This window comes from Abramis brama (genome assembly GCF_963993115.1).
Source record: "Abramis brama genome assembly, chromosome: 15".
Classification (NCBI taxonomy): domain Eukaryota; kingdom Metazoa; phylum Chordata; class Actinopteri; order Cypriniformes; family Leuciscidae; genus Abramis; species Abramis brama.
This window is the reverse complement of record NC_139977.1, coordinates 21,922,562-22,059,883: the sequence shown is the minus strand read 5'-3', so window position 1 is coordinate 22,059,883 and position 137,322 is coordinate 21,922,562. Positions and strand designations below refer to the sequence as shown.

General features: G+C 36.7%; 5 protein-coding genes across 8 annotated transcripts; 4 read left to right on the top strand and 1 right to left on the bottom strand.

The window, feature by feature from the left end:
* Positions 1-21,984: 21,984 nt before the first annotated feature.
* amacr (alpha-methylacyl-CoA racemase) lies at positions 21,985-34,671 on the top strand. The gene is made up of 6 exons (XM_084136866.1): positions 21,985-22,033; positions 22,396-22,650; positions 23,172-23,315; positions 25,595-25,755; positions 29,181-29,367; positions 32,817-34,671. Exons 2-6 carry the CDS (start codon positions 22,404-22,406, stop codon positions 33,224-33,226), a joined length of 1,149 nt encoding a protein of 382 aa, XP_083992992.1. The 5' UTR covers positions 21,985-22,033; positions 22,396-22,403; the 3' UTR covers positions 33,227-34,671.
* A 621-nt stretch (positions 34,672-35,292) lies between these two features.
* slc45a2 (solute carrier family 45 member 2) lies at positions 35,293-50,883 on the top strand. Its single transcript, XM_084136864.1, has 8 exons — positions 35,293-35,499; positions 35,696-36,376; positions 37,154-37,327; positions 42,613-42,959; positions 44,672-44,815; positions 47,783-47,906; positions 48,323-48,528; positions 50,188-50,883. Exons 2-8 carry the CDS (start codon positions 35,926-35,928, stop codon positions 50,401-50,403), a joined length of 1,662 nt encoding a protein of 553 aa, XP_083992990.1. The 5' UTR covers positions 35,293-35,499; positions 35,696-35,925; the 3' UTR covers positions 50,404-50,883.
* A 441-nt stretch (positions 50,884-51,324) lies between these two features.
* Positions 51,325-53,186, bottom strand: rxfp3 (relaxin family peptide receptor 3). Its single transcript, XM_084136865.1, has one exon. It carries the CDS (start codon positions 52,953-52,955, stop codon positions 51,717-51,719), a length of 1,239 nt encoding a protein of 412 aa, XP_083992991.1. The 5' UTR covers positions 52,956-53,186; the 3' UTR covers positions 51,325-51,716.
* Positions 53,187-64,027: 10,841 nt separating this feature from the next.
* LOC311097957 (transmembrane protease serine 9-like) lies at positions 64,028-74,689 on the top strand. Its single transcript, XM_084137967.1, has 10 exons — positions 64,028-64,180; positions 64,287-64,431; positions 66,262-66,409; positions 66,503-66,754; positions 66,854-67,015; positions 71,570-71,648; positions 71,755-71,899; positions 73,634-73,781; positions 73,875-74,129; positions 74,229-74,689. The coding sequence occupies exons 1-10, from the start codon at positions 64,117-64,119 to the stop codon at positions 74,415-74,417; spliced, it is 1,587 nt and encodes a 528-aa protein (XP_083994093.1). The 5' UTR covers positions 64,028-64,116; the 3' UTR covers positions 74,418-74,689.
* Positions 74,690-79,192: 4,503 nt separating this feature from the next.
* Positions 79,193-130,264, top strand: rai14 (retinoic acid induced 14). Of its 4 annotated transcripts, none has more exons than XM_084138156.1 (18): positions 79,193-79,467; positions 80,103-80,174; positions 103,920-104,050; positions 111,000-111,088; positions 111,197-111,261; positions 114,700-114,757; positions 115,572-115,642; positions 120,730-120,836; positions 121,374-121,561; positions 122,681-122,706; positions 123,091-123,171; positions 123,359-123,448; positions 123,806-123,925; positions 125,459-125,560; positions 125,753-127,294; positions 127,378-127,530; positions 128,149-128,214; positions 128,465-130,264. In XM_084138156.1, the coding sequence occupies exons 2-18, from the start codon at positions 80,139-80,141 to the stop codon at positions 128,540-128,542; spliced, it is 3,003 nt and encodes a 1,000-aa protein (XP_083994282.1). In that variant the 5' UTR covers positions 79,193-79,467; positions 80,103-80,138; the 3' UTR covers positions 128,543-130,264. The 4 variants fall into 4 exon arrangements, with proteins under 4 accessions (XP_083994282.1, XP_083994284.1, XP_083994283.1 ...); XM_084138158.1 differs by having other exon boundaries at positions 79,227-79,467; positions 123,809-123,925; XM_084138157.1 differs by having other exon boundaries at positions 79,367-79,463.
* Positions 130,265-137,322: the final 7,058 nt, after the last annotated feature.

Below are 137,322 nucleotides of genomic sequence, written 5' to 3'. Positions count from 1 at the left end.
TGTGATTTTTTTAAAAGATTTGGCTTGTGTTGAAAAGGGCGTTTGCTAACAAGTGGCTAAATGGGACTACAGTAAGGCAAGGCAAGGCAGTAGTCTCACTATCACCAGACCAAGCTCAATCTTTAGCATTAGTCTAGGGAGTCTGCTCTGTATTTTCTACTGCACAAGAGGCGTGATCAACAGGCATAGTTCAAATTACTCTATACGCAATTGGATAGTCCTTCAACCAATCAGACCAACGATCCAGGTGACGTACTTTGGAATTGGATTGGATTAAACCCGCCAATAGCACGCCCGGTGGATAAGCCAGTTTGTGATTGGTCCGTGCAAATTTGTAACGGAAGCAGGATAGAAGAATGTACAGGTTTCCAGCCTGAGCTGCAGGGCGAAATCAAATCGCCGGCAGATCGGGCTGGGTTTACCCAGTCTAGGACTACAGAGGTTGTCAGGAACATAAATGTCATTACACCGAACAGGTCACCTCATACTCACTAGTCCAATTTTACCGCCTTGTGTTCATGATCATGCTTTTGCAAATTATTCCTCAAACTTTTGGGTAAAATGTTTAAGTCATGCGACCGTGGTGTTCGTTTAGCTTTTTACTTGTGCCAATTGTATTTAGGCTTCAAAATTCATAATAGTTGTGTGTTCATTTGTGATTATTGATTAATAAAATGTCTAAGAATCATAATCTTTTGTTGGTCACAGAGCTTATTTTCTGCAATAATCCAAAAGCCAATGGAAAATTATATTGGGTTTTTTGTCAAAGGAGCCAGGGTGATATTAACTTCCAGGTTGACACTGCAGCACTCTATTATACAGACTGCTGGAAATTCGCCTTTTGTGTTCCACAGAAGAAATAAAGTCATAAAGGTTTGGAATGGCATGAAGGTAAAAAGAAAATGAAAAAAATTACCGAATTTAAATTTCTGGGTGAACCATTGCTTTAAATGTTAAAACTTGGCTGTGTCCTAAATCGCATACTCTCTTGATTAGGTGCTTATTTTGAATAACTAATTACTTCATGACCACTAAAAAAGTATGAATGTGTGTAGTATGAATGTAATCTGGACGTACTACATTCGCTATGCTGTCATTATCAGATGACCTACGGTAGAATCAGTTCAAATCCTCTCCCGTGGCCTCATGGGATAGTAAAATGTCCATCGCATGCACTTCAGAATCTCTCTGGAAGTAGTAGGTCACCCGGGTACTTTTGCCTACTCTTTTACGGGTACCGTGAATTCGGACATACTTCTTTCATCACATACTGGCTTTTGCCTACTATATAGTAGGGAAGTATGCGATTTTGAAAGCAGCCCTTATCATTTAAAAAAAAAGATACACTGCCATCTACAGGACGATATGAGAAGTTATTGTGCATCGCTAGCCAATGGACAGCATAATCGTGGGACAGCTGGAAGTCCATTTGCTTTTTGTCAAAGAGGTGAGGAGAGCTTGACCAGAACTCAAGATTGCTCTTGTAGCAGGTGGCTTTGAGTAATTGACCATGCTTTGACCCAGTGAATAGAGATTTGGTCCATTTGGCAGACTCTAAATTGTGTGGTTTAAACCTGGTTCTTTATATTATTCTCAAGGTCTTTTGAACTGATCTTGACATGGTCTTAAAAGTGAATGATGTTTCATTCCTTCTAGCGTGTAAAATTATACATGGGATTGTCAGCATGACTTACACATTTTATAAAAGGGCAAAGATAGACCTTCAAGAGGTGACTGCCCTTCTACAATAAAAAGTGATCAATACGGTAATGGAGGGTTAAATAAAAAAAGTCAGTGGATGTTAAGGTTATTTGAAATTGTTGTTATTTTTAGGCAATGATGTGAAACAATTGAGTGTGTTTAAGGATGATTTAATATTGAAAAAAGATAAACGAGAAAAAGCAGACAATGCTTAATCGGGATCCATCAAGTGATGATGCTGTCTTATAAATAAATAAATGCATTTAAAATACATATAATTTTTAGCTCTTCTTGTAGGTTAAATATTGTGAGCTCATATAGATGCACAGTTATAAATAGTTTTGAGGTCTACAGCACTACTGCTGCTTTAAATTGTCATGGTAACAGCAAAATTTTATCCTGCACAGTCAGAAATGCTGTTTGTCTCAGAGACAGACTAAATATCCTGTTTGTTCACAATTAGTAATTGTAATTATTTAGTCGGAAACCTGAGAAAAAGGGGAGATTTAAAGCCATGTTTCTCAACCAGTGGTCTGGGCCATCCAAAGAGGGCCAAAAGATGACTTAAATATTGAATTATTAAAATATTACAATAATTGAATGTAATTCAAATAGCTAAACCCCGAAGTGTACAAAATGTAGATATTACTTATTTTAATTAAAAACATGGAGTTTTTGAACTTTCTGGTTACACCATATTAGGTATAATTATTTTAATTGATTGATACGTATTACAAAAGTTTGAAAACCAATTTTAGAGATTTAATATTTACCAGTGCTTTGATAACTGCACAAATGAAAAGTTACATGTGGCTTGTTTAATATGATAAAAATAATAATCTATTAAATGAAGATGGGCATGATTCATTAGAAGTAAATTGCAAATCACAAGCAATTGTTATATACATGCATTCAATTTAGTTGTTTTTTATAGATCTGTTTATGTTTGACTTGTCAAAGGACAGTAATCACTAGCAGGGTCATTTATTCTGAAAATTGCTAAGCACAGGGAACAAGGGGAATATGTTTTGTGTAGTGAACCATCAGAGTGCATTTTCAAACACATCTGTCACACTACTTAATTACAAGGATGTCAGCTGCAGAGTTGACTTTGTATCGGAACAGATGGGGATGTATTTAGTTTGCTTCTCATAAAAGCCTTTATAGCCCCCATATTCACACGGGAACTTTGTCACACTGACACTTTGCAAGCATTCACAATTCACATCAAGCTATACTTATTTCATCCAGGGTGAGATTCATTGTCGCTTTAATTTGGTTATTTTGATATGACTTGTTTGCTGAAAGCACTGGGACTGAATGTTCTCTTTGGTCTGAAGTTCACGTAGTCAATTTATAACTTGTATAACTAACTTATATAGTAATACCAAAATCTGATTCACATTTTATGCTGGTGAACTGTACAATGGAAGGTGAACAGAACTTGTGGAGCAACAAGGGAACAAGCACAATTTAATATTTAACGTTGTATTTAACGAACACAGGCATCATGTGGTGCAATGTGAGAGGTGTTGCTCATTATTCTTAATTGGCTCAGATATCATGCTGACACAGCGTGAGGAGGAGCAATTGGCATCTGAGTGAGATTTCCTACATGTCACAGTTGGCCTGTATGAAGACGTACAAATTTATTGCCCCTCTTTAGTTTAAATGTCAATAGTCAGTTATCTTAAACTTACACCATTTATTTTTCTCAGTGTGTAAATGTTGTTTGCTGAAATATATGAGATTACATGGTTGTTTGCCTTGAGGCATAGTGTTGAAGTTTAAATTACCTTTGGCACCAAATATGAGCTTCAGTCATTCTCACAGCCATCATCAAGCAATTAAAGGAAATGGACTATTACCTGATATACATATATTACAGTTTTTAATTATTTGTGGACTGGATAGTGAAAGTTGAAATCTTACGTTGGAAAAATGGAATCAAGAATCGCTCATAAAGACGGCGATCATCTTTTCCTCCTGCATTAATCAGTGTTTTGAACCAATGATGCAAATATTCACTCATTCACTGCTTTTGTTCCTGAATAAATCAGGATTTTCTTGAGTAATTAAAATTGAGTAATAATTGAGTGATTCACAGTGATAGTGGTCAATAGTTTTTTTCTTGAATGAATCAGCGTTTTGTATGAATCGTTTGAACAATTTTTTAAAGATTTTAATGATTCGTTCATAAAGAATGGGTGTTTCTCAAACGGAAGTCTGCATCCTTCCTAGTGCAGTCCTTTGGAAGCTTGTAGGCTCGTGTCCTCCTCAATATTAAATGCTAGAATGAGACATTCTAGTAAGTGGTCACGGTCACAACGCAAAAATATTATTAAAATGATTAATGAAACTACTATTAAAATGATTGGAGGATGTGAAGGATACACTTAATATATAATTTAAAGGGGTCATCGGATGCCCATTTTCCACAAATTGGTATGATTCTTTAGGGTCTTCATGTAAAGTTTGTAACATACTTTGGTTAAAATTCCCTCCATCACTCCACCGGACTCCACCGGCCCTTATGAGACCCTCCATCCCTCCACCGGCCCTTATTGCCTCAGATTGTGAAGCACAGCGCAGCAAGCAACAACCTCAGGCACAAAGGCATGGCTCACCTCTGGCCATGAAGAAAATAGAGCACCAGCTTGTTTTCAGCATGTTAAAGGCTCGCTCTACTATGCTTCTCTCACAGGAGTGTTTGCTGTTGAGACGAGCCTCACAGGGCTCTCTATATGAGGTGATGAGGCAGATGGTGCACTCAGGCAAGGATAGCCTCGGTGTCCCTTTCCCATCCATGATCAGATTCCAGTATGACTGCAGCAATGAGGGACATGATGGATGGCAGAGACAGGTGAAGGTGGGAACAGTGGTCAGCTGATTCATCAGAAGAAGAATGAGAACCGCTGTGTTGAGATGGCAGCAGGATGTAGGGGTCACCGCCTGTAAATATGTGATGTTAGAACAATAAGTTTGAATAAAGCTTTGTTTCATGTGTTGTTAACTTGTGTATATATATATATATATATATATATATATATATATATATATATATATATATATTTATTGTGATGGTTACTTTTTTCAATCTTTTACTCATTCATTCATGTTTCTTATTGTTGTCAGAAAATAAAATATAATTAATTTCATTAAATGCATTAATTCATTGCTTGACTGAAAATGGAAATGTGTTCACTGCAATTATCTAGTGTATGCATAGCTAAGTCATAAGACAAAACAAATGACATTTTGCATGTTTTACTTAAATATATAATAATAATAATTATTAGCACTCATTAAGTAAGTACTTAAGTACTTGACCCCTTTAAAACACGCCGAATGAAGGACGCAAAACGAAGGCTGCCTTTAAAGGATCTGACGAGACTTACTTGACGAAGCTTTGTGACATGGCAGCCAAGATATGCAGCCTTAAAGGGTTAGTTCCCCCCCCCCCCCCCCCCCAAAAAAGATCCCATAATTTACTCACCCTCAAGCCATCCTAGGTGTATATGACTTTCTTCTTTCAGCCAAACACAATATGAGTTATTTAAAAAAATATCCTGGCTCTTCCAAGCTTTATAATGGGAGTGAATAGTACCTGAGATTTAGAAGCCCAAAAAAGCACATCCATCCATCATAAAAGTAATCCATATGGCTCCAGAGGGTTAATAAAGGCCTTCTGAAGCAAATGCGTGTGATGCTGACGCATGAGCCGGCCAATACTGAGCTGCCGTTTTGACGTAGAACCAGGAAGCGCTGCACTGTGTTTACAAGGTTAACAGCGTCGGAGACTGACATGGAAGAGAAAAAAATTGTTAAATAAAGTTGTTGTTTTTGTTCGTTTTTTTGCTCACAAAAAGTATTCTCATCGCTTCATAACATTAAGGTTGAACCACTGCACATGGACTATTTTATCAATGTCTTTACTATCTTTCTGGGCCTTGAAAGTGGTTATGACATTACGGTCTATAGGGGGGTCAGAAAGCTCTCAGATTTCAACAAAAATATCTTAATTTGTGTTCCGAAGATGAACAAATGTCTTACGGGTTTGGATTTACATGAAGGTGAGTAATTAATGACAGAAATTTTAATTTTTGGGTGAACTAACCCTTTAAGTGCGATTTTAAGGCCTATATTTCTGAGAAGTATAAAAAGTAGACTGAAAATACTTTCTTATTTTTAGTTTAAAAGAAGTATACTAATAGCACACTTGAATAAACTTCTTTTTTATTTGTGAGGGTTACCATCTTTGTAAGGACATTTTGTCAGGCCTATACCTGAACCACACACACATTGAAAGCCCACTCAGTGCCCAAGGATGGGCAAAGATAGATATAAAATCACATGGAGCAAGTAGAAGAAAGCAATGTGCTGTGGTCACCATGGGCCACTAAGCACTCACTGACCCAACAACCCACATCTATCACGCATTATTGCAAAAAAAAAAAAACCTCACCAGCAAATGAACATTCTCTCCACCATCCTCACAAATGCTTTGATCTCAGCTCTGTAGGTGCAAATACTAATGATCCTGTTGATGGAAAAGGAAGGATCTTTTAGTTCCATCATCTCTCTTTTCATTATGGATGTGTGGGGGGGTTGTGTGTCTCTAAGTTACATGGATTTTGTTTCTTTTCTAACCTATTCTAACCTATTTCAGACACATTTGTTTTTTGACTTCTTTGTCTTTTTGTCCAGAATGGATATTGAATTCTTCCCTACAGATCAAAGGCAGTGGTTTATCCACCATCCTAACCCCTGCTGAACCTGCAGCTCACCTGGATGTAAATAACAGTAGGGAAGATGTTCCCTAACAAGACCTGCTCTAAAAATCTCTATAAGACTCTCAATAGTCATTTTTATTGTTGTCTTTCATTTTTAACAAGCTTTCTTTTAACAAATGTCTTTCTTATCTCCTCCAACCAGAATCATCATCACGCATTTAAACACAACCCAGATAAATGCATGAAATCATTTTTTTAAATACTGCATGCATTTGTCCAGGTACTTTATTTGATTTTATGTTGCTTTTATATGCATACCGCTGCTCACCCCTGTCAATGCTCAGATATTCAGTAAGACAGAGGCAGTGTGATCTGAATTTTAAGCATAGGCGCATGTGAAGATTTTTCTTTTTTTTAAAACATCATATTCTTTTTCTTGTGACAAGCATTTAAAGTAATCAGGTGCTGTTTAAAATGTCTTCAGTGGTTTACACTGACCCATTGAACTGTCTTTTGTTGGCTGGGTCACATAAGCACCGACCCAACAGACACCAGTAAATACTATTGTGTTTTGGTGTTTATTGGGGTATAGTGTCAAAACAGATTGGATTTTTCTCAAATGAAAACATAAATGTGAGGGATATTTTATTTTTATTTTATTTATTTTTTAATCCAGAGCATCTTTAAAAGATAGTAAATTTACATTATTTATACAAATTTATGAACCACATTTACACTTTCTACCCCCCTTTTCTAAAACTTTCCTAATTAGAAAAACATATTCAAAGCAAATTCTATAGAAACACTTGAAATAAAGGACTGAAATAAATTGAAATAAAGAGCGGGACTGTGAATTGGCACAATCTTTGATCCCTGCGTAATGTCTTGCTAACTGTACAGACAAGATCTTGAAGAATATTAAACACTCTTGCATAATTTCTGAACAGTGGACTGCATGAAACATCACAAATACCAAACTCATTTGAACATTTGCCTTACATCCGGAAGAAAGAATGATATTGATGTTGGCATCTCTTTGAACCTGGAGAGAATGTAATGATCCATTAATCTCAAATTAAGCTATGCATAAAACACCATCCTATCTTCATATGCAAACTGATAAAAACAGCATGAGTGTATCCTTCAAAAGTATCTTAATGTTGCATGAAAATTCAAACAAATGATAAAAACTTGCAGATATTTATTCAATGACACAAATGTAACTTTAAATAATTATACAGTTTAAGGTTATATACTTGGTTTTCTAAAGGCACCATTATTTTAAAAGCTGTTTTGAAACAACGTGTTGTGTAAAGTGCAGATTATATACAAATATGTTAAAATAAATGTTAAGAAAAAGGTTTGTCTTATTCTCATCTTAGTCAAAAATATTCATGCAAGTTTAAATAATTAAAAAATTGGTTTGGAAAATGGTTTTATAAATAATATAGAAAAAACATAGAAAAATAATGTCATATATAAAAAAAAAAAATCATATATTACAGTATATCCATTAAATTTGGATTTTATTCACACCAAATTTGTCCATTTGAAGGCATCATGTGGATTTTGCTGTTCAGTAGTTATGAAATGTTATAGTGACTCATTGTCTCAATATGCCACCAGTGTGTGAATGCTTCCACTTTATTCTTTAAAAAAGTAAGTACAGTATTACACATCAAATGGCAGGTGCACAACGTGAGTGAATGAATTCATCAAAGCCTAAATAATATTCTGTGGCATTTTCTCTTAAGCCACTAATGTAAATTTCTTTCATATAATTGACGCAACTCATGCAAAGTAAGATGTCCTGCGACTTTAAAATAAATCGAAGGAGCTGAGCAACTTTTGAAGGAAAATGCATATAAATGAGAAAGGCCAGAGGTTATTTATACAGCAGACTTCCAGAATATGAGTTGCTGAAATCCTGCTGCTGCTGGGAGGAAGTTCTATCATGCAGCATGTTTTCAGCTTAAAAGCTCTCTGATATTTGAGCATGATCTGGGAAGATAAAACGAACATAAAGCCTCAGGGGCCCTCTGCTCAAATAAAGTTTCTTTTGAGTAAATTAAACAGCTCAATAAAAATGTTCTGATTGCTTATCAGGGAATGGTTACGGTTTATGAAAGTAGCCTACCCCTCCTCACAAGAGCGTCTTCTGGAGTGTCTGCTTTACCGATTCCACATTAACTCAAGACAAACAGACTGAATTTATAAATGTCAGCTATACACTGTTTCTGAATTACAACAATGGCAGATGCCGATCTCCAGATGATTGCAAAATATTCTTATTTCAAGTGTGTTCATATTGTAATTTTAACTGTAAAAGACTGTAAATATGCAACAGTAAATTTCCAGGCTATAGGTGGTCAAACTGTAATTGATCCAACCTTAAAGGCCCACTGAAGTGCCTAAAGGCCTATTTATACTTCTGCGTCGAACTGCCCCCGGCGTACCCTGACGTGCACCTCTCCAAAAATGTAACAACGCGTCAACTCTACGCGGATGCAAGCGCTGTGATTGGTCTGCTAGGACCGCTCCCTCGGGTTTCACATGCTCCCTCTGCGCACGTCAACGCGGACAACGACGCAGAAGTATAAATGAAAACCAACGCGTTGCCTACAGCGTAGAGGCTCCGGCGTAGGTCCGACGCAGAAGTATAAATCAGCCTTAAGGCGGGACATATTGAATGGCTCCTCCGCCTTTTCAAATAACCAATAGCGTTTAGTTTACCTCACAGACTACAGGCTTGTTCGACTTGAACCGACGCTGCACAGACCGATCGGTTTATGACATCAAAGTACCGCGAGAGCAATTCAAAAGCATAAGGAGTCCACTCCTTGTCCATAAGGTCCAAAAGTCCATAAGGTCCACTCCTCAGGATGTTTTTTGCTACCTTTTTTTCACTATTATTTTCTATTATCTTATACCTTGGGCCATCACAAGTTGATAACGACCATCCCCAACTCGGCCCCGTTTGGTCTCAGGGGCCAAAAAACACCCTTTCTGGGAAAAGCTTTTGGCGGAATGATGTAATTGTGAATATTAAGGAAGGCCTACTGCAGCTAGTCAACACTCCCGTTTTCCCCGGGAGTCTCCCGTATTTCGCACCCATCTCCCGATCCCCTCCCGTTTTGTTATTTTTCCCGTGAAACTCCCGTAATTTGTATGGCCCAAACCTTGTTATATGAATAATCACATCAATATATTATTCCAAGGTTGTCCAGTTGCCAGATCTTGTATGAAACTCACCCTACTCACACAATCAACACATCTTACAAATTTCAACCCATTTGTGAGCTTAACCTGGCAACCTACAACCCAGTTGCGCTGTTGACATCTGCGCAGGAAGTAGACGCGGCAAATGGGAGGAGAAGACTCAGTGGTAAATATTTAACGCAATTAACGCAGCATCCGTTTTTTCTGTCATCCTTTGGCTGGCATTACATTATATGATGCGCTTTTATTCATACAAATGATTTTAAACCAAGCCAAGACAAATTGATCGAGTTCTCTTTTGGCTTGAAGTTGAACGAACTAACACACACAATTATGCCTAAATGTATTGTCGAGTATCCTCATAAGAGCAGACTGTGCAGTCTTAAATTAGTGAAATAAAGACTTAAATGTAGGCAAAGAGTTGTGAGAGAATGAGATGTGTGAGATCCCCGTCTGTCAGCCGCGGCTGGTTTTAAAGGGACAGCAGCCAATAAAGCTTTCTGTCTGTAAAGTTAATCAAAAAACAAACGTAACAGAGAAAAAACACTCGCTGCTCTTGACTAAAGAACTTTTGTAACTTTAATAAGGATTAATCTATATATAATTTAAAATGTATGCAGTGCAAACTGTTTGATAACTTTATTAAATTTCTGTATATTTCCTACCTGTTAGACAAATATTTAAAATATACTGTCTTTATGTTGTTTCTACATTCATTTGGAGATGAACTGTGAAATTGTTACATTATAAAATATATTAAAAACGTAAGTTGTTTTAATGGCGATTAATAGTGATTAATCAGAATTTTTTTTGTGATTAATCTAGTTATTTTTTGCAATCGATAAAAATAAATAAAAAAGAAACATGAATAAGTCTTTTTCATGTTTATTTTTATTGAATATTTTGTATTTATTTATGTTAATATCTGCGCAATTAATGTGTATTTAGCCTGCCTCTGCCATCCAGCACCCCCCATAACTCAAATGTACATGAAAAACTTCCCAAGTTTATAAGCTTCAATTTAAGTCCAAGATGACCTTTCCTTCTAGAGGATTACAGCTGTAAACGTTAGTAACCTTCTGTACAGGTAAACATTTTTTACAGCCGAATGGCGAAACTAAAATACAGCTCAAACATAAAATAGAAAACATTTCTTTGGTTCTTAGATCTTTTTGCTGCTTATCCATGCTGTACTTCGATGACTGGTCATGTTAGTGTATTGTATTAGTGTAGAATATAAACTCTCAATCATCATTTTCCTCCTCTTCCTCATCTTCACCTATATTCGTATGGATTTCATCAGTCAAGTCATCTTCATCTGTTTCATTTTCTGCCAAGACATCAACGAGGGCTTTGGGGATGACGTCGCCCTCAAACCATAGTGGTTCTAGCTTGCCTGTCTCTGTGTTTATGTGAAATCCATGGTCGAGAGGGCTTGGGATTTCCGGGTAGTGCTCATGAGCCTTCTTCCAGATGCATACTTGAACGTTTACTCTTTTCACGTGCTGTAAGAGGACCCTCTTGCAAGGTGGAAAGGTTGAGAGGTGAACGGAGAGACCCTGTCAAAGCTCAGGGCTTGAGCCACACACCTCCTTGACTTTAATCTCTCTTGCCTCATGAACTTTCTTGATTCAATGATTGAAACCAAAGAGGTGACAGGTGAACTCTTGAACACCGCTGAGAATCTGTTCATCAAGCTCCCAAGACTTCCCCACTTCAGCAAAGATCTGAATAAACTTTGAATTCTGATTAAGAATCTTCATCGGACGGACCTTCCCTTTGCCTTTGAATGCTGAAGTGCAGTCAGCACCAGTGAACACATGCAAGGCCAGAAGATCTGAAATGTGTTCCTGTGAATAATCTTCAGCCAGCTGGTTGATGTTGATTAGTCTATCTCCCATGTCAAAGAGGATGTTGACAGTTGATGACTTGGCATAATACAGGAGGATGAAGAAAATGTCAGAGTCTTTTGCTCTGACTCTTACTGTTCTGATGTGAGGCATTTTGGTTTGGATATACTGCATGTAAATGATCACCCTCACATCTGTTTCTTCATGTTTTGAACAGATCTCTGGAAGAAGTTCTTTTGACATAACTCCATCATTGCATTCTATCTTGAAAGCTTGACCAGCGTCTATGAAAATGACAGGCCTTCGGATGATGTCTTCCATCATATCATGAGAGCTCCAGTGATCCAGAAGTATATGAATGAGTGCCTTCTTGTTTTCATCATTTGTGAGAAAGCCATTCCAATCAGCGGGTCGATGAACATTCAGCCCATTAACTATAAAACGTTCACCACAACCTCTGCGATCTCTCTCAGCTGATTTAGGTGAATAAAGATGGTCAATGTAAGTGTCTGTGCTGAATACTGTTTCAGCTGCAGCAGGTAGACTTTTGAAGGTGCGCTCTGATATAGTCTTCATTGTCCACGGTACATCGTGCATGTGGAATGAGGAGTTTCCATCTTGAATGAGAGCACATTGGCTTGGAGAAGGAAGTTGTGCATTCTCAGCATCTTTGATCATGTGATTCATTCCTTTTGCTTTGTTGTTTTTGAAAAAGCCATCGATTGTTGAGATGGAGTATGGCGTCAGAGTCGAGGGATAGGTCATCAGGTCAGAGATGCTTATTTGTGACTTAAGTTCTTGTGATTTGATGTTCTGAAAGATAAACCCACTTGTGACGTTGTATTGGATCACTTTCTGGTTTGATGCCACAAGCTTCCTTTTAGGTGTGGTAGACGACATTGTCTTGAATCTGTTCCTCGTGTGATTGTGATGATGGCGGCGCGCTCGGACGCAGCGGCTTGCAGATCTTCAATCCTAGTGTTATTTCTGTGTTTTTTGTGCTCTTTTGCACACTGCTACAGTCGACAGGAGTTACTGGACATTGGACTCAACTCGCAGCTGAAAATTACAATCGAGTCTCACTGCTCTTATAACACCCCAACGGAGATAGCGAGGCCAGTGGGTGCTCCGCGGTTTTTTTGTCAGTGTCGGCAGGTAGCGAAGACGGCGGAAGGAGAGGAAGCAAAAGCGGGGATGCCAGTCCGGCCTCCTAGTGAGATTGAGGAAAGAACCCCACAAGCCTCCTTTTCCGAGCATGTTCCTCACCAACGCAAGGTCCCTGGCCAACAAAATGGACGAGTTGAATCTACTCACCGAAGGAAATCACTACGCCTGCGACTGCTGCGTTTCAATAATATCAGAGACCTGGCTTCACCCGCAGATTCCTGACGCAACTGTGCAGCTAGCTGGGCACATTATGTTCCGCCATGACCGAAACAAAGTCTCCGATAAGAACAGAGGTGGTGGTCTGTGTATTTATGTGCATGACAAATGGTTTAGAGATAACTTAGTCATACATGAACACTGTTCACCGGACCTTGAGTCTTTTTCTGTTAAATGGCGTCCATTTTTTTTGCCCAGAGAGCTAACAGTAGTGTTAATCACGGCTGTGTACATACCACCTGATGCTAACGTTAGCACAGCTTCATTGACTATAGCTCAGCCTTCAACACAATCATTCCCGACATCCTGGTCAGCAAACTGTCTGATCTGGGACTCCACCCACTCACCTGCTCCTGGATCAAAGACTTTCTCAATAACAGACCCCAGTCAGTAAAACTTGGACCTAATCACTCCTACATTCGAACATTGAGCACAGGCTCCCCACAAGGGTGTGTGCTGAGCCCACTGCTCTACATCCTCTACACCGCCAACTGCAGACCCATCCACACCAGCAACACCATACTGAGGTTTGCTGACGACACAACGGTGGTGGGGCTGATCTCTGAGGGAGATGAGTCAGCATATAGAGAAGAGGTTTTGGAACTGTCCACGTGGTGCGTGGCTAACAACCTGGCTCTGAAAACAGCAAAGACCAAGGAGATCATTCTGGCCTTCAGAAAGCACAGGGCAGATCTGAACCCCCTCTACATCAACGGAGACTGCGTGGAGAGGGTTCACACCTACATCTTCATCTTCCTGGGCACAATGATTTCTGCCGACCTCTCCTGGACAGCAAACACCACAGCTGTCATCAAAAAGGCACATCAACGCCTGCACTTCCTGAGAGTGCTCAGGAAGAACAACATCAGGAAGGAGCTGCTAGTGACCTTCTACTGCTCCACAGTTGAGAGCATCCTGACATACTGCATTACGTTGTGGTTCTCCCACTGCACTGAAGCAGAACGGAAGAAGCTCCGGAGAGTGGTCAACACTGCACAGAGGATCATCGGCTGCACCCTCCCCTCCCTGGAGGACATCTATTCATCCCGCTGCCTCAGCAGAGCTAAGGCAATCATCAAAGACTGCTCCCATCCTGCATGAGCTTCAGTGCCCAGTAATCCAGCTTTGCTTCTACAAACTCTCCTTTGGCATGGGCAGTCAGGATATGATGCTCACTTCATAATTACTGGTTATTCCACAGATCCCAGCAGAATATGTCCCAGACCCTGAGTTTGAATTTCTTCAAGCTGTATCTGTTGCCAGACACTTGCTTCACTGTGCTACTTCTGCAGAATATGCAATAACTGCCGAACAAAACTGAAGAATCCATATGCTCACGTGTCTGTTTAATGGAGACATTTTCTGTTTGACACTTGCTTAAAACACGGATAGCACTGCGGAAAAACATGCATCGACACTTTTCCTGATACCCACAATCAGAAGTCAATTCATCAGGAATTGATTTTAAAACATCTTGCATACCACCACAATCAAACGTTTGTGTTTTAAGTTTCTTTTTCGTATCATGGATAGCAGTAAATGCACTCAGTGGATCAGCCTTAGAAGACAAAGGTATGAACTTGTCATGTACTGTCCCCTGGTAACCATGAAGGATGCAGTTTTCCAGAGATGGCTGAGGTGGAGGCTTCTGCTTTGAAGAACTCTGGTCGGCTGTCCAGTCTTCAGCATTTTGTCGTTTTTTTTTTAGTTTTTTTTTACATGTTGACAAGTTTAGATATATTGTTGCATTACACCCATCTGAAAATCAGCTTATTCATTACAACAGTGAAATCATGTGTAGTATTCAATGTGCAAATATGCATTGAGATCCCATGTTTCATATTTTATTGAAGTCTACCCTCAAACACAGACTGATGATCTGATGACAACCATCATAAAATCAGTATATTTATAACAGTGACATATTACACGCACACACACACACCATCATTTCTCTTCCACTTCTACTCTCTAGCTAGTCTCCCACTCCTGCTCTCACTATTTAGCTACATTTGGCTGGCTATGCTAGCTAACAATCTGACAAGTTAACTAGCTAATGTTATCAATCTAGAAGGATTGGTGGGCGTATAAAATATAGGACACCAATCTCCCAATAGAATCAATATCTTTCTATAACCAGGAAAATAATCAACTTGCCTCCAAATTGTCTTTGCTGAATAACTTCAGGATGTGACATGAAGGGTTAGGGTGTTGGTTGGTAGTGTTGGTTGGTTAGTGTGTTTATGTGTGTTATCTGGTTACCATTGTTTTATTGTACACACTGACCCCAGTCCACCTGGGGGCTTAATCTTTTTCACTTGTCAGGTAATTCATTTCATATAGTATAGCAGTACATACTGTAAGTCAAGTCTCAAGTCAACTCTTTTTAGAAATATTGTTCATGTGCAAAAAATATGCTTAATCCCATATGGAATTGTAATGCTTGAAAGTTCTGTTTTCTCCGATTTGAGGTTCAGTGGAGAACTTTGGTTATACCAGCTGTAATCCTCTAGATAGAAAGGTCATCTTGGACTTAAATTGAAGCTTATAAACTTGGAGGAAGTTTTTCATGTAGATTTGAGGCAGTGATATGTATAATAAAATGCTTGAAAATGATCACTTTTGATGACAATTTGTCAGGCAGATAGACATTTGTTTGTCTTTTGGGGTATGTTGAGGGTGATATTTGACAGCAAAAAGACAGCAATCCCCAGAATCAGAAATTTTAGGGTTATATGACCATTTATGTAGCTGCAGTACCTTAATATTCACAATTACATCATTCCACCAAAAGCTTTTTCCAAAAAGGGTGTTTTTTGGCCCCTGAGACCAAACGGGGCCGAGTCGGGTGTGGTCGTTATCAACTTGTGATGGCCCAAGGTATAAGATGTGAAAAAGATAGTGAAAAAAAGGTAGCAAAAAACATCCTGAGGAGTGGACCTGGCTCCCGGCCTAGAGCCTTCTACCTTCTATTCGCTCTTGCGGTACTTTGATGTCATTCACCGATCGGTCTGTGCAGCACCAGTTCAAGTCGAACAAGCCTTACGAGTCGTACTTGACAGCACCATGGAAACAAATCCGAGCGCTGATACGTGGGATTCAATAGTAACGTTAGAGGTGTGAATAAAATCTAGCCATTTCATTCTGAAAACGGAATAAAACACAAGCGTTTGAGCAACCGAAAACACATCTCCAACCCATTGGGCCGTGAACGTGACAAGTTTAGTGACAACGGTAGTGATGTCCGTGAATAAATCGTTCTTTTGAACTGGTTCTTTTTTTGTGAACCGGTCGAACCAGTTCACCAAATCGAACTGAATCATTCAAAACAGAATCAGCGCTGATCTAGTTTTCTGAAGTTAGCCTACTCGCTTTCGGACGTGCCTGACAGTCACTCCGACTCGAAATAAACAATATCTCGACAGTTAACTGATGGAACTGATGAGCACGAGAAGCACGTGTTTTACTGCCGAACGTACAGCCAGGGTCACCTTGGCCAGGTGGTATTTATAGCATAGGGGGCGGAACGCTTCAGATTCTAGAGTGCATTTGATTGGACAGAATATGTGATGAGAAGCTGGATTCAGAGCAAACATACCTATAGATTTAAATGTCAAACTTAATAAACTGAAGATGGGCGATGCAGTATTTGAATCTTAGTGGATTACATTGAAAATGTCACTCCTTATTGTGGAAAAGAACACTTTTTATTGTTTTTCTTTGTCCTTGCTGTATTACGTGACCATGTGCTCTGTTCCAAAAAAACTATAAACCTTATTCACAGCAGTGCCATCTTTAATTTTTAATGGGAATGAAAGCGAGGCTGTGAATAGACATGTATGTCTTCAATAGGTTATACTGTTATTTAATGTTTTTTTGGGTTGGTCTGCTGATGAAAGACTGCAAAAATATCTTTCCAAGAAATTTCAGTAAACAAAAAACCCCCAGACAATATGAGCTGTGGAAAATGATAAGTGATCTAGGAGCTTTATACAGCTTTTTACAACTATACCCTTGAAAACATGGTAAGTCTATCCCTCTCAGCCTCGCTTTCATACCTGACATGGAGTAAGAACTGAGGCAGCATGGGAAGGCATCATAATTGATGTGAAGGCTGTAAGCTTTGTGTGACTTGCTTGTGGAGTTGCTACCAGTAGAGGTTACCAAATTAGGTTACATGATTATTAGCATGATATCTATAGGCAGTTAGCAAGGCAGCTCACAAGGTTTTGGAACAGCTAATTTCAAAAGGAAACCTTAGTGTTGTAGCATCTGGACAAATCAGACACACACACATTATTCATTATATTTAATGAATAATCCAGCAAACTCACTCTCCCAACAAAGGTCTATGAAACTTCCCCCTTAAACAGCAACTAACATCCCAAATGAAGCTAACCAGGTGTCCTGTTACAGGACACATTATGAATGATAAGACTTTTACGACCCAAAAGGGAGTTGCAGAGAGTATCCATATTTCCCCTCCCATGATTTTCTTTTATGGGGTTTTCATGTATTCATTCTCTCTTTTAAACTCTTTTGGATGAATGTTTCAGACTTGCATACGGTTAACTAAAACCATATGTGTAGCATGTTTAGTCTCTATAAACTCCAATCTTCATCCCCCATTTGTTGATTTACATTCATTTTTGCTGAGCGCATTAGTATTATAAGAATCTTGAAGATTATTTTCTTAAACACCCAATCAAATTAAGGAAATGGAAATGTACCCCGGAAATGTACATTTCTTAGAATTAATAAACAATTGACACTTAGTGTTCACGGGCCAAACAGGTTAATTGACTGTAATATTAATTTGACTATTAAGTTAATTCTAATAACTGATCTAAATATTCATAATTAATTATAACAAATTGATTAATTATTAAGATTTATTTTAAGCTAATTTGCTACAGTGTCTACAATGATAGAGGAAGAATTAATGACTTCTTGTACTGAATATAAAGCTTTATATCTTTGTGGTAATTTAACTGTTTCTAAGCTCAACTGCTCAAAGAATATGAAAATTAAGAGAGCATTTGAGATGTCTGATTTCATTATGAGAAATAAGATAAAAAGCCAAGTGACATTCAGCGAATGAATGAGATACTTTGTAAAGCAACCCAGCAAGCAATAGCTGTCATTTCACCGTTTCGGTTAACTATAGACCCGATACAGTTTGGCCATGAGTAACCCTCTTCTAGCCAAAATAACCTTGAATTTGGTTACATGTCGTTTTTGCCAAAATAACTTGCGAGATGTATTATATTCCATCATGTAAGCAAAGTCAACAGTGATTACAAGGTGTTTGGTTTCATTTCTTTGACATGTTATTTAAATGATGACTAGTCTATTTTTGATCTATGGTTTAGACGACTATTACATTTTCACTGACAGCCCACATTTTTCCTTGTTTTAGCCTAGACGTCAGGGGTGTGTTTGGATGGCTAGACATCTTTTAAATACAAAATTGCTTGCCGGGAATTCATTCTATCCATGAAACATCAGAAATGTCAAACATAAACAGATGCGTTTTGTGCCAAGCCGAAGTCATTGAATTTACCAACTCAAATAAGACTTACATCTGTAAAATGACTGCTGGAGTCTCTTCTGTCCTCAAAGAGAGGGCACTTCTCGCTTTCATCAGATGATTACGCAGCGTCAAGTCATGTCAGCTCCCTTTCATCTGAAGAGCAATCAAATTTCTTTCATGAACCGGCAAGAAATTATAAGCAAAACTATAGACTTCTCAGTGAGAAGAAGATTTTAATTGCCTTGACACTGTTGGGAGTCTGACAATGAATTCAAAATGACTCTGCAAAGTTACTATCATGTTGCTTTGGCTGTGTTGATTTGAAACTTTATGCATGAAGACGGGAGGTGTTAATTGAGACAATGCCGAATCATGATGATATCATTAAAGTGCAGAAACACTTCAGACAGGATGATCCAAATAACATCTCTAATTTGATATATGAATTGCAAACACACTAAATGCCAATATGCCATATCACTATATGAAAGTGTCATGACTACATTTGGACTGTTTAGCTGAGAGACAAAGCCAAGTGTTTTCATATTTGTAGGTTTTGTACAGGGCTTTTAATCACAGAATAAGCCCTGTAAATCTATTTCATATGTTAGACCAATAACATTTTCCAAATGTTTTCCAACTAGCATTACAGAGTTGTCTGAACGTGGCATTTCACTGTATGCTGCCGATTGACTCTCTAATTGATAACTATAAGGAAAATAAAATGAAAGCAGTCCTAAACTAAGTCAAAGGGATTTATGTATCTCAAGGTCTTCTAAATGAACACTGAGGAAAGTGCCACTGAGTGTGTCAATTGAGACTGACCTTGCTGCTGAGTGCATGTTTACCCACAATACAACGGTCACATCTTTACAATTGTAATCATTGAACTAAAGCTTATTCAATAATATTGGAAATACAGGAAATTTACTAAATATCTTCATGGAACATGATCTTTACTTAATATCCTAATGATTTTTGACATAAAAGAAAAATCAATAATTTTGACCCATACAATGTTTTGTTGGCTATTGCCACAAATATACCCGTGCTACTTGTGACTGGTTTTGTGATCCAGGGTCACATATGTGTTGCATGTGTTCCTGATTTCCTACATACTTGAATTGATGTTGAATGCATAAATGTAGCAGTGTTGAGACACAAATTTGCAGTGATATCTCCAAACATTTTTCTGTCTTACAAGTATCGTTTATAAAATATTGAATGTGTCATAAATCTGATCCCATTTGTTACTTATTTAGCCAATTTGAATTATTCATCCTTGATTGCACTAGAATATTTGGGAAGGCACAAGCGTGACATATTTTTGAGGGATCAATCCTTCATTTTCAGAGTCAAATTAAAGCATTCTGTACCCCTATGTATACTGCCCAATTGTGGCGTTGCTACAGAAAGAGCAGCATGCAGAAACTCAATGCATATAATGATGGATTGAGGCTGTTGCTTAAAGGGTTAGTTCACCCAAAAATGAAAATTCTGTCAGAGTTGTTTTGCCGTGGCAACGCATCAAACTTTATTATTCTTTTTTGATGCTTTTGAGACTCTTAACATACTTGAAATTGCATGAAACTCGACAGAAAAGAACATGATGAAAATACATTGAAGATGCTAAATTGTGAACGGATAATAAATATCTCAAACGGTTTTGCTATGGCGAGGGATTAAAGTAATTTAAAAAAAGGAAACACTTAAAGCCTCATATCTTCTAAAAATGTAATTATACACCATTTATTTCTATATAAAATTATACAAATATCAGAACTAAACCCATTTTATTCTTTTTTTTCCAATTTAAGAATTGTTTCTATTCATTTCCTTCTCTCTGGGCCTCGAGTTTTTTCACATAGTGTTTTAGCGCAGCGCGTCTGTGTTGCACGTCACACTATTGGCCGACGCTGGTCATGTGTGTGATGCGTGTGACGTACAACACAGAAGCGCTGCGCTATTACACTACGTGAAAAAACTCGAGGCCCAGAGAGAAGGAAATGAAAAGTGGAATAAAGTCGTTATTTTTGTTGTTGTTTTTTGCGCACAAAAAGTATTCTCGTCGCTTTATAAACTTAAGATTGAGCCACTGTAGTCACTTGGACTATATTAACGATGTCTTTCATACATTTTCTGGGCCAGCAAGTTATAGTGTCTTAGAAGCCTATGGAGGAGTGATCCAGCTCTCAGATTTAATCAAAAATATCTTAATTTGTGTACCGAAGATGAACGAAGGTCTTACGGGGTTGGAACAACATGAGGGTGAGTAATTACTGACACTGACAGAATTTTCATTTTTGGGTGAACTAACCCTTTAAGGTTCCACGATGGAGCAGTGCAAGCCAAATGTTTGAGCATGTGTGTATGTATACATGGATGTATGTGTGGGACATCTGACTCTGTAAATGGTATAATTTTAACACTGACAAACATGCCTTCATAATATTCCTCTAGTAGTATAGCCTAACCAAATTTCACAATGGAATAATTTTTTTTAATTGTATTGAATGATTTATTTTGAACCTATATTTATCAGTATATAATGCCATCCCTTATGCTACTTTGTCAGTTATATAGGCCTACAGTTTATATTTGAGAGAGAGAGAGAGAGAGAGAGAGAGAGAGAGAGAGAGAGAGAGAGAGAGAGAGAGAGAGACATTGTGATACACAGTCAGGGGCGTAGCACAAGATCCCGGGCCCTATGCATAGGCAGTCCTGATGGGCCCCCATGTTCCTCAATTTGTATATATAGCCTAACTCCCAATGTAGGCTATAAAATTGCTAATTATTGCTAATTTGAGATATTATAGCCTATTAATTTAAAATTAAACAGGTTTCAATTTAGGCTATTATAATGGTGTGTTGTATGCAAACAACATTGTTAGTGTACAGTTATTTATTTAGCCTTTACCTCAGATTACATGTATAACCAAATTATCATCTGAAAGTGTATATTCTGCTCTTTCAATGGGTCGTCTCAGTTAATTTTTAGCATTAACGATCGCAGAGATATTCAAGCATTTTAGCATTATAGATTTCGTGTTCTAGTTTGTGCTCACCTTTCTTTGAAAATAAGTCAGTTACCAATTGTTTCCCCTCATTTTGTTTTCTTTCCTTCTCCTGTCTTTCCTTTCTTTTTTGGTGGTCTGATTTGGCTTTCTTTGAGAAAGACATTTCTACAGCATAAGTTTGCGCTCCACCAGATGCTCAACTAACATAAACAAAATGCGTGCAGATGGACTAAACCATTTGGTGCATTAGCAAGGGGTGGGACCAGTCAGTCAATCAAACAAGTTATTCAGCGAATACACCAACTTTACATTTCATCTGACATTCATTGTGAAATTTAATTAGGAAATGAAAATATCCAGGTAAAATAAAATATATTCCAGACTTTTCAAGGGCCCTCTCTCCCCTTGGGGCCCTGGTAATCAGTACTGGTGGTTTTACCCCGAGTCCGACGCCCCTGTACACAGTCATGCTAATAAAGCTCATTTGAAAAATTGAAATTGAGAGACTTCAACAACTACAACGTCCATAATCCTATGCGCACGCACACGTCATAAAGACGCGCCGGGCAGTTTGGTTCGAAGTGCAAATTTTAAACGGTATGTTGTATGCAGTTTATTTCAAAGTCATAATTACTAGTGTTTTGTCTGATGCTTTTTATGAAAAGGTGGTTTGGACAGAAAACACACATAACGAAATGTTGTTTATTTAGCGCCATTGCCAGTTTAGCAGTTTGATAATAAGTTGGGAATAGACAACTGGAGTGAACTGTGACCCAAATAACAACTGTCATTTGCACGGTGCTTTTTGATATGATTTCTTTTTTCGTACATGGTATATTGTGCATTACATTGTACATATATATATTTTAGAGTGTTTCAACCACTCCCAGACTGCATAATTATGTGAATATATTTATTTCACGTGTAACATTATTATTATTATTTATATATATAAACAGGATCCATTATGGCTCTGACAGGACTGCGTGTAATTGAGCTGGCAGGACTAGCCCCTGCACCCTTTTGCGGGATGATACTTGCGGACTTCGGCGCAAGGGTGATCCGGGTAGATCGGACAAAGGTGTCAATGACTGTAGATACTCAAGCACGAGGCAAACAATCAGTGGCCTTTAATCTGAAGAGTCCCAAAGCTGTCGCTGTTTTGAAAAGACTGTGTGTCCAGTCAGATGTGGTTCTGGAGCCTTACCGTAAAGGTCAGTGCCTTAATTAAAAGAAGCAAACATGGTTCCACATTTCTTGACACTTTGACAGATTTATTCATTTATTTATTTATTTATTTTTGTGCCATATATAACAAATATAACAACAGTAATATAACAAATTAAAAACTATTATAAAAAAAAATATAGGCCCATTTGTTTTTATTTAGTTTTCTTTTTTTTAAATAAGTTAGCAGCTTTTTATTTTTTGTAAATTTTGTAATCTTAATTATTATGACAGCTCTGATAAACTGTAATTACAAAAAATAAACATAATAATAATGGTTAAACACATCTAAAAATAAATTCAAAAAATAAACTTTGTCTAAACAATATCAGCTGTTTTAAAGAAAGCATTGTTGGAAAAATATGTTCTTGATTTAAATGCATGATTGCCATTTCTTTCCTAATTTTAAATCCAAACTAGAATAGTTTGCTCTCTAAATCCACATTTATTTACCTTCAAGGTTTTTTCCTTCTGTGCCTCATTATTAAATCTCTCTGGTATAATTAAGGAGTTATGGAGAAGATGGGATTAGGTCCTGAAGACTTGCTAAAAGAGAATCCGCGCCTGATCTATGCTCGACTCACCGGCTATGGTCAGAGCGGATCCTACGCCAAGGCTGCTGGGCATGATATCAACTACCTGGCCTTGTCAGGTAAAGATCACTGTTTAACAGGTGCAAAGGAGTCTGGCTAATAAGCATTCCCAGAATGCCCTAGGCACAGTGGTTTTGAATTTGAGGAGATTAGAGAGATGGAGCTTTGTGTAGTCCAAACTGTCTTAGTTGGAAACTTGACCAAGAAGAGTTTAACTTTTGTTTCCTCCACATTGAGGAATGACTGCAAACCAGCACTTGTCTGGCTGCAGACTGAAGCCATGGAACAGTTTGGGTAGAGCTGCTATACTATGGAAAAAATCATAATTACAATTGTTTTTGATCACTGTTGTAATCGATATAATTTAACACAATTAGGAGTGGGTGATATGATCAAAATCTTATAACAAAAACTCATACTAGGCTAATAAAGTCCTCAACCAATTATTGAAGACAAGTAAACAGTCAGTAATACAATAAAAACAAAGAATAAAAGTATAAACAATAGGAAAAATGCAGCCACAAGTGGCAGTTATCCGGGTCTAAGCACCAATGGCCCATTAGCGATCCAATTCGAAACTATTTTATGATTGGGGTTTTATAGCAAAGTCCATCTTGAATAGGGTTTGATGAAATGGGTTACAGCAACACACAGGTGTCAAAAGGGGCAACTGCCTTTCAAAAGAAATTACTCCCTCTTATTGTTACATTGAAGTGCCCCAATTATGCTATTTTAAAGGTTCCTAATTTTGTTTTGGAGGTTTCCTACAATGGATTTACATGAATCAAAGGTCAAAAAACGCTTTAATCTTTTATAATAATATACACGTCACATCACCTCATTTCTCAAAGAGTCTAAAAATGGTTCATTTGAAGATTTAGTCTCTGTAAAACTCTCCCTTTCACGAGCCTACTCTGCTCTGATTGGTCAGATGATCCAGTCTGTTGTGATTTACAGTGTTTGAGGGCGGGTCAAAAAAGTAGACGATGATCGCGGGCGGCCAGTGAAGACCATAGGGTTTGGGTCATTGCCAAAAGAATGACAATGGCAATTATGCTGTTAATCCTTTTAAAGATTTTTTTTATATGAATTCTCCCTTTCAATATTTTACGATTTACTTATAGCTCATTATTTTAAAAAGTAATATTTTATATAAAATGTTTATATTTTATATTATTTTATTTATGATTTTTACTTATTCACAGCTTTTATTCTTTTAACATTTAAATAAGACATTAGAATTTAAAGTCAGCATGAAACGGAAGTAGCAATATTCTTTTTTTCCCTTCTGAAGAAACGGCTTCTCGAACAAGATAAATGTAGGGCGGGACTTGATTTTGTCTATCTGGAATTGATTGGATGGTTAGATTGTTGTTGTTGTTTGTGATTGATGTGCTCTCGTGTGAGTGACCGGTTGTCCTTCCCTCATGCCAACCCCCCGTTATTACAGGACTTATTTCTTGTGAATTGTTCATGCTATCTTTCTTTAAATAAAGGACACTTGAATTGGTATTATTACTGTAGACTAGAGCATGGTGCTAGCAACACCAAAGGCATGGATTTGATTCAAAATTGTATCAAAGTGTCTGCCAAATGCATTAAATGTTACATTAAAGCATTAATGTAATATCATCCTGGCAGCTGCATTTCAATGTTGTGTCTTTTTCATGCAAAATAACAGTGCCAGATTTAGATGGTGTCTTGAACCATTGATGTATCAAACAACAATTTTTTTTACATCTGAGCATTGCCACACAGTAATTAGAAACATATTATGCATTTATATTGTGCTTTTTTTTTATCAACACCAAACACTGTACATTGCCATGGCACAGCTGTGTTCTTTTCATTCAGGTGCTGTTAGTAGGTTGTGAAAATCGAGAATGATGCAATTGACGGATGTATAGCACAAAGACCAATTTACTGCATAATGCACATGCTTGATTACATTTTTACAGGCCTTGACTGTCTATGTGCTGTGACCTTAACTATGCTAACAGACAGTACTATACACATTTGTAAGCTATCTGTAATTACAATACTTTTCTTGGAAACTGGCCTTCGGTAAGTGTATGCGTGTTAAAAACATGCTATCACTTAATGCCTAAAGAACAATAATGCCATATAACAATTTTCTTAACAACACTATACAGGCTTAAATAATAAATCTAGTTTGAAAGCTCAGGGGGCTGAAACAAATGCTTTCTTGTGATGCAAGAGGCTTAATTGGTGACATTTTTAGCTGACCTTCAACTGTGCTTTAAAAATAACTTTTACAGTAATTATTTAGCCATTCTTCTATTCTCAGCCTGACTCTGTCCTTCTCTCTCTGTAATAGGGTTACTGTCCATGCTGGGCCGTAGCTCAGAGAAACCATACGCTCCATTGAATTTAGTCGCAGACTTTGCTGGAGGAGGTCTCATGTGTGCATTTGGGATTGTGCTGGCTCTCCTGGAGAGGAGCCGGTCGGGACAAGGCCAGATCATTGATGCCAGCATGGTGAGATACTGCACCTCATCTTAAAATTGGTTTCTACTGATTTTTTTTAAATTAACAGTAGAACAATTTCCTGTTTCCTACAATCTCTTTTGAATGTGATTGTTTCCAGGGCCGGCTAGATAAAATGTGTGCTACTCATTTTAAAGCGAACTATTGGAAAAAGAAGCACTTGTGCTGGCTTGCTTTCATTTCAGTCGTGTATTGTTTTTTCCTTTACCTTTTCCTCTACCTGTTTTGATCAATCACTACATGGAATGAGGCAATTTCTAAACCTTGCTTATCTTAGCACGATCAACCCATTTTCTGACCAGCCTGTCAATAGTTTTCTGCAATCTGGAATTTCCAATAATTGCTTGGTTTTCTTTTCAAGTTGCTTATACTGGCACTATCTGTTTTCATTAGCACAGCTATGTGTGAATACTGTAAACACAGGGTAACTTTTTGAGCAATGTTGCTGGGCAATCTTGCTGAGCGATTGTTGCTCGAGCACTTTCCCATTGAAAATGGGCAATACATTTATATCTGGATAATTTAGATTGGTCGTGGGCCCTGTGTCTCATCTGGTTGCCTATTGATGGCAACATTGCCCAGCAACATTGCTCAAAAAGTTGCCCTGTGTATCATCACCTTAAGAGTGGTTATTTTCCAAGTAAGGACCCAGTAAGTAAGGATATCGTGCTCTTACCCATTCTCCATTGGGTGCTTGAGAGCCTAAATGTTCCTCCAAATCTGTGTACTGTAAATAAATATAATTTTCTAGCTACTTATTCACTGATAATGCTAAAAAACATTTATTGGGTCAATATAAAGTTATGTGGTTAGTTAATGTCATGTATCAGTTTAGCAGACACAATGAATGTGTTCGGCAGCAATTACAAATTGTCTCTTATGACTACAGTATAAGGATAATATTACAATATAAGACTGTTTTGTTTGTCAATCCAAAGTTGGTTCTGAATCCTTTGCAGAATCACTTCACAAGCAAAATAATAAAGGAGTATTGTAATATTTATTACATTCCACTTTACATTTACATTTTATTAGCAGACATTTTTATCCAAAGTGACTACCGCCATGCTCTACTGTTTGATCAGAAGGGCTGTAATACTACAATATTTTATTAATATTTATTAATAGTTACTCTATAACAATAATCCCATATTAATAATAATAATAATAAAGGTGTGTTCTCATATTATCACCTGTCTTGGTTTTTCGTGTTGAATAGACTAGTACAAATTAAGTCTATTTTGGACCAGTTGGTGTTTGTTGGAGCAGTTGGACCAAAAATATTTCAAGGTTTGCTGGCACATTGTTCATTAAAGTGCCCCGTTTTGTTCACGCTGTACTAGGTTTTCTCTGCTGGAAGATAATGACAATTAGCAACTGCTACTCTTCTTGTTAATTAAATATGACATTTCACTTAGCCCTGAGTACATTTTTATGCATTAGAAGACCTCAACTAGACAATGGGGCTCTGATTCGACTGAGGTTATGTGATTTGCTCTGACAGTCTGATCTCTGCAACTTTACGCCCTTAAGGAAATAAACAGTGTAAATATAAAGCTTAATATTTGACAATCCAGTATTAAAGAACATTTCGCATTAGACATTCAGACCTGGAGCAAAGCTGCAGAGCTAGTGAAGAGGTTCTCATGGTTAGCCGTGTGTGCGGCGTGCATGTCAGTGTGGGAGCTGTGGTAATGATGATTAGATGTTTGCCTGTTAGGCAGTAAAGATATCTCATGCTCCCGTGAGAGTCACCTTGCCACTCTTTGATAAGACCTGCCGTTTGATACTGACAGCAGCTTTTGGCCACGTTAGTGTTATTAACCTGTAAGGCAAGCATAGTGTTTCTTAGAGACTTACTTGCCAGTTTGGATGTATTATACCCTGCAAATTTTCAACGTTTTTATATTTAAATACTTACTGGAAATTTAAGAGGCAGCCTGTGTGTTTCATTAGCATTTGGTTTGGGGCTATGAACTGTACGCTGTCGTTTAAAATCCCAAATAGTGTTTGACCACTATAATCTTTTCATTGACATCCAGTAAACAGGTGAGTCGAAGAATGAGAACACATTAACTCATTATTGTTTTTACAAAACCAGAGCTACATATTTCACATTAATATTTCTCTGAACTATATGAAAGGAAGAGGTGTGAAGAAATCACTTTTTGAGTCATAACATCAGTACTAGGCCATGCGGCAGTGATCTTCTGGGAGTGTGACTTCTTGCTGGTCAGGCCAATAATGTGCTCAAATAGAGATTGTCAGCATCTCTTTGAAGGCTGGGTTCACTGGGAAATATATGAAGTATATCCATATTGAAGTCAATCTTGCAAGGTCACAGTCTTTGAAATGCATGTATGTATATTTTATGCATCAATTGGGAGGATTTGACCTATAAAAATGTTCCTTTTCATCTGTAAAAATGTTGGATGCCAACTTTGTCGATCAGAAGTAATTTATTTTAAGATCTGAGTGCTATAATTCTTTAAAGGGGTCATATCATACATATTTAACTTATTATTATTTGTCAGACAGCCATATTCTAGTTTTTCATGGCCATTTTCACCCTTTCTCTTGAAGTAAACAGCCTGCTTTTTTTACTGCTGCCCCTTTGAGAAAGGTCACCATTGCATGTGAAGTTATTAACAGCATGATTTGCTTTCTTTGCCATTGTTCGCACAACCCTTTTTTGTTTATTGTTGTGTCAGATATATGTTTACCTGCTCACTCCTTTAATAACAGCCTTTGTGAAGACTGTACTACATTGTAACTGCTTCACAAATTCAGTGCTGAAATGTGCCACGCTAACTCTTTAAATCAGACTGAAAAGCTCAGGGACCTTGTTAAAAATAATCTTTTTTTCTCCCTAATCGTTGAGAGTCGTGTTTGATGAATTCTGTATAGTGTCACAAAATTAACTACATTTTTGTAAATGCTATTTTTGGACTGAGAAGAAAATATCTGAATGTTACATTATGTTTTAATTGGACGTCAAGCTTTATTATGCATAAAAGGTCAAATAGCATTTTATTACTGATGATATGGCCCCTTTAGACTCCTGCTGTGCAATAATGTGGAACTCAAACTACTGAAAACCTCTGTGGAATGGTAGGCTGTTTCACTGTGGCGTGCTTGTTACCAAGCTGTTTAAATCTTCCCCCGTTGAATCATATTTCCATCTTGCATTCATGCATGTAAATATGTGATTATCTACACAGATTTCTGCATATCAATTTATTGTAAACTAAATTACGCAACCTTATGAATATGAATAACTCCTGCATCTCAGTATTCTGTAGCCCTTTGTAATGTGTCCTACTCAAGGACCTATTTGCTTTATGCCAAACATTCTGTTCAATATGAAAGAATTATGGCACATAATTATGAAAACACCTCTCTGGGATTATGTGCAGGTGGAAGGTGCAGCATATGTCGGCTCCTTCATGTGGAAGTCCCGTAGCCTTGGCCTGTGGAATCGTCCTCGTGGGGAAAACATGCTGGATAGTGGTGCTCCGTTCTATGATACGTACCGTACTTCTGACGGAAAGTTCGTGGCAGTGGGGGCGATTGAGCCTCAGTTCTATGAACAGCTTATTCTGGGTTAGTGTCTTATGTTTCCTCTCAGTATGGTCCTATAGGCCTACTGTCATTTTCTGGATATGATTGATGTTCTCATGCTCTGAAATGCGATGTAAATGCTTGCTGTCTAATTCAGAATAGATGATGTAATTTTAGTAGTTTTGTTCATTGAATTTTTTTTCATTTTTAACCATGTAAGCCTGCTGCATCTAAACTTGCTAAATAATCTAGCACTCTTTTTTTCATTCGGAAATGTCTTTTGGGTAGAGCCATTGACTGTAAAAAAGGAGCTGCACGATTAATCGTTAAAAGATCGCGATCTCGATTCAACCACCCACGCGATCTTAATCCTGCATTTCTACGATTCTGCCAATGATATTCAACGAGATTCGCGGATTGACTGCTAAATTTAACCATCATAGAGTGAAAGTTTATAATTTGGACGTGTATACTGTCTTGCCAATTTACACATTCAAACCATTTTAATCGCGGAAGAAGAGCCGAAAACCGCGACTCGCTGTGCACACAACGCCACACACACTTGCGCTTCGCAGAGAGGGAGGGGGAGAGAGAGAGAGAGAGAGAGAGAGAGAGAGAGGCGCGCCTGTCAGACAGTGCTCGAATGCAGAATTGATTCCTCTTTCACGTTTCCTTGCCGTTGAACGGACACATAAACACACAATTGTCTAAATGACCGTATCGACAAGTATTCTCTCGTTTATGTCATATGTGAACAGCTGAGAAAGAAACGGATGTTTGTCAGTTTCTTTCGGTCCGTGCAGTCGGTCTTAAAGTGACAGCACACACTTAATATTATATATAGGGGAGAGCGGGGCACAAAGTAACGCTTTTTGACTTTCTCAGTTTGTGTAAATCTACTTATGGTTCAGAGTATTTATTTTTTCCCACATTAATTTCCTACATGTCTAGTACAATTATGTGTTTTTGTTTTATTAATACAGTATATGCTTTTTTCTTGATATACCCCGAAAGAATGGAAGTGAATGTGACAACATGCCCCATAGGTGGGGTACATTGTAACATGTGTGGGGCACATTGTAACATAACATATGACAGCTTAAAATGTTATCTGATCTAATAAAAAAATATATACAAAACAAACTAAAATATTTTCTAAATAAAATACAATTAAAAAACTTTTTCATATAAAATAATGGCAATTTTTAATAATTAAATATAAACTCATTTTTGATGTTTTGACTACGAACACAGGAAAACACAGCTATACAACATAGTTCAAAACAAATAAATAATTAGTTAAAAATTAACTTAAGAAATTTACTTTTGCTATGGTTTAATAAATGTCTATGGATATCTTCCAAAAAAAATAAAATAATTTTGGCAGAATTTTTTTTTCTATATAGTGTTGATATTGCCATATCAACACTATATAGAAAAAAAAATTCTGCCAAAATTATTTTATTTTTTTTGGTAGTAAATACACAAAGTTTCGTCATCCAAGCATGTGCGGAAGTATTTAAAACAAGCGTGTTACAACTAGCCCTGTGTTACATTGTGCCCCGCGCTCCCCTATATATATATATATATATATATATATATATATATATATATATATATATATATATATATATATATTAGTTTTCTGTTTCACTGATATAAATAAAACAATAAAATACAGCTTTAACAAAGATTAAACTATATTTAATTTACAGTGAACAAATAGTGTTATTTTACATTTAGGCTTAATTATTAATTTTTGTACCTGAATATACTGTTAGACTTTGTAAACTTTGTTATTTAGTATTCATCTCTGCTTGTAATTTGTCTATTTGTTCTTATTTTATTACTGACTGTTCACTCAATAATGTGTGAACTTTATCAGTTAGGCTAGTAGTTTTTAATATAGTAGGCTAGCTATCGAAAAACTTCAAGTGAGCTTTAAGTAATAAATGAAAATCAAAGTTATTATAAAACTTATCTCAATTAAAAACTTATCTTAAACTATAGTATGAGATGGTTAAAAACAAAACTGCTCAATCACAAAGCACCAGCGGCCAGACGAAACAAATGTCTATAAAACGCTATTCAACACAACACCATACCCAAAAAATGTTGATAGGCTAGTGTTTATTGCTAAGAATCTTTAATAGGTCAGCCTGGCATAATACCTTTGAATGTTGTCAATGTTTAATTGTCATTTTTTATTTATTTAAATATTACATTCTTTTTGTTTACTGCATTTATTTAAATTGGACTAAAGCAAGAGTATTATGTCTTATTTTGTTTCTATCTTGTTTGGTAACATAATGTTCAGGATTTGTATATCTTTAAAATAATAAAAAGCTTTAGAATCGTGAGAGAATCGTGATCTTTATTCCAAGCAAAAAAATCGTGATTCTCATTTTAGCCAGAATCGTGCAGCTCTACTTTTGGGTCACCATAGATGTCTTAATAGCGACTGGCATATTTGTAGACAACCTTAGGAAGAGCTTTTGACATCTTATTGGATATTGTGCCATGTGGTGTTTAATTCATGCTGCCTGATATGCACCTGGCAACTTCAGTGGCTGGAGTGCAAAACACACTTAAAATTTCCAAAAGAACTGCACATTATGTTCATCATAACAATTATGTGCAAATAGATCTAATTAAGATATTTTCCCCAGGCATTAGTTTAGCATTTTTATTTATTTTTGTTACTACTTATTCTACTTATTTTTATTAATTAGGTTTAATTTTATAAATTATTATTATTTTAGATTTTATTTCATATTCTTTTCAATTTTATTTATTCTCTTTTCATTTAATACTTATATTATTTTATCTTGTTTTTGCATTTTATTTTCAATATAGAAATATTCTGTTATTTTTGCATTTTATGGTCTTATTTCTATTATCTCTGTATATCTCTATTGCATTTTATGCATTTTAATGCATTTTTTAATTTGTATGTATTCTTTTATTTTCCTATTTCTGTTATTTCTGTTCTTTATTTTTTGCATTAGATCATTTTCTTCTTCTTTATTTTTTTTTCATTTTTTTTTTTTTCCTCTAGCTGCTTTCAATTCACCTGAAATAAATCTGTAACCTGAAAGATGTCTGAGTACAATTGACATGTTTAACCACAAGATTCCCAGGGTCACATTGGTCTGGCTACACGGTTGTCAATTTTGCCCAGGCATACAAAGATTAGGGAGAAGCCACAGGAGGCTTTATTAGTATGTGCACAGGGATTCACCCCACATCTTGATGACCCAAGTGCAAATGTAGCGTACTCAATCTTGCTTTGAAACCACATGACTCTATTGCTATTCATGTTGACCCTCAAAAGAAGAACATTTCTTTAAAAGTCACCTACTGTGGCCATTGTTGTGTTTAATGGATTCTGGATTCATAGTCCTTCGTGATGTCTTTGGACCTTGTCCTTTATTGATTTCTTTCCTCTTTTTTAATCTCCTTTTTATCTCCTTAATTCTCTTTCACTACAGGTTTGGGCTTGGACGATGCTGACCTGCCCTCACAAATGAGTGTATCTGATTGGCCGCAGCTCAGGCAGACGTTCACCCAGGTGTTTGCCACCAAAACGCAAGCTGAGTGGGGTCGGATCTTCGATGGGACAGATGCCTGTGTCACTCCTGTGCTGTCACTGGATGAGGTACTCTCTCACCCCCACAACCAGGCAAGGGGATCATTCTTCAAGGACTCTCAGGGGGAAATTAGCCCCCGACCTGCACCCGTTCTGTCCCGCTCCCCTGCGGAGGCCTGCCGCACCCGTGACCCCTTTATCGGAGAGCACACTCGCGCTGTGCTGAAGGAGTACGGGTTTGAGCAAGCGCAAATAGAACAGCTCCTGTCTGATGGTATCATAGAGTGTAATGAAGCTAAAGCACGCCTATAAACCAAAGAGTCTGACTGGAGAAACATTAAACTTTGTGGCCAGTGATGCAGTGTGGGAATCTGAGCACTTGAACTCCATTTCTGTCTTATTGAGTGAGTGTGGGGGGCTTTTCAGAAAAAAATGACCCTCTCCCTTGTGAATCACCGTGTGCTTCAGTCGAGGTCGACTATGATTCTGGGCTTTTAAGTTGATATGTCCAATGCATTCAACTCTCATTTGTAATTGCTGCAGGGAAAGTCAAGTGGGATTTAAAGTCTATTGCATTAAAGACTTATTTAAGACTGTTTTGAATTATTAATTCAAGTATTGGTGAGGGCATTTTAGTTGTAGTTAATTAAAGTGTACCACTTTTGGTTGTGAATTGAAATCCTTGACTAATAAGTGCCTTTAGCAAGAATAGCTGAGTGTGTCATAGACTACTTAACTGACTGAAATATTTGCCTTTGAATCTTCCTTTATCAAAATGTTAGGCATTGCTGGTGACCTAAGATAATGGTATTGAGATAAAACCAATTAATGACTTGGTTTAAGATGAAAATTATCTGTTGTCATTACATTACTACTATTGCGTTACTTGTATAAAAATTTGGGATAGATAATATATTTAAAATGTTTTTGAAATAAATATTTTTGTTCACCAAGGCTGCAAGTAAAAACAGTATTATTGTGAAATATTACTACAATTTAAAATAAATGTATTCTATTGTAGTACATTTTTTATTTCTGTGATGGTAAAGCTGAATTTTCAGCAACATTACTCCAGTCTTCAGTGTCACATGATTCTTCAGAAATTATTCTAATATGATGATTTTGGTGCTCCAGAAACATTTCTGATTGTTATCAATGCTGAAAGCAATTGTGCTGCTTAATGTTTTTGTGGAAACCATGATACATTTTTTTTCAGGATTCTTTGATGAATAGAAAGTTAAAAAAAAACAGCATTTATTTGAAATAGCAGTCTTTTGTACAATTATAAAAGTCTTTACTCTCACTTTCGATCCATTTAATGCATCCTTGCTGAATAAAAGTATTGATTTCTTTAAAAATAAAAATCTTCCTGATCCCAAACTTTTGAATGGTTGTGTATTTTCAAAACCAGAACAGAAATCTTACAGATTAAGGAATGTTTTCTTATGCTTGAAGATTGTAATGAAATCATAATCAATGTGTAAAACAATTATTAAGGCGAGACACCCCCGGTGAAGAGAAAAAAAAAAGAAAAAAACTAATAAATATCACCATACTTCACCAGTTGATTGATTACATTAATATTGTCTAATTAAATATGCACTAATTTGCATACATTTCTAGAATAAAAATCTGAACAATGGATGAAGTCAGGTTAAAAAAATATTGTTTCATTTATTTGATATATTAGAGCCAAAGGTTTTTACAGAGGGGATTTTGGATATCTCTATCAGAAATCAGAAAATACTGTCAACAGCAAAAAAAAAAAAAATTAGGAATAAAATGTTGTATAAAATCTGGAAAATTATATATGAACAAACCCCTTTGTAAAAAACTTCAAAATATATATAAGAATAAAACTGTAAAGTTTGTATGTAAATGTTACTGAAGTGGAGATTTCTGGCTCAATGTAGGAGGAAAAACGTAGAAAGATTTTGAGAAAACGGCCACTTTAATTGAAATTACAGATGCAAATAGATAAAGTGCTCTAAAATATACAGTTAAAAGTGTATTTTGGATGTTTTCTGTCCGCTAGTCTGAAAAAACGCTTCATGAGGAGCCAAATAGCCCAAAATCTCAAAATTAACAGATGCATGAAAAAACAGTTTTTGCCTGTAATGTCTCCCATTAAAACTTTAAAAAAGTGTCTGGCTTTAAACAAAGCATATTCTCTTGATAACATTCTGCATCATCTTTTCTCGAGGCAAATCCTATTAATAAACCAGAGGAATGATTTACATAAAAATCTTTCCTAACTACTCTAGCCTGAAATCGATTCTCATTCACATCGAGATATGTGTGGAATGTGGCATTTTAATGCGTGTGGCACCATCTGACCGGTTGCTTGTGATCCACAGCTCCACCTCTATAATCCAAGAGAGAATGGAGGATATTCCGTGAGAAGCTCACATGATTGTTGAACAGACTCTGTGAATGTCTCATGACAGATTTGAGTCAGCAACAGAGGTTAGTCGTGTGAATGGAGAGGGAACATTGCGTAGGGTGGTAAGCTTTGACTCGTTGACTATAAATACGCTGCTTTCTTTTTCCAACCCCATTGAAGCCATCTGCAGAGCAATCACATGGTATGTCACTTGATTTACCTATGGGCAATCCCAGCATGCAAGACCACAAAAATTCTTGTTAAAACTACATTTTTCATAACCTTTATATTTCCACAAACACTCTAATGTTCCCTTTATCTGATAGCCATTTGCTATTACGTTAACTATGTTTTGTTGGTTCTGTCTTGCACTTAACTTCTAACCTCTTGTAACCCAGGAGGAAGAGAAGAACATGTACAGCTCATAATCTTTGTCACGTGCTTACAACCGACTCCACTAGTGGCAATTGGCATCAAAGACTGGGGGAAAAAAGCAAGGCTTACTTCCTTCATCCCAACAAGACCACCACATTCTTTTCTTCTCAGCTCAACTCACGTTGTGAATACTAGTCTTGAGCTTTATCGCTCAGCTATGCAGTAGGAATTAAGATTTTCAACACAGAGAACCATGACTCTCCTAACCGAGGACCAGCCTTGCCGGTTCTCTGCACCGGAAAGCCCGTCCACATCAATGGAGCACTACCCTGTGGACTTGGGACAGAAAGAGGACTATTTGGACAGTATGGAACCGGCTGTGTTTGGAGCGGTGGAGCCTCCGAAGCGCTCAAGAGGAAGGCTTATCATGCATGGCATGGTCATGTTCGGAAGGGAATTCTGTTACGCTGTTGAGGCGGCGTTTGTCACGCCTGTGTTGCTGAGCGTTGGACTTCCCAAACGCCTGTATAGCCTGGTGTGGTTCATCAGCCCTATTTTGGGCTTTATCCTACAACCTGTCATTGGCTCGGCAAGCGACTACTGTAGGTCCCCATGGGGCCGAAGGCGACCGTACATACTCTTACTGGGGATTATGATGTTAGTGGGTCTGACTTTATTTCTAAATGGAGATGCTGTTACATCAGGTAGGTGTTGCTGAAGTAAACGTGATGGATCTGTCTAGATTATCAAATCGGGAGCTACTTGTGTCTAGGCTGGTAGTTACAATTTGCTGTAATATTATACAAAGTGGCAATGTAATTTTAAAAACGGTAAGCAAAGTTTATCTGTTTTCGCTTGACCGTTGAATATGTTGTTAGGTTGGGATTTAAAAAGATGAGAATGAACTAGGACAAAAGAGAAGCAGATATAGGAACTGCAAATGATTACAAAATGCTTTTTTTTTTATGTGACTCAAAATTAGTCCATCCAGAAATTAGATGCAAGAAAATAACACAACTGGACATTGCATGGAAATTTTGTACAGCGTTCAGGGAGCCTGTTTTCACCTATTAAATAATACAAATCTAGAGTTCTAATCATTTGCAGTAAAGTGCACTTGTTTATTTTACCAAGCACACACATTTAAAATTATGAAGAAAACAGCCATTTTCATTACTGCAATTAGGTGTCCTTTAGCTATATGAAAAAAATTCAAACAGATTCACACTTTTTATTTATGCATTAATTCATGCACTGCAAAAACTAAAAGAATAGGAACATGACTGGAAAAAATCTGTTCTTTTTTATTGATTTCTTAAGCGTCATCATTTTTTAATAATACGTTAACTCGTTTTTACCTTCTGATCTATTTCCTGACCTTAAGTTTCAAAATGTATAAGAAGTCATATTCAATTCATTACCATTGAATGTATAATGAGCTTTTGATAAAACTAAGCTTGATGTTTTTCTCTCTCCTCCAGCTGTACTGGATAGAAATGTTAAAAGGACATGGGCCATCGTGGTGGTTATGTTTGGAGTGGTGATGTTTGACTTTGCTGCGGACTTCATTGACGGACCCATTAAAGCCTATTTGTTTGATGTGTGTTCTCATCGGGATAAGGAGCGAGGTCTTCATTATCATGCTTTACTCACAGGTAAAGAGTTACAATAAATGCTTTGCTTGGCCTTGCTTTGTATGATGAAAATATATCTTAAACTTAATTGATAGGTGCAGTGAATTAGCATGAGTTTTTTTTTTTTTTGCACAAGAAAAATACATTTGTCTCATTAAAAGCTGGTTGTCAAGTTACCATGACAATTCCATAAAAAACATTGCAATATACCTTACTCTTCTGTTGAGATGTTCTGAAGCATTATGAATCATTATGCCAGTTTGAAGTACTATAGCACTTTTTTAATTAAGCGAGTGCTGTTGTGAAGGACTACTGCGTTTATTTGTAGGTTGACTTTCATTTGTGACTTCCCTTGGTGCTATGGTTATTTTCATATAAATTGCAGTAATATGGTGTCATCCACTGCAATGGCATTCATACATTTTTAAGTGTGCTCATACATACATTTCCAAGTACTTTTTATGGCCACTGTGCATCTGAAACATATTTTTGCTTTATACCATTTTGATCCTGTCAGTTCTTCAAGAAAAACTTTATTTTCTTGATGCAGAAACGGATACATTACGGATCGTTCTATAACATGAAGCTGACTGACAGCATTTTTCATAGGAGCATTCTTGAAAGCAGGTACTTGTGTAAAATTGGCTAGCATTATATGACAACAGCCTGTTTCCTCTTTCCTGTTTCCTCTTGGTGCCGCTTTACTGATGTAACTAGACAGCTTGTTTACTGAATGGCAGCAGTAAAGCCTCAACAAAACATAAGAAATGTGTCTTCTAAACTCTCAGTAAAATCTGTTGTTTACTGGTCAATCTTAAAATCTTTGGAGGAATTTGTTTCTGCGTGTTTCTTTGCTGAACTTGCACGATCTGAAAAGGAAAAAGCCTTCTTAGATAACACTACAAATCTCTTCAGAAAAAAAAAGGAAAACAACATATTAGTCAGGCTACTAGAGACACGTGTGCTTTCAGTCTTGTGTGGAGTACATCTACAAGACAAAAGATATTTTCACTCACTGATTTTTTAGGAAGTGTGGAATGTAGTGCAGTCTAAATAATTAATCAAACAAAGTTATTTAATTACCCAGGTGCTGTTGTCTATATAATTGATTTTATGTGTTCTTATACACTAAACCATCACAGAAAAATTGCACTGCAAAACTAAAACGTCATGAGGTCTGTTATCCAGTTATAGTAAAGCCTAGTTGTGTCGGTCAGGCTCCGAGGGGTCTGTGCGCACTCAGGGTAACCTAATCCAAACAGGCTCAGTCATGTGCTGAGATCATGGGTTGGAGCTGAGAGCTTCAGAGCCACATGACTGGGTCGTTTCTTGGGCTCGGGTGTTTGTGTGTAATTGCGCATAACCCTGGGTGTTTTTTTCTTTCTTTCTTTGTGGTCTGCTTTTACTGATTTTGGAGACAAAATGGGATAAAATATGACCTGCAATGTAACATGACTTTGATTACAAAATGGAACTTTGCTATTTGTTTTAAATCACTAGAATGCTCTTTTAAATGCAATACTTAATTTGCTTTTCTCTGTATTTTACTGAAATTGTGTCATTTCATTATCACTCATTACCACTAAAACCACCTGCCTTCAGTCTATAACTCAATACTTCACGTTAATTTGAAATATCTATTATAATATCTATTTATATTTTTGTTATAGTAGTGTAAAAATCTATTATAATGTTATGTAAAAATCCAAATACTGTAAATGCTGTCCTTTTGAACTTTCTATTCATCAGAGATTTATGTTAAGTTGAATTATCTATTATAATATCTATTTATATTCTTGTTATTGTAAGGCTCCAGCTTGTAATGACTCTCCCAGCCACTAGGTGGCCCCAACTTCTGTAAAATTCATTGTTGCCACTCATTAGTATTTCTCCCACCTGAGGGGTTCATTAGCTTGTTTGTGTTGGCCTGTTTAAGCATAGACATAATAAATACATAGACGCCCTATTGGCTGCTGGATGGTGCGCCAACGGCACTGCCATATTGCGGAGGGCAACTTACCCATAACTTTCATAATGGGAATTGAGAAAAATGCCTGCTTCGTGTTCTACTTGGGGAGAACATTTCATTCACATTTTATTTTATGTGAAAATTAAATTATATCTCAGTATGGGGGTCTTCACAATTCTTATCCACGAATAAAAAGCCAAATACATGACAAGCATGAGCTTTGACAACTCCTTATTAATTTATTTTTTTTATAAGTCTAACTATCGAGATTTTAAATAACTAGAGATGGAACTTTTTGTACACCACGTACAAACGACTGAAATCGGTTGATAAATGTAAACTTTTTTTTGTTTTTATCCAGAGAAACCACAGCTCACCCGTTTACTTGAATTTGTTTACAGTGCAGTCTTGCCCTCAGCAATATGGCGGACGCGTTGATGTATTGCAGCAACGTTCCAAAGTGCCCAATAGGGCGTCTATGTATTTATTATGTCTATGTGTTTAAGCATGCCTCTTTCTTTCAGTTGTGTTCAGTCTTGAGCCTACTATGCTTGTATTTTCCTTGCCAAGAAAGCTAAGTCTGTTGTATTTTTGAAATTGCCTTTTGCTCACCTTTTGCTTTTTTTCTCTGGAAGCTCGACTTCCTTTTTGTTGTACTTTTAAATTTGGACTCTTCAGTGAAAACACCTTTTGTTCAGTCCTCTAAGTCTGCAAATTATTCTTCTGCCCTTGGGTCCATCTGCTGTTTGTCATCCACAATAGCTCAGTGGTAAAGAAGCAGTTCAGTTGACTTGAAGACCAGAGTTCAATCCCTGCCTCAGTCACCCATCACAGTTATATATACCAGTGGTGTAGTCTACGTGATACGCAGGTATACGCCGTATACCCACTAGAAAAGGCCAAGGATTTCCGTATACCCACTTAAAAAATCGTGAGGATGCGTAACAACTTCGTTTTGTGTCAGAACTTTCACTTTCATTCATAAATTCACCCCGTCTGTGTTTGCGAAGCGACACCGAATCGCGGAATCCAGTCACATGGAGCTTGCTAAGCAGAACGTCACCGAATTTGGCTATTTTTGAATGAATAAATCAAAAGTAGGGCTGTACAATGAATCAAATCTCGATATGGACTAGTGTCTGTGAATATTAAAGTTAAAAGAGACTGCAATTGTTCTACGCGTCTCTGGGAATGAATGAGCGCTCAATGTGTGCTCCACTACACACACACACACACACCCACACACACACACTGAAGCACGTGTGATCACGCTCGTGGTGTTTTCAGCGTTTCACTGCATTGAGACATGAGCTACTACATGTGCACTTCATCGCAGAGCTGCTATGAGAGTCACTTCACGAGAATTTCACCATTTCATTTGATAAAAGTCATTCATTCGTTTCATATACAAACACATAGAAACTGTAATGTCTTTACGACAACCTGTCAAAATAAAAGTTCGGTATAACTTGAAGAAATTATAACAGAAATATATTACTATTGCACAGTAGAGTATACTTCAAGTAGGCCTAATAATAATAATAATAGTTTATTAAAACACACAGAAACTCAAATGTCTACAACCCACCAAAATAAAAGTTCGGTCTAACTCAAAGAAATTAAAAAGAAGTAAAAATGAATTTTAAAATAATAATAATAATAAAATCTATTAAAACGTTATTTTAAGGGAATATCACACAAGTTTTCATACATGTTTTAATTTAAAGAGTAGCCTAAACTTGCCAAAACAGTAACACCATTTTTTTTTTCAAAAACACCATTTCTAAAAGTAAATTTGTATTTGTGCCTATAATGTTTCTTTTTTTTATTTTTATTGTCAACTGATAAAACCTGTGCTTCAGGGACCATATTCATATAACATCTAAGGCTAAATGTAGCTCTTAACTGGCTGAGTTAGATGGTGATTAACACTAAACAGTAGAAAATCAGTCCAGTCTCCCCAGCTGTAAATGGCTGTTAAAGTCTTGTGTTGCTTATAATAAATTGACATGTTGATAACACCTAATATTTCATAATGCTCTCAATTACATGTCGATGCATACTGTATGCATTAGTGATGGTCTGGGATGGGTGAGTTTGAGGGGGTGGGGGGGGGGTATATTACAGTATGCTCACTACAAAAAACTAGACTACACCACTGTATAGTACATAAAAATCCTAATACTGTATATGGTGTCCTTTTGAACTTTCTATTCATCAGAGAATCCTGAAAGAAATGTCATGCTTTCCTCAAAAACATCAAGCAGCACAATCATTTTTAACATTGATAATAGAAATGTTTCTTGAGCAGCAAATTAGAATGATCTCTGAAGGATCATGTGACTGAAGATTGGAGTAATGATGCTAAAAATGAAGCTTTGCCATCACATGCATTAAATTGTAAAAGTATTGCACAATATTACTGTTTTTACTGTATTTTTGATCAAATAAATGCAGCCATGGTGAGCATAAAAGACCCCCAAAATTTTAGTAGCCAGTGTAACTTTTGGTATTGTATCTTTTAAAAGAAAATGACTGCTACGTCCTGGCACAAGGAAGAGGTTAATTTTGAAAAATAAACATACTTTAAACGATTTACAGCTGTGTATTTTTTTGTTAGTATCGTCAGATATTTATCAAATATTTCTAAAATAAGGGCATTTCAAAGTCAGTCTTTATTGTGATGGTTTTCCTTGCATGTTTCACCTGCTAAACAACGTCTCATAGGTTCAGATAAAAAAAATAAAAATAAAAAAAATGGCACAGTCAAGTCATATCAACCCTGTCACCCCATAGATGCTACTAGCAGCCCCCCCAGAACAACACAATAATTTGTTACATTTATATAGCGCTTTTCTAGGAACTCAAAGCGCTTTACATGAAAGGGGGAATCTCCTCAACCACCACCAATGTGCAGCATCCACTTGGATGATGCGACGGCAGCCATATTGCGCCAGAACGCCCACCACACACTAGCTTACTGGTGGAGAGGAGACAGTGATGAAGCCAATCAGTATATGGGGATGATTAGGAGGCCATGATGGACCGAGGCCAAGGGGCAAATTTGGCCAGGATGCCGGGGTTACACCCCTACTCTTTTTCGAAGGACATCCTGGGATTTTTAATGACCACAGAGAGTCAGGACCTCGGTTTAACGTCTCATCCGAAGGACGGACAATGGCTCTTGTTTGTGCAAATGGTTATTTTAGTAACATGGTCAGATTCCCTGTTGATTGAAAACAAAGCTTTTAGTTGCTTAGTTGCTCAGAAAATCAAATGTGATTTTTTTATTTTTTTATTTTTTTATTTTTATCCAATACGCTGTGCTTCCTTGCAGGTCTAGGTGGAGCCTTTGGATACCTGATTGGAGCCATGGACTGGGGTCACTCGGCTCTTGGATTAGCACTGGGTTCAGAGTACCAAGTTATCTATTTTTTCTCATCTCTAACCTGGGGCATTTTTCTCACCATGCACCTTTTCAGCATCCCAGAGAAACCATTGATTAAAGATCACGGTTCAGACTCTTGTCCAACCACCTCACTAGTCCTGGAAGGCCCGCGTCATAATGGCTATGGCACGGTCTCCAAAGAACTGCCACCTCTGCCTGAAATGAGGCAGCGCTCGTTCTCTGCCCTGAGTGAAGCCAATGCAGTGACACCCAGTGCCAAGCAGCCTAACAGCGAGGTTGGTGATTTGTTTTACTTTGAATCCGTTTCATGTGGCTTTTTATTCTTGGCTTCAGTCTGCACCCAATTTCCCATCACATTTTAATGATCTGTTTCAGACCTCGGAGCAACAGCCTATGTGAGCTGTAATTAGGTTGGGTATTGTTCATGCGCCTCACAGAAACAGTTCCTCGTTTAGTTGATAATGAAAATCAGCACATGCTTTTTTTGGTTTATTAAAAATACAACTAATAATGGCTTATTCAGAGGTCTTTGTGGTGATGTTTTGTATTCATTATGGCCATATGTGTGACTTGATTGTGAAGGTCAAATATTCCCCAGTGGAAAAAATGTCCACACTTTTCAAAGTTCTCACTATATTTTATTAGTTCATTAAGTGTTAAACCAGTCTCAGGTTTACCATTTAAAATAGTTACATAATATAGCAGAGATTTTAAACATCTGAGTCTCATTATACGGTGAGGTCCATAATCATCAGACCGCTATAATGCTAATACAAGTAAAAGATGATGCTTTTTTTTTTTTTACATTTATTTTTATCCGTAAACTTTAGTTATGGATGGTAAACCACATATTTTTTGTTTGGTCTCAGGCTTTTGGACCACAGATTTCGGATGATCATTAGAGTGTCTTAAATCCTGTTTCAGCTCATCATCAAATGCTCATTCTGAATCATAAAAATTGTGCATGCTCTTTGTACAACCTCCGCATGTGAAACTTAACCTAGACTGAAATTTGTCATGCCAGTGAGTCACACTCACACCAAGTGATGCTTTAATGCAGTTTATTTTTACATCTGTAAAATGCTTCCCCAGATTTCTACTATGCACCTTACCACCCAAATTTATGCTTTACTAATGGTATATGTCTGTATAATCAGAATAGGGTAAAAAATATTTACACTGTGTTGTAGTTTTATTCCCATAACAGCAAAGCTCTTTACTTTACTTTTAAAATACCTCAGACCCTAGAGGGTTAATGTTCATATCAAATTATTAATGACACTAAGGTAAAAGGAACTGTAAATCTCACTAATCCTGTTAGTCTAGACTCCAACTCAGAGTCTTGTAATCATTAACCTGCTACAAACCTCACATAATGTCCATGCCTCAAAATGTCCTGTAAATTAAATGTTAAAATATACACGTGTGTGTGTGTGTGTGTGTGTGTGTGTGTGTGTGTGTGTGTGTGTGTGTGTGTGTGTGTGTGTGTGTGTGTGTGTGTGTGTGTGTGTGTGTGTGTGTGTGTGTGTGTGTGTGTGTGTGTGTGTGTGTGTGTGTGTGTGTGTGTGTTATTGATTTTAGCCCCTCAGTCTTCATATTTATTACAAGACCAAATCAACAACTCTATTCATATGAGGATTCATTTAGTTGTTTCACCCCATTGCCCAACCAATATATTTTTCCATCAGCAATTGAGTTTTGGAATCAAAAGGAATATCTCATGACTAGAGATATCACATTAATGAGCAACCCTTTGTGGTTATGGAAATCTTTTTACATTCTTAACAACATTGTCTTGAGCAAGTCACACTGATATAAGGGTTTCTTCAGCCCATGTTATCAAATAATTGGTTAGATTATCTTTCGAAGTGTGTCAATTTAATTATTTTAGTATTAAAGTACATTCTCATCCCAGTATAATGTGCAGAGATGAATATAAGATCTTCGTACTGCACATTATTGACCTGTGTGCATAACTGTGTTTCAGGGACAGAAGAGGTTGAGCCTGAAATCTCTGCTGTCAGCTATGATCAGCATGCCCAGCCATTACCGCTGTCTATGTGTGACTCATCTGTTGGGGTGGACAGCCTTCCTGTGCAACATGCTTTTCTTCACTGACTTTATGGGGCAGGTGAGGGAATAAGGCTTTTTTTTTTTTTTTTGATGGAATTTGACTTTAATTTTGCACATCCCTATTTTTAAAGAGAGGAATCAGAACAGCCATAAAATACATATGCTGCCACTCCTAATGTTAGTGGATTACAGTCAAGCCTTCGAATGAAATCCCTGACCTACTGAATGCAGTCAAGCATAAAACTGCTAGACACATAGGCACCTACCGGCAGAGGGGGGGTTATTACTTAATAAATAATAATAATAATAATAATAATAAAGGAATTAAATAATTAAAGGATTAAAAGGGATTTAAGGGAATAAATAAATAAGAATGGTAAAAGAAGTTCTTTGTCTAATTGTGGTTATGAAATAATCAATTTAATCTATTTGCAAATAATATTTTATTTTAAAATGTGCACACATTCACTTTTATGCGTAGGCTATGTCTAATATGTGGAAAACGCAAACGTCACATTTATTTATGAATTACATGCATGTTTTCAATTAAAAAACAGCAACATTTCATCTAAAGTTGAGTAGTTTGCATCACTCTTATTGTAGGCTGCTTGATATTTTTATCATAAAACAGTTGTTTACTACTTGCATCCACTTACATCTTTCCACAAACTCTCGTTGCGTTGTGACAGTAAGGCTTTGATTCTTTGATTTGACTAGCCATCTTGATCTCGATTTTGACATTGATGAGTGCTGTGTTACACTACTGAGGTAGAGCAGCCTAAAATGTACTCAGCCTAAAAATTGTATTAAAAAAAAAAAGAGAAAAAAAATTGTCATCCTAAAAACAAACAGCTTAACTCATTCTACGGTAAAATGATAATGTGAAAAATGAGAAAATATGAATTGTATGTTGTAAGATGTTGTAATGTTTTTAAAATAAGTCTCTTATGCTCACCAAGGCTGCATTTATTTGAGTAAAAATACAGTAAAAACAGTAATATTGTGAAATATTACAACTTAATAACTCTGGTTATGTAATGTATTCGTGACGTGATAGACAAAGCTGAATTTTCAGCATCATTTCTCCAGTCTTCAGTGTCACATGATTATTCAGAAATCATTTTAATATGCTGATCTGCCACTCAAGACACATTTCTAATCATTATCAGTGTTGAAAACTGTTGTTTCAAATGTTTGTGGAAACCATGATACAAAGGATTCTTTGTTAAATAGCTAAAACAATTAGCCTAGAAATCTAGACGCACCCTAGCGGCAGCAAAATGTATTTCGCAGCCAGGTGTAGGTCTTGATGTAGGTCTGGCTTGCCAGGCTATAAAACATCAGCATTCTTTTACAAAATAAATATTTTGTAATGTTTTACAGCTGAGTGTGCTGACCAAAAATGTGTTGGAATGTGTGTCCGAATGAATTAATTCACTAAAATGATTCAGTTTATGAAAAGAAATGCTGGAAATAATCTGACAGTTATTTTATTAATAGATATTGGTTCTTTTAAATTGTTTTGGCGTATAGAACTATATTAAATGCTACTAAAATGAAGTAGCTAAGTGGGTTGTCAAAAGTTGTCAAAACAACAACAACAAAACCCCTCATATTTCCTGAGCGTTATCATCAAATCTCTAACCAAGTGCATAGCCATCATTTCAGGTTAGGGGGACAGAAATGTCAAGTGTAATACCAGTTTGACCTTTGTCTAATTGACAGGTTTTATTTTTTTCTTATCTCTTACTTTTAGAAACTTTAAGAAATCAAATACACGGCTGAACAATTACCAATATCTTTTATTCTATAATATAGATATTTTTTTCCTATATTGTCCTAATGACAATTTTATGATTGGTTTGTGTACTACAAACACTTATGCATGAAGTCATCATGGATTTTATGTAAAATAATTTATTTTTATCATGGAATAAGGCAGAAAATATATTTTATAGTTTCTGTACCGTAATAAACATTGTGTTTATTGTCTTCACGTTTCATCAGTCAAAACGTGTCTGGGTTTTATTCAGCTGCAGCGATAGCTGGATGCCTTTGTCCATAAGGGATTTCCTGGAACGGCATAAATACCGCTATGAGTCCGTCTTGGACTTTCTGTGCGAGGGCTATCTCCGGCTTTAAGTTTGAATCAAAAATATTACATGAGAGTGTTTAACGCTCAATAATGTTCACAATGCCTTTTGGATAAGAATAAAACTGTCATGCATAGACTATCTTGTCTCTTTGAATTTAAACCACCTAGATTTATTCACACTAGCCCACGTGAACACACTTTCCCGGAAAAAGTATTCTACGGCCACGTCTCTAACATTCATCTTTATTTATTTACCAAGCCATTAGATTTCAGTTTAGCACTCCTGGAAGAGTAGTGCCCCACACTAAAAAATAGATCAATGATGCTTTGAATTGTGGTTAAAAGGTAGCAGTTTATTTTTCTTATTTTCCCTCGCACAGCTAGCTTTATCAGTGTTGAATTGAGATAAATGAGTAAATCTCCTTGTAGGCGGCTGAAGTGTACAGAAAGCTGTTGACCTCAACAAAGTGGATAACGTTCAGGGCAATGACCTCTGATGCAGTGAATAGACATATTCTTAACATGATGTATACTAATATGATTAGATGTGATAGCGTTAACAAAAAGCTTGATAAAATGAATGAATTGCCTCTATCTTTGAGAGGTGATGGCCATTAAAGGAACTAATTGTATTGTTACAGTGTTTAAGGTGAGCATTAGAACTCCTTCAGTAGCATTAACTAACCCACACAGATCACAGCAGAGCAGAGGATGATGTTTTTTATTGAGTCCCTTTTATTTGCCATGTCATGTCTAAGTGGAAAAAGCCTTGTGGTGTGCTTCACTTAGGTATCATTATGAAAAAAGAGACACCTGTGGAAAGGTTCTCTAGCTCTGGATTTAAGTGTTTTTGCATTTGACCAATGGCTGATGTGGTGTCACATGCTTTATCTTATGTAACATCCCTGGGATCTGTGTATCCATCTTTAGATTGTATATAAGGGGAACCCATATGCCGAACACAATTCCACCTCTTATGCGACGTATGAGAGAGGGGTTGAAGTGGGCTGCTGGGGCCTGTGCATCAACGCTGTCTCCTCTGCACTCTATTCATGTGAGTAATATTAAACCATATCTCAACTGTTCATTCTTCTTGACTTTATCAGACCTGCAGTCTCTTAATGCATCCAGACAAAAGAAGACTGTTCAATTACATTCAAATAATACATGGCCCCTACCAAGTCAGTCTGGGATTGAAATTGTACAATACACTTTTTCAGAGTGTATGAGAGAATATTTGATGAGAGAATCACAGTCTCTTTCAACATCCGGTCATTCTAATTAGTGCTGGAAGTCATGCTATTGAAAAGGCCATTTCAGGGGGATTTATCAGTCAAGACAATTTATCAGTGATATGAAAGAGTCTGGTCAGTTAATCTGTCTTTGCTATTCATCCGATTCACCATTTGTTCTATATTAAAGGCCATTGTTGCAGCCTTTTTTAAATGATTTCCATATGTGTCCATCCAGATGTGCAGAGGCTGCTCCTGCCATATATTGGCCTGAAGGGACTGTACTTCCTAGGCTACTTTGTGTTTGGTTTGGGAACCGGTTTGATCGGCCTATTTCCAAACATTGTAGCCACGCTGACGCTGTGTAGTGTGTTTGGAGTCATGTCCAGCACTCTCTACACCATCCCATTCAACCTCATCTCAGACTACCACAAGGCGGAAGAGGTCAGTTTCAGAGTGTTACATCAGGTCAAAAACGAACAAATCAGCAGTTTTATAAATTCATAAACAAGAAAATATACACTCCGGGGGAAAACAAAATGGGCCCAAGCCAAAAATCCCAAAATATTTGGTGGTCTTTTAATGGTCTTAGATCACTAAAATAACATATTTAAATAATTTATCATGCTTCATTTAGTATACGCGCATCCATGAATATGCATATTAGTTCATATTAGAGTGAATTATACAGGCTTGTCTACAAGTCGATTTATTGGAATGTTAATGAGTTTTATGTTTTGCTCACTGTCTGACAGTAATTGATATTATTAGCCTTTTCCTTGACTATGTAATCAAAAAGCTAATGTTACACAAACCATGTTCCCGTTCGCCACCTCAGAGTTGTACAGTTGCCTTATAAAAATCAGTATCTTTAGAAATGCTTTAAACAACTTAGAACAAGAAAGTCATATTTTCCATCATAACACTGTAATATACATTATATACATAATTCACCTGCTATATTGCTAAATGTACCCAATTTTTCATATCAGCAGAATAATATTTCTAAAGGATCAAATGTGACACTGAAGAATGGAGTAATGGCTGCTGAAAAGCTATTACAGGGATAAATTACTGTACCATTTAAAATATATTTAAATAGACATTAGTTATTTTACATTGTAATACATTTGTGGTTGTGTCTTTTAAATAAAAAAGTTTAAAAACTTTTTTTTTTATTCCATCTAATGCAAAGACTTGTAAAGGCCTGTCAGTAAGGGCTAGTGTAAACTCAGACAGTCATGATCACAAAATAAACCTGATTGTAATCAGGACACTTATGTGAAGAGGGTGGGTAATTTATTATCCTCGAGTGGTTTATTACTTACTGGACATTATTCTCCTTATTACATGGCTACAAACAAGTAAATGCATAAAACTGTAATGACTTAATTGATATTGATAAATATTGACTCAAATTGAAATTATTTTATTAGATTAAACATAGGATAAGCAGTCAGTTACTATACACAGCCTTGCCCTAGACAACAAATGCTGCGATTTGACCAATAAGAATCAATACATTGTTCAGTAAATGTTAACGTAAGGCAGACTTTATCTGTCACTAGCACACACCACTAGTGTTTTGTATCTAAAAAATGAGCTGTTTACCAAGAACATTTCTAAATTCAAGATTGAGTTCTTAGTTTAAAACATTGATTTTCACTTTCCAAAATATATATGGATTTGTTTAGCCTCTATAAAATCCCTGAGATGTCTGAAGCATTAATGAAGTCACAAGGAAAATCAAATCCCTTCCTGGAACTCGGACTGAATTAATGATTAAATCCTGCTAAAATGCTACTTTGATTTTGTTTCTTGGATGTTTCTTCCACTTGAATTGTTCTGTGTTTGTTCACAGAGCTCGGAATTGTGCATATGAATATGCTTTCTTAGAACCGTCAAAAAGCAAACACAATGCTCTCTGCGAGGCTTCATGATCTGTAGATCCACAGTGTTCTGCTCATTATAAATGACTTCAGATCTTTATGATCTTCATCCTTTTTGGAATGCTGTATAGACATTTTCTGATCTTTAATGTCCGTGTGTAATATTTTGTTAACAATAGCCCTTCTCTCATGCAAAGCCTCTCTCTTGTCATAGGAGCGAAGAAAATTGATCAGTGATGAACCAGCTCTTGAGAGCCGTGGGACTGGCATGGACTGCGCAGCTCTTACCTGCATGGTGCAGCTGGCTCAGGTCATAGTGGGAGCTGGACTGGGAGCCCTGGTCAATCTAGCAGGCAGTGTGATTGTGGTGGTGATCTCTGCCTCAACGGTATCCCTAATTGGCTGCCTCTTTATTGCACTCTTTATGTGATGTATAAGCCTCAAATAAATTACCTTTCTCTATATGTCATGGTCCGTCTCCTCTAATCACTGAGAACGAGCAGGATACTGGGTACTGAGCCAGACTCAAGTCAAGTCTTTCTCTTTGCACTCCAGTTTAAATGCCACACTCTCAAATAACAGCCTTCATCAGTGAAGTTGAAAGAAAGATTAGATGTACTTGAATAAGAGTAGACAAAATTGTAAGATTTTGATGTCTTATGCAATTTCATTATTCGTTTAAGGTGAAATGTTTTATCATGTCCATTGTCAAACCCCAATAAATATTCACGTTTTATGCAAAACAATAACTGGTTTAAGAAATGCTAACATTTTAGATTATCAGTTGACTTTATTTCTGTGATAATCAATTTACTGTTGGCAGAGAGTTGAACTGTTTCAGCTTGTAATTATTTTATGTATGCCTTTTTATATAGATTTAATTAGGACAAACATCTTTATGCATGTGGTGTCATTTTTTTTTAATCTGAAGACAAAGTTGGACAAATCAATAAAATCAAATGCAAATAACTGACCAGATTTACACAGTCACAGTTATAATGATAACACAGCATTCACTGGATCTTTACTTTGCTAAAAAGCATCAACCAGCCTAAGATAGTTAGCTGGTCTCAGCAGTCTTCTAACCTGGTCAGGCTAGTATATTGGCTGGTTATGGATGTTTGTTCAGAGGATTTTTTTTCTTACCAGCAAACTCAACACATTATTGGAGGATGTAAGATGATTATCAGCAGGGTAATGGTTTGCTTGTTGTCCAAAAGTCCATATTGTGCCATACTGTTAGGTAAATATAAATCGGAAATTGTTGACACATTCATGGTGAAAAACAATGCAAATTCATATTTCTTCTTTGTAAACCAACTGATACATTATTAAAGTATATGGATCCACATATTGTGCTCTGTAGATAAACTAAAGTATTACAATTCTTTATACAACACGTTTGCTCTCTAATTTGATTGTTTTCACAGTTCCAGAATAAATCTGTAAGCAGCGCTGAGAGGAAGTTGAACAGCCCTAGGAAAGGGTTTCTCTTCTCTTAATAGTGAGAGGGGAGTGTGAAATAAAACTCGGATTAAGGACCATTCAGGTCCTTAATTACAGGTCCTATAATTAAGGACCCCCACCACCACCACACACACTTGTAAAAGGTGTTCCAGAACGGCTTTTAGTCTGCGCGTTGGTTTCTTTGAGATGGTTGGCAGAGAAAAACACCGTAAGCTAATTAATTTACTTATTTGCCATTTTGTTTGAGTTTGAAAACTTACTCAACATAACTTATCCTTATGTGCTGTTAGGCAGAATGTCGTTTCTGCCGTTATAGATGGCCGTTCCCGGGGGATAGAAAATAAGCGCGGGCTCCGCGGGACTGCGGGGAACCAGCGCGGGACCGTGTTCATCCTGCTCGGGCTTTGTGGTGGCGGTAAACGGTCTCATGTTCGTCACAGAAGGCGATGTAATTTGCCAAAACAGCTTTTTCAACGCCTTTCTGAATTCCCTTCTCATCAAACAGTACAGAATAGGATTGAGACAGCTGTTTGAATGTGCCAAACAGACTGTGACTGGAAAGATATACACCTGTGTGGTGTAATACTCGTAACTGAAGTGCACTACGTTGAGTTTTATTAAGATACCCCACGCAGTTAACGCCTGATTCGGCAGCCAGCACAGAAAAAAAGACAAAACGACAATGGTCACAGATTTGGTCACTTTGGATCGCCTCTTAGCGCTGGAGGTGTTCACATTTTTGTTAGTTATGAAGCGCAAGAGGAGCAGGTAACAGATAGTGATTATTCCGAGCGGAATGAGGAACCCCAGAAGTACTTTTTGCGCGTGGTATAAACCTAGCCAAAATTGCGCGTCTCCGCTTCTGTCGGGAAATTTCACCAGACACAGTTCCTCGTTGGATACCGTTGCGGTCGTTGAAAATATCGCGTTTGGCAGAGCGGCACCGACCGCTGCTATCCAGATGATGATAGTCATCCATTGCGCGGAGAAACGCAACCGGCGCCTCCTACTTTTTAACGCCGAAGCCACGGAGCAGTATCTCGCGACGCTCATAGCCGTGAGGAAAAACACGCTGGCGTACATGTTCGTAGCCGTGACATAAGACACTATCTTACACATAGCCTTCCCAAACAGCCAAGTGAAATCCATGGCGTTCTCCACAGCCCAAAAGGGAAGCGTCAAAACAAACTGAAAGTCAGTGACTGCCAAACTGGTCACAAAGAGGTTGATGCAGGACTTCTTCCATGCTTGTTTTGATTTCATGAGATAGAGGACAAGGATGTTTCCGATTAAACCCAGTGCGCACACAACCGAGTAAATGACAGAGATCATTATTCTAAGGACCGCAGATCCATCTCCCATATAGTCGGGTTTATCCAAATCGGTGAGATCCTGAAAGTCACTCCACGAAAGATTAGTCCTGTTGACCACGAAGCTCGCGTTGTATTCACTTAACGGGAGACTTCCAGACGCGTACTCTGTGCGCTCGTCTTGCATCTCGGGAGTCTTCTGCATTGCTGTTGTTTAGTGTACTTTTTCCATCCTGTTCGAGTTACTGATCCCTGAATCTTACCATTCCAACTTCTCCTCTCACCATTGTCTTATGGTTTTCCGTAGACAACGTCTTTGCGCACACATTGCAGCGGTGATATTTAAGACCATGGGGATCTAAAATCGATGTAAATGAATCGATCTTAGAGGGGGCATTTAACCGCATTTTAGAGACAATTATGTGTCTGTTCGCAGCTTCACGCGCACTGACAGCTCGCTGCGTTTTTATAGAGCCTAGTGTCAATGGATTGGATGGCGTGCGCTTTTACGCAGCACAGACAGTGGTGATCCCTGTGATGCGGTGCTCTGGATGGTTCAATAGTGAATAGCTAAATTGTCTTTTGAATAAAATATCAGTTAAACAAATGCTTGTTTCTCTAGCAGTGGTTTTGTGTGCTGGTTCAAATTGGTATTATTTGCCAGTTGCATAAACGTAGCCATTTTTTTTTGAGACTGTGTTTTAGTCTGATCAACTGGCAGTTAGTCAAGGGGTAATCAGTCTTATTTTCTGATTCAAATTATACCAATCTACTTTGTTAATGTAAGTGACATAAAAAGTTATAAGTCTAAGCAGTGTATACAGCAGCCACTGTTTTTGAAATTTTCAATACCATTTTTTTTTAAACAGCAGTTAGTAAAACAAGTGAATATCATTTTTTTAAACCACACTGTCATAAGTTCAGAAAAGTGTAAATAGGGATTGCATATAGGACAAAATTAGGACAAATGTATTTTTTTCATAATTGTCATAATAATTTCATAATTGGTCTAAGTTGTAATTTTTTGACATTGTAAATACAATTATTATTTTTTTTAAATTATTTATTTATGACTGTATCTAAATATCTGTTGACCAAAACAATGCTTTGTATATATTTTTGATTATTTGTGAATTGTGTTGTTTTACAAATTTCTATTTCAATTTTTCAATTTCTTTAATAATAGAATATGCCAGGTTCCTACTGTGACAACATTCCCCAGTATGGCAAAAAAAGTGTGTTGAACAAACTTGCATTCCCCTGGTGAATATTGTGAAAATATGTAATTTTTTTAAACCAAAAATTAAATGTATACATAAATCGACTTTCAAAAAAATAATTTACCCAGAGATATGTATATTTACTAAAATGTTACAGTTTACCACTAGCCCCTGTTTTTGAAATGATACCTTTTTTAGTGTGATATATAGGTGATTTAGTGTGATTGACAGGCTGAATGTTCTCATTCATTTTCACACCGTTTTTTTAGTGTAATTTATTTGATTAAACACAATTTTTATATTCTTCATTAATGGCATATTGATCATATTTGCATTGACAGATGAGAGCCCAGGCTAGCCAAATCATACCACGTTGACATGTTTTCTGTGACAGTTGTAGTTTATTAGCATCAGGCTCCTTTAAACGTTTTACCATGTTGCCTTCTGCTATCAAATGCTCGAGGGATGTTTCAGGTCAGCTGCTGTATCAGGTCAAATCTAATGAAGTGACCTCTGCCCCTCTCCAAATCCTCATTATCAGCTTGTGGTGGTGCACGAAAACAGTTTAATGAAGCTCTGAGGTGCCTGTGGGATTTATGATGATCTTGGAATAAATTCAGTAAATGTGTTTGGTTTTGAAAAAGATTTTACCTAACATTTTTTCTTTAAAAAAACAGTCCTCAAGTAAAATAATCTGTTTGAAGCTGCATATATTCCAAGGTCTAGATTGTAAAATGCTGACCTGAGATGTTCCACTGCAGGGTTTTTCGTAATCTCTCATTGCTTACCAGAGTCACTGTCTTTAGACATTTTGTGCTCTAGTAATGGGACTCCAACAGCTTTCTAACGTCAGCTTACCTAGCAAAACAGTTTCTTGGCAACCATGTTACGTCAACTATTGTCACAACTTCAAAGGTCAGTTTGAATCAGTCTCTTCCTAACATAGAACAGGCTCAATTTCTCGCTTTGGTTGCCAGTGGCAGAGCTTGCCTTTTCAGGGTGTAGTTGCAAGTGAGAAGTGTTTCTCCAGAAATTGGATAAAAGAAATTAAATTGGAACATGGCCCAATATTCTTCATTATATATTTATTTATCATAATAATATAATTAATAATATAATATAATTTGTTATAAATATTTTTCATTAGTATTTGGGTATGGGACACTTATGGTAGTAGGCATTCACATTTTTTTCAGGCAGGTGCTGTAGTTTAGCAGCAAGGATAACCGGTATTTCAGTTATGCATTTGAAATAGTCTTGTACAAGAGGTTTGTAGGTTCAGTCGTTGTCCTGCTTCTACCCTCAAACAATGTCAGCTAAAACATTTCATTTTCTACCCTGAATCTGAAAACTATATATCTGGAATAAGCGAAAGGTGGAAATAATATCTGACATACCTAATTCTTCTGACATTCTAAAATCAATTCCGAATTTAAACAAATGCTTATTATTAGGGGGGTTATTGACTCGAGCAGTATAACATTGCACTTGACAGGAATTATATTAATCTGAGTGCATATAGAATGTAGATGGCCAGCGATCAATCAATTAAGTCTCCACAGCAGCTGGTTGTTTTGTTTTTTTGTGCTCATGTAAATAATTAATCAGACCTCCAGACAAGGGAACATGGACATCTGAGGGTGGAGCACAACATTCTTGCTCCCTCAGAGCTTTCCCTCTGTCCTTTTACTGTACTCACACACGGTCCAGTTCATGTTTTCAAAGTGGAACACAAGCCTATTTCTGTTGTGCTGTGGGTTCAAACCTAGGTCAGACATTTCAGGTGTGAGTCTAGGGAAGATTTCCTGATGTGACAATTCAAGAAAGACCAAAACAAACATCTATTGATGAATATTTCATTAAACATGACAAGCTCAAATGGAGTGAGAAGGAAACGAAATTTCATGCTGCATGAATGACAGAGTGTTTCATTCAGCAGAGTGCTTCAAATGCAATATGTTCACTTTTTTTTTTTTTTTTTTTAATTAGCAGACTGTATATGGAGGAAAAGATGCATTAAATTAATTTTAAGCATACAATTTCAGCTACCATATGTCAAACCGTCTGGTTCCAAGGAAAGTGTTGAAACTCATAAATACTGTTTCCCAGGTAGTTATGCACCTATTTATTTATTTTTTTCTCTTCTGGGGGGCAACAGTGATGGTCCTCTTAGTGCCCTAGGCAAGATAAGACATGACCAAACAAAAAAATCTCAATAGTTTCAAGTGATTTGATGATTTTAGACACTTTTTATGTACATGCACATTTTTAAAAATTCACGTTATGTTTTTGTCACATAGTCAAGTCAAGTCAAGTTTATTTATATAGCGCTTTTCACAATACAGATTGTATCAAAGCAGCTTCACAGTATTAAATTAAAATAATACATCAATGCTTGTTTCTAGTGGAAAATGTCCACGTTTGGTAATGCTGATCAATAGTATTGTTGATTGATAAATTAAATTAAATATCCCAAATATCCCCAACTGAGCAAGCCAAAGGCAACAGTGGCAAGGAACCGAAAAACTCCAGGTGACCTAGGTGACCTAATGGAGAAAAAAAAAACTTGGGAGAACCCAGGCTCAGTCGGGGGCCAGTTCTCTTCTGGCGTTTATGAACTAGAGGTTGGATTTAACTGTAAGATTAAAAGTATTATATGAATGCCTGGCTGAAAAGATGCATCTTTAATCTAGTTTTAAACTGGGAGAGCGAGTCTGAGCAACGAACAGTATCAGGAAGACTATTCCAGAGTTTTGGAGCTAAATGTGAAAATGCTCTCCCTCCTTTGGTGGATCTGGATATCCTAGGTATGACCAAAAGCCTCGAATTTAGTGATCTTAAAGAGCGCGATGGATTATAGGGCGAAAGAAGATCCGTTAAATAGACTGGAGCTAAGCCGTTTAGGGCTTTATAAGTCAGTAGCAATACCTTATAATTAATACGGAACTTTATAGGTAACCAAAGTAGTAATGATAAAATTGGTGTTATATGATCATATTTTCTTGATCTAGTAAGAACTCTAGCAGCGGCATTTTGGACTAACTGTAGCTTGTTTATTGAGGATGCAGGACAACCGGCTAATAAAGCATTACAGTAATCTAGTCTCGAGGTCATGAATGCATGAACTAATTTTTCTGCATCAGAAACTGATAGCATGTTACGTAGCTTAGCAATGTTTCTAAGGTGGAAAAAGGCTGTTCTTGTAACATATGAAATATGATTTTCAAAAGACAGGTTGCAGTCTAGTATAACACCTAGGTCTTTTACTGTAGAGGATAAAGTAACAGGACATCCTACTATGTTAAAGTTGTAGTGTGAGAGGTTTTGTGGGCGGTTTTTTAAACCGATGATTAGTACCTCTGTCTTGTCTGGATTTAATAAAAGAAAATTGTGCGTCATCCAATCTTTTATATCTTTAACACACTCTGTCAAATTGGATAATTTAGCGTTTTCATCTGGCCGTGATGAAATATAGATTTGAGTGTCATCAGCATAACAATGGAAACTAATTCCATGTTTCCTTATAATATTTCCAAGTGGCAGCATATATATTGAGAATAACAGAGGGCCCAACACAGATCCCTGTTGAAGCAAACAAGGTTTCTACTAGATCTACATTGGTGTGGGTACATATTAGCACTTGATCTCAGATTCTTTCCTTATCCAGATTTTATCCATATTGGTTTTTGAAAGTCTGCACAGCAAAAAAAATCCTCATGAAATCATATTTTTTTCAAATTTGATTCAAAACCCATTTGGAGGTGGTTAGAAATTTAATTCCAATCAGATTTTTACAAACGCGTCTCAGTCTGGACACTCTGCCTGCTCAAATCGGATTTCAAATTACCTTTTGCGTCACTCTTAATGCCGCACACAATGATAACATCCAAACCTGTTACAGGAAATGCCGGAAAAGTATTCATACATATATACCAGTGTCTCTTCTATCGCTGAGTTTTTCTTGTGCGACTCGACAGGGCGCTTATTTGGAGAGCAATATGATGCACTTCAATTTTCCCTGCATCCATTTTGAAAGCCTTGTCACATGGATGCTCCTATTGTTGCCAAAGCAACCCATGCATATAGGACACACAAATCTTATTTGATCACTTGTGATTTATAGTGTGGACAGTCTGCCTGAAAAGATCTGATTTGCCAGCAGTCTGAACGTATAGCCTAACTATTTGTTCAACAGGTGAGTAAATCAGATGTACTGAAACTCATAATTTCTATGAAAATGTTTGCAGGTTAGACTGAAATTTATAAAAGAAGAAGTAATACATGCATAAAGAACTGTGAAAAATAAAAGTTAATAGAGGTGTTGTGGAAGTTGTTGCTGTGTCGTGACATTAGCATTTCTCTCTTTCATTGCTAGAACAAAAACAACTAATTTACTCTTCTTTCCCGTACTGTTTTATTTCTGAGTAAACATTTCCCCACATAGACAGAAATACTTTAAAAAATGTCTCAGTGTTTTTTGTCCAGACATTTGAATCAACATTCGGTGCCTTTGACTTTCTTTGTGCGGATAAAAAAACGGATGAAACATTCATTAAAATATTTAATTTTGTGTTCCACAGAAGGAAGAAAGTCATGGAGGTTTGGAACAACATGAGGGTGACAGAATTTTCATTTTTGTCTCAGCAGCCATGAAATGAAAACCTTTTTTTCTCTCTAAGGTCAGATCACTGTCACTATAGGCCATAAACACACAAGTTCTTTTTGAGAGATCTCATGGAATAAGTAAAGGCTGTCATGCGTACAGACATGAATAAGATAAAGCCTCCCGGATTTTCACACCCATGAATAAATACGCTGAAGGTGCTTGGACTCTGTAATTATGCCTTCAAGCACAAGAATTCCTTGATGAAAATGACACGTGGTTTGCATCAAGGGCATTTATTTGAAGCTGCCTGTTATCCAGACTTACTCTGCCAAGACGTGTGCTAAAGGAGTGTGTCCATTCATATAGATCTGAACAAGGAATCATGCTAACAACAGATGACTTCAGGAAAGTTTATGAATGGAGAACTCACACAGACACATTTAGAAATAATGCTATATCTACTCAATAAAATTGTGGCAACAGATTACAAGCAATATTATTAATTAAATTCAACAACACGTAAGAATTGAGTAATTTATCCAATGAGCTCCTTACAAATCAACCATTCAAAATGAGTAACTGCAAATAGCACACATAGACTACAGCGTTTGACAGCTTTGAAGCATCAAGCTCCAAGAGGGTTTTTAATACCTCAAACGTATACTTTGGAGGCCCGGATAATGGAGATTCAGTGCATACAGTAAGTCAAACCAAAGAGGAGACAAAACCGTTTGGGCCTGTAAGTACTTTCACCCCCTCTACAACTCGATTCCAGTGTCCAATGAGCTGTCACTTGTAAAGCTCCTTTCTTTGTTGTTGAAGCTCCTGTGCTGCTCACAATTACTGCCATCACAAGCCATTCAATTCCTGTCTGTTCTTCATTGTCCTGCAACATTAAACTGCAGTGAGATTCAAAACCTAAGAAATATTGATCAAAAGAGAAAATATGAAACTCAGTTTGTTTGAGCAGTGTTACAGAGACATATAAAGTCAATGAAATTATGGCCTCTTGGGGAAGTAACCAACAATAATTTTGATTTAAATTCACACATTTGGTATATTGAAATTAAGATTGCATACGTTGAATTCTTTGATGAGGTCTCCTGCATGCTCCACAAGGAATTCTATTAAGAACACACTGCTCATAATAAAAGAAATAAAACATGAATTAATTATATCTCCTCCTCGTAGTGGTTTCTTTAATTTAGTGGGGTAATATAGTGATACCTTGACGTGTGCAGGAGAGCAGTCCATGTTTTAAAGGAACATGGACAATCCAAATGAAGACATGCCACTGAGATTCCAGTGTTGTAATCTGTAATGTTGTAAGAGGTCACCCCTCGTTGCGTTATGCTTGCATACTTTAAAGCTCCACTTCACTGGAACTATTAAATAAGACACATGAGTACATATCACATTTTAACTGATATCAGAAAATATATAGCTACATTATATACACATTTTAGAGTGGCCTTTTATTGTGGCCAGCCTAAGGCACACCTGTGCAATAATCATGCTGTCTAATCAGCATCTTGATATGCCACACCTGTGAGGTGGATGGATTATCTCGGCAAAGGATAAGTGCTCACTAACACAGATTTAGACAGATTTGTGAACAGTATTTGAGAGAAATAGGCCTTTTGTGTACATATAAAAAGTCTTAGATCTTTGAGTTCAGCTCATGAAAAATGGGGGCAAAAACAAAAGTGTTGCGTTTATAATTTTGTTCGGTGTATATATATATATATATATATATATATATATATATATATATAATTATTTTTTAAATGTAAATCTTTTTACAATGCTTAAATTTACTTCTAGTTTAAAGTATTGAATAATTTTTTAATATCCACTCTTCAGCCATTAATCGGTGTAAAACACGATTTCCCATACTTTATGAACAACACCCAAGTTCAAATGAACAGAGCCAATACAACATGTGGATATACAGTAGGACACAAATTAAGAATCCATTCAAGAATAAGCCATTCATTCATCAGTCCCACATATGATACACTCAAAAAATGGTTTTGTGGCACTGTTCTTTTTACCCAAATATTTTTTGTTAAAGTAACACACGCATATTTCTTTCACCACCAAAACACTATTGTATTGCATTTAATTAACTTAACCTGTATAATTTTCCACTATACTTAATTGTCAATCGTTAAACGATGTAAAGGGTTTGATTTTGCGATTAAAAAAAAAACGTATGTGACGATTTCCAACGTATTGGATGAAGACGGCGTGCGAAGAAGGTGGCAAGGTGCATGGCATCAGAGAAAATATAAAGTTAATCTAAAGGCAAAGTCTTTCATTTCTGTTAGTATTCCGGAAAGTCTGTTCTGGAATGTTTTTAATATATTGACCTGAAAAAACAAAACATTTTGGCTGCTTGTTCAAATTGCTTCAGTAAAGTGAGCTTAAGCAACACAATTGCTATACATTTTGTCCAAACTTAATTTGATTGTGTTCAATCTGCTTAAATATGTAAAAATTTAAGTTTACTTAATCCGTTTGTGTTGGATTACATGAATGATTTGTGTTGCATTAACTGAAACTGGGCGGTGCTTGTTAGTTCCCTTTGCATATAGCTGAATTAAGAGAGAATACATGTTGAAATTAAGTGTTATTTTATGAAAATGAGGAAAGGGGAAGACTTGATAGTGTGTAATTGTGTCTAATGTTCAATTACATTGGAATTATTAGAACCATTTAAATTACAGTGGGTTACCATTGTGGAGAAGAGTGGAGCATTTGGTTAGGATGTACTGATTCAAATAAGTTGAACTATTGTGGCTGAGCATATAAATCTTAGCATTTAATATGTTAATAAGTGCTATTATTAGCTAATAGCTAGCTATAGTCTAGAAATTAATTAGAGAAATCATGAAAATCCTAAACACTTTTATTTTTCAGTGCGGTTTTAAATAAACTAAAGCATGTTCACTAAACTTAACCGGTTTAAGTTACAGGGAAGCAATTCCATTGATTTGGTTGGACATTATTATTTCACATAGATTCTTTCTCATTCAGTTGTGTTGTCACAACACAAGGAGCTTACATAGATTCTGAAAATTCCATTAATGTTAATAAAAAATTCAAAAAATTGAATTAAGTTAGTTTAAAGAGTAATTGTTTTGAGTGTATCATCTGAGCAACACACTTTAGAAATCTGAAAGGCACTCATTGATTGTTAGCTTTCTCAACACGTAACCACATGGGAATTCTATAGGAAAATCAAGTTCAAGGAAAACAATTAACAGTCAAAGGTCTATAGCGGGTGTTACTCAAGATCAATTCTGTTTCCATGAGATCAGAGTCCTATCATTTGGCTCTAATACCCTTTCATCAGTGATGAAAGGTTTTGCAGCTTTTGGAATCCATCCCATCCGATGATGCCTTTGTAATAACTGTTGCCAGCAGAAACTTTATGACAGATGGGTAATGTGGCCTGAATAATGTTGACAGCCCCTGAGGATCTCCTGTTAGTTTGGAGTTTTAATAATATCCACTATTGCTAGAGCTTGTTAAATTGAACAGTCTTGTTCCTGTGTTGATAGGATTGGGGCAGGTGTTGCCTAATGGTTTGAGAGTCAGACTGGTAACCTGAAGGTTGTGAGTTCTATCTCAATACCGGCAAGAAATGACTGAGGTGCCCTTGAGCAAGGCACCAATCACAAATGGCTGCCCACTCCTCCGTGTGTGTGTCCACAGTTTGCAGTGAGTGTGTGTTCTCTACTCACTGCTCCTATTGTGTGTGCACTATCTTGGATGGGTTAATGCAGAGGACAAATTCCAAGTATGGGTTACCATACTTGGCCTTCACAAACACTTTCACTTTTCACATGATGTACAACATCCCCAAAAATAATGATAAACTCTAATTAAAATGTATTGTTTACATGTCAGTGTAATGTCACACATCAAATGAATTAACTGAAATTTACTCTTTTTTTGTACAATAAAAATGTTTTTTTTCCTTGTATTTTCTAAAATAATTTATTGCAGTTTAACAATCTGTAGTTTGATTCCAAACCTTTTTAGTGCAACCCAAATACAGCTTACATGAAAAAAGAAAATGGGAAAATGTAAACCTCAAATTCTTTTCCATGGTCTTTTTGTTTGTCATGGTGGTATTTTAATGCATATTTTGCCCTTTATTGTGGTCCTCAGCAGATGTTCAAAAGGTGTTCATAAATGGTCGCACATCTGGGCAGCATCGTCTAGAAGAATGTACCAGTGTGTGTTTGTTCCCAAGACCACAACATTTTAAAAACATGAAAATATGTGCTTCGTTTCCTGTGCTAAAAAAGCGCTTAAATTTCCCAAAGTTCCACTTCAGGAGTTATGTAGCCTATTGGTTTTTCTTCTTCCATATTAATGTATCTGTATTATAATCAAAATTATTGCATTATGATATTATGTGAACATCAATGATAGTTAACCACAGCACAGTTTGTTTCTGTTTCAGTCGTCTTGAAATTCTTCACAACATCAGTTTTTCCTCTGTATTTGTAAAAGTCAAGTTAAAATATTCTCATTTGCAAGTAGCCTAACTCATTTTATAAAACAGTTTCATTTTCCCTCCCAAGATCTGTTATATTCTCTCCTTGACATGAGGTTAAATAAAAACCTCTGGGTCTTCATTTGAATCTCCAGATGTGATTCACACTTCTATAAGGTTGGCGCATCAGGAAACTGCAGCCGTGTGTTTTACTTTGAAGCTTCTGCTTTGCTTCTAAAGGTGTGAAAAAACGTCATTTTAGCTTCACATCAATCTTTCAGTGAGGACTACATGTACCCTGATGAGACTTTTACTTTCAAGACTCATGTCTGAACTCATGTCACAAAGAGCCCCTCTCAGACTTATTTTAATAGGGGAGGAATACAAAAGAATGTAAAACTACTATATCTGTTTACTCGAAATGGTGCCATAGTTGAACTCTTATGTTTGATCTACAGCATTGATTAATGCAGAAAATACGAGCTTGTGTTATAGTTTGTAAAATACAATACCTTACTAAATAAGTCTTTAGGGATCCAAACAGTTGCTGTTCATTGATTGTCCCATAGAGTTTTGTAAAGGCCTTTCTGACAATGTAAATACTATAGGGTATGGGTTCAAATTATTTTCTGTTTTTTATTTTTATTTACAGTCGGTAGAGCTTGACTTTCTTTAAAGAGCTTTTACAACTCGCTCTTAGCTTTAAAGCACTTTTATTTTTTTAAGTTCTGCTCTCTCATGTAACAGCATTCACAGAAAGTGTTATGACAGTAGATTATAAGGTATTGTTCAATAAGTGCATTTTTTCTGTTGGTTTTGGATTCTTCAAACAGAGATGAACTAAAAGTCAACTTGTTAAAATTTGCAAAAACAGATGCATCACATTGCACACACCTTTTGATTCTGCTCTGACCACAAAGCAACCAAACTGTGCATTGAAAAACAGTTATTTCCTCATTGCTCTCACACTTGACATTGTTGGATGTCTGAGACAACACATTGACTTTTGGCTGAGAGAACGGTCGGCAAGATGGATGTTTGCAGATATTTGATTGTGTATCACTTCCTGGCGTTCACCTTTTTCAAAGTGGCAGGTAATGGTTATTTGTCTGTCACAGAGTTTGATTAGAAAGTTTACAAATTAAAATCATCTGTTGGTTTTTGTTAAATCTGTAAATGCATTTAAAATCTCCATTCCAGCTTGCTCTGAGGTGTCCATAATTGGGGGCGAAGATGTCAAAAAACTTATGCCGTGGATGGTGTCCATTCAGAAGGACGAGACCCATGTGTGTGGGGGAATCCTCATTCAAAACCAATGGGTTTTAACTGCAGCGCATTGCGAAGAGTAAGGCAACCACTTTGAGTATACAAATGAACTAGCAAAATCTATGTGAAGCTTAATATAATCTTACTTTTTTTTCTCATTTATAATAAAATAATTGTCCAAACTAAAGATACAATTATTATTTAAAGAATGTTTATTTATTTATATTTATCGTTTTAAATTTGTAATTTTTTTTATTTATTGATCTAGTTGGTCACACTTTAAATACACTTACATAAAAAAATGTTAGGTACAATGTACTTATTGTGTTCCTGTTGTATTTCAAAACACTTTTGCTGCTATTAAGGTTGGATACAGGATTAGGGACAAGTTTCATATAGGTTTAAGGGTGAGTTAATAAGTAAGGAAATAAGAAATGAATTGCAGCTGTAATTAAACACAGGTGTAACCTTTGGCTGGGGTACTACAAATTAAAAGAGCCAAACTAGGGGATATTACCACCCAGGAAAAAGAAGTATCGATACCAAAAGAGTGTGTACAAAATCGTCACAATAATATGAAAGACCCTGCCAATTCATTTTTGGATTGAAACATAGAGACGTGACTTCTTAAAACAATATACAGATTTATTTCACAAAAATCATCTTTGTTCCAGTAGAAAAAAATCTAAAATAAGTCACTTAAGAGTTTACCAATTAAATACCCACATAGTAAATAGACACCATTATAAATCCAGCTTTAACAGGAGGGAATGTTTTTATTTTATTTTGATGCATGGTCTCTTTAACGCATTCTGTTGACTATAAGTAATGTTGCGCCTACATGTCTTCTAACTCTCATTGGGGTGTTAGTAAACTGGTAGGGTTAGAATAGGTTGACATGTAGTTGCAAAGTTACTTATAGAATGTCTGGGACCATCATAATAAATAGTTAGATATTAAGTAGACTGTCTAATTCTAATGAGAGTTAGTTGACATGTAGTTGCAAAGTTACTTATAGTTAATAGAATGTCTGGGACCATCACAATAAAGAGTTAGCTTGACTTTCTTCTAGCAGACTAACACAATCAGAATGGCAGAGAAATAAAGTTCTTTTAAAAAATGTATTTGCTCTTAAAAAAGGAATATTAGGGACATTTGACCAGTCACAGTTATTATTATTTTTTAAATCTAAGTAAATGTAAAAGCAGGAATAAGCACAATAAGTGCATTGTATCAAATGATTAATATAATAGTACATAGTAAAGACATAGTACATAGACAAAAACATAGTAAAGTGGGACCATTTATTTGATGCATGCATATATATTGTAGCAGGGCTTGGGGGAAAAGGAAACCAAACACACAAGTTGTTAAACCCAGAGGGTGTGTTTTATTTCTTGTGCAATAGTGAGGATTGAAGGAATATTGGTGCTCTTGTGCTTCTGTTGTGAGAGTGCTGGAGAAAGTGGAGTGAAGACTGCAAACTTCAGCCAGACAGCAGGGAGTTAGCTTGACCAGCAGAGAGTTCTATCAAGGCTTCCAGATTCCTTCTCATTAATCACTCTCTGTAAGAGAAAAGGGTAAACAGACATTAGTGAATGTGGGGGGGATTTAAAAAATAAAAAAAATAAAAAAAAACTCAACTGGTCTTGCTTCACTGGTGTTTATATGGCCACAGTGATCAGTTGGTCGATGGCCGTCAGGTGTGTGCGTTGATTGCTGGTCAGCTGCTCTGTGTGTGTTGCCAGCAGCGACTGATGTGTTTTTTTTTTTTGCTAATTAACTTGACCAGGACACATACCCCAGTTTTGTATGCCAATCCAGCCAGCATCCCTCAATTTCTTAACCTTAAGGTTCTCACTGTAAAGTATCTGCACCTATGCACATCTAAGTCAGTTTTCTATTTCAGAAATTCCATTTCATCTGTGACAGTTCTCATAGGATCTCTGTCTCTGAGTACTCTGAGTAAAGGCTCTCAGCGTGTTGGCATCCTCAGTTATGAAAAACCTAAAACATTCTTAAAAAAGACTAGACGAGATGACATCATGCTGATTAAGGTAAGGATGAATTGAAAGAGTTTGTTGTTTAGACACGATGACCGTATGATGTTTATCACAGTGTGCATTTGAGTACTGATTTTTCTTTTGCAGCTAAACAAAACAGTGAAAGCAAAGCCCAAAAAAATCCCTACAAAGTTAAAAGATGTTAAAAAAGGAACAAAATGTGTTGTGAGAGGTTGGGGAATTACTCATTTTAATGCCCGGAAACCTTCTGATAAACTGCAAAAGTTAGAGGTGACAGTTGTGGACCGAAAAAATTGTAGCTTCTACTACAAGAATGATGCGATCACCGAAGACATGATGTGTGCAAGAAACGAGGGGGAAAACATAGGTCCCTGTTCGGTATGTCATATTGTTTCTTTGATTTATGGCTGTTGCAGGCTCTTTGAAATCATCCCTTTTCCTGTCTAAAGGAAAAATAACCTTTTTTTTCTTTTTCAGGGAGATTTCGGTGGACCTCTGGAATGTAAGAAAAACATAGTTGGATTGGTATCATTTTCGAGAGGATGCGTTAATAAACCAACTGTGTACACATTTCTCTCCAAAAGACATATCTCCTGGATCAAAAGCATACTGAAAAAGCAACTCAACAGCACAACTTTTTAAGAACCTAAAGATTTCCACCATATACTGTATACTATTGTTTGTTCAGGTTACTGTAACTTCAAAATGTTATGCTTTTGGAATTGGGGTTAATATTCACAAAGCAGTATCAAACTTTTTTTCACATTTTTCTTTATTTTTTAAACAAGTAAAACAGAGCTAAGTTAAAATCCTGTAAATGTATCTGATATTGCATTAATACATGAAACATTTCCACTGTACTTTGTTATTGATGGACACAAACATGGTTAAACAAACATTGGAAGATGATCTATTGTCTGGTGAAATATGAATGCATTTCCTTTTTGTGATTTGTTTGCAAAACTAAGCTAAAATAAATTTTATCCTCAATTTAATGATTACATTTTCTAAACTCCACTAGTTAATGACTGCGGATTTGTTTAATTATAATGGATTCTGTCTTGCTTTTCTTTCATTACATTGAACACATTTCACATTAACACCAAAGTGCATCAAGTAAACTCATTGCTTTATGATATTCTTTGTATTTAAAACACATTCAGACACTTCCTCTAAATAATTTAAAGTCTCAAACTAATTGATACCAACTGGTGAGGACACAGGACAAATCTCATTCAAAGTCCAGGACAGAAGTGTACACTGGGGCTGCATCCGGAATAATATACTCTATTGAGTAGGTATTATTTTGAATAAGTACTACAAAAAAGCACATTCTATGCATGAATGTGTGTAGTATGAATGAAATTCATATGTACTACATAAGAGGTGAAATGTATTCTGATGGATAGATAATTTGTTTGTCATCAGAGAGATGATGCACCGTAGAAAAGCCACAACACCTTTACATATTAACATTTAAAACAATCATAGACATATTAAGAAAAAAAAAATAGATCATACAACAAATGCGAGAGCATGGATGGCAAATAATCAATGGCTCATTTCTATACAAAACTTATATAACTAGTAAGCACTTTCTGCCTACTATGGGTACTGTGAATTATGACATACTTCTTTTGTCAAATACTGTTTTTCGCCTACTATAGGCCTAGTAGGGAAATATGCCATTTTGGATGCAGCCAAGGTTTGAAAGTGCATCTGAAAATTTGTGCAACAGATATTAGATAGCCTATTTAAATGTAGATATTAAAAATATTTAAATGCAATGTTGTGTTTGCTTGTAGCTAAACCCCATGGAAATCAGTAAAAATATAGATTCACTGGCTAATATGAAATTCTTATGTCATACCATAAACATAATGTAAAAAGACACAGTCTTCGTGTAATTATGCAGCAGCCTATATTTCTTGGGTTGCTAAAATTGTTTTGCTGTGGATGCTGTATTGTAAGGACTTTAATCAGTATAAGTGGAGACACAAGTCACCTGTCAATATATTCAGAATATTTTGTGTGCTTATGTAGGGGAGACTGGGGACAGTTGCAACACTTTTTGCATTTCTCTCAGTTACTCAGAGACTATTTGGTCTAGACCAACCAAATTTGTATATATTAAACTTGCATCTGTCTGCTAATTACCCATACCATTTAAAGATGATTGTATATGACATATCGTTCACAGTATTTATTTGAATGGAAGAAGTCAGATGTTGCAACTGACCCCGACCCAGGGACGATTGCAACACGTTAAAAATACCTTAAATTTCTCTAATTAATTTTAGCCTTTTGTCTCAATGAGCATATAATTCTGAAAACTGTTTTAGGCCTACTATAATATTATAGTATTATTTATTTCAATAATATTATTGTAGCCTATAATTTATTTATTTAGTCATATTTATCAAATAACAGTTATTGAGTTTTTTGTTTTGTTTTTTATGTGTAGAACATAGGCCTACATAGATTCAGTGTGCAGGAGTTACAGATGCTATTCAATCTCTCTATATTTCAGTGTCAGACAGGAATAATTGAACAATTTGCAATGCAACAAACTTTTATTAAACATGCAATTTATAACTTGTTGCAACTGTCCCCAACCCTATCAGCCATGACAGAACATCATACACCTGCTAGACACTGACTTTGACACATGCTAACCATGTCACTTAGAAGTCAACAAAACAATAATTCAAACTAAGTAAGTTTTGATTAATTCATACAAAATGTCTGGACAGTATGACAAAAAATATATCTCATGAAAAAATTTACAAAACAAGTTTTGTTCAATAAATGCAGCAGCAGATGTTGAATATGTCTACTGTCTTTTTAGTGGGGGGAGGGTCTAACTGTGCATGTGCAGTATGAGTGTCATCACTCTAGCTTGTTTCTGATTGGAGAAAAATGACATGTTTGCAACCATCCCCATGTTGCAACTGTCCCCGGTCTCCCCTACCTGTGCTCACTGCCAGGTTTGAGCTTAAAGTGGATAGCATTCAAAGGTCTTTCGTTGAAAGCGTATGATGAAAGACCTTCTTCAAATCTGCTCTTAGCAGAATGATGAGCGGGGAGAGGATGCCAGAAGGTTTGAGTGAAATTGAGTGGTAGTTATAACAGAACAGTACTACCCCCTCCTGGTCAGAGAACTTGAATTATCAAGCATGTACTTGAACTCGTTTTAGAGAAGATTCACTCTGAGAGATGAGTTTATTTAAACGCAATCCAAGCTGAGTGTGTAGTTACCGATGACCTCATTTATCTTTCAATGTTGTTGTCTTACCCTCTCTCATTACAGTATAAGTCATTTTTAATTCTAAACTGTAATCAATGTAGGAGTGGTGCATGTACTTGAATTTTTGGCATGCATATAAAAATACTGATTTGCATATGTGTGCAATATATTATTCATGATGGGGGAAAGCAATGAGATTCATCATAACTGACATATTTACTACAACTGCGTAACCAGTGGACACGTAACCAGCACCAATGGAAATCATAAGAAATAATGATAAACTCTAACTAAAATTTATTGATGTTTACATGTCTGTGTAATGTCACACATCAACTGAATTAACTGAAATTTACTCTTTTTTTTGTACAATAATAATAAAAAAAATTCTTGTATTTTCTAAAATAATTTATTGCAGTCTAACAATCTGTAGTTTGATTTCAAATCTTTTTAGTGCAACCCAAATACAGCTTACATGAAAAAAGAAAATGGGAAAATGTAAACCTCAAATTCTTTTCCATGGTCTTTTTGTTTGTCATGGTGGTATTTTGATGCATATTTTGCTCTTTATTGTGATCCTCATCAGATGTTCAAAAGGTGTTCATAAATGGTCGCACATCTGGGCAGCATCGTCTAGAAGAATGTACCAGTGTGTGTTTGTTCCCAAGACCACAACATTTAAAAAACATGAAAATATGTGCTTTGTTTCCTGTGCTAGAAAAAAAGCTTAAATTTCCCAAAGTTCCACTTCAGGAGTTATGTAGCCTATTGTTTTTTCTTCCTCCATATTCTGTATTATAATCTATATTATTGCATTATGATATTATGTGAACATCAATGATAGTTAACCACAGCACAGTTTGTTTCTGTTTCAGTCTTCTTGAAATTCTTCACAACATCAGTTTTTCCTCTGTATTTGTAAAAGTCAAGTTAAAATATTCTCATTTGCAAGTAGTAGCCTAACTCATTTTATAAAACAGTTTCATTTTCCCTCCCAAGATCTGTTATATTGTCCCCTTGACATGAGGTTAAATAAAAACCTCTGGGTCTTCATTTGAATCTCCAGCTGTGATTCACACTTCTATAAGGTTGGTGCATCAGGAGACTGCAGCCGTGTGTTTTACTTTGAAGCTTCTGCTTTGCTTATAAAGGTGTGAAAAAACGTTAGTCATTTTAGCTTCACATCAATCTTTCAGTGAGGACTACATGTACCCTGATGAGACTTTTACTTTCAAGCCTCATGTCTGAACTCATGTCACAAAGAGCCCCTCTCAGACTTATTTTAATAGGGGAGGAATGTAAAAAGAATGTAAAAATACTGTATCTGTTTACTCGAAATGGTGCCATAGTTGGACTCTTACGTTTGATCTACAGCATTGATTAATGCAGAAAATACGAGCTTGTGTTATAGTTTGTAAAATACAATACCTTACTAAATAAGTCTTTAGGGATCCAAACAGTTGCTGTTCATTGATTGTCCCATAGAGTTTTGTAAAGGCCTTTCTGACAATGTAAATACTATAGGGTATGGGTTCAAATTATTTTCTGTTTTTTATTTTTATTTACAGTCAGAGCTTGACTCTCTTTAAAGAGCTTTTACAACTCGCTCTTAGCTTTAAAGCACTTTTATTTTTTTAAGTTCTGCTCTCTCATGTAACAGCATTCACAGAAAGTGTTATGACAGTAGATTATAAGGTATTGTTCAATAAGTGCATTTTTCTGTTGGTTTTTGATTCTTCAAACAGAGATTAACTAAATGTCAATTTGTTAAAATTGCAAAAACAGATGTATCACAATGCATACAAACACTCCCACATATACACACCTTTTGATTCTGCTCTGACCACAAAGCAACCAAACTGTGCATTGAAAAACAGTTATTTCCTCATTGCTCTCACACTTGACATTGTTGGATGTCTGAGGCAACACATTGACTTTTGGCTGAGAGAACGGTCGGCAAGATGGATGTTTGCAGATATTTGATTGTGTATCACTTCCTGGCGTTCACCTTTTTCAAAGTGGCAGGTAATGGTTATTTGTCTGTCACAGAGTTTGATTAGAAAGTTTACAAATTAAAATCATCTGTTGGTTTTTGTTAAATCTGTAAATGCATTTAAAATCTCCATTCCAGCTTGCTCTAAGGTGTCCATAATTGGGGGCAAAGATGTCAAAAAACTTCAGCCGTGGATGGTGTCCATTCAGAAGGAGAAGACCCATGTGTGTGGGGGAATCCTCATTCAAAACCAATGGGTTTTAACTGCAGCAAATTGCGAAGAGTAAGGCAACCACTTTGAGAATATAATGAACTTGCAAAATCTGTGAAGCTTAATATAATCTTTCTGTTTTCCCTCATTTTTATAATAAAATAATTGTCCAAATTAAAGATACAATTATTATTTAAAGAATGTTTATTTATTTATATTTATCGTTTTAATTTTTTTATTTATTGATCTACCTGTATTTGGTCACACTTTAAGAACACTTGTACTTGTACAAAAAAATGTTAGGTACAATGTACTTATTGTGTTCCTGTTGTATTTCAAAACACTTTTGCTGCTATTGAGGTTGGATACAGGATTAGGGACAGGTTTCATGATATGGTTAGGTTTAAGGGTGAGTTAATAAGTATAAGGAAATAAGAAATTAATTACAGCTGTAATTAAATGCAGGTGTAACCTTTGGCTGGGGTACTACGAATTAAAAGAGCCAAACTAGGGGATATTCCACCCAGGAAAAATAAGTACCGATACCAAATAAGTATGTACAAAATGGTCACAATAATATGTAGGACCCTGGCGATTCATTTTTGGACTGAAAGATAGAGACGTGACTTCTTTAAACAATATAAATATTTATTTCAGAAAAATTCTCTTTGTTTCAATAGAAAAAATCTAAAATAAATAACTTAGAGTTTACCAATTAAATACCCACATAGTAAATAGACACCATAATAAATCCAGGTTTAACAGGGGGGAACAGTTTTACTTTATTTTGATGCATGGTCTCTTTAACACATTCTGTTGACTCGAAGTAATGTTGCGCCTACATATCTACTAACTCTCATTGGAGTGTTAGTAAACTGGTAGGGTTAGGGTTAGAATAGTTTGACATGTAGTTGGCAAAGTTACTTATAGTTAGTAGAATGTCTGGGACCATCATAAAGAGTTAGATATTAAGTAGACTGTCTAATTCTAATGAGAGTTAGTTGACATGTAGTTGCAAAGTTACTTATAGTCAACAGAATGTTCAAAAGTGACCATCAAAATTATCTGTGCATACAAACTCTTAAAGGGATAGAACGTTACCCCATGATTTACTCACCCTCAAGCCATCCTAGGTGTATATGACTTTCTTCTAGCAGACTAACACAATCGGAAAGCCGGAGAAATACAATTCTTTTAAAAAATGTATTTGCTCTTAAAAAAAAATATTAGGGACATTTGACCAGTCACAGTTATTATTTTTTTTAAACCTAAGTAAATGTAAAAGCAGGAATAAGCACAATAAGTGCATATCAAATGATTAATATAAATGTTAGTACATAGTAAAGAGAGTTAGCTTGACCAGCAGAGCGTTATATCAAGGCTCTCTATCAAGAAAAAAGGGTAAACAGACATTAGTGGGAGATCAAAAACTAAACTGGTCTTTCTTCACTGGTGTTTATATGGCCCCAGTGATGAGTTGGTCGATGGCCATCAGGTGTGTGCGTTGATTCAGCTGCTCTGCATTGAGTCAGCTGCTCTATGTGTTGCCAGGGGTGACTGATGTCGGAATGATGGTAGTCCCCATGAGATATGTCTATGGCTATATATATATATATATATATATATATATATATATATATATATATATATATATATATATATATCAAAATTTGCTAATTCACTTGACCAGGACACATACCCCAGTTTTGTATGCTAATCCAGCCAGCATCCCTCAGTTTCTTAGTTTAAGGTTCTCACTGTAAAGTATCTGCACCTATGCACATCTAAGTCAGTTTTCTATTTCAGAAAACCCATTTCATCTGTGACAGTTCTCATAGGATCTCTGTCTCTGAGTACTCTGAGTAAAGGCTCTCAGCGTGTTGGCATCCTCAGTTATGAAAAACCTAAAACATTCAATGAAAGGAAAAGAGAAGATGACATCATGCTGATTAAGGTAAGGATGAATTGTAAGTGGTTGTTGTTTAGACACGATGACCGTATGATGTTTATCACAGTATGCATTTGAGTATTGATTTTTCTTCTGCAGCTAGACAAAAAAGTGAAAGCAAAGCCCCAAAAAATCCCTACAAAGTTAAAAGATGTTAAAAATGGAACAAAATGTGTTGTGAGAGGTTGGGGAACTACTGATTTGAATGTCCAGAAGCCTTCTGATATACTGCAAAAGTTAGAGGTGACAGTTGTGGACAGAAATCAGTGTAACCGCTTCTACAAGAACGATCTTGTGATCACCAAAGACATGATGTGTGCAAGAAACGAGCAGGAAAAGAAAGGCACCTGTTGGGTATGTCATATTGTTGTCTTTGATTTATGGCTGTTGCAGGTTCTTTGAAATCATCCCTTTACCTGTCTGAAGGAACAATAACCTTTTTTTCTTTTTCAGGGAGATTCCGGTGGACCTCTGGAATGTAAGAAAAACATAGTTGGATTGGTATCAGGGTCGAGAGGATGCGGTAATCCCAATAAACCAACTGTGTACACATTTCTCTCCAAAAGACATATCTCCTGGATCAATAGCATACTGAAAAAGCAACACCTCTTTAAGAACACCTTTCACAGCACACCTTTTTAAGAACCTAAAGATTTCCAGCATATATACTGTTGTTTGTTCAGATTACTGTAACTTTAAAATGTTATGCTTTTGGAATTGGGGTTAATATATATTCGCAAAGCAGTATCAAACTTTTTTCACATTTTTTTTTGTTTTTTTTGTTAGGGACATTTAAAACAGAGCTAAGTTAAAATCCTGTAAATGTATCTGATATTGCATTAATACATGAAAAATTTCCACTGTACTTTGTTATTGATGGACACAAACATGGTTAAACAAACATTGGAAGATGATCTTTTGTCTTGTGAAATATGAAATGCATCATATTCCTTTTTGTGATTTGTTTGCAAAACTAAGCTAAAATAAATTTTAGCCTCAATTTAATGATTACATTTTCTAAACTCCACTAGTTAATGACTGCGGATTTGTTTAATTATAATGGATTCTGTCTTGTTTTTCTTCCGTTACATTGAACACATTTCACATTAACACCAAAGTGCATCAAGTAAACTCATTGCTTTATGATATTCTTTGTATTCAAAACACATTCAGACACTTCCTCTAAATAATTTAAAGTCTCAAACTAATTGATACCAACTGGTGAGGACACAGAACAAATCTCATTCAAAGTCCAGGACAGAAGTGTACACTGGGGCTGCATCTGAAATAATATACTCTATTGAGTAGGTATTATTTTGAATAAGTACTTACTTTGCGAGCGCTAAAACAAAGTATTCTATGCATGAATGTGTGTAGTATGAATGAAATTCAGATGTACTACATAAGAGGTGAAATGTATTCTGATAATTTGTTTGTCATCAGAGACAACACCTATACATATTAACATTTAAAACAATCATATTTAGAAAAGAAAAACAGATCATACAACAAATGCGAGAGCATGGATGACAAATCAATGGTTCATTTCTATACAAAACTTATATAACTAGTAGGCACTTTCTGCCTACTATGGGTACTGTGAATTATGACATACTTCTTTTGTCAAATACTGTTTTTCGCCTACTATAGGCCTAGTAGGGTAATATGTGATTTTGGATGCAGCCAAGGTTTGAAAGTGCATCTGAAAATTTGTGCAACAGATATTAGATAGCCTATTTAAATTGAGATATTGTAAATATTTAAATGCATTGTTGTGTTTGGTTGTAGCTAAACCCCATGGAAATCAGTAAAAATATAGATTCACTGGCTAATATGAAATTGGGTTGGTAAAATTGTTTTGCTGTGGATGCTATATTGTAAGGACTTTAATCAGTATAAGTGGAGACACAAGTCACCTGTCAATATATTTAGAATATGTCGTGATATGTGCTTATCTGCCTGTGCTCACTGCCAGGTTTGAGCTTAAAGTGGATAGCATTCAAAGGTCTTTCGTTGAAAGCGTATGATGAAAGACCTTCAAATCTGCTCTTAGCAGAATGATGAGCGGGGAGAGGATGCCAGAAGGTTTGAGTGAAATTGAGTGGTAGTTATAACAGAACAGTACTACCCCCTCCTGGTCAGAGAACTTAAATTATCAAGCATGTACTTGAACTCGTTTTAGAGAAGATTCACTTTGAGAGATGAGTTTATTTAAATGCAGTGATCCTTGACACCTATGATTTCTTTACACTTTTAATTCAGTAAAGGAACCATCCACCAAACGTAATCCAAGCTGAGTGTGTAGTTACTGATGACCTCATTTGTCTTTCAATGTTGTTGTCTTACCCTCTCTCATTACAGTATAAGTCATTTTTAATTCTAAACTGTAATCAGTGTAGGAGTGGTGCATGTACTTGAGTTTTTGGCATGCATAAAAATACTGATTTGCATATGTGTGCAATATATTATTCATGATGGGGGAAAGCAACGAGATTCATCATAACTGACATATTTACCACGACTAACTGCGTAACCAGTGGACACGTTGTCAGCACCAATGGAAATCATAAGCCCATTGAAAGTAGTGGGATCCTTCATGAGATATTTTGAGCCAGAGAAATTTTATGATGAAAAGCTGAGCTTTATCCTATTTGGTTTGTGACATATAGCTGTTCCTACATTGCCAGCTCAGTGGAATCTTCAGTTATTGAAGTGAGGTTACGGGTGTCACCTCTAAGCCTACCTCCAATCCAAACCTTTATTTAGCCACTAAATGAGGAGATAAACCAGTATATTGGCCACAAGGATGAGTGTGGGGGAAACATGATAAACAGCCCTCTGCAGATTCTTGTTTCAATGAATATGCAGAAACACATGGCTTTGGTAAATGTTCCAGTTATTCTGTACTGTGTTCCAATTATTCTGTACATTCTGTGTAAGGCTGTACAAATGTTCTTGTCCTTGGTTGTAGGTGACAATAAAGATAAATAAGCAGGAAATGTTGCACCTTTCAATAAGTATGTCCTTAAAACTCTCTTTATTATAATTCCATTTGCACTATTGTATACTGTACTGCACTGCTAACCACAAACTGTATATCACTTCTGCGAATTGTTTACTAATTCTCCGAAGAGGTGAATGCACTGTGGTTATTGCACTTTCTTTTTACCTAGAAGTCCTCATACTCTGTGTATAGTATGCTGTATATTGTTTACTGCCTGTTTGTGTCCCATGTATTCTGTGTATACTGCAATAATATGTGTGTCTCTACCTGTGTCTATTGTGTAGGTTATCCTATACTTGTTATCCATACTGTCATGTTGTGGAGATTGCACCAACGAATTGTGAATAAAGTGATTTGATATTATTTTATTGTAGGGCAAGTTGTCATGTCTTTTAAATGTTATTAAATTATAAAATGTAGTTACATTGTTTGTTGGATGAAAAAATGGTTTGATCTTTTTGTATGTTATAACATACTATATTTTTTGATCAATTTCTGTGTTTCAGTGTGTTTTATATATATGTCTAGGTGTTATATATGTACCTTTCAAACAGGTTGGTAAGATGTTTTGTTTTTTGAAAGAAGTCTCTAATGAGACTAAATAAAAAAAAAAACAGTAATATTATGAAATATACAATTTTACAATTTGGTGCACAAGAAATATTTCTTATTATCAATGTTAAAAACAGTTGTGTTGCTTAATATTTTTGTGGAACCCATGATATATATTTTTTAGTATTTGAAATTTTAATAGAAAGTTAAAAAAACTGAATTTATTTGAAACAGAAACCTTTTGCAACATTATAAAAAATTTTACTGTCACTTTTGAGCAATTTAATGGATCCTTGCTGAAAAATAAATAAATTAGCCTACTTTAAAAAAATCATTCTGATCCTAAACATTTGAACAATAGTGTATATATTTTACTTGTATTTTATTTTTATTTTTTTCCGAAAGGAAAATAAGCTAAACTTGTGTTGCAACTTTGTCTGTATCCTGGGGCTGTGTTGCTTTTAATATGATCTTTTCATATTCCCATAATGAATGTTTTTTTCATGATATAATTTTTAGGTAACCTACATAACCTTTTGTTTAAATGTATTGTTGTGTTTATTACTCTGTCGCTTGTGGCAGTGGACCACCAAGGCACAGACCCACCACTAACCAAAGAGACAAGCGTGGGATTGGTGTTATTTTTTGTTCTGGTGCTGCATCACCACAGATATATTGCAGCAGCTCTGAGGAAATTAAAGGGCGGGCTTCTTGTCGGTCTATTAGTCCTACTGTCAACTTATATTCTACAGTGAAAGCCAAAACTACATAATGAAGCATGAATGTGCTTGATGTTACAGCAGTGATTCTAATACAAGCCCTTTATTTGTCCCTAGAGGTTTATTTGGAAAGAAACAGCAAAATCTAGCAGCTAATTTTCTTCACCAATATGAGTCGGCAGGCCACACAGTTCGGTTTGATGCCATGTTCTATACTATAAACTATTATCAAGCCATGATTTTGCATGGACTTGGTCTGATTTAGTATACGGTAGGCTACTATGGTAGCATATAGGCCTACTAAAATCGTTGGACGTGTCCACCTCGTGGCGCCCTTCCCCAGCTCTGCTGCACCGGATAGGTCACTATATCGAATCAGCACGTTTGGCTTCAGAGTTCAGACCCCGATGACACTTTCATGGTCCCAGTGGAAAGTAGGCTATTGCATATCGCTCACAACGTCTAGCTTATTTATAGCCTATACATCATCATAAAGATATCTGCTCTCGAATGATTACTGACGCTGGTTAAATTCTTTCCCCGCATAGAATAAAATGGTCTCGTGAACCTTAATTGCTTAAAACGGTAAAAAAAAAAAAAAAAAAAAAAAACTTCTACAAATGAACGTAGTTTATAGCTTTAAAAATTAGGAATAGCTATTTAGCCTATGCCCTTAATCGATTTGAATTCACTCATACGCGTTTAATGTGTAATGGTAGGCTACTAATGACCTTTGATGACATTTTTTCAGTAGTTTAGGCTACTGAAGGATTTCCTAACGCTACAAATTTGTTTTGAATTAAAATGTTCAAATGCTGGCTGGTTTGATAATGACAATAAAGATAGGCTACTCAGAACACGATGTAAAGAAAATAAAAAAATAATGAAAATTTAATTAGTTAAATTAATTATAAAAACAATCTTTAATTAATTTAATTAACCTTATTTTTTTGTAAAACAAAAATTACATTTATTATAGAGAAATTTAAAAAGTCTGGGGACATCCTAGGGGACATATTTTTTATCTTATTAAACAGTCACACGGATATTTTGGTGTTCAATATTTCTAGCATGGTAAACATTTTGTGAGGGGAATAAAACATGTCTCATGTAGTTACTGTAAGTATAGAGTCAAGCTCGGTAGTCACGAGGACACATCGGTGGTGACGTCACTCTATCTGCCCGGGGAACAATCAGAGGCAGCGCGAGCGCCACTTGAATGGATTGTTGTCGGTGAATAACTTTGCTCCTGGTTTCTCCCCTTTAGCCCACCGCTCGTATTTTCCGCATTTCCCCCCTAATATTTACGAGTTCAAATTGCACTAAATGGTATATGAAGCACTTAACGCCACTCGGAAAAGTGTGTTAGCAACAAACCCCTGAGGTCTGTGTGTGCGGCTTAACTTTTGCAAAGTGGGTAAGTGCAGAAATCTAAACACTCTTTTCCCGTGTATTTTTTCCTTCCAATTTTATGCTATTCCAAATGGAACTCTGCTGAAATTTAGAACGAAACATTTCAGACTTCACGCTGCCGAATAAAATAGTTGTAATTTCGCTTCAATGTTACATGTACATGCCAGTGTTTACAATCATCATTCCTGTCAGCTATAGTTGCACACAATGTTGCCATTGTTCTTTAGTGAAGCGCGCGATCGTTCCTGTTTGCTTTTCTTATCTTGTTGGAGTCTTTCTGAACACTCCATCTATACTTTACTCTTTCCCGTGGAGACTCCTCAGGAAGATCCAAGAATATCAGTGACCCCAGTTTATGTGTATTTTTGGAGTTTATAGAGTGTCTGGACGGAAGTGTCTGGAAGGAACTACAAAATACTCTGACATTTTAAAATGTGCACAGTGAACATGCATTAGATTGAGTACTAATGCCACTGGAGCCACTGTAACTTGATCCACCCTGTTTTGCCTCCAAAAGCTTGGTCCTAGTTTTGCCATTAATAACAGAGCTGCTGACCTGATCCTTAGTTTCCGCCGTATTAAGCAACACATTGCTTTGGAGTTTGTGTGTATGACTAACTAAAGTCTGATTTTATTCAGGTGTCTTGGGATCTGTTAAAATCTGAATGGACTAATATGAAGAGCCTGAAGGCAAAGTTTAGGAAGAGTGATGTAAGTATGACCTAGTGTACTTTCAGCTGGTTTGGGAACTGAATGGTGTTGTGCTGGTCTTGAACGCTTGTATTGAGAATCATATAAACAGTCCCTCCATGAAATAAAAAGAAAATGTAACACCATATGCTCATGCACAACATTCTATATTTTCATTCATTTGGATTCTGAGGTCAAGTTTCATAGTCAGCCTCTGTGAATGTTCTAGACTGCATGATGAGTGAATGACTCAGAATCAGACATGTCTGCAGCTTTATTATGATAACTGAGTCATAACTGGGAGTATAATTTTAAGGCAGAGAACTTCTGCACTCCCGAAGAAAGAATGAAAAAACACTCCTCAGAGGAGCTTCCTGCCACCAGATGTGATTCAGCAATCATTTCTAAGCCTGTAATAGAACAAAATCAGTCTCAGGCTGAAGTATAGGAATGTGCACGAATGAAACGCTATTGCTTATAATTTCATGTTTTGGCTTGCCAAACCATTGCCACTTGGGCTGAGTCAGCGGATAGAGATTACTGTGAAATTCTATGTGATCATCAAACCACAGAACTAAGCTGAGTTTTAATATACTTTCTGCCAGCACATGGTCACAGTGGCATTTTGAACATTTGCACGGAATGTTGTTAAGAGCAAGCTCGCCATAGCCACATTCACAGCTCATTATATTGATTTTCTCTTGAGGCTAAGTCACGCATTACTGTTTTTATCTTTTGTAATTGGTAGGTGTTTGCTTGCACAACAATGTGGTTGCCCAGAAACAATGCTTCGACATAATTTTATAGAGAAATCTACTCACTCAATTCATAGGTAGAACTTTGCATGTCTGTCTTTGTGCAAGATGCGGCATTGGAAATCATAGTATGGCATTATATAGTCCAGCCAATTGGTTGTTACTCAATTTTTTATATAGAAAAATATTTTTATTAATAAAAAAGAAAAAGGAAACTTCCTCTTTAAGTTTTTGGTTTTGATTCCTTTTAGTTGTATTTTGTCATCACTTCTGCTTGTATCAGTTTTAACCTGTACATTTACCAATCAAAAGTCTTGTTTCAGTACTTTGCCATACAGGGTGTTTTCTGGAAAAAGAGGTAATCGAGAAAGAACAAGAGAAACAAAATATCCTCCTGGTTCTATTTGGGGTTTTGTGTGTCAGTCCAGAACTGTACAGGAATGTTCATGTAAGGCCAGGCTTTCATTCTTGTGCAAAACAGGAGACCAGAACTGCCAGGATAAATACTTTTACAAGAGTGTCTGATTGCCAAGTTCTTGTAATATGTGATGTTACTTTACCAGCACTTCATGTGTTTGTAGTCCCATTTGAACTATTCTGGTGTACCCATAACATATTGCATAACAAAGAGTGAGAGATAGTGCTATTATTACATTTGTTGGTATTTGTGGCATGTTTGAGAGAATCATAAAAAGTTTTTTCTTGCTTCTTGCTCAGAGTTGCATGAAATTCCAGACCTTATGTGTAAGGCACATGGCATTAAAAACAGCTTGTTGTAGACCAGGTTTATTGCATCTCAGTAGGATAGCGGCACTATTGACTTTTGTCATTCACTTGCAAGAATAGACCTTTTGTGCACACAAATCAATAACAGGCACATATCTAAATTTGCTATGTTTACATGATGAGAGTTGTCTTTTATCTGCTCATGGGTTGCAGACTGCAGATGGATTGGGTCTGCTTAAGTCATTGAGAATTTGGAAAACCTCCACTCCTGCTTGGGGTTCTTTTCCCTTTTAAGCATCTAGATGTAAGTTGATGTCTTGCAGGCTGCTGATATTACTGTATAATCTCTTTATTTATTAGCTTGTCTCTAACAAGTATTTTAATCAATTAACATTATTATGCAATGTAGTTCATATGGTTCCTGGTTTTCTTATTTAATCTCATTTAGTTGTTAACTTTATTTCAGTGATGCAATGGAAAAATTGTATCACAAATTGTTGGATAACATTTAAGCGCACATTGTGGGCTGAATGCCCTCTTAATTGCTTAACAAGACAGTTTTGCAGATTGAAAATTGCAATCTGTTGATGTTATATGGGCTTTTATCTAGATGTAGGACTATCTAGTTATCCAGAGTATTTTAGGTTAAGTTGACACATGAATAAACAGGAAATGAAAATGAAAATTGCCTAGATTATCCTTATTTAGCACGATTGTGTAATTTTCGCTTTAGATCAGATGAACTTTCAAGCGTGGTTTTTCAACCCAGTCTCATGAAAAGTCATGATAATTTGTAGGAGACTGCAAAAGCATAAGAAATCAGAAAGAAACAGTACAAAAAGAAACTGCCCAAACCTAAACCCAACTCCACAACCCAGCCTTAAATATGTTCTGTGGATCTTTAAATTAAATATTTGGAGAGAGACAATATTAGTCACCAAAACTGGTTACCAACAATCTTCAAAACATCATATTTTGTGAAGAAAATAAATTCATTGTGACACACTCCACAAAAAGTTCACAGAAAGGAAACCGAGACGGCAGAAAGCGGCATCTTGTTTGTTTTCTTTATTTATAGTAAAACCCCTCTTTTAACTAAGTGTTAAAAGGAGATATCGCTGTGGACATTCAAACTTCAAATTTTTTATTATGAATATAGGACTGACCTGAAGGAAAATGCTATATCTACTGTAAATGCAGGTACACTCGCTTACTCAATCTCTCACAATACTCTATAAGCTTCAATGAACAATATCAGTGAGAACGTGTTTAAGTTGCTAAGAGTGGTTGCTAGGGGTGTTGTGTAGTGATACATAGAACCTTTGGGTGAAGCGGTCATAGTCGTGTTTTATCGTGATTCGTGAATAAAACACAGCTATTGACCAATCAGAATCAAGGACTGGAACTAACCGTTTTATAAAAAAAGTAAAAAAGTAATTTAAATAATTTGTAGTACAATCTGTTGTAGGTTTTCCCTCTTTTCCACCTCGCTTTTAAATTGCTTATGAAAGCCCTGTGGCTGTGTGCATTTTATATCGAATTAACAGCAATTCAGGGGTGGCAATTGCTTCATTATTATTCTTATTGAAAACAACAACAAAACAGTATAATGACTAACTCGCTTGTATTAAACAGAACTTTTATTAACAAAACGAAGAAGACTGCTTTATTAACAAAACGAATAAGCATGGCATACATCATGCTATGCAGGGAACTATTAGCATTGGGTTTAAATAAAAAATATTGCCAAATAGGCACTTTTACATTTTGCTTTGAAACCAAATCTTACGCCAGCATCTTGTCAGTGAGCGCTCCTCACTCTCGTCACGTGATAAATGAAATCTGACTCCTGCTGCTGATCTGTGTTGCTACTCTCGTTCGGCTCACGCTGAATTAAAGGCACAATATGTAACTTTTTTGCTTTAAAAATAGCAAAAATCACTATATCTATGTTATATATTTTTTTTAGTTGTGTACTTACATTATCCCGACTGTTTCCAACAACTTTTAAACCAGGAGAAATTTGTAATTTAATTCGAGAAACGTTCCGTTTCTTTATTTCCGTTGTGTCGCCGCCAATGCCGTCATATCTGCATTGTCCCTGGTTTCCGCTCGTGCTGCCATGGCAACCAGAGCCGTCTGATAGTAACCAAAGCGACTGACGCGGACAACTTTGTAGTTTGCAATGTCTATTTGCACGGTGTTGTTGTTTCGTTCAAACATTATGGACCATGACAAGCAGACTTTGGATAAAAAAAGGAGAACTAAAACGGGAATCAATATCAGCGCAGTGTTTTCGAGATGCCTAGAGCTCCCATAGACAGTATATAAACGAGAGCTCCACATCCGAGACTTCGACCGCTCCTACATGTACTTTATTAAACAGGTGAGCACATTTACATAAAACTAATCAATGTTTTATAGTTCAACAATGATAAAATGTCAGAATATGATCTGTATGTTATTCTAATGTTGATCTAGTTTACTGCTAGTCTCATACAGACAGACTAACACATACATTTCAACACATTCAAATGCAGTTTAGTGTGATAGTGTAATGTTAGACCAAGTGAAACAGCGCTGCGTTACCTCACAAGTTTAATTTGTCTAATAAACTGACCTGTGAGTAGTAATTCTGCGTGTAGTTCGGTAGAATGAAATGTCCATATTCCTTTTATATCCGCGGGACTCTCGTCACGTTTGGAGCTGATAGCTGTCTCTTAGCAATCCCGAACTGCTTCATATCACAGTCATGATAAAAACATCGATGTATTCAGTCATCCATAAACATTATTAGATCGGTCGGCTTGACGTTGACGACAAGATCCATAATTCTTAGCAAATGTTGCGTCATCAAACTACGCCTTTGTTATTGTAAATAGGTTAGCGACCCCTAGTGGCGAAAAATGCCATACTGTGCCTTTAAGCTGACACGTTTTTAATTGTAATGTATGCTCTCTAACTGAACTAAATAATTGTATTACTATAAAATCAAAACGACAGTTGGCAGGGGTGGGCAAGTGATTTAAACGGTGTGTGGCTAAACACTGTGTAACACCAACTATTACAGCATGCCTAGTCACAAGACTGTATTGGGTTTTCTCTATGGTTAACGTTATGCTGGTTTAACTTCATCGAGTCAATCTTTTTACTAAACATTATGGGTGGCTCACATTAACGATCAGGTCACAATGTTAATGTTAAGCTAAACGTGTTTAGAAACATAATAGTTGTGTTAATTTATTTTTCTCTACCAAGCCTTTTCCCTTAAGAATGTCAGTTCAAGACAAGACTCCTAGCAGACTGGATTTATCTCATCTGGAACATAGTCAGGTCCATGGCTCTTAATTAGTGTCCTTACCCTTTTCCCCATTAACTACAACCTTCAACATGATGAAACCCTCAGTAAAATCTATCCTGAACTGTCTGAGGAGATATGAACTCATTTTACTCTTCCCATAAAGTCAACAGAAAAATGTGGATTAATGGCATCATAATGTTGTTAATGGTGTTTTGGTTTCACCTTAGGTCAAAGCGTCCATTCTGGGAAGAATCCGATGTGTCCAGTGCCGAGGTTAAAGTGGTTGAGGAGGGAGGCAGGATTGTGATAAGGCTAACTGTGCTTTTGTGGAATTACCTCATCAGTAAGATATGGCTGCCAGGGATTTAGAAACAGGGTCTCTGCCATGTGAGGGTAAAACACACAACCCTTCATTACATTGTATAACCTCAAATGGCAAAGACAAACGTCTCCTGTGCAATATTTATTTTGTGGGTTGAATGGGAGTCTACAATATTTCACAGGCCCTGTAAAAGTATTCGCAGTGAACATGCATGTAGCATCCCTTCCCCCTCTCTTCTCTGTTTAACTGTATTCGCTTGGCCGTAGCAGACTGCCCAGACGCTAATTCCTTTCTATCCTTTGTCATAGACCGACACCTTTCATACATGCAGTCGTTGCTGCTTAATTCCAACCTTAAAGGGAGTGGATCACGGTCTAGGCTGACCGAGTAACCATCCTGTAGCCTTTCCAAAAGTAGTTTGCCTTATAAATAGCACCTTCTATTGACAGTGCCAGGTGTGTATTAATTTCATATCTTTAGTCGTGCCAGCCAAACATTAAAATGACTGCTAAAAACAACATCAGTAAAGGTGAGGTCTAGTCAAACAACTGACCCCCATACCATCTCTGTTTTCAGTTCAGATTTCAATGACCAATCAAATGTTTACAGATCTCATCCATTTGGTCCAGGACCAATCAGATAACCTCAGAAAAAGCCCCAGATGACCAATCAGAGTGAATCTGGCAGCAGTGCTGTAAAGCGGATGAGAATGGGCACAGCAGGTATCCGCACTAAGAAGAGGGTTTCTGTATTAGCCCAGACCCAGCTGCCCGGCTCTCAGAGATTAACAAATCTAGCCCCAACACCCCCCTTCCCTTTAACCTCAGCCCCTTTAGTTCACATCCCTTCTGGTATACATATTACATCCTCTGGCCTAATACACTTATCCCAGACTCCAATTTTCATTTGCCTTGTTTTCCCTGCATGTAATTGTGGTTTGATTAAGTGCAGTCCTGATAGTATAAGATGGCCCATCTGTATTTCCTCAGTGACTTAAGACATTCTGTGAGCTTCTGTAGGCATGAGTTATCTCAGTAACAGTTGTTGTGGTGAAGTAATGACAGGCTTTACAGGTTGAGAAATTAGCTGTCAGGATGAATCAAACATGCCTGGCTCCCTAAGGTGATTCTTATGGGGGGGATTTTTTTTATTTTGAGGGGGAGGCGCATTTTTTTTAGACATTAAAATGTTTGCTCACTTATTTATTGTTTTTACAATGGGGTAATTTTTTTTTAATGAGTTTACACAACAAAAGGAAACTTAATTTCAATTTCTACAGTAGCACAAATAAATACATGAAATAAAGAAGACGCGGCAACGCTGAATCACTCATGTGGTTTGTGAAATTGCGTCTCACATAAAGTTTTAAAATTACTGATTTGATTTTATAATCTGTGTGAATCAATTTACTCATACAACCTACATGTTAGAGTGAGTGAATCTTTGCGGGAATTTCACACATTATAAACGCAAGCCCTGCGGGAATGATTAAAATGATGCGCAATACTCACAATCCCGTGACCAAAATTTGAGCCCTGCTACTAACTGTTAGTATTACTGCTTCAGGAAGGTCATCCCAGATAACGGTTTGTTTGTGTTGATTGCTTACAGCCATGCTTGATTGCTTTTTTTTTTTTTTGTATATTATCTTAATAAGAATAGAATGTGGGTCTCACCTGGTGGAGAAAAAAAGTAGTGCTGATATTGTAATGTCATTAATTATTTAAAAACATCAATGCAATAAAACATTTGTGCAATTAATCATGTCCACTGAACCATAAATTCGTAATGAAGAGTTATCCTACAACGGTATAACCTTCATGTTTTTTATCAGGACAGATTTCAGTGGCATTACTATAGGATGCCAGACTTGGTAGGGAACTAAAGTCAAGAAGATAAAATGAAATTCAAATACAATTATGCTAGAAACATTTACCATTTTAAAGTTTACAAAACGCTACCTTCACCATGCAAAATTAATAACTCAAAATTGAAATCCAATTCACTCAAATACATACATAACTTTGTTTATTATGGTTGGAGCTCTACTGGAAAGTGGATATCTAGGGCTTGAGTTGCCCTCCCCTAGTCTAGAAGTTAACGTGCAAGGAGTGCTGGGTTTGAATTCTATATAATGTGAATTAACTTGTATAATATAAAAACTTTTATATAAATACTGCAGCTGTATGTCAATCCAGACTTTCTGAACTTTTCAGAGTCCTCATGCCCTCTAAACTTTCACTTTCTGCAACATCTTCCAACCCATTGTTTAATGTCTTTTCAGAGGCAAATTATCTAGAGTTCCTCCAAGAGATTTGGCACGGGACCCAGTTCAAGTTCAAGGGATTAAAGCACATTCTTTTTGAGCGGATGAGTTTGGTGGAATGTGAAAATGAGTGTTCAAAGTTAGGTACAGAAGGTCTATTTTAAGTCTTGTTCGCAGAGTCTCAAACAAGTCATGTGGTTTCTGTCTTTTTAATCCTCATATCTATTCAGACTAATATAAACTACCCCACATTCTGCAATTGATTAAGCAGTTGCAGATGTAGTTTAGTAGAAAAGGTACATTGTTTTTCGGAAAAGGTTCATATGGTTGGCGTTAGAAAGTACTGGAAGTCATAACATCGCAATTATTTCACAAAGCTATAGATACTTGCCCCCCATATTACTCAGGTCTGCTTTAGATTGCACCTAGACAACATATCTGGTATTTATTTAGAGGTTAGTCCATAGATGGACCCCTTCTATAACATTTTCTGGCAAAATAGATGCAGTTATTACTGAAATCTCTGGACTTCCATAGTACGTTCGCTTCTGAACTTTGTTAAACAAAAGGAGGCATTTGTACACAGTGTAAAAGTTTCCCACAAAAAGACACTTTGGTCTTTATGGAAGAGGCACTTGGTTACTTGAGTAGACTATGCATGCTTTTAGTGAGTGGGGGGTTGGGGAACGGTTCAAAAAACAGATTTTAAAACCATATCTCAATATGTGTGAAAACAAGCTTTAGGGAATAACATTAACAGCTGTTGTTTATCTGCACAGACCATTTGCATGAATCTAAACCAAGGGGTTTCTCTCAGAGATCTCAGCAGTTCTATCTGGATGTCTTTTGTACAGATTTGCTCTCAGACCATGCTAATGGTTAAGCCCTGAATGGATATCCAGAGCCTTCCGTTTCAACCCCTCAAGCTCTTCCTTATTCACTGGGGTTTTATCAATATGCCACATGGCTGAAAATCTAATAATGAGATTAAGAGGGAGATTATGTCTTTAGTGTACTTTCACCCTCCTGAACTGGTATCGCTGGTGCAGGCTGGCTAACTGGACAAATATTAAAAGCGTCATGTTTCATTCACATCAGATTTTAGATCTAGCAGCTTTAATGGTCTTTTTGGACTGTATAGGTAGTTTTGAGAAGAAACTTTTTTCCCCCACCATATGACCTCTGTAGAAAATGTGCTTTTTGTTAAAATGAAGTCAGTCATTGATTAATATCTCAATATTCTAATAATGTTTTTTGGGTTTTTTTTGCAGCATTTGCAAAGCTTACAATATTAGAACTCTGGCCAGATAAGTCAATAATATAATTTTTTATTGTCTCTGTACTTTTAAATGCAATCAATTTTATAATACCTTACAAAATTGGATTGTACAGTTTCAGTATGTAAAATAGATTTTCATTTCAAGAGTCAACAGATTTTAATGTGCTTTTAATGATTAACTTTTGTTAACATACACTAACATGTATATTAGTAATTTACACTACCGTTTAAAAATTTGAGGTAAGTAAAAATCTCATAAGAAATAAATAGCCTACGTTTTATTCAGCAAGGATGTAATAAATTGATCTAAGTTGATATGACATTTATAATTTGATTTCCATTTCAAATAAATGCTGTTCTTTTGAACTTTTTATTCATCAATGAATCCTGAAAAAAGGTATCATGGTTTCCACAAAAATATTAAGCAGCACAAATGTTTTCAACACTGATCATAAGAAATGTTTGAGCAGCAATTCTGCAAATTAGAATGATTTCTGAAGGATAATGTGACACTAAAAATGAATGTCTGCTGAAAAATAAATTAAAACATTCAAATAGAAAGCAGTTATTTTGAATTGTAATAATATTTAAACTTTACTGTATTTTTGATCAAATAAATGCAGCCTTGGTGAGTATATGAGACTTCTTATCTTAAAACTTGGTACTGACCCCAAATGTTCGAACGGTAGTGTGTTGTGAGTCCCTAGACCTTTTCGGTGTCTGGGTGTAAGCCTGGGATAAGTGCAAACCTGCAACAAAGTGCAACAAACCCCTGCAAATAGGAAAATTGCCATATTTTATGACATTTATTTAGCTAAAGCTAAATCTTTTAGCTTTTTATTAAGTATTTGTAGACAATGAAGCTGTTTTGGATCATGTGATTATCCACAATGTAACAATAATAATAAGTAATAGAGTGATTCTGAGGTTTAAACATTCTCACGCAGGAATGTGCTTTTCCGAGCATTCACCAAACTGCTCTGAGCTTATCACCTCAGGAATCCTAGAAAGAGAAGATGTCCAAATTTTAGCAGTGTGAGTGTAATCGGTCAAACTGAGAACACACCTAGTGCCAGGCTTGAACAGAGACGAGTTTGATAAGAGGTCATAGTCCAGCCTGTTCTCAAGGTGCTCTGCTGCCGCTTTCGAATTTAAGAAACCATTAGTTTGAAAGACAATGTCTGGTTCACATGGATGTGGTTTGTAGTGTTTGATCCATTTGACTTATGTACAGGCAGTATAGGCTGCCGTATAAGTTCAAGTTTATATAGCACATTTAAAAACAACCATAGTTGACCAAAGTGCTTAACAATGTCAGGATAGACAAACAAATAAACAAAACAAACACAGTAAAAAACCCATTTAACACCAGGCCTGTTTTCTATTAATATTGTTGCGCTTCTTTTGCATGCAAACCAAAGTATTGTCTCTAAAGTTTGATTTAGCATGAGTGCCCAGTGTGCTGAAAATATTCTGCATGACAGGTCAAGTACAATGGTCACAACTTGGCCACACGCCTACATTGTTCTGCCAATGGGAAAGAAAGTAAAATTATCTATATTGTTTATTTTACTTTCGGGAGGTATATCAGTGTATGAGATTATACAGTGTGCTATAGAAATATGCTCTATGTCCATTGATTCTCAACGTCTAATTAATGAAATTACCATGTTCTGTCCTACTTAGTTTATGAACAGATAACACAAATTCAACATGAAAACCGTTTGATCTGAACCACTTGTCTTGCCTCTGGTTCTAAATATTGCACGACTTAAGAGGACCTTTATCAGATAAAAGTTTAATGCTTACACTGAACGATGGGTGGAGGTAATGTTTGTGCTATGTGTCCCCGTTTTCCACTGGTTATTTAGTCCAACAGGCCCTTTTGAGATAATGTTAAGTGTTTCCTGTTTTTGCAAAGGCCCACCATGACAAAAAGGAGATCTCCAGCCTGGTTGCTGGATGTTTAAAGTTTATTTTTGAAGTTTGTGTAGATTTTCACATCTTTTTATAGCTGGAAAACCGTTTGTTCTTTCATTCACAGTGTATTAAAAGCCTATTTATCATATTGGTTCTGGCATCAGACTGGCAGTGATGTTTGTTTTGTGCGGTCCTTTGCAATATTGGTAAAATGCCAGTCATGTAACATCCCTTTTTTGTTTTTTGTGTTTGCTTTTTTATTCTATGTTATATTCTGATACATGCTATGCATTCTGTTCAAGCATTGGCTTATTATTTATTTTTAAATTGTGCACCATTCTATTCTTCTCTCTCTCCAGAAGCTATTTTGTTCTCAGATTAAGGATATTAATCCAAAACATACAAATCATAGTCTCTCTACATAATATCTCAGTAAGATTCTTACAGAAATATCATAGCCATATATAGCACACTGGTTGATACCAGTAATATTTAACATTGTCGTGTGCTTCTTTTAGCTTATTTTTAACTTTATTTCAAAAAGCTTTACAACAAAAAGACACACACACACACACACACACACACACACACACACACACACACACACCCACATATATATATATATATATATACACACACACATATATACAGTGAGGAAAATAAGTATTTGAACACCCTGCTATTTTGCAAGTTCTCCCACTTGGAAATCATGGAGGGGTCTGAAATTATCATCGTAGGTGCATGTCCACTGTGAGAGACATAATCTAAAAAAAAAAATCCAGAAATCACAATATATGATTTTTTAACTATTTATTTGTATGATACAGCTGCAAATAAGTATTTGAACACCTGTCTATCAGCTAGAATTCTGACCCTCAAAGACCTGTTAGTCTGCCTTTAAAATGTCCACCTCCACTCCATTTATTATCCTAAATTAGATGCACCTGTTTGAGGTCGTTAGCTGCATAAAGACACCTGTCCACCCCATACAATCAGTAAGAATCCAACTACTTACATGGCCAAGACCAAAGAGCTGTCCAAAGACACTAGAGACAAAATTGTACACCTCCACAAGGCTGGAAAGGGCTACGGGGAAATTGCCAAGCAGCTTGGTGAAAAAAGGTCCACTGTTGGAGCAATCATTAGAAAATGGAAGAAGCTAAACATGACTGTCAATCTCCCTCGGACTGGGGCTTCATGCAAGATCTCACCTCGTGGGGTCTCAATGATCCTAAGAAAGGTGAGAAATCAGCCCAGAACTACACGGGAGGAGCTGGTCAATGACCTGAAAAGAGCTGGGACCACCGTTTCCAAGGTTACTGTTGGTAATACACTAAGACGTCATGGTTTGAAATCATGCATGGCACGGAAGGTTCCCCTGCTTAAACCAGCACATGTCAAGGCCCGTCTTAAGTTTGCCAATGACCATTTGGATGATCCAGAGGAGTCATGGGAGAAAGTCATGTGGTCAGATGAGACCAAAATATAACTTTTTCTGCACATGGGACAGGGCGACTGCACTGTATTAAGGAGAGGATGACTGGGGCCATGTATTGCGAGATTTTGGGGAACAACCTCCTTCCCACAGTTAGAGCATTGAAGATGGGTCGAGGCTGGGTCTTCCAACATGACAATGACCCGAAGCACACAGCCAGGATAACCAAGGAGTGGCTCTGTAAGAAGCATATCAAGGTTCTGGCGTGGCCTAGCCAGTCTCCAGACCTAAACCCAAAAGAGAATCTTTGGAGGGAGCTCAAACTCCGTGTTTCTCAGCGACAGCCCAGAAACCTGACTGATCTAGAGAAGATCTGTGTGGAGGAGTGGGCCAAAATCCCTCCTGCAGTGTGTGCAAACCCGGTGAAAAACTACAGGAAACGTTTGACCTCTGTAATTGCAAACAAAGGCTACTGTACCAAATATTAACATTGATTTTCTCTGGTGTTCAAATACTTATTTGCAGCTGTATCATACAAATAAATAGTTAAAAAATCATACATTGTGATTTCTGAATATTTTTTTTTAGATTATGTCTCTCACAGTGGACATGCACCTACGATGACAATTTCAGACCCCTCCATGATTTCTAAGTGGGAGAACTTGCAAAATAGCAGGGTGTTCAAATACTTATTTTCCTCACTGTATATATACACACACACACACACACACACACACACACACACACACATATATATATATATATATATATATATATATATATATATATATATATATATATATATATATATATATATATATATATATATATAATATATATATATATACACAACAGTTCATTCTGGTTCTTGAATCTGATTGGCTGAGAGCCTTTTCCAACCATGCAATGTTATACCACTATCACCACGTTTCACCGTTTCTATCACTCCGCTTTCAGTATTTCTCACAGCAAGTATCATGGCAGATGAGCAAACCCACCATCATTTTAGTTGATGTGTCACGGAATGTAGTTTTCAGAGTTTTTAGGTTAGAATGTAGTTATTTAGAGCTCCAATATGCGACTTGAATATAAAAATAGCGCCTATTTGACAATTTGTTCAGACGTTTTCAGAGATGTGAGCTCCAGGCTGTCAGCGGCCGTTCAGCGATCATAGGCTACCCACCAAGAACAGCTTTATCTTGACCAGTCCTTTGGGAATTTGCCGCTGACTCTAATGTACGGTGCCATTCGTATTCGGTATATCAAACGGGCAATCTTTGGTCTTACTAATCTTTTACTTGTTCCAGAGCAAATCGATTTGGTTAAGGGCAAAGTTAAGTTTAATAACTTGTACAGACGACTTATACTTTTATAATGGCTAACATTGTTTGTTTAAATATTATTGTTCAATAAATAATATTTTATATAAATAACAATCGTGTAGAAATTGTTCATGCTCTTATGGTCGCAGCTTGCATTGTGTGCCGAGCAGAATTACGAGCCGAGCAGAGTGCATTACGAGCACCTCCCGACCTCTCGATAATTTTCAAACATTTACAAAGATTCAGGGAGTCGGCTTGATTTTGACCAGTTTACAGGCTGTCCCCTATTGCAAAATCATACACAACCATGTCACATATTATTATAGCCCAGTGGCTGCAACCCTTCAGAGTGCTCATACACTGAGACACACACAAATACTCTCTAGTTGTTTTTGTTGAAAGGAATGGCTGTGTTGTTCTCTGCTTTTCACCAAATCAGTTGCCCACTTGTCTTTTTATTTCTTTCTTTTTTCTATCTGAAGCTATTAGCAGCAACATTGAAAGCTCCAGTCTCCGTGTTCAGCATATAAACTTGTGATTGCCGCAGACTCACCGTGCAGTAAAGTTGTGCCGTGTACCAGGTGCTTTGACATGATTATCAGGTTAACTGACTTGTAACCTTTGCAATGCGCGCGACCTCCCGAGTGTCCGAACTCGCGCAGTGCACGTCCGGCTTTAGTGATTGATTTTGAATTTAGTGAAAGTTATAAATTATTGAGCCATTAGATTGCAGCAAAGACTTTATGAGTGAGTCAGTAGCAAAGACTTTCATAGCCTGTTGAGACCCGGCCATTCATTTTGGCAATATGCTCCACTGTCATATCATCAGCCTGTGAGATAGGCGATACAAGATATTATCGTGTGTGGGCGGGGTGTGTGGGTCACCTCGCATATAAATATTTCACCCAAAAGGTGAGCCCGTGGATATCACACAGGCAATTTGCAAATTTTGCGCAAGAGTTACACCGTTGAAGAAGTCTCAAACCACAGTCAATGCCGTTACAGATGCAGCACTTTGACTACTCCTGCACAAGATGAGATTTTATCATTTGTTGGGTCAAGAAATGGCTCGCTCTGTCTGGATGCGCTTAAATGCACAGTAAGGACGCTTTACAGTCATATAGCATTATGCGCACTCCAATAAGCCCAAAGAAAGCAGGTTAATGTGTTTACATTCCAGGAGGAATTGGGGTAAGGGGCAAAAATCTATCAGTTTATGCTTAAGCCGTTTATGACTTTACTTCATTTACATGCGAAAGTGAAAGCAAAAACTAGCTGAGCTTTTGGCATCTGATGCTGCATTAACAGTGCATTCTCTCAGAGACGAGAGATGAATCTACCTCAACATAAAATAACGGTAGCCTATATCAGCTATCTTAATTTACTGGCTTAATATTTATTTTCTGGACCATACATTAATGAGAATAATCAATATTTCTTGTTAAACAAGTTCTTTTTTAAGTTGGTGTTTGAAGCCGCTTTGGATTTTCACAGATGACTGATTTGTGCTGTGTTCGGACCTAAAGACTGTTATTAGGCCTATATGATTTTGTGATATTATTATTATTATTATTATTATTATTATTAATAATTTGTAATTGTATTGTTATTAGTGTCATTAAATGTTTGTTAATGTGCTATGGAAAAAACAAAACAAAATGCTGACGAACACTGATGCCATTTCCATTTTGGCTTAAACAACAACTGTATAAGAATGATGGGTCTCTTTTATAACAACCACTCTTGACAGTTTGTAAATGGATCACCTTGCAATTCAATTTTGATGTGGGATGTAGTTTTGAAGTCATTTTCAAACATTTTCATTGAGGAGTGCTCAATCATCATACGTGTGTGTTGGTGTTGCAAGTGTGGTGATGTCATTATGAAATTAGGGAAGGCAAATTAATTGTAGGTCCTAATATTGATTTAATAATAATACTAGCCTTATAATAATAATAATAATAATAATAATTATTATTATTATTATTATTTATTAAATTAATTAATTAATTAATTAATTAATATATATATTTTTTTTAAAGCAAGAAAGTATTCTTTTACTTGTATTACAACACATTCACCTAAGTGATAAAATCATGATATCATGATCATGATAAAATCGATTTTTAAAAAACATTGGCATTTGTTGTCTTCTGATCCGGAGTTGAACGGAACTTTTCGGCATCCTCCTTTGATTGTATATTAACGCGCTAGGAATTTGAAAGATAGCTTGGTACATGCTCGTTTTCAGAGCGTTAGTCCTCGTGCATCTCAGAGTTTACTTAGTCCTATACAGAAGGGCAATTATCGTTGTGGGAATTGTGCTCAGTGTAATAATACATTTAAAACATCATTTTTTTGTCATCCTAGAACTGGTAAAAAATATAACATCAAATCTGTGATTACTTGTGTTTCTACTCATGTTGTGTATTTGATCCGTTGTCCTTGTGGTTTAGGATATGTGGGAAAAACATCACGTCAATTTAAACAAAGAATTAGTGAACAAGAGTTCTATCAGAAGAAAATATATGAATTATCCAGTTGTGGCACATTTTTTTACTTTGAATAACGATGTTACCTCTTTACGCTTTTGTGGGATTGAAAAAGTAAGTTTGCCACCTAGAGGGGGTGACATTAAATTGCTCCTACAGAGACGCAAACTTTTTTGGATTTACACCCTTCAAACTTTATCATCTAGGGGTATGAACGATGAAGCATTATTTAATGTAATGTTATAGTGATATTTTGTAACTGTTTTTAATGACGTGCTTCTTTCTACTATGTATTTGAAATGAGTTTTAGTGGCTATGGAGCCTTGCTGATTGTTGTAACTGTTTAGAATTACAATTTGATACTATTTGATGACGACGTGTTGATTATGTGTTCTCGATGATCTTGTTAACCTACAGGGGGATCTTTGCTGATTGTTGTAACTATCACATTTTGTAACTGTTTATGATGTGGTGTTAATTATGTACTCTCAATGAGCTTAATTGTTTACAGATGGAGCTCTGTTGATTGGTCATGTGTTTATCTTAAAAGAGATGAATTTGAACATTTGTATATTCCTGATGAAGGTCGTGTGACCGAAACGTTGTTGTTAATAAATATTCATTTTAATTGCAAGTAACAATAGTGTGCGGGAGTTCCTTATCTGATGAAACGACCTACTTATTGGTCTTGTTATCTTACGCACCTATTACCTGCAGGTGTGCGATGGAGTTTGTTCACTAATAAATTAATGGGAAAATGAGCCAGTTATCATCTTGATATCTTCAAAGGCATCAGCCATCGGTGATATGCCTGACTATTGTCTACACACTATACTCCATTTACATACTTCATATACTCAGAGGTCGACCATGATCGAGAGCCTCCTCTGTGCCATCATCCTTTCTGGGCCAAAACCAACATGTAAGGTTTTTTATCAGTGCAAAAATGATTAACTACAGAGAAGTGTTCCAGGAAATATCTTTTTTTTTTTAAACAAAATTAAACAATAAATAATTAAACACACATTCCCAGGATGAGCCAATGCAATTAGCTTCAGGCATTTTACAGCATAGCTTCAGCATTTTACAGCACTGACTGTGTGCTTTGTCTTTCTCCTAAGGTTCATGCCTGTATTGGAAGCGTGTGTGTACTCCAGTACTCCAGTACTTCCAGCAGTACATTGATGACAAGGTCATTCAGAATATATCAATGTAAAATTGTTCCCAATTCAGAACATTGAAGTCCAGTTGTCCGCTAGAGTGGACATGTTAAACAATTTTAATATATATATATATATATATATATATATATATATATATATATATATATATATATATATATTTTAATTGTTCTTTGCAATATGTTTGTTACCACCCCAACACAGTTGTTTGGGGTCAGTACTTCTATTTTTTTAAAGAAATTTTATTCAGCAAGGAAGGATGCTTTAAATTGATCATATGTGACAAAGACTTTTACATTCTGACAAAAAAATATCTATTTCAAATAAATGCTGTTCTTGTGAACTTTCTATTTGTCAAAGATTCCTGAAAAAAATTTGTTGCGCAAAAATTATACGAAGGATCATGTGACACTGAAGGCTGAAGTAACAGTTCAAATTGCTCACTGTTCGGTTTGTATCATGGTTTTAGGGTCATGGGTTTTCGATACGGTTCAGTATGTGCATTTAATCTTCACTATATAAATTAAATAAAGATTAATTCTTATTCAAGTTACAAACATTACTCAGTCAGGAGCGGTGAGGGATTTCTTTGTTTTTAATTAGGGATGCACTGATACCATTTTTTTCAGAACCGATCCGATACCAAAAATTCTGAGTATGACCGATATTGAACTGATAATCACTCTTTTGTGTGTTAAACACAATCTACTTAATACAGACAACTTCATTATAAAGAAAACAACAAATCAGAAAAAAATGATCATAATCTGACTATTATAACTGACTATTAAAATTCTATTATAAATTAGATTAGTTGAAAATTCAGCTGTAAAATTGAGTCTAGAAAAATCACGAGTGCACAATAATTGTATAAAATCTGAACATTTAGTGAAAAAAACATTATTTAGTGGGGAACAAATAAGAGACAATACGTGTAGCACTAAATCTGGTAAAAAGTTACACATTGCTCTTTGTATTGTTGAGAAATACATTCATGAAAAACAAGATAACAAAAATCAAAAAGATCAATTATTTTATATATATTTCCTGACTGACTGGAAAGTCTCTATGTTGGTTCTGACCAATATAAATGCTTGTGCTTCGTAATGTGTTAACGACAAAAGACATTTTTTAAATGTATAGCACAGCTGTTTAATGAGGCAGCAACAAATGATAGGACAGAACAAGAAAGGCAGAATGATGCGCTTGAAGCAACATGGAGTCACAGCGCTTCGAGTCCGCATTGAAAAGTTCAAAGCACAAAGGAAAGACATATCGATGCATAGTGTATTATAAAGTATCTATCTATGCAATAGTTTAGTCTTTTAACAGTTTTACATTTCAGTTACTGTGCACGTGAAGAACAGTTATAGTGCTCTCCTGTGTTGTGATCTAACAGACACCCGATAGTAACATGATTAAGGTACAGCAATACAGTCCAGCAAGATAAAGTAATTTTATGCGAAGACCTTTAGACCTTTATCTACAGATCAAGTATAGTAATAGTAACATTGAATCATCTTGGAGAGACTTTCATCGTCGTAACCGAACGCGACGTGCTGTTTGAATGCTGAATGGAGAATGATTGACAGCTGCAGCGGAGGGAAGAGATTACGTGAACTTGAATTTAATGACCAGAAAGTCCGGTGGACGTTGGAGATTTTCTTTTGATAACATTTTTTTTCCGGTTAAAAACAAACTACAAACTATCGCCACTGCATCCTCTTCGTCCGCCATGATTGTTTATTCTGAAGTCTATCTCACATTATACTATAGAATGGCTTCAGAACACTTATAATATAGTGCATGAAAACTTTATGGTGCTTTATAATGCTTTTATGGGGATTAACAATAACACAGAATAGTATACGCACAATATCGGATTTGGATCGGCCTCGTCTGACCGATACCCGATCTGGCCAAGAATGGCAGTATCGGAGCCGATACTGAATATAGGATCGGCGCATCCCTATTTTTAATGTTGATCAAATAACAAAAGACACAGACAGCAGCAGGAATATAGGCTGCTGTCACAGACATAATGCTCTTTTTTGACTGTTTAAGTTCAATTAAGGCAACCGGCTATGTTTACTGGATATACTCCATATCAGGAGTAGACAGGCAGGTTGACATCATTTTTGTGTAAATTTGTCTGTTTAAGCGCAAGAAGACTTGAAAGCAAACTCAATTTAGTGTTCTCTCGCTGTCTGAGAAGACTTTCCATGTGCGTGCTTCAGATGAACAAGTTCTCTTTCGGGTCTTCTTGTGCTTGAATATTTAAATTGGCAAGGCTTAACCACACGCAGATTATAAACTTTGCCTGTTTAAACGCAGAAGGCAGTGTGTGCTGTTCTGTGTGTTCATTCTCACCTGCGCTCGCCGCTATCAACACCTGGATGATGACGGCGTAAATGACTGGTCATATCAGAACATGCGGCACTCGCATCGAACAAAGTTTACACATCGTTTTGTCCAACACATGAGGAACAATGATGTCAGAAACAGAATTACAAAATAACAGTTGATTGATTATAGCTACTCACGTGAAACGCATTCGAAATGCATTTCATCGATAGAAACATGCATTAGCGGAACTCTGTCTGTTTTACGCATTGTTTTTTCTTTTCAAACCATATTATAGATGCAACATCAGATTTTAGATTAACCGCGGTGCAAGTGTGTGCCGAACTGTGGGAGGAGAACGGTACGGTTAATGTTTTTTATTTTTTGTTTGTTTATAACCAAGAACTGTTACACCCCTAGTGTATATACATTACTTTTTTTTTGTTAATTCAGTTTGCAAAATGTCATGTGGTTCGACTCCCCAAAAACTTTGACATTGATTGGTTTTATCTTGTAAAATTGAAACTTCTTGAAAAAGACTTTTTTTCAAAGCCATTTGAGACCAATATGAATACAAATAGTACATTAATAAGAACCCCACACACATTTTTAACTAGATGTTGCTTTTTTTTTTTATTGTGAAAACACTCTTATATGTCATTGAGTAACCCAGTAATCCAATACTCTGCATTGGTGTGGCAGTATAGATGCGATGTGTCATGTACACAGTTTTTTTTTTTTTAATTGTTTGTTTATTTCTTTATTGTAAAAAACTGTTTGTTATTCAACTTTTTTCTGTTCACTTTCTTTTCAACTGCAGTTTCTGGTCTGGTTTTTCTGTAATTGTTCTTACTAAATAGAAAATAGAAAGAACATGTAGCCTACCTCAGAGTAAAATTATCCTGATTTTTGTCCAGCATCAGAGGGAATATTAAAGACCCATATATATATTTTTTTAATGTAATATCAGTCAATGTGTTCTGGAGTACCTCTTTGTTAATGATGTTTGAGCACCCTGGGAAGGCCAGGAGGCTAATTCTTTACAAATGTCTATTTCTTTTACAAAAGATGTTTATATGTTTCATGGGTTGACTTTAAATAGCATCAGCTGATTGCAGATAGTAGGCCAAAGTCAAACAGCTCCCAAAATAGTGATGGGTTTACTGTGGCTCGTGTAATATTACACTGCATTTTAAAAATAGTGACAGACTTAAGTAGTGGCCTCTGTGTTTCCCCGGCTGACCTCTGTGGTCTGCTTTCAGCTCACTGCCTAGATTACATTTAGAGCAATTGAATTTTGGTTTGTTCAGAACTCAACTTTTAAGTATCTGTGGACTTCTAAGATTGATTTATTTTCTTGCATTGATCATTTCAAAGGGGTCTTCAAACAATTGCTCTGTTTTGCAATGTTCAGCAATTGGGCATTGTTTTACTAGCAGCGCTTCCATTACCCTTCAAATTGCGCAAATTGAAATTGCGAATTGAAAATACGCTCAATGGAAACAAGTCAATTTCGCAAAAACTCCCATTTATCGCAGAAAAGTTTTCATGCTCGCATGAGGTGGTTTTTCAGGCAATTCGAAAAAGGAATATTTCGCAAAACTGCAATGTAAACAGTTTTTGCGCATTTACAGGTCACCTGACTTAGAAGGCGCGGTGTGTTTGGACAGTTCTTTATTAAATTCATAAAAGACAAAAGAATTACAGAAATACTGGATTCTAAACCCCATAGAGGTGCCACAATCAAGACCTCGGAGCAGAAATGAGTGAGAAACACCCAGAAACACCTCATATGTGCTGTAAGCAAGGGTCTTTCCTTGCCATTAATGCTTGGATAACAAGCCTACGTTTCCTTCCATTAATAATAATAATAATAATGTCTAGTGCGGTACGTGGCTGTGATATATATAAACATACCAACGTCCATTGCCATGATTTTTGGAATGACTTGAATTTCACCTGCAATTTAGAGGCATCTCAAGGAAAAATGAACTGCCTGTGGCATGAATCACATTATTTTCCTCCAGTTCTTCTGAAACCGCTCAGAAACCACAGGAACTGATTTCCTAACAAGGGCTTATTTACAACAGATTCAAATGCAGACAAATCTAGTTAAAATGTGTCTTTGCAGCTGTGCATAACAGTAGGCGCATTTCCATTGCAGATTTGCCAATGAAAAAATTACGCTGTAGTCGCATAACATCGGTTAATGGAAACGCTGTCATTTCGCAATAGTTTTTTATCGATATTTTAAAAAAATCGCAAAAGTTTTGCGCAAATCTGTAATGGAAATGCGCCTACTGTTATGCACAGCTGCAAAGACACATTTTAACTAGATTTGTCTGCATTTGAATCTGTTGTAAATAAGCCCTTGTTAGGAAATCAGTTCCTGTGGTTTCTGAGCGGTTTCAGAAGAACTGGAGGGAAATAATGTGATTCATGCCACAGGCAGTTCATTTTTCCTTGAGATGCCTCTAAATTGCAGGTGAAATTCAAGTGACTTCATCCATTGTTTCATATGATTGCTTTACTTTTGCCTCGACTGATTTTGATGGGAATTGTTCCTTTGTATAGATCTGCAATTGTCAGCATATATAATAGGGAGAGAAAAAATTAACAATTAGCACAACAATTCCACAATGCAATGATATATAGAGTAAATGTCTGGAGCAGCCCGTGCAAATGATTTCCAATGCATTTTTCTTGTTAGATTTTATGCATTGCCAGCCCTCATTTGAATCAGATCTTCATTCAGGCACAAATACTGCTTGTGGTGTCATTGCATCATTCATTTTTTCATGTTCGAAGGAGGCGTTTCTTTTAGTCCTTTTAGTTATTTTAGTTTCTTTTTCTTTTACTCCCCTTTTAGTCATACTGAGAGCAGCTTCTGTGATTGATCCAAAACCTCTTTTGACTTTCTCCACTCAGCCTCTCTTTGAGTGTGTAAAAGCTCTCTCAACATGCACTCTCATTTGTCCAAAGGCTAGTAACTCATGTTCTTTGAGTTTGAATTATAAGTATACATTTTTCAAAGGTCATGGGTGAAGACAAATGGGGAAAGCTGATTGATTGCCATTATGGTATTCTAAGAAGAGAGAAAAATATGTTGTTAGCTGATATTAATCCTGAACTTGGAATATTTGCTCTTATTAAAAATTCACAGTTACAAGACCAAATTTGCTTCATCTATTAAAGTGAAAAAAAAGTGGTGTTTTAACAGCTCCCATAAATCTTATTTGTGGTGTAAAGATATGTCTTTGTGAGAACGCTTACAAAGATGCACATTTTTATTTTTTATTATTGTAAGTCCCTTGTTACCATCATAGTTCAAGTCTTTATCATACAGTGGAGCCCAAAAGTCTGAGACCACCAGAAAAATGTTTGTTTTTAAAATGTCATCACATTTAATTTTGTTTTTTTTCTCATTACAAATTATCAGGGCTGGGCTGACAATATTGATCTCTTAGGATCTTTTAGAAGAAACGATACCATTTCTTAAGTCCCAAAAATGATCTTTTAGTCTGTGCTGTTTTGTGATCAACAATTTAGTAACTATAGAAATGAGAACTGAACTGAGTTGAAAGGAAACATAGGAACATGAACAAAAACGCAACGAAACATAACATAACCCTGTATCGTTTACATTTGAGAAACATTTTTTCCTTAAGAAAAATGTACATGTACTGTAACTGATATATATATATATATATATATATATATATATATATATATATATATATATATATATATCCAAATGAATTGATATTGGAATCGAATCAAGAGCGAGTGAATCCGAATCAATGCCCAGCCCTACAAATGATTTTATTAGCAATCAAACATGTCTCAATAATAATTTTTGTCTCCCTTTAATAGCAGACCTTGAGCTCAAGTTTGTTATTAAATTTGATTTAGTGACCTAGAAATAGTGAAAATAGTGTTAAATATTTTTTTCTTTGTTTACAATTTTTCAAAATCCTAAAACTTTATATAGATAATATCATATGTGTAATAATAATATCTGTTTAGTTTCATTTTCATGGACTTTTAGTTTGTTTCTCTTCAGTCACGTTTCCATTTCTTCTATTTTCCGTCACAATTTGTGACCAAGGACATTTGCTAACAATCATACTCGTTTGTATTCTGTTCATCATTAACCTCTGTATTTAAGTTCCTTTTAAGTTCTCATTCATTGTTCGGTTTTGTTAGTGTATGCGTGTTACACACGCTGGTAAGTTGCTTTTGCTATCTTAGAGTTTCCTAATTGCTTTGTTTAACAAATTGAACTTTGATTTATATCTACCTTCGTCATCCTTTGGACCTAATACATTACACACCTATTCTCAAAAGATTCAATAGTCTTTGTCAAGCTGATCTTGCAGTGCTTTATCTGTGAGCTGTTTTTAAATGTTTTCAAATTTCTTTAGGCCCATGAATGGAACAAGAACGATGAGCGTCTCCTCAGTGCAGTGGAGCATGGAGAGGCAGATAAAGTCACCACCCTCCTGTCGAAGAAAGGAGCCTGTCCCACCAAGCTTGACAGTGAGGGCAAGTCTGCGTGAGTACTGGACACTGAGGTTGCTCTCATTCCAATTTGATTTAGACATTGACTGCTCTAATTATGACTTCAGAAGTGTTTCTATAGAATTTCTAGACAGTTTTCTGCAATCCACTTGAGATGTGCATATAAAATAGTTTGCATGAGGGTGTTTATACTCCATCTGAGGGAGAGATTTGAGTTTTGCATCCATTCTTCAGGGTGTTTATTTAGCAGTAGAAATTATAATCTAACCCCCACTCAAACAAATTTAGTCCATCATTCATCCCATCAGCATTTTGTTTCATAGCATTTACATCAGTCTTCATTTTCCCGTATTTACCATAGGCACACAGATCTTCAGATGTGAATGCTTGATTTGTTTATGCTAGTCATCCAGTTTTAAAATGATGTGTGAGGCACATTTGAACCTACAATGACTGTAAAACCTCCTGTATAAAACTACTGTCAGAGCTCAGCTTTTCTGACTTTTCCATTTAGCAAATTTGTGTTGTTATGCTTTAGAAGTAATATAAAGAACACTTAAATATATGTTATACTAGTTCGAAGAAGTTTGAATGCTTTGTTTCGTTTTCTTGGAAGAGATCATGTAAATATATATATATTTTTAATTGGAGCCTGAACCTGAATAATTACATGCTTGTGTCTACATTTTCGGGGGAAAATATACGTGTTTTGAAATGATGTGGACAGATTTGTTGTGTTTGTAGGAATAACAGGAAGTTTAAATCCACCATAAAGGATTTAAAAATCTTAAAATATTTTAACTACATTCGCCAAACGTTTTGCCAGTGAAATAATTTTGGTGTTTCGCAAAGTTTGTTGTTTGTTGTTGTGGTGTCACATTGTCTCTAGATTATTTGTATTTGGCCCTGGCACAAAATGACCAGCAACCTTAATCACTAATTATATCATCAGCACATGGCAAGGTGTGAACAAGTACTAGTCATTACTCATTATTCTATCATTCTTATTGGATTATAAGAGCAGACTGATTGCTATAAAAGGAGGGAAGAAGTGCTTCTAATTATTGTGTTCTTTCTTGTGTTAGCAATGGTTTACTCTAAAGGAAAGTAGGGATGTTAACAATTAATCGGCTATCGACTAATTGTCGATAATACATTTAATTGATAAAACTTATAGATCGTCAATTAAGCAGGTTCATGCATGTGCGTGCTGCTCAACCGCGAAACATGTAAAGCGAGCATGCCGGAGTTATGTTTGGGACCATTTTACACCTTCATCATGACTATAAGTTTGCGTGTGCATTCGCAGCCTTTTGTTTTGTGCAAATGTAAGTTGTAATATTGTGTTTATTTTGTGTAGGCCTATCTATTTCTGATTTATCTCATATAGGATGCATTTGGTTAAGAATTAACACTGTAGTAAAGCGTACGGTGATCATCTTCAGCTTCAGCAGCTCAAACTGCAATGCACGACTAATAATGACTATGACTGGGACTTTCATATTACATAACATTATAAAGAGAACAATATTGTAATAAAGCATTGTAAATTATTTGGGTTTAGTTGTCATATTTCATCACATTGTTCCAGGAAGAGCATACACATTCTGACAAGCACGCATCTGAGGTGGCATTGGTGACATGTTGTATTAATCATTATATTTGATTATTAAATAAGTTATTTAATTAAATTATCAATCACATCGAAACATTTTACAATCCTACTAGCCCTTTATTTAGATTAAAAACCATTCTCATTCATTTGGTGAGGAAAATGGCGTTTTGAGCAGCATTTGCACTCAAGCTGTTGGCCATATGCATGCAGCAGACGCATATTGCAGTATTAAGGCTAATGATTAATCGATTAATTGGTTGTTAATTTAAACGACGATCGATCATGGGAGATTATTGGGCCTGAAAGGACCATTTACAGAATTATCAAGAACTTCAAGAAGAGAGGTTCAATTGCAGTGAAGAAGGCTTCAGGACGTCCCAGATTGTCCAGTAAACGCCAGGACTGTCTCCTCCTGAGGAGTGCAGAGCTTGCTCAGTATTGGCAACCGGTGAGTGTGAGTGCATCTGCACGCACAGTTAGGCGAAGACTTTTGAACAACCAGCTGGTGTCAAGAAGGGCAACCAAAGTGGCCACTTCTCCCCCCAAAAAACCATCAAATACAGACTGAAATTCTGCAGGAAGTACGTGGATTGGACAGCAGAAGACTGGTGCAAAGTTTTTAGACTGTTAGATTAGACTGTTTGGGATATCTGGAAAATTGATTGTCCAGAGAAAAAGGTAAATGCTACCATGAGTCCTGTGTCATTCCAACAGTAAAGCATCCTGAGACCATCCATGTGTGGGGTTGCTCTCTCACAATTCTTCCCCAAAACGTCCCGCAAGAGCAACTTCTCCCAATGATCCTGGAACAATTTGGTGATAAAGCTCCATGTCACAAGGCAAGCGTGATAATGAAGTGGCTTGGAGATCATCGAGGCCCTGATACTCACAGTGAGGTTCTTTTTCATTCTTCGCTCAGGGGTAAAACGAAGTTAGACGTGTGCAGCGATATACTGCAAGCAAACATCTTATGCCGCCCACACTGCTAAGAGCAGCTTTTGGATGAATATATAAACATGTGCTGTGCGCTTTCCTCTCGGTAACAAAATAAACACAACAAAATTGATAAAACCGCAAGCCCGTCTGATCATAGCAACATGAATATGTTTGCACGAGCTCTGCAATTCAGCACTCTAGTAAAGTCATGTCACATTTATTTATAAAGCACTTTATTCAATAGATTGCTTACACTTAAGCAGCTTTACCATATTAAACTTGAAAAACAATGTCAGTGTCTCATTTCATGAGAAGTACAACTTCATTTTCTACTATAAAGTAGCTCCTCCATTGTGTTCATGTTTTCACTCGTGGACGTCTGACCTCGACAGACTGAACAGGAGAAATGAACCGGAAAAGATTTCTACGTGAAAGAAGACGGAGCCTCCGCACCTATTACGTAATCGCCACGGATCAATGGTAGTACAAAGGTGTTGACTAGCTGTAGCAAACTTTTCTGGAAAGTTTGCTTTGGCAAGCAGTTTCGAACTCCCAAAATGAACTCCAAACGAAGTTCGTTTTGGCCTGATTTTGTTCGAGATGACGTCACATCAGTTCGTTCTTCGATTACGCTTGAAGTATATCGGGACCTTTACATTGAAATTGTGGATCCATGGCCAGGTGGATCTTAATCCCATAGAGAACCTGTGGTCAATCCTTAAAAAGCAAGTGGACTAGCAGAAGCTAACAAATTGGGATCAACTCCAAGCACTAATAAGGCAAGAATGGATCGCCATCAGTCAGGATTTGGCTCAGAAGCTGATATCCAGCATGCCAGAGCAAATTGCAGAGGTTATGAAGAAGGATCAATGCTGCACATATTAACTTTTTGCATATATTGAATGTTTTTGCCAATAAAAGCCTTTTTGGTTGGCCATGACTGTAGGTTTGCTAGGCGGTTGTTAGTGTTTTCTGGGTGATTTCTCACTGGTCTTAGATTTCCTAGACTGTAATACTTTCTAACAGAATGTGTCATGAAGGCATGAGAAGAATACTCTCTCTCATGTTAGATGCAGGTAAATGTAATTATAACATATACGCAACCTTAAAAACATCAGCTATAAAGAAAGTATAGCAACATTCCTTTGAGCAGCACAGCAGAGACAGACAAGTGATGAATGATGAGATGGATGAATGAGCTCCAGTGAATGCAGAGAGATGAGCTTACTCTCTTCACTCTGCAATTAATGAACTCAGACACTGCCGACCTGAATGAGTCTCTAGTGTCCTGCATTAGGGCGGGTTGAGCCGAAGTGCTCTCATAGGCTCACAATAAATCCTTATCTTATTTGAGAAGTTCATTGTGTTCGAGTGCTTGCGCTCCAGAGGGTTCACGGGCCAGAGAGGCACATGTAGAACACAAAGCCTCGCTGTATCTCCAAACCGTCACAGTTGCCATGGAGATATAATTTCCTTATAATGAAGGAGTCGGACATGAGTCCAGTGCGATTTGGTAATCATGCTCGGTAACACTTTACTTGAAGGGGTGTGCATAAGACTGACATGACAGCTTCATAATCATGACATGACACGTCATTAATATGAAGGAGGTTTTATGCATGTTAATGACAATTGTCTTTAAGTGTCATTCGCTCAATTATGTAATTTTTAATGCAAAGATGACGTTGTTTGAGATGTCTTTGTTATGACAACTTGACATAAACCAATACATCATAACCTGTCATAAATGTGTCATAAACATGACATAGCAGATTAATCATCAAACTTAAGAAACTACTTAGCTTTATGGGTTAACATTACATTAAACTGTCTTGTGGTTGGTTTTGACATTGGCTGTCATGAGGCCATTATAACTGTCTCATGAATATATTTCTGACCACTTTTTTTCCAGTATTCTAGTATTAGTTATAAAATAATTTACAGAATAATAATACAGAGTATTAATACTTAATGACATTTTAATGACAAATTCAGCTTGTACCACTGGGGGAAAAAAGTGGTCAGAAATATAATGTAATTTTAACCCATAAAGCTAAGTCGTTTCTTAAGTTTGATGATTAATCTGCTATGTCATGTTTATGACATATTTATGACAGGTTATGTTGTCTTGGTAATGTCAAGTTGTCATGACAAAGACACTGACAGGTTATGATGTATTAGTTTATGTCAAGTTGTCATAACAAAGACATCTCAAACAATGTCATCTTTGCATTAAAAATGACATAATTGAGCAAATGACACTTAATGACAATTGTCTTTAACATGCATAAAACCTCCTTCATATTCATGACGTGTTATGTCATGATTATGAAGCTGTCATGTCAGTCTTATGCACACCCCTTCAAATAAAGTGTTACCCCGTCCCCATGCTCTGGTGACCATGTCATTTACCTTGAAAAGCACTGCGAGAGAGCACTTGATAATATTACAAAACACGGGAGAAATGCTGCAGCAAATGTTACTTCTTCTTTCAGGGTTAAAAGAAACAGAATCTCCCCTGTCTTGTGGAGAATGCAGAGTGACTGAACATTTAATTGACTTTAATTAAATCTAAGGACACCATGTGATTAGGCATCATAATTACCTATAATTTAAAACTTTCTTTAGCAAGAAAGTTTTTCATATTTTTTTAAGTTTTTTTTAAAAGTTCACTCAAAAAGGCCAATTCTGTCATCATTTACCCATCTTTTGTTTTTTCAAATCTGTAAGACTTGAATTATTATTATTTTTTGTCAATACAATAGAAGTCAATGGTAACCAAATTTTTTCAAAATATCATCTTTTGTGTTCCGGAGAAGAAAGTCATATAGCCTAGGTGATGACTGACTTTCTTCTGTGCACAAAAAAGGGTGACAGAATTGTCATTTTAGTGTTAACCATCCCTTTAAATGTTGTGTTTCAGACCAATTAAAAAAATACTATGTGTGTTTTAATTCTACCGAAAACAGTGTAGTTTTTTTTTTGTGAACTGACCTTTAATAGCATTAGAGTGATATTTATTGTGCTTAAATTGACATATTTAAAGTTCTTGGTTTGTTAATTTAAAGGTCAGAACCATGTAGCTGTCACAAGTAACATAATCATCAAAGTTATTATCTGGGCATCTTGCATAGCTTTAGTTGTTAGCTTTATTATTGCCCAAAAGAGAGATCCCAGTGCATCTTGATCCTTATCATCCAGAAGGGTTTAATCAATTTCATATAGATTAATTTGTGTTTTTGCTGAGGTTTGTCCTCTAAAGAGCCAATTAAAAATGAGATGGTAGATATCAAACCAGTGGGTTTCAATGGAAGCTATTTATTAAGGGATAGAGAGCACTGAACTTTTTAATCACATGGAAAAACCTTTTCTCCATTATTTTGTCCCCTAAGGTCAGAGATTTCATGACTAATAAAGGATTTAAAGGAATAGTTCACCAAAACATAAGCAATCATTAGCTGGGTTTCCATTTCCAACCATGTATTTTAATGTGAATTTTGGGATATATTAATAAATAAAAAATAATAATTTGGGTCAATATTGGATGGAGACACCAAGATGCAAATAACATTTCCAAAATATGCATAAAGACATACACTTCTGTTCAAAATTGTGGGGTCTAAATGGCTTGATTATTGAGTGTTTAGACTGTTTGAGGATTTTAAAAAAAAAAGGAGTTTCATTTTTTTTTAAATTCACAGTCCACACACTGCAAAGACACATTTATATGCAAAACACCATATAAAAGTGAATTTTACATCCGATGACCCCTTTAAAGAATGCATTAAAGTGATCAAAAGTGACACTGAAGACATTTATAATGTTACAAAAGATTTCTATTTCTATTAAAACATTTTTTTTTTTTTTCATCAAAGTTTTAAGATGTTTCCAGATCAGCATATTAGAATGATTTCTGAAGGATCATGTGACCTAAAACTTTAGTAATGGCTGTTGAAAATTCAGCTTTGCCATCACAGGAATAAATTACTTTTTAAAATATATTACAATAAAAACAGCCATTTTAAATTGTAATATTTTTAAAATGTAATATTCACAATATTACGGTTCATGTATTTTTGATCAAATAAATGCAGTCTTGGTGAGCATTAGAGACATCTTTCTGAAACAGTAAAAAAAAAAAAAAGCGTGCTTGTGTGATTTGTGCTTGACTTGCTACACAAAATGAAAAGGATTGATCTAGTGTCACTCATTTGCACTAGAGTGCTTTACAATTGCCTTAGGACAAGCATATATGCAGAGCATGCCATTGACCTACCTTTTGAATTAAAAAGCCCTCTATTTACTGCATATAGGTTACAGGCAAGTTATACATGACATAAAAACTGGCCTAGTGTGAGTGGCATGGCTAATCTGTAACTAAAATGACGTGTTAATGACACTTTTTTTTCTTTTTTCTTTTTTTCTTTCTCAGTCTGCATGTAGCAGCCACACAAGGTCAAGCTGAGTGCCTTGCTGTCATCCTGGCTCACGGGGCTGATGTTTCTCTGCAGGACGCTTCAGGTTGTTTACAACTAGATCAACATGTTTTCTTGCATTACTTTTATGTTATGGAAGTGTAAATATGTAAAAATGTAAATAACAAGACTTGTTTCCTTCTCTTCACATCAGGGTTTACTGCTTTACACCTTGCTGCCAAAAACAACCATCCTGAGTGTGCCAAAAAGTTGCTTCAGGTAATATTTTCAAATGATTGTGTATTACAGACTGAGAGTTTGATGTGCACACACAGATGGAGTGGATCTAATGGGAACAACAGCCATGTCTGTGCCAGCTAAACAAAGGGAGCAGATTTTGTTCTTGCAGTTTCGTAAACTAGCAAATCCCACGGCCTCCCTCTGTGAGCTTGGAGAGGGTTGCATGTTTGGATTTGTGTGTGGGCAGGTCGGCTTGTTCCAAGACTCCCCTCGGTCTGCTGAGGCACCTTCTCTAGCGTCTCTTTTATCATCAGGGGCGACTCATTCTCCACTCCATGTGATTCTACTAGAGCTGCACAGATCTGAAATATCCAGAGCCTTCCAGCTGTGTTCACTAATAGCTGTCAGAATTGGCTTTGCCAGTATGCGTTAAGGGTGTACTAACACTAACCAAAGTCTGGTTCATTTGACTAGTGTGATCGCTCTGTACCATGCCCAGGCCCGGTACGCTCAAGCGTGCCTTGGCCCACTTGAAGATTTGGGCATGGGCGCTACTACCTTTGTGTGCAGTGCACTACTGTCATCATTACGACAACAAACATCTTTGATTACTACTAGGATGGTACACTTTTTAATTAATTTGAGTATATATTGGTTTATAAAAGGGTCTGGTTCTCACCTTATTGATGAACATGAATTGTAGTTTGCGAGTAAAGCTGCAAATTCCTCCATCAACTTCAGCTGCCTCCGTAATAATCTTGTAAAAATGGATAAAAAATTACCTTTTCAAAATGTTCCGATTTTGTTTCATTAAAGTTCATTATTATTCTATAAATGTTACTTTAACAGTTGCACAAAATACCCACTGTGGTTTGTGATTTATTTTCGAGAATAAAAAAAACTTTTCAAAAACATCCCCGCTCTGCTTTTTCACAAAATCCTTCTTTTTCTTAAAGGGGTCATATAATGCCATTTTTGTACAAGTTAATATGATTCTTTAGGGTCTAAATGAAAAGTTTGTAATATACTTTAATTAAAAATTCTCATTAGTATTGTAAGAAAACACTAATTTTACCTGGTCAAAAACAGCTCTGTTTTCAGCACGCCATTTAAGTGCATGTGTCTTTAAATGATAATGAGCTTTGCTCACCCCACCCCTCTGTTCTGTGGGGCGTTTTGACACAACACACGTGAAGTGTTGCCTTGACAACAGTTGAGGGTATATTTTGGAGAAAGAATGGCAGCGGGAGTCTCTGAGGACACATCTGTGCAACCAACCGTATCAATTTGAAATGGAGTCGGACCCGATGACGGTCCCGAAGAAGTTCGACAATTAAAGTAAGCTTAGTGTAGTGTTACCACGTTAACTTTAACACCTGCGTACACAGTTTGTAATAACACAATAACCATAACGCATTGTTCATTATAAACGTGGGATTATGAATTATATTGAAAACGTCGTAGCAGCTACATAGAAAACATGCCGTAATGTACCCTGAGTGTAAACCTTAGCTGCATTCATCGTGAAGCGTGCTAGCGATTTGCAAAGATTAATATAAAGGTTAATAAAACGTTACACTCACTTCTTCTGGAGGTGCAGCAGGAACACGAATAACGTTAGTTGGTACCGATCCTTTTTTCAGGAGCAGCTTCTTAGCAAAACCAGCTTTATACTGACCCTCGTTTATAAAGCAGTCTGGTGTGTGAAATGATTCGCGCAAACATGAAAGCATTGACGTTGATCGTGGGGAATATTCCCTTCGAAAACAAAACTCAGCCACTGCGTCTTCAGCAGTTCGGATTTAGGAACATCAAAATGACTGCTGTGTTCGTTATTACACCCAAGAACAGAACACCACAATTGCTTAGATGCCATTCTGCTCCAGCGTATCAACAATGGCGGACTTTGATGACCGCTCGCTCACGAGCGAGGGCGGGTCTGTGTTGAAACGCTGCTGTCAATTAACAATCGTGGGAGGGGCGTCCGACCGTGTGACGTCACGCGGTCAGACGGCTCGATTTGAGACGGAGGAAAACATATAAGGAGATTAAAAAAAAAAACGCTGGATGGATTTTTATCATTTTATGATGGTTGTGTACAGGCACCGCCAACACACATTTCAGTACAATCAACTTGTAAAAGTGCATGTACCATTATATGACCCCTTTAAACACCTTAACAGTCTAGATACAAATATGCATAAATAAATTAATCAAGAGTAAGCACATTTATAATATACAATAATTTACAAAATATTTCTATTTCTGATAAATGTTGTTCTTTTGAACTTCTTATTCATCATAAAATCCTAAAAAATATATATATCATGGTTTCCAAAAATAGAAGTGTTTCTTAAGCACAGAATTAGCATATTATAATGATTTCTGAATGACCATATGACACTGAAGACTGGAGTAATGATGAAGAAAATTCAGCTTGCAAAATTGCATTTTACAAAATATTAAAATAGGATGTTCTTTTGAATTATAATATTTCACAATGTTTTAATTATTTTATTTTTTTATAAAATAAATGCAGCATTGGTGTGCATAAGACACACAGTGTGCATATTTCTTTCAAAAGCATTTTAAATATTGTACCAACCCAAAATTTTCAGGGGTGTACATTATTGAAGTTATTGAAGTTTTGAATGAGGTTGTTTCACTGTTGAAAGCCTTGCAAATATATGCATTACATATTTATCAAATATATTGATATATTCCCATTCACACAGCCAGGCCGGTGTTGAATTAATTGGCCTTTCCCCCTGAAGATCCTGTGAAACAGAAAATGAACTGCTACACAAATGAAAGTACCTGACAGTAGTAATTTAGTTTCATCCAGAAGTCCTAAATCAAAACTGCTTGCCTGGCTTCCCAAACACAACAGATGCTCTAATGTACCCAGTGCCTTGATATTCTGATGAAATGTTCCCTGAAAATAAAAATAAAACTTTCTTAGCTAATTTTCTTGTTGATTGAATGTCTAGTCATTTCTAATGACAAAAAAAGTCATTGGCCTCTACTAATTAAAATAAGCTTTGGAGGTTTATATAGGCATGCAAGACAAGTTATTGAAGGATTTAAAAGGGACATATGGAATCTCGTTTACATAATAGTTACACAATGAACTTGAGGGTTAATAGCTGGCAGTCAGTAATCACATTTAATGGGACATCCACATTAGGCACATGTTTAGGTCTGATTGGCTACTGCAGTCAGGTTTAATATATTACACCTCTCCTCGGATGATGCCTGTCAAATAAATGCCTTGTGACTGTTCGTCCATGAACACTGGCCTGACATGCTGCTAAATGTTTAATAGGAACGCAAATCATTAACTTGCACAAAAAAAAGCGTAGGTGTTTTAATTGAAAGGTTGTAATTGGTGTCTAGCAGTGCCTTCTGGGAAGAACATGTCATGGTGGTTTTAGATAATGCATTTGAAGCAATAATCGAATGCGTTTTATTCTACAGGCTAAGTGTGTGGTGGATGCACCTGACAGCTCAGGAAAGATGGCTCTGCATCACGCAGGTAAGGTGCAAAATGTCCTTGTTTTAAAGATTAATCTGTTTACTTAAATACTTCTCAACTCAGGAGCCCTTCAAGGACAAGCAACAGGCTTTATCTTCAGTATATCTTGTTTTCTTTCACTACGTTTTGCTTCTTAATAGTTTGTTCTGAAAGGTTTTTTGGTGCAAATGTTGTTCAGCATGAACCCCACGGCACCGTTATTCTACTCCCAAGCACAGAATGACATGTTATTGTGTACCATTTGCTCCAAATTGCCAGAGGGCAAACCCAAAGAAAAGCATGTTTTTATTTGTGGAAAGACTTTGTTCACAAAATTGCTCCCTAGCAAATAATAAATAAAAAAAGCTCCCTTGCCCATTTCAGTCTGTATAGAAGACAGTGAGAAAAAAAATGATTTTGAGCCTTTTTGCCAGCTGTGAGGGATTGAACCGGGGTGGGATCGGCCTCGAAGAGCAAGGAGCTTGCAGCCACCTGGAGGTCAGAAGTCTGCTGGCCTGGATGTTTTAAGCAAAACATGGTTTCATACGGACTACAAAGCAGAGAATCTGCATTTATGCCAGTCCGCTTGCTTGAGAATAATGGCCGTGATTGGTTAAGAAACAGTGTGATTTTTAAATGGGATGCTAATATTTGTTGGGAAATAAATGGTGTCACACAGTGTGAGTCGGGTTTTGGCCTCTGTGGGAAAGCTTGAAGTGTTCATTCTAATTACTCTTTAAAGAGTTTGTTGGCATGCTGTTAAACCCTTGTTTGTGTCTCTGTGGGGATAAAGAACTGCTTCTTATTATATGTTCTCGCTTTCTCTCTCCTATAGCTGCCAGCGGAAACAATGTGATAGTTCAGCTTCTGTGCGAGCACAAGTGTCACGTCAATCTTGAGGACTCGGTATGTATGAGTCTTATAAGAAATATTTTAACTGCTGTGAAAATGGACGTTGTCTTTCTCTACATGTATCTCAGAGCTACCTGTGGTCTACCTCAAACATGTGCATTGTCAAGGACAACATCCCAAAGACTCTGTTCTCTGTGGGTTTGAATCCGTGTTCAGCTGCATTGATTTAAATCCTCATGGCACACTTGAGGTCACTGTTACTGGGAGATTGCTTGTTTTCTTTTGTTCCTTCAGTCTCTGTTCCAGAGTCTCACAATGCTGCTTTTAAATAGCTTCTGTCTGGTTGATGACAAGAGCACTGACTAGCAGTACAAAAATAATTTGTATTCTGTACTTACAGGTAGTAAGGGTTTTTTTTTTTTTTTTTTTTTTTTATAACGTAACTCTAACTACTACAAATATCTCTGGCATGTTTTGGTATAAGAAACATTTAGATTACCATAAAACATTTATATTGAGGCAGTTTCAATCTATTACAAAAGATCAAAGTGTTTAATAATATTTGTTTAATTATTTATAAATTATAAATATGAATCAATATTTAATATATTATAAATTCCTATTTGTAAACTAAATTACCTCTGGCTCATATTAAATTCAAATTCAAAGTGTGTGAGTGTACATAAATAATTGTGGTTGGCTAGTGTTAGCATCTGCCTAGCATCATGTTAATGTTTAACCATCATCCTAGAGATAAATTAGATATAGTGTTAAATTATTTAAAAAAGGCTTCAAAACTTTAGACAACAGAAGAAACATATTGGCACATCCGAAACCATAATGTTTTTGTAAATAATGACTCTACTAATACTCAAGGTTTTTTATCCATTGCCCATCACACTGACCTTACTTACTCCTCTGTGTCGGAAATTCATTAATATGCATCTGCATTATCTGGGCATCTTTAAGAAGTAAACAAATTATTATTATTCAGCATTCATTGGATGGATTTAGCTGTCCCTGCAGTGTTTGTTCTAATTAATCCACATTTATTCACAAAGATATAAATCCACAATTATTCAGTTATCCTTTAATAGTAGTGTTATCTGTTAAGACCCACAGCGCTATTATCCCAGAGATTAGACTGACTGTGTTGAAGGATGAACAACCCTGATGCATCTCAAGAGAAACATTTCATTCTAATAATGCATCAAATATGTTCTGTCAGGGGAGACCGCTGGAAAAGAGGCAATGGCTAAACAACCTGTATTAGATAGGGCTGTCAAGCGATTACATTTTTAAAATCGAATTAATAACATGATGTGCCAATGAATTCATCTAATTAATCGCTAATTAATCACACATCAAATTTGGCTGTGAAATTACCCCCAAAAGATTATTTAAAGTCATTATTGTGTTAAATGAGGAAAGCATTAAATAGACATTCCAAAAAGTAGATTTAGAAGTAAATATTTGATTTGATTCAACATATAATTTATTACACATAAACTTTTAGGCTACAAGGGCCATGATTTTTTTGTTTCAGAAGCTGCATCTGCGGTATTTTGATATGTTTACAAACCATAACAGTTTGGTTACCAACATTCTTCAAAATGTCGTTTTAAACCTGTATAACTTTTTCATTTGTGAAACATTATAAGTAAATAGTCATTGAATCATTAATTCATTCAAACAGCTGATTCTTTCAGGAATTAAGTAAATGTGACCCTGGACCACAAAACCAGTCACATGGGTAAAAAAAAAATTCAATTGAGATTTATAGAACAAAACTGAAGAGATACAACTATTTGAAAATCTGGAATCTGAGGGTGCAAAAAAATGAAAACATTGAGAAAATCACCTTTAAAGTTGTCCATTTATGTTCGCGATTGTGCTGCATTCACTCACAAAAATAAATGTTTTATTTATTTACGGTAGGAAATTTACAAAATATCTTCATGGAGCATGATCTTTACTTAATATCCTAATGATTTTTGGCAGAAAAGAAAAATCGTTAATTTTGACCCATACAATCTATTGTTGCTATTGCCACAAATATACCCGTGCTACTTGTGACTGGTTTTGTGATCCAGGGTCACAAATGGTTCTCTTTATGAATAGGCCATTGAATCATTGGTTCACCCGATTGATTCGCTCAATACATTAGAAACGCTGACTTGAAGTGGCGCTGCGTGGACCGATTGGTGTATGACATCAAAGTTCGGAGCCGCCTGCTCTCTAATCGCTCTCGCGGTACTTACTGTGGTTCTTGGAGATGCACAACAGGCCTGCTGTGGCTAATGATTTATAATGAATTATAAACTTGTTTTAAAGTAAAGTGTTTTTATCCGTTTTTGCATGTAGCAGAACAGATTTAATATTTTTGCATTTTGCATAAAAAGATCCCAAACCTCTTTTACGTATATCGAAAGCATGTCTTTTTCATAAACTTTGACTTAACCACTGTGCCTGCATGTCTGCTGGATAAACAGCCTTTGTCTACCATGCGACATTATCACCTATTCTCTAATTCACACTCTCAATTGTCATAATGTTAGCATGCAGCTCCAATGAAATGAACCGTTTTTCTCTTTTCAAGCTATATGTTACTGAGAGACAGATGGCCGGTGTGGGAGGCAACGAACCCTCAAGCTGTGGCTCTCTCATTTAAACAACCATGACTAAAGAGCTTCAGCAGTCAGAAAGGAGAATGAGAGAGAGAGTCAAAAGTAGATGTGAATCAGAGGCTGCTTCTGCTTACGGTCACTGATTATCCACCGTCGTCATCCTCTGAGGCAAGCTTGGCACATTCAGGCACATTCATGCCCACTCAGCCCATTGCTTTGAACATGCGGAAATACCTGCTCTCTCTGCTAAATTATTAAGCGTAGGCCAACTAATGTCGCAATAGCATTCTGGGCTCAAGCGCAAATTATTGAGCTTTGATGCGCACTCAAAACACTGGGCCTAATTTTTTGAAAACTAGGTTGTTAGTAATGAGTGATGTGTGCCTTTTTTCTTTTTTTCATTTAAACTCATCTTGGAGTTTGCCTTTGAGCTGATACATTGATGGAAATCCTTCATCCACCAACAGCTTAGCAAAAGCCACTCTGTCTAATTTAGAAAACTCACACCTGGTTATTTCCCTCTTATTTTCCCTTGCAGCATATGGGATGCTGATATCCTCAGGAGCATATGGAATGCAGTTTGTGCACTGATTTTTAATTTACACTGCAAAAATATGTTTGACTTTTAACAGGATAGTTCAAGCAAAAATGACAGTTTTGTTATCATTTACTCTTGCTCATGTCATGCGAACTCATATGACTTCATTTTGAGGGCTCTTTTTCATGTGGTTTTAATGACGCACAAAATCACCTCAAAACACATTGTGTGAAAAATTGCCTTGCTTGTTTTGTGTTTCACAGAGGAAAGAAAGTCTTACATTTTCATTTTTTTCTTTAAATGTCCATTTAAAGTGACAAACTGTTGTACCTCTAAAGATGTAGTTTTTGCGTATTTCCTTTTGTGAATGCAACAGCTTAAGATCTCCTAGCTTGAAGAAATCAATGTTGAGGACATTTACAGGCTTTCTTTGAGCAACACCTTATAAAATGGTTTGTTAGATACAATGTTTTCTCAAAACCTGTTTTATGTTAAGACTGATGAATGTATATTCCTTGTTATGTAAACAAACCAATCAATTCTGCTATAATCATTCTAATGTTTCTATTACAGTGACCCAGCCATTGCAAAATTGGCTCAGTTGTGAATGCCCATGAGGTATATGTTGTAAACAGACTTTCTCCACAGCAGCCTTGTGCTGTGTTTATCAGTGCTGAATGCAGTTATAAACTAATTAATTGGGATTGTTGTGGTTTGCTATGTGAAGAGAAATTATTTTTCTGAACTTAAAGGCCATGTGAAATTATGTTTTGAACAATTATGTTTTCGCCATAATTTTGTCTAGAAAATGTAATTTAACTTAAAGGTCACTCCCAGAATGTTTTTTAAAAAATCGTCTTGATGGGATGTGTAATAGCTAAACAAAATATGCAATTATTTCATCACTCATATATCGAGCATAAAGATGTTCCTGTTAGTATAAACTATAGTTATAACATTCCCTGACCTTCCAGATGTCTTAAATGTTAGCTTGTTAAATTTAATCTTGTCTTGGCTCTTCAATGCATGCCAGGGAAGAAACCAGCCCGAGCATACAGTAGGATTGTATTTAATCATTTCATATTCTCTGATTGATGCCATATGAGCTCAAATCACCTCCTGGACTGCTATGACTAAGCTTTTGCAAGTTAAGATGCAAATTGAAAAACATCTAAAGAGGAATTTAAACCTTTTTTATACCACAGACATGCACAGGCTTTAAGATCTTATGCATAAAGGTTGTGTCTGTACCATAAATTAGCATCAACACAGTCTCAGATTCCTCACACTTCCCAGGGAAAAACCGCACCATGTTGTGAGCTTCCACAGAAAGTCTAGATCTGCACTTCTTGCTTCCTGAAGAAGAAGAAGAAAAAAACTTTCATGGTTTTCTCTATAAATAATTCAAATATATCATAACGTCAGCAGAATTAAAAACACAACTGTGTAGTTCACAATGTTTTCCATGCACAAGCTCTTTTTTGTTTTGTTTTTGTAGTAGTAGTTTTAACTGAGAAAGCCTAAATGCATTGAAGTGCTGTACAGAGTTGTGGTGTAATTTTCAGGTTGCAGCTCAAATTCAGCCTCGTCATCCTAAATGTGCTTTTGATGAGGTGTCAGGTTCTCTCGCTCTGGAATAATTGGCCGAACCCCCTGTGACCTCTGGGGTCGCTTGCAGGAGGCGTTGAGCTCTGTGAGAAGATTGTTTGCCCAAGGAGATTAGGAAAAGAAGGGGGAAATGTTCACCTATGTACTTTAATATCATGTAGATTTTAATGCATCAGGTTTCACTTCTGTTGATATTAGATGTCTGAAGCTCTATTACATTTTGATGATAATTCAGTGTCTTCACTGTCTCGCTGTTTTGTGCCAGTTCTGTCTAATGTACTGTCTATTCCAATAACATAGCCTCTTAACATGCAGAGGATGGTATTTGAAGGAAAATTATGTTGATTTAAAGCTCTTTTTCCATTTAGGACGGCTTGACGCCCCTGCTTTTGTCAGCTAGACATGCACACGCAGAGGTATGCCGGAGCTTATTGGACTGGGGTGCTGACATCAATGCTAGAGACAAAAATGGCAGGTATGTTTCTGGTTATCAGTCATAATATAGAGAGACTGCTAAAAGAAAGGTTTTTCAGTTTGTGGTTGTGAGCTCAAAAGTGAGCTGAGTACACTAAATTGGAATGCTAACAGTGCAACTAAACTGTGCATAACATAACACACTACCGTTCACAAGTTTGGGATCAATATGATTTTTGTTTTGTTTTTGAAAAGTGTTTTATGGTCACCAAGACTGAATTTGTTTGATGAAAAATATTCCTGTGATGGCAAAGCTGAATTTTCAGCAGCCATCACTCCAGTCTTTCAGAATCTGTCAGAAATCATTCTAATAAACTGCTTTGGCGCTCAAGAAACATTTCTTACATTTTTTTTCAGGATTCTTTGATGAATGGAATGTCCAAAATAACTATTTATTTCATTTTTACGTGAAATAGAAATCTTTTGTCTTTGCTCTAAATGTCTTTACTGATGCTTTTGATCAATTTAATGTGTACTTTAATGCACAGTTTAGCTAAATAAAAGTATTAATAAAAAAAAACATATATTATCCAATCAGAACCGCAGTGATGTTGGCCAGTGAGAGCAGCTGTCCGGCCGCTGTCGAGTTTTTGGTGCAGAGGGGAGCTGACCTGCACATGGTGGACTCGCTCGGCCACAACGTGCTACATTACGCCAAACTGTCTGGCAGCAGCGAGGTCCGAACCGTTCTCAACAATGCCCTCCACAGACAGCAGTCGGAATCAGGTAATTTAAAAGTGAATATCAGTGTGATGTCAATTTAAACAATTTAGCTTTGAAGTTGTCATTTTAGATTATGATTAAAATACCAATGGTCATACTTTACAGGTACATTCCTCTGCATGATGCTTAAAGTCACCATGAAAAAAAATGGACAATTTTTTGGGGAATATTGCAGTATTTACTATAAATAATTGATCCGTGCACATCATTTTGTTTTAAATCATGTGCCCTCATAATCTTTAATCAAAATACCTTCTCCCTCTTGCAACAACACCTCTTCTCTGCTGGTGACATGTTTACTGGTGCGATCAACCCTACATTTTTTTCTTGTTTAAACAGCCGTTTCACTCGAATATACATCGAAATAGGGAATAAAAGACTAACGCAACTTCCATTTCATGACGACTTTAATTAGTGCTGAATAATACTAATGAAATACATGTATTTGACATCTATTAGTTTTCTGGAGCTGCGTATAATTCCGCATAGTTATTGCTATTACGATTACTAGCATGTAGTTATGTGTATCATGGGCAGTATAATGTAAAATGTTCCTGTTCTATAATAACCAAAAGACCTTCCACTCAAAACTGAAGAACATTAATGGATTTCTTCACATACTGTTGCAAGAACCGTTGTTTGCTTAAGCAATTTCGCACAAGCTAGAGTGCTGCTGTACTGAATATCACATCAGTGCAGCTGTGATTTGGCTGTAAGCACAAGGCAGCTGTTGTTGAATGTAAAATATACACTGAGGAAAGCTTGAGTGCCGAAATGTCAGTTTTCCCCCCCAATGGCATTTAATAAAAGAAACCAGTTGATAATATTTGTGCGTGTATCATCACCTTAAATGTTAAATTCTGTTTTGTTTTCTGTCCTCAATTTACACACAGCTTATTGGCTCAACATTGCCATCTAGTGGCATTTTCTTTTCTTTTTTTAAACCATGCTTTCACACATCCAACTTTTTGCAAAATTTCTCAGATCTGCTTGTGAAATAATGAAAAAAGGAAAGATTAAGACAGAATAACAAATGTCAGCACCAGGCAATGACATGCCATTTTCATTTTCCCCTCATAACCACACTCCATGTTTTCCCCTCCTGTATCTTTGCATGAGCAGATAAGAATTCGACGAGAACCCCTCAGGTAAGCAAGTTAATTTTCATTTCATTCATTTTCATCCCCTCAGACTTTGATGGTTTTCCTCATTTTTTGATTGACAGAACCTGCAAGTTTCTCCATAGACAATTTAAATTCACATTTTAACTGAATGCTTAGTTCACTTGGAACAGTAGTGTCAGCCTCAAGCCAGGAGTTTTGATTGAATATTCCTTTATTTTGACAATTAACAAACATTCCCACAATGCACTTTTAGAAACCTGCACTGGCATTTGCCTCACCCTGTAGTGATAGTCTTCTTTTCCCAAACTAAGTGTGCAGTGTTTATTTCACTAACCACTTAAACACTTTACTTCGTCTTTCTCTTTCTCTCTCTTTTTGCCACTCTCCTTATCACGCACACAATCTCAGCATGGTCAAAAGTTAAATGAGGACAGAAGCTCCACTCCCAAAAAGAGAAAAGCACCTCCTCCTCCCATTAGCCCAATCCAGGTAAAGGCACACAGTGCTGAATCTGTAATCGATAATGATCTCTGCACTTTCTAAAAGCTTTAGACGCAATTCTTTATGTAATTACTCCTGAATATTCATCTGATAACAATTTTTCTGTATCCATATTGGCTCTTACGGTCTCTAAGCTTAGCCTCACTTTTACGCTATCCTTTGTCTTATTTTTCAGTCAGCTGGTATCATCTCACCACCTTATTTTACTCCAACTGATACTCCTTTGTCCAGCAAAAGTGATTCTTCCAAAAGATTCAATTACAAGGTAAAATATGGAAAGAGCATTAAGGGGTATTAGTATTTATAAAATATATAAAGTATGTATGTATAAATCAAGAAAATATTTATTATAATACTGATTGTAATCATTTATGCCTTATTATTTATTATAATATTGATAACAATAAAAAATATAAATAAAAATATCCTAAAAATTAATTTTGTAACTAGGTAAAAAATAAAATAATAATTCACATTACTTATTGGGCTGTCTCAAAGCTTAGTCACTGCCTACCAAATTTTACCGTGTTAGATAGCTAATCTATAGGCATGTTGCGGTTATATTTTGTTCATTATTTAATGACCTGATTAACTGGGAGTTCTTCACTTCCTGTTTGTTGAGGAGGAGGAGCTGAAAAGTACTGTACTGAAGGATGAGATTGAGAAATTGCATGAGGAAAAGAGCATGCTGCTCGAGACCATTGAAGATCTGAAGCAGATTGTGGAGCAGACTGAGCCCAAGGCAAGTACCGCACAACCCTTTAATATTCCTTCATGTGGCAGCTGCTTTGATCTTCAGCCACTTTTGCTCTCTGGAACCCATTTTAACAGCTGCATTTTTACTGGCCCTGGCCAGGTGAAGGACCTTGCTTTAGGGGACACAAAAGCAGACTTCTCATCCACACCACCAGTCTTGGCCTCGAACTTGCGGATGAGTTTTGTTTAAGTTTGTGCACTCTGTTTGAATTTCGACTAGTGACGCAAACCCGTGGGTCTTTAGTAAGCATTGAAAACCTAAAAATCCAGAGACACTGGCCCTCATTTATCAATCTTGCGTAGAAACGGGCGTATATATTGGCGTAAGATTATGCTTACACTCTTCTCATCGCCTGATTTATGAAGCTGTGCGTACCTTTGAAATTCTGGTGTACGCAATACCTGCCCTTGATAAATGCCGCGGCTGAAATCGATCGTCATTAGAATAACACGCCCCTATATATTCAAGTCTCCGCTCCCCCCACGCCCTCATTTTACGCCATGGACACACGGAAGACGGCAAAGAAGAGAAACTTCTTTGAGAAAGAGAAAGCGAAACCAGGGAAGTGGAAAGAAACAAAATTGATTTCTAGATTTTTATTATTAATGATGACGCTTATTGTTATTTAGAAGAAGAATGTCGTTATTATTATTATTTGTATTATTATTATTATTTTAAATAAGAAGGTGGCATTTTTATTATTTTGTCAGTCTTAATTATTTTTTTGGTCATTGAAAACCTTTCATTACTAAACCCAGTCCGTGCACACCTGCCGGGCCTAACCCTGGCCTAACCATCGTTTCAAAGAATAGTACAACGGCGAGCGCGTCGAGTATAAACGCCTCGTCCGTTTGGGGAGGTGCGCGCGCAGTCTGCGGAGACTCGCGCTGCGGAGCCAGGCGAAAGTATAAACAAGGCTTGAAACGTCAGGTAAAGCGCACAGGCTCGCAACTTAAGGAATACATATGCCTACAATTCAAATGCTTTGGTAAATTCACACAAATTAAACATTGAAGTCCATGTTGCACAAAAATAAACACTGAAGTTTATAATTACTATGTTGTTGTTTTTTTTACAGTGGGTCATAATATATTATATCTTTTAGTTTGTCAGTGCGTTTTGTGGTGTTAGGAATTGTTTTTCTGCGCATTCCCGCATTCAAAACGTGCGTACACCACCTCCTGAGCTGGCGTAGGATTTGAGCGTGCCGTACGCCAACGTCCATATTGATAAATCTCAAAGTCACCGTGGTTTTGGGTGTACGCCAGGTGTACGCTGGAAATTTGGTGTACGCACTTTTGATAAATGAGGGCCACTGTGTTTTGTGTTCAGTAATGATGTTCTTCAAAACAGCCTCTTATGTTATGGAAATTTTGTGGTGGCCTGCATGACTTCTCTTAGTGTAGTATCAGATCGTAAGGAATCAGTTTGTCGCTCTCAAGTGAGATTTTGATGTCTAAAGCCCAATAAAAAGGATATTGTAAAATAATCTCTTGATGTTCTTCTGTTTTGAAACAGATGGAGCAGTCTGAGAATGCAAATTTGTCGTTGATTGCAGCCCTGCAAGCAAAGATAGCCTCTCTCTCCCTGGAAAACCAGCAGCTTGCCCAAATAATAAAGGTAACTCCGAGTTTGGGGCAGAAAAAAAAGCCTGAGTTTGGGGCAGTACTGCCTGTATAAATTTTTACAAATCTGTTTGGTGGTTGGAAATTGCACAAAGCACTTTTAAGTAATGAATATTTGGAAATAAAGATGTGCATTGCAAGTCATTATCTTGATTTTCAAGAACATTTATCTTTTCTCACCGAGCAGAAACGTCCAGCTCCTCAAGGAGAGGAAGGCCATGGAAATTCCCGTCCAAACAGCATCGAATCCAATGCCTCGTACCACTCCACCCGTGCTGATTTTGAGCTCTCCAGTGACGTGCACATCCACACCGGTGATGAAGAGGATCTTTCGGAAATGTCTGGTCTGGACATTAGCAGTACCTCAATCAAACATGAGATGGAGGAGGATGTGAGGTTGAGTACAGATAAAGAAATCGGACTGCTACGGGATGCGCTGGAGAATCTGCAGGCTAAACTTCTAGAGTCCAGAATGGAAAACCACTCCCTTCAGGCCAGACTCAACACTGACTTTGAGAAAATTGAAGTTGCGTCTAAAAGCATGGACGAAGATACCCAAAAATACCAAGAATCTTTGCAAGAGTTACAGCTGAGGGGAGATTCGGCGAGTCCACAAGAGGACAATGTGGTGCAGAAGTTTCAGTATTTGAAAAGCTGCCTGGAGCAGGAGGTCAAAGAACTGAAGGGAAAGTTGGCCAGGTCACAGGAGGAGCAAAAGCAAGATGCTTGTTTGATAAGGGATCTTCAGGCTCAGCTCAAAAGTGTCAGCCTATCCGAAGTTGAGCGTCAAGAACTAAAGAACACCTACAACGCTTTGGTGGAGAACATCAACCAGGAGAAGACTCTGTTGATTGAGAAGTACAAAGAGTCTCAAGAGGAGATCAAGATGCTCCAGGAGGCCCTTCGTGGCACTGTGCCAGTGGAGGCTGCTGCCAAAGACTTCGAGGAGATGAAGGCAGAGCTCGGCGAGATCATCGATGGGCTGCAGCGGCGGCTTTTGGAGCTCTCAAAGTCATACAGTGAGGCCAAAAGCGAGCTTAGCGCTGCCCGCAGCCAGCTGCAGGCCAAAGAATCAGAGCCTAAGGACAAGGCAGACGTGGTCTGTGTCACCAAGGAGGAGCATGAGCAGAGAATTCAAGAGCTGACGTTCAAGATGAACGACATGCAGAATGTTGTGAAGGACACCGAGGCTAAGCATCAAGCAGCGCTAAAAGAAATAGCCCAGGTTAAACAAGATGCCGAAAACCAGGCTCAATCGTCTGTAGCCATTGCAGACCACACACAGGTCGTGGCATCCTTGGGGAACGCCATCAAGAACCTAGAGTTGGAAGTTGAAGTTCTTAAAGAGCAGCTCGCCCAGAAGACCTTGCAGGTCGACGCTTTGCAGAACAGACTGACAGTTGAGAAGGATGTAACTCCAGATGATTCATTATCCCGGCTGGAATATGAGCAGATGAGGGAGACTCTGGAGGGTGAGATAAGTCACCTGAACCACCTACTGAAGGATGCTCTCAGGAAACAGGATGAGATGGCCCTGGAGGTGACCGCTGCTTGGCAGGAGGTGAGGGACGGCAGGAATGAGAGAGAAGCGGCGCAGGAGCTGGCGGTTTGCAGGGAGCAAGAGTGCAGTGCATTGAATACCAGGTACAAGGAGGCTCAGGATATCATTGTCCAGCTGAAGAAGCAGGTTGAGAACCATGTTATCTCAGAGAGAGAGAAGAATAAAAAGGTGCTGATAGTTCAGTTCTGTCTAAATTGATGCAGATGTGTCATATTAAAACCTAATGTGTCATGTTTGTTTATTATCTACAGATTGATGATCTCTCAAAGGAAATCATGAAGTTGAAGGATGCTCTGAACAGCCTGTCACAGCTGTCGTACACCACTAGCACCCCTAAGAGACAACAGAGCCAGCAGGTGGACTCGCTCCAGCAGCAGATCAAACAACTGCAATATCAGCTTTCTGTATGTTACTAATCTTGTTCTGCCATAAATTAGCAAGGAATCAAAAGATAGCAACTCAAAGGTTCAAAAGTTTGGGGTCGGTAGTTTCTCATGCTCTCACCAAGGCTGCATTTATCTGACCAAAAATACAGTAAAACTTGTAATATTACAAAATATCATTACAATTTAAAACAACTGTTCTCTATTGTGAACATATATTTTAAAATGTGATTTATTCCTGTGATGGCAAAGATGATTTTTTTTAGCATGTCACATGAGCCTTCAGAAATCATTCTAACATGTTGATTTGGTGCTCAAGAAACATTTCTTCTTATTATTAGTGTTGAAAACAGTTCTGCTGCTTGATATTTTTGTGGGAGCTATAATATTTTTTTTCAGGATTCTTTGATAAATAAAAAGTTCAAAAGAACAGCATTTATGTGAAATTGAATATTTTGTAACATTATAAATGTCTTTGACTTTTGCCCCAAACATTTGAACGATAGTGTTTAATATATAGCAGCATAGAAAATGGTGTTTGTTGTTTTTTATGAGCATGACAGATGCATCATACATTCAATTTAGGGCTCAAAATAGCTCTTCAAACAAATAACAGTATTTGCTTTTTTTGTGCTGTAGGAGTCCAAGAAACGCCATCATGAAATTGTCTCAGTCTACCGGATGCACCTTCTTTATGCTGTCCAGGTCCGTATTGATTTCTGATCAGTTTTTTATTACAGTGTGTACACATGATATATTGACATTTAAATGTTTCCTCTGTTAAAGATACTGCAATGTCATAGTACCACTGTTATAACAATATTTTATATATTTATTTAATAATATTGCTCTTATTCCCATCCATATACTGTATTATCTTGTTAGTAAATTATTATTATTATTTTTTCTCACAGTTCAGAATATAACTTTTAAACATTGAAACCTTTCCTTTTAGGGGCAGATGGATGAAGATGTGCAAAAGGCTTTGAAACAGATACTTGTAATGTGCAAAATGCCAACCGAGGCCAAGTGAAGGAGCCAGTATTGCAGTTGTTCATGATTTGCCAAAAAACATTGATCAAAGGAAATTCATCTGAGAACTAAAGTCCAGGATCCATCAATCAGAATGACACGTTGTCAAGCATTGCAATTGAAATCGTCATTGGCTTTCCCCAGATATTTTGGAAACTTACAGCGAACTTGAGTGATTTACGAAAACAGCAAGACCATTGATGTGCGCACAATGTCTTAGCTCATGCAGTGCCAGACAAAAACACAATCTACAGTCAATGATTTTCTGAAATCTATTTTGAAAACAGTTTGTATTTTTGTATATTGTCAAAGAATTTGATCAGTATTTGATCCTGTTGCAAGGTAATCATTATTTTTTTTTTTGTCAGTTTGCATTGAGGTAGAATGCAAAAACAAAGCACAATGTTCCTAGTATGTTTGCCTGCAGAGGGGTTCATCACAGTGCACCTTTTACAATCATATTTTCTTTCTTTTTCAGTTGTAGGATGTGGACTTTCTCAAATTGCAGCTACCTGTAGTATCTACGTGCTGTGAAAGTGAAGTGGCTCAGTGTTGTAGGATATTGTGACGCGTTTCAGTAGTTTTTCTCCCCTTTTTTTTAGAGTATGTGCTTTACAAAATGTCTATCCGCCAAATGCACTTTCTTCAGTCAGTAGTCAGTCTTTCTTTGATACCAGTATTTACCTGCCATTTTCAGGACACCTAATGGGCTGTGTTCATGTGCCTCTGCTCATTTTTACGCCCATTGGAGACCATAACATTTGAAGGTGCACTATCTTTCTTTTGCATTCTGCTTGGTTCAACCAGCCTGCTGCACTAAAACATTTTAGTTTTACAGTTGAATTTGCCTGCACATCCTAAATATGTACTGTAGTCTGTAATGGTAATGAAGTCATCACACCTTAAACAATTACTGTAGTTATAAACTAAAGGCTTCAGTGACACAGTGAGGGGTGAGTTAGCCCTAGCACTTCAGTGTAGTTGTGGTTTTTACAACAAATAAGGTTTGGAAAAGATGAGATTGTAGTTTGTCAGTTTAAGGATAAACACACTTCCCCAATTTAGGAGTTACTTAAATGTGGGTCGTATGAAGGATTTTTTGACACCTAAAGAGTAAACTCTTATTAGTTATAAGAAATATACAGTAGCACTTGAAAACATGCTATTCACCTGTAGAGCATGGTTTAGATGTTATTTTGTCCATTCACTAAAGCCTTGCTCATTACCTGGTTTAGTATAATTTTGTAGCTTTTTGAATGTAATTTGAGGAAAGCATATAAACCTGTTTATAAGGAGTAATTGCTTTCATAGAAAATATAGCAGAGTTTTGTATGACGTGTATTAGGTGTCCATTACCTATAGAAATTGCCATCTTTGCTTTTTGTTTATCCGTTACCTTTCCTGAGAACCATTGCATTACTAAACGAGTTCATAATATACAAAACCACACTTGTCAGAGATCATATAGCCCGAGTTACATCAGAAAATATTTCACAAGTATCTGATACTCTCAGTTTCTAAAGTGAAGAGTTTGCATGAAAAAAAAAAAAAAAAAAAAAAAAAAACCTGCCTTGTTGAATACCTATGATATTGTCATTGAGCTCTTATCTATCATATTTCATGATCGGTTCATTGTCAGTTGAGTTTTTTTGTCTATTGTATTTGTTATTGACTCAGACAAAAAGTATTTTTGCTTAGTAATTAAACTTATGAATTGGTTGTTTTTTTGTTGTCAAAGTTTTTGTTGTCAAAGTAAAAAAAAAAAAAAAAAAAAAGCATAAAAGATTGTTCCAGGCTTATGTAAGAGCTTTTTGTGCACCAAAATTATTTCCAAGTATTGATTATTAATTTGTATTCTACAAATGTGAATACAGCTTGAAATACAGATTGACAGCTGCAGGAAGAGCACAGACCTGGCTTCAATTGTATGGCAAATGGTGATTCTGCATTGAGTTTTTGTTGTTATTGTTTGGTTTTATTGTATATCGGCTGGAACATTGTACCTTGATGCTCATGTGCTTCTTGTGCGTCATCAACAAACGTACTGTGAATTCTAACTAGCTCTTTGACCTTAGGAGTAACAGTTTTGTTGTAACACTTTACAATAAGATTTATTATGTTAGCAGTTAATAACATTAACCAACATTAAGACACAATTACAGTACTTCTATAGCATTTATTAATCATATGAATCATTTGCATTAACAAAAATTAATAAACACTGTTAAAAATATATTGCTCAGTGTTAATGTTTGCTAATGTTTTTGCTAATGTTGACAAAAGAGATGTTATTGTAAAGTGTTCACAATTCGGTAAAGCTAAGTAATGGCATTGCTGTCATATTTAGAAAGTTGTATAACAACTTTAAAACTTTTCCTTGAGATGCCAAAATAATACTGTACAAATTGAGGATTTTCATATTTTACATGCCTCTATTTTGCAAAGGTCTCAAAGAGAAAACAAACTCAAGAACTACACAGGCCAGCATGTGAGTTCTATTTCCTGTTGGTAATTTCATGAAATTGCTGCTTTGGTGAAGAAGGACACTGTCAATGTTTTTTAGATGTCATTTTGGCAAGAAGAGAAGCTGTCAGCGCCTGAAGGCCGAACCAGGGACAATAGACCATCTCACTCTGAGCACACAGCATCAGAATGTTCTTAGATGTCATTCCAACTGAATTCTGGGTAATGTCACCGCTGTACCCTGTGGTATGACTCCTTTAAAATGTTCCTTTATAGCTTTGTCCTTAGACCAGTACCATCTTACTCAAACAAGTGGACACCATTAGAGCACAAGCCTGTCATGGCAGAAACGCAGTAGCTTTACTTGGACACAGATTAGTTTTAAGATTTTAAGCTATATTATTCTTCTCCTGTCCCAAGAAATGGACTCAAGAGCATCCCGCCTGTGCTATAGCTTAGTGTAGTAGCCTACACCAAAAGTAATTGTTGTTTCAGCTAGATGGTGCTGTTGACCAATATTACTTAGAGAAGCACTTCAGGCTACATTAAGGATAAAGCATTGAAGTCAAATATGCAGCCATTCAAATCATATTCAGAGGATAACGGAGTTAGGAGTTAATTTTTTTAGATGTTTCATTTTATCCTGGTATGTCCACGGCATGGATGCTGTATTGTTTTAATATATTATTTTATGCATTTAAAAGCAAATATAACAGAAAAGCCCATGCAAAATGAAATTGAACATTTAAAATAGTTCAGTGTTTTTATAATCCTCGATCTATATCGATAAATAGCCTAACGTTATATGTGTAAGCAATAAGGTACCGAGAGGTTGACTGTGCTGTATCGTGAATAAGTCACGGCTTTAGGTGCCTGCCTAAGCACTAGCATTGAGTACCTTATTGCTTTTAGAAAACGGTTAAGTTACCACACAATACAAATATCAAAGCCAAAATATAATTATCAATGCAATTTTCATTAAGTAAAATCACTAAAAGCCTTCCTTCGGCTGAAAAAAAGTCCCTAACCATGAACAGCAACAGAAGTTACATTATTTCGCCATTAGATGCAACAAAGACTGTCTTTATGAGTCTGTCAGTAGAGAAGACTTTTATATTGAAAGGACTGAAACTTGTGAACATGGAGAAGCAAAACACAACTGACTATATGTGTCGGGGCACGGGAAACCCCTTAACTGTAACTGTACATGATATTGCAGCGGACATTCAAACTGATTTTTTTTATTATTACAAATATAGGACTACTGTAAATGCAGGTAAACTCATTTACTCAATCTCTCGCAATACTAAGCTTCAATCATGGCTTCAATGAACAAAATCAATGAGAACAAATATTTGTTTACTTTGCTAAGAGTGGTTGCTAGGGGTGTTGTATAGTGATACACAGAACCATTGGATGAAGCGGTCATCATAGCCGTGTTTTATCTTGAATAAAACGGCTATGATGACCGCTTCACCCAACGGGACTAACCTCGGCACAGATTTTAAGACTGTTCTGAAGTTTCTAGCTATATATTTTCTTATAACTGTTAGTAGTTACTGATCTCATAGACTTAAGGTTACATTGTCTGTAATACTAATGCTGTCCTACAGAGGGGGGCACAGGATAATAAATCTTTTATGGCTACTCTTTTACTCCATTTTAAAAATAAAAATAAAATTCATGAAATCTTATACCAAATCAGCTTAGGTTCACAAAAGTTGTTCAGATAACATACTATTTTGAGTTTCTGTTAAATAAATTAATCTCTTTCTTTGTGTCAACTCAAATATTTTGTTTAAATTATTTACTCAAAATTCTAAGGCTTTAAGTTAAACCAACATCATGTCATGATGATCTATCGATAAACACACACCTTGTCGCTTGTTCTCTGCTTCTGACACTGGCTCTGCGCAGCTGCGGACTGAAGAACACGCTAAATAACGTTGATTTAAAGACTGAGAGGAGCCGAAGCCTGCCTCCGTTTTCATATGAGGTTTAAATGGGACTGAGGTGATTACATATTCGTGACGCCCCTGGTACCAGCAACATGTGAGAAGTGAAAAAAGTGACCGGTTTGTCTGACCAGGTTCACAAGGATCATTAGGTTCATCACTAACTGTATCCATGCAAGTCCTCCTCTCGTCTATGAAAGGGGTGCTGATATCCTGCGAACTGTGATTTGCTTCCTGTCACTGGATTTAATTCGACTGACTTGACTGACTTCGTAAGAAGTACTGATCAATGTGAGGCCCTTGTCCCTTCTTCCTCAAGCATTTCATTCTCCCATTGCGCAGAGCTGAGCGCCTACGGAAACGCTACAAAAAGGAGCGTGCGAGAGCTAACTTTTATAAAGACCCATTCAAATTTGTAAAGAAGTTATTCACCAGTGAGAAGAATGGCACATTAAAATCATCTACGATTGAGCTGGAGAGATATTTGGAGGAAACGCATACAGATGCAAAAAGGCATGAGCCTATGTCAATTCCGTCAGACATCCCACCTATCAATCCACCAGAATACCAAATGGAGGACTGTGCACCTAAGTGGAAAGAGGTGGAGCAGGCTGTGAAAAAGGCAAGGGCTTCATCATCTCCAGGGCCTAATGGAGTTCCGTATAGAGTGTACAAGAGTACTTCAGGAGTTTTACGAATTCTGTGGAAATTGATGAAAGTGGCATGGGCGAAACAGGTTGTACCTAGAACATGGCGCCGAGCAGGTGGAGTCTTTATACCTAAAGAAAAAGATTCTACAAGCATCAGTCAGTTTCATCCTATTTCCCTATTAAACGTTGAAGGCAAGATTTTCTTCAGCATTATTACTCAGAGATTGTCAACTTACCTATTAAAGAACTGCTTAATTGAAACTTCAATACAAAAAGCGGGCATTCCAGGTTTCCCAGAATGCTTAGAACACATCAATGTGATCTGGCAACAAATTCAATCAGCTAAAAAGGAGAGGAAGGAGCTCCATGTGACATTCCTGGATTTGGCTAATGCATATGGTTTAGTGCCACATGAACTTCTTTGGGCAGCATTTGATTTTTTCAGTGTACCGATGACAATAACAAATTTAGTGAAAGCCTACTTTTGAGATTTGCAATTTAGTTTTTCAACTCAGCACTACATGGCAATGCCTAGAGGTTGGAATAATGGCAGGATGCACCATTTCTCCACTGGCTTTTACCGTGGCAATGGAAGTAATCATTAGGGCATCAAAATGGGTAGTAGGAGGAGAGCGATTGGCTTCTGGAATGCGACTACCACCAATTAGGGTTGAAAAGCATAGACAGCTGCACTCTACCAGGCAAACTAAAACTCTGGTGCTTTCAGTTTGGTCTACTGCCGAGGTTGCTGTGGCCATTGACTGTGTACGAGGTTTCTTTGACAACGGTAGAGAAGCTGGAAGCTTTAATCAGTTCATACATCAGGAATACGCTGCCTCAGCAGAGTGGGACTTTATAGTAAAGGAATACTTCAACTACCAGTCTCTGCTTTAACTGAGGAGTTTAAGTGCACCAAGGTCAGACTGGAAATGATCAGTAGAGTCACGACAAATGCAAGACCTATGGTCAATGGAACAGAGTAGGATCGGTTTCCTCATCAGGTCAACATATGATGTTCTCCCATCACCACATAATAACCTAAACCTCTGGGTAGGAGAGGATCGCTCATGTCCTTTGTGTTCATCACCTGCAACATTAAGGCACATTTTGACATGATGTTTGGTGGCTCTTAGCCAAAGACGGTTTACTTGGCGCCATGACCAGGTGCTGCAATGTTTGGCCTTAACATTGGAAGACAAGCGTAACATGACCAATAAGCTGCCACCTGTTCTATCAAAACATTACACACAAAAGACAACATTCCTCCGCCCAGGAGAGCAACCACCAAGAAAAGGTGTTAAAACCAATCCTCGCCCAGGACAAATGGAAAATGCTGGCAGATGTTGATCAACGGCTTATTTTTCCACCTGAAATTGCCAACACTAACCTTCGACGAGATATTGTCTTGTGGTCTGGATCAGCACGCCTTGTTCACTTGATAGAGTTAACAGTGTCATGAGAGGATGCTGTAAATGAGGTGTATGAGAGGAAGAAACTGCGGTATGCTCAACTAGCCACTGAAGTGGAACAGCGAGGATGGAGAGTCTGGGTTTACCCAGTGGAAGTTGGTTGTCGAGGATTTGTGGCACACTCTACAACCCGGTTTCTCAGAGACGTCGGATTCAGTGGCCGAGAGTTGCGTCGCACAGTGAAGAACTTATCTGAAGCAGCAGAGAGGAGCAGCAACTGGTTGTGGTTGAGACGGAAACATTCTGGCTGGGGATCTCAAGCACAACAGAAAGAAAAAAAACGCTGCTGTACAATAAGTAAGCTGGGCTGAGTTGAGTGGGGGACAGAGGGGGGTAATGCTGGGACGCCAGAATCACCGTTGAGCCCTCTTGAAGTATCGTGGGCAAGACGACAAAACACTGAGGATGGAAGGTGCCCACTTGAAGACCCCAGAGATGTACCTACTTAGCTCAATCCAGACGGTTGTCATGCTGATGTGCTGGGGAGGCCGCACTGTGGTTGATCCCCGGAGCCAGCATCAGCCGTTGTGTGTGCTGATGCGCTAGGGAGAAAATAAGCTGATCCCTGGAGCCAGCAGTATACTTCAGCCATTAACACCAGACAGAAGGATATTTACATCATCATATGGAAGGAAACGTAAATGGATGGAGACACATGTGGATCACATTAGTTTACTATAAAGCTACGTCTTAGTTGGTGCTTATCTTGGCGAGAGCCGAGTGCAAATCAGCATGAAGTTTTAACATCTACTCTCGTGTAATGGAAATCTTAAACTCATAATAGACAAAAAAAATTATGGGAATACTGGATTCTAAGCAACAAAGAAATGCCACAATTTATCAAGACCTTGAAGCAGATAGGAGGGAGAAACGCCCATAAACACCTCATATGTGGTCGCTCCCAAGTATAAAGGCCCCGATACTCACGGCGAAGTTCTTTTTCGTTCTTCGTTTTGGGATAAAACAAAGCGATTTACTGTTATTATCGAACATCTGACACTGCCCACACTGCTGAGAGATAGATTGTACACTGCACACTGTGACTGATAGATGAATATGTAAATATGTGCTGTGTTCTTTCTTCTCGGTAACAAAATAAACACAACAAAACTAAAAGAAAACAGCAAGCATTTTTTAATTAAGCATAGATCATAGCAATGTGGATATGCTTGCACGAGTTCTGCAATTCAGCACTCTAGTAAAGTCAGATCGCGTTTATAATTTATTATGTTTGCCATCCCAATGAAATCAGTGGGTCGTATCTGGCCACCCCAGAAAAAAGTTCTGGCTACGCCCCTACTCTGACATATGCCGCAGCTGTGCTTCAGGCGACTCAAGTTCAAGTCCTGGCTCAAGGTTCAGGCTTCTCAAGCCAACATCAAAGTTTGTTTACAAATTTTAGCCTCTAGTTACTTTGAATTATATGTCAAGTTGACAATGCATTTTGCCTTCAGATAGACCAAATGTGTTCTCCAAACCTCCTCAACAGCATCGCCATCAGAATCTGATATGCCTAAATGGAACCATATGTAGTAAATGCATATCAAAACAGACAGGATCATATTATTAATGACATCATACCCAAATCCGCTCTCCTTCTCTTTTTTGAACAGACTGCCGAACACGATGAACTTGTGAGGATCTAGTTTAATGCCGCTCAGGGACTTTCAAGCCTCTGAAGTCTCATTGCCTCTAATGGCTGCTTTTATATTCAGTCACACCTGACTCATTGAAAATCAAAGCCTGGAGGCCCCTTTTCACAGTGACTAAAACTAGCAGGAGAATCAACCTGGTGAGAGGGGCGACCGTGTTTGCAGCCAAGTGACAGGGAATTTATGGGAGCACTTAGGCTTCTAGGGAAATAAGTAAGAAAGAGAGAGCGAGTAAAAGAGGCAAACACTTGTCTATGAGTGGCTTATTAAAAAGGTGAGAAGTGAGTGTACTGTCTGGAAGGGGGAATAATTGTGCTCTTAAAAGGGACTTCAAAAGGCCAGTCGTGTCGGTGAAAAACCGTTAGCAACATGTGAAGGAAATGGCTCATGAGGGTCCGCCGCTATTGGCATGTGGTGGATCAAACCGTCTGGGGCGGAGGAACGGCAGACACCATATGTCCAACTGTCCTCTTGTCCATCTTTTTGTGAAACCACATTTGTCTCCCTGCTGTTATGTTCTATGAAATGGGCTAATATGGCACAAAATGGTTGATTATGACCTGCATTGCTGATAAATCAGTCAATGGTTTTC

Bases quoted from the DNA above. Each gene is read 5' to 3' on its own strand.
- amacr (XM_084136866.1), top strand. From the start codon at position 22,404: ATGGCTCTGACAGGACTGCGTGTAATTGAGCTGGCAGGACTAGCCCCT. The intron at 22,651-23,171 runs GTCAGTGCCTTA...GGTATAATTAAG, and splicing joins TCTGGAGCCTTACCGTAAAG to GAGTTATGGAGAAGATGGGA. The intron at 29,368-32,816 runs GTTAGTGTCTTA...CTTTCACTACAG, and splicing joins CTATGAACAGCTTATTCTGG to GTTTGGGCTTGGACGATGCT.
- slc45a2 (XM_084136864.1), top strand. From the start codon at position 35,926: ATGACTCTCCTAACCGAGGACCAGCCTTGCCGGTTCTCTGCACCGGAA. The intron at 36,377-37,153 runs GTAGGTGTTGCT...TCTCTCCTCCAG, and splicing joins TGGAGATGCTGTTACATCAG to CTGTACTGGATAGAAATGTT. The intron at 47,907-48,322 runs GTGAGTAATATT...GTGTCCATCCAG, and splicing joins CTCCTCTGCACTCTATTCAT to ATGTGCAGAGGCTGCTCCTG.
- rxfp3 (XM_084136865.1), bottom strand. From the start codon at position 52,955: ATGCAGAAGACTCCCGAGATGCAAGACGAGCGCACAGAGTACGCGTCT.
- LOC311097957 (XM_084137967.1), top strand. From the start codon at position 64,117: ATGGATGTTTGCAGATATTTGATTGTGTATCACTTCCTGGCGTTCACC. The intron at 64,181-64,286 runs GTAATGGTTATT...TCTCCATTCCAG, and splicing joins CACCTTTTTCAAAGTGGCAG to CTTGCTCTGAGGTGTCCATA. The intron at 74,130-74,228 runs GTATGTCATATT...TTTCTTTTTCAG, and splicing joins AAAAGAAAGGCACCTGTTGG to GGAGATTCCGGTGGACCTCT.
- rai14 (XM_084138156.1), top strand. From the start codon at position 80,139: ATGAAGAGCCTGAAGGCAAAGTTTAGGAAGAGTGAT. The intron at 123,449-123,805 runs GTAAAATATGGA...CTGTTTGTTGAG, and splicing joins CCAAAAGATTCAATTACAAG to GAGGAGGAGCTGAAAAGTAC. The intron at 128,215-128,464 runs GTCCGTATTGAT...CTTTCCTTTTAG, and splicing joins ACCTTCTTTATGCTGTCCAG to GGGCAGATGGATGAAGATGT.